The 144,179-nt window shown below is 43.2% G+C and overlaps 2 protein-coding genes across 3 annotated transcripts in view; one reads left to right on the top strand and one right to left on the bottom strand.

The window, feature by feature from the left end:
• Positions 1-5,760, top strand: part of NOX4 (NADPH oxidase 4) — a 139,048-nt gene extending 133,288 nt beyond the window's left edge. For both annotated transcript variants that reach the window (XM_060686199.2, XM_060686200.2), the window contains one exon: positions 5,175-5,760. In XM_060686199.2, coding sequence (XP_060542182.2) covers positions 5,175-5,295 — 121 coding nt within the window. In that variant the 3' untranslated portion in view covers positions 5,296-5,760. The remainder of the gene's footprint in view (positions 1-5,174) is intronic.
• A 20,580-nt stretch (positions 5,761-26,340) lies between these two features.
• On the bottom strand, positions 26,341-98,609 carry TYR (tyrosinase). The gene is made up of 5 exons (XM_087894581.1): positions 97,435-98,609; positions 73,346-73,562; positions 55,872-56,019; positions 36,682-36,863; positions 26,341-27,417 (listed from the first exon to the last, which is right to left on the bottom strand). The coding sequence occupies exons 1-5, from the start codon at positions 98,251-98,253 to the stop codon at positions 27,197-27,199; spliced, it is 1,587 nt and encodes a 528-aa protein (XP_087750707.1). The 5' UTR covers positions 98,254-98,609; the 3' UTR covers positions 26,341-27,196.
• Between the last annotated feature and the right edge of the window lie 45,570 nt (positions 98,610-144,179).

The raw sequence follows: 144,179 nt of genomic DNA, 5'->3' as shown, positions 1-144,179 counted from the left end.
ACAGCCCTAGCTCAGTGGAGTCACATCCACTCAATTCTGGGCTTTTTTCTTCTGGCAGCCAGCAGGCCCTATGCTGCCCTATGCTGCCTAGTGAGAGACTTATATAGATCTATTTCTGGCTCGTTAGCCATCATCAGTAAGCCACACCCACATCTCATGTATCCTCCCTGTAAAGGTACAATATATATTTTCTTACTTTTTTTTTTTTACTTTTTTTTTTTAAGAAAAAAGTAAGAAAATAGATATTGTACCTTTACAGGGAGGATACATGAGATGTGGGTGTGGCTTACTGATGATGGCTAACGAGCCAGAAATAGACATACATACATACATACATACATACATACATACATACATACATACATACATATATATATATATATATATATATATATATATATATATATATATATATATATATATTTCTCCTAAAGAACAAGGCTTCTAGGCTGTGGAGACAGATCAGGCATGAAAACTTCAAGTGATAAGCAATAGTTGCACAGTACGGTTTCTGCAAGCAGCAACTGCTATGAGAGAAAGCAACTGTTGTCTTGAGGTCATTAAGAAAAGGTCACATCAAATATATAACTGCTTTCCAACAAATGTGTTAACTTGCCTCCAGAGGTTGCAGGTGCTCCATCATTGAGGTTTTCAAGAAGAGACTGGACAACTATTTGCCCAGAATGGTACGGGCAGTCCTCGACTTATGACTACAGCTGAGCCCAAAATTTCTGTTGTTAAATGGGACATTTATTAAGTGGGTTTTGCCCCATTTTACGACTTTTCTTGCCACAGTGATTAAGTGAATCATTGCCGTTGATAAGTTAGTAACCCGATTGTTAAGTGAATCTGGCTTCCCCATTGACTTTGAAGGTTGCAAAAGGGGATCACGTGACTCTGAGACCCAGCAACCGTCATAAAAATGAAACTGTTGCCAAGCATCTGAATTTGGATCACGTGACCGGGGGGGGGGAATGCTGCAAAGATCGTAACTGTGTGAAAAACGGTCATAAGACTTTTTTTCAGTGCCATTGTAACTTTGAATGGTCACTAAACAAACTGTTAAGTCAAGGACTACCTGTGTAGGGTTCCTGCTTGAGCAGGGGTTGGACTAGAAGACCTCCGAGGTCCCTTCCAACCCTATGATTCTATATTTTATGATTGCAGATGCATGATTGGTATTGAACTGTTGGGGGTACCTTGGCAAACCCTTTTTATATTAATGACTAGCTGATAACCCAGCGTTTCCCCGGGTATTTATTTATCCCAATCCTGCCTTTGAGGTGATTATCTGCATTAGCAGGCACTTCCCCTAACAACTTGCCCTCTTTTCTTGAAGCTGAGGGCCTAGGGTGTTTGTTTGTTTTTTAAGAACCAATCCCCCTTACCAGAGGGAGCCCCCTTGTTGAGTAGTGTGAAGCCATTACCATGGCAATTCCACTGTGCTGTACAGTAGAAGCCATTTTAAGGCACAACAGGCTATATCTTAACAGAACCTGAATCCAAAATGCACACTATCACTGTCAAAAGTACTGTGATTTGACACTATAGATATAATTCATTCCTTTTCATTTCACAAGCCCAGGCATTCCAGAGTTATGCTGGAACACACACACAAACACACACACACACCGAGGGCTGTTAGGGGTGTCTTACCCCCACAGTATTTTTTTCCAAAGAGTAAGTCATCTGTGTACCAAGCTTGGTTGAAATTGCTCGAGGCGTTCCAGAGTTATGCTGGAACATACACACACAGAGAGAGCCATTTTTATATATAGATAGATAATGATCTCCAGGTGAAGCTTAGCAACCCCAATAGGAGAGTCAAATTCTGATTCCTAAGAGCTCATTAATCACTGTGTAGAACTGATCTACAGAAGGGGGTGCCATCTTTGAATCATCTTATTTCAAAATGACAGTAACGATTAGGAAGCGAGAAGAACATCTAGCATAGATGCTGTCACCATGAAATGTTCCGGGCAACATTAAAAGGATTGTCACATTAATTGTGACTCTCCCACAGGAGATTTTATATGGGCATAAGACTTGTGGTCGGTCCCGTCAATCCAAGATCAGCCTCGTCAAGCACCAGACCGATTAAATTAATTAGTCACCCAAAGGAGCTCTAGAAGTCTAAGAGAGACAGATGCCAACGATTAATGGATCAACCCCACAAAAAAACCTATCTCTGGACTAGTTTTGTGATGAGAATCTTTTTCTCCCAAAGAACAAAGCTTCTGATCTGTGAAGACAGGTCAGGCATGAGAACGTTGAGTGATAAGTAATAGGTACATGATATGGTTGCTCCAAGCAGCAACGGCTGTGCAAAAGGCAAATGTTGTCTTGAGGCCATTAAGAAAAAGGTCACATCAAATATATAACAGCTTTCAAACAAATATCTTGTGCAACTGAAGTTCGGATGATGTTATTTGGGCAATCAAAGAGAATAATAGAGCTGGGGTAGATGAGCTGGGACCATTAAAATGATCGAGGGACTGATATATATCCATATTCAATTTGTAATAGCTGCCCATCTGAAATCAGTGACTCTGGGCAGTAAACAGTCATAAAACCAGTGTTGGGATTCAGCCGGTTTGCACCACTGCGGGAGAACCGGTTGTTAACTTTCTGAGCAGTTTGGCAAACTGGTTGTTGGAAGAAATCATTAGGGCAGAGAACCGGTTGTTAAATTACTTGAATCCCACCACTGCATAAAACTATATATTGAATGTTTTTATATATGTATATTCATTATATATTTTGAATGGTTGAATATATTCAAAATAAGAGCCTTGGTAGTACAGTGGTCTAAGGCACCCTGTTATTAAGCTGGTTATTAAGACCAGCTGCCTGCAATTACTGCAGGTTCGAATCTCGCCAAGGCTCAAGGTTGACTCAGCCTTCCATCCTTTCTAAGGTAGGTAAATTGAGGACCCAGTTTGTGGGGGCAATAAACTGACTTTGTATAAATATACAAAAGGATGAAGGCTATTGCTGAGCACATTGTAAGCCGCCCTGAGTCTCCAGAGAAGGGCAGCATATAAATCAAATTATAGATAGATAGATAGATAGATAGATAGATAGATAGATAGATAGATAGATAGATAGATAGATAGATATAGATATAGATATAGATATAGATATATATGATTGTCTTCTGACCCATTCCTCGCAGGTAGCGATAAGACATTTACTCACGAGTAAAACAACCCCCTTTTTATAACAGGGCAGTAACAGTCTTTTATTCACATAGATAAACAAAAAATCAAACATAATTAGTCCCAACAAACCTGGGTTTAGCCAAGGAATCCGAATGGCTTGCTGTATCCTAAAAGTCTGTGACAACCGGCCCCTCCCAAACCCCTCCTATTTATTTCCCAGCCAAGGAGGGGCTGGCCAGCGTCCACGTCTGTCTTTCCTTGAGAGCCGGCTTATTGTTTTCCTTTGCTCTCCTCTCCTTTCCTCTCTGCGCATATGCACATCTGGGATGGGCCCCATCTGTTCCCCCCCCTCACTCAGCTCAGGCCCTGAAGACATCTGCCCCTCCACCTGGGGGAGGACGGAAGGCCCCAGCTGTGCCTCTTGTCTCTGATGGTGTTTCCTTATCAGAGCCTTCCAAAGGCTCTGAAGCCGGCCTGGGCCCTCCCTCAACCTCATCTGACTCTGCTGCTAGCTCTGCTGGCAGCCTACGGGCCACAACAGATTGTTTATTGCCAGGAGTCACTGGATTGAGATGGGCACTAATAAAATGTAGTAGGTAGGTAGGTAGATGATAGATAGATGATAGATAGGTAGATAGATAGATAGATAGATAGATAGATAGATAGATAGATAAGATAGATAGATGAGATAGATGAATGAATGAATGATAGATGATACATGATAGATAGATAAATGATAGATAGATAGATAGATAGATAGATAGATAGATAGATAGATAGATAGATAGATAGATAGATAGATGATATGTAGGTAGATAGATAGATATAGATAGATAGATAGACATAGATAGATAGATAGATAGATAGATAGATGATAGATAGATAGATAGATAGATAGATAGATGAATGATAGATAGATTGATGATAGATAGATAGATAGATAGATAGATAGATAGATAGATAGATAGATAGATAGATGATATGTAGGTAGATAGATAGATATAGATAGATAGATAGACATAGATAGATAGATAGATAGATAGATGATAGATAGATAGATAGATAGATAGATGAATGATAGATAGATTGATGATAGATAGATAGATAGATAGATAGATAGATAGATGATAGATAGATGGATGAATGATAGATAGATAGATAGATAGATAGATAGATAGATAGATAGATAGATAAACAGACAGACTAGATAGATAGATAGACAGACAGACAGATAGATTGAGATATAGATAGATAGAGATATAGATAGATAGAGATGATAGATAGATAGATAGATAGATAGATAGATAGATAGATAGATAGATAGATAGATAGATGATAGGTAGATGGATGAATGATAGATAGATGATAGATAGATAGATAGATAGATAGATAGATAGATAGATAGATAGATAGATAGATAAACAGACAGACAGACTAGATAGATAGACAGACAGACAGACAGATAGATTGAGATATAGATAGATAGAGATGATAGGTAGGTAGGTAGATAGATGATAGATAGATAGATAGATAGATAGATAGATAGATAGATAGATAGATAGATAGATAGATAGATAGATAGATGAGTGCTGTGGTGGCCTAGTGGCCACTCGCTTCCCACTCAGAAGTTTGAGAGTTCAATCCTAAGTAGTGGCAGATATTTCTTTCCTAGGACTCAAAGAAACGGGCCCACCCACAGGCCCACCCACCCGCCCCAGCTCTATGCCATCCTATTTAGGCAGAGATTTGAGGCCGGGCACATACCGGAAGGTGCGCATGCGAGCAAAGCGCATGCGTGGAAGGCCGGGGACATGCACGGAAGGTGGACGTGCACGCGCGGGGCGAACCGCTAGCAACAAAATGTGAAAACCACCGCTGCTAGGAATCCAGACTATATTCCACCACACCTGTTAGTCCTTACAACCCAGAGAAGGGAAGGAGAAGGGTGGGCTCAATGTTAATTTTTTATTTTTGCATTGATGACTTTGGTAATTCTCTCCTTGGTCTCCCCAGGAAAACAGTTGGCGTTTTTTGCTGCGGCCCTTGTGGAATCTCCAAAGCTGTTCACAGACAAAGCAACAGGGACAATCCTTATGGGACGAAGTTTGAATACAACAAAGAGTCATTTAGCTGAGAGCATCTGGGGCTTTCCAAGGACTGCTTGAAGACTTGAGTGCAATTTTTTTTTTTTTTGGTTAAAAAAAGAAAAATCAACGGCTTTACTTTAATCACTTGTGCCAAAGCCTGTTTTTTTTTTCTTCCTTGCTTTCTCTTTTTTCCTGATAATTTATAACTATTTAAATCCAGGAAGCATTAAAAAAAAAAAAAAAACCTTGAAACATACTCCTTCGCAAAAAATAAATAACATTGAAGTTATTACAGTTGTTGGCCGTCTGCCCAAATTGCACAAAGGCAATTAAAGACGGAGATTTGCATCTTTGGCTGCTTTTTTTTTTTTTTAGAACAAATCGCTGAGACTTTTGAACTTTCCTCAAATCCCAGGAAATAACATGGCTTGATTGGACAGGAGATTGGAGTATGTAATGGAAGTGAAATTCTTCCCTTTGCTGGCAGATGAATAAAGCAACTTGAAAATGAAGGCAAACCTGCTACAGATTCAATAGGAGAAAGTAAAGAGCTTCCAATATTCTCAGTCAATTACAGTTAATTAGAAAGGGATCAAAAACATCCCAGAAGCAATGCCAGATTAACATACACACCGTGTTTCCCCGAAAATAAGACCCTCTCTTATACTTTTTTGAACCCCGAAGTAAGCGATTGGCCTTATTTTCAGGGAAGTCTTATTATTTTGGGGCGCATGGAGCCATTGTAACTTTGAGTGGTCACTAAGTGAACTGTTGTAAGTTAAGGAGTATCTGTAGTACAGATGGTAGATTCTTTACAAGGGATGGTATTCACTTGTTTTCCCTACCGGTTTGCAAATGTGTGTGTACACGCCCCATCCATGCATGTGCCCAGTCTTCTGTGCATACACTTTGCTGGTGCGCGCGCCTTCCACAGATGCACCCAGCCTCAAAAACATACCTAAATAGGATGGCATAGAGCCAAGGGGGGTGGATGGACCTTTCCGCTACCAGTTTGGGTGAACCGGTCCAAACCGGCTGAATACCAACTCTGCTCTTTAGGTATTAACTCTGGCAAGTTTCTGCTAAACTTCAAAGAGTTTATCAAAGTATATCTCTTTAAATATCCCCTTTGTAGCTCCTTCAAAGAAGAGCTAACAAGGATGAGGAAAGGATGCATAACAGCTTCCAAATTGTTCAGAAAAGAACTCACATTGGGGGGTGAACAAAGGGAGAAAGGCCATATTCTGATCTATATATATATATAAATGGTTGTGTGTATGTGTGTATGTTTCAGCATAACTCTGGAATGCCTTGAGCAATTTCAACCAAACTTGGTACACAGATGACTTACTCTTTGGAAAAAAATACTGTGGGGGTAAGACACCCCTAACACCCCTCGGTGTGTGTGTTCTGTTCAGATACAACATTGTGTGCCTTAAAATGGCTTCTACTGTACTGACTTAAAATGGCTTCTACTGTACAGGACAGTAGAGTTGCCATGGTAACGGCTTCACAGTACTCCACAAGGGGGCTCTCTCTGGTAAGGGGGGAAAATCCAATAGTAGAAATTACATTTGGTCCGGACATTTTCAACAAGGCTATGATTATTTTTGAGGACAAATGTATGGCCATGATCAATAAAACATTACTGCAACTCGGCCTGCCTGCACTACTACGAGACCGACACAACGTCCTTCATGCAGATTACATACAAGAAAAGAACTACAACATCGAACAGCTTAGTGCATATATCGTGGACAAGAAGCCACTTCTAAATCACGATCAGAAAAAAAGGATACCAAATGATCAAGGATCAGCTACCAAAACAACAAGGTGGTATCATGTTACTTGATGCTTCTGGGAGCACAGGGAAAACATTTCTAACTAATTTAATTCTCGCCGAAATCAGGGCTCAGGGTGAAGTTTCTCTTCCTGTCTAATACAGGATTGGGATAAATAAATCCGGGCAACGCCGGGTTATTAGCTAGTTTGAAAATAAAAACTTCAATAAGCCATTTAAGAAGTCAACTCCTTTTTTTTTTTTTCACTTGCTTTTCTAAGCTGAACATTCGGCATCACACGGGAGAAAAACCAGTGAGTCCCTCATGATGTGCCATGTTAGAAGAGTTTTATATATATATATATATATATATTGGGGTTGCTCAGAACCAAGGTTTGTACAGAGAACACGACAGGAAAAATAGATGCGTTAGCTAAGGAAATGACAGGTATTAGCCAAGGGATGGGGAATCTGCGCTAGTGACAGTGAAAACCTGATTAAGATCACCAAGGGAGGGAGGGAGAAGTAATTATATTCCTGCATCCTTGCTGTCCAAGGAATAGTAAACTCTCACCTCTAGCCTCAAATCTACACCTTTTGCTTGGCAACTCGTATGATATCGGTACAGTAAGGAAGAAGTTGAGAGGGGATGGAGTTACAGCTAAGTAGTGTCATCACACATTCACCACACAGCAGAGGAATTCAGGAATCGGAATAATCAGAAAATGACAGTTAAATAACTACAGGTGAATTGAAGCGGAAAGCCAGGAGAGTTAGTGAAATTGAGGTTCCCACTCTCTCTCCTTGGGTGGAATGTTCTAGCTTCAGCCCAGCAATTCTGTTCTGACCCAGCTCCCCAAACATGACAAACCCTCTGAAGTGAATTCAAAGATTCCTTTAATTGGGAGTGCCGGCAGCCCCGGCAAAAAATTTCTCAACCCAGGCTAACAAGGCCGTCCAGCTGGAAGATGAATAATTGTCCACCACATCTATTCATCTCCACCTTTATCTCCCTTGACACACTGCCAAAGACCTAATTGGCAAAGCCACACAGAGTCCAGAATCAAACAGAGCTTCAGGGTTTAAGTTGAACCGAATGAACAAAGTTGCTTCCTGCAAAGGCTCGGGTGCCTTTGCTCCTCCTTTATGTCTTATGGGAGGGGCCAATCATCTCCAAGCCGTACTCCCGAGTTGTCTCTTTTGTCTTAACTGTTCTTGCCTTCTGGCAGCTCTGTGCATGTGCGCACTGGGAACAGGCTCCCCCTGTTCCTCTGCCTCGCTGAGGTCTGACTCTGGAGGCTCCGGAGGCAGCACGTACCTCCCAGATGGCCCTTTCTCTGCCTCCGACACAGAGCCCTCATCCGAACCTTCCCCAGACTCCAGGACTGGCCCATGGTCCTCCCCAGCCTCCTCACTGTCCGACTCTGCTGCCAGCTCTGCAGGCTGCTGGCGGACTGCAACACCGTGGTGACGCAGTGGTTAGAATGCAGTACTACAGGCTACTTCTGCTGACTGCTGGTTGCCAGCAGTTCGGCAGTTCAATTCTCACTGGCTCACGGTTGACTCAGCCTTCCATCCTTCCGAGGTGGGTAAAATGAGGACCCAGATTGTTGGGGGCAATAGGCTGACTCTGTAAACTGCCTAGAGAGGGCTGTAAAAGCACTGTAAAGCGGTATATAAGTTATGCGCTATTGCTGTAAGATTCCAAGTTTGCCTGCCTTTGCTCTCAATACCTGCCCTCCCAGTCCCAGCCTTTACCGAAACTTTGTCAATAGTCCAATTTGGATCACACAGGTTGGGTGCCGCTGGGAGAAAAATGTCTCCACGGAGACCATCTCTCATGTCCTCATGGCCCAAAGGAGCATTTTGAGATGCTCTGCAGCCCTTTATTGCACGACTTGGAGAGGGGGGGGGGAGGGACAGCAATATTTCAGAAAGAGCTGCTCGGTCACCGTCTTTGATCTGTGCTTTGATCTGAATATCATTATATATAAATATATATAGTTTAACTCCTTCGCCTCCCAGCTCTGTCCAAAGCTGGAACAGAGCGTCCCTGGATGTAAGCAAATTTGACAGCTTGATAAATAAATCTTGGTTAAATGGCTTGTTGACCTCAGGTAAGGACAAGCATGAAGGCTGAGGAACAGACTTACATAAATGTCTGGTGTATATAGGAACGCTTGGAAGAGAATGAGAGAGAGAGAGAGAGAGAGAGAGAAAGAGAAAGAGGGAGGGAGGGAGGAAGAGAGCACGCAGGCTGGCGAGCCAAAGCATTGCTTTAGTAGTGCCAGCCACCGATTAAAATTCTGTCATTGCAAGGTCATTCTGTTCGTCTTCTGATCCTTCTGCTACCTTCTCCCTCCGGGCTCAGAATTTGGATAGGAAAATGACAATTGTGCCTCCCCACTTTTACTCGAGAGATACGTCTTCACATTGTTGCAGGGCATTTCTTGCTGCTTATCGTACCCTCTTTTTTTAGGGTAAAAGACGGCACCCTTCTCGGCTTGACCGATTTACAGTCCTGATCAAGAGACATTTGCTCGCCGGATGATGCAGCGAGACGCCCTGGTTCTAGCCAAACAAGGGAAAAAGCTGCCAGACACACCATTAATAATCCCAAAGATATGTCACCTGGTCATTTGCTCTTGCAGAGAGTGTCCTGGTGTGTCTTGACAATGCAGTGTGGCTTCATTAAGCATGCTCTGCCATGCTCTCTGGAAAAACTCCCCGGCAGAAATCTTCAGAGACGAAAGGAAATAAAATCTCAGGAAGAGAATTATAACAGCAGCCCCCGAGATCAGCTGGCGGGAACTGACTGCCCGATTTGGAGCAGTTGCTCTGAATTATTGTCTTTTTTTAAAAAAAATAATAATAATAAATTTGTTTAACGTTACAAATGAAAAAGGTAAAAACTAATGCAAGCTAAAAGGAAGAAAACTAAATGTAATTTATTGTAATTTTGAAATGACAGCTAAACCAGGGAAATCCAGCAGGTTCTGACAGGTTCTGGAGAACCGGTAGTGGAAGTTTTGAGTAGTTCTGAGAACCGGCAAATACCACCTCTGGCTGGCCTCAGAGTGGGGAGGGAATGGAGATTTTGCAATATCCTTCTCCCAGGAGTGGGGAGGGAATGGGGATTTTGCAATATCCTTCTCCCAGGAGTGGGGAGGGAATAGGGATTTTGCAATATCCTTCTCCCAGGAGTGGGGTGGGAATGGGGATTTTGCAATATCCTTCTCCCAGGAGTGGGGAGGGAATAGGGATTTTGCAATATCCTTCTCCCAGGAGTGGGGTGGGAATGGAGATTTTGCAATATCCTTCTCCCAGGAGTGGGGAGGGAATAGAGATTTTGCAATATCCTTCTCCCTGGAGTGGGGTGGGAATGGGGATTTTGCAATATCCTTCTCCCAGGAGTGGGGAGGGAATGGGGATTTTGCAATATCCTTCTCCCAGGAGTGGGGTGGGAATGGGGATAGGAGTGGGGTGGGAATGGAGATTTTGCAATATCCTTCTCCCAGGAGTGGGGAGGGAATAGGGATTTTGTAATATCCTTCTCCCAGGAGTGGGGAGGGAATGGAGGTTTTGCAGCATCCTTCCCCTGCCACACCCACCAAGCCAAGCCCACCAAGCCACGCCCACAGAACCGGTAGTAAAAAAATTTGGATTTCACCACTCAGCTAAACGAATGGTCATAAATCAAGGATTACCTGTACGTGATTTTATTTATCTCTGCCATGACCCTCTTTAGCATGTGTACCTGTAAACATATACACACAAAAGAGGGGAATGGATGGAAACCAATCAAGGAGTGAAGCAACCTAGAACTAAGGAGAAATTTCCTGACAGTGAGGACAATTAACCAGTGGAACAACTTCCCTCCAGAAGTTGTAAATGCTCCAACACTGGAAGTTTTTAAGAAGAGATTGGACAGCCATTTGTCTAAAATGATATAGAGTCTCCTGCTTGAGCATGGGGTTGGACTAGAAGTCCTCCAAGGTCCCTTCCAACTCTGCTCTTCTGTTAAATCATGATGGTTTGTGCAGCATGATGGTGCAATAGCACTTAGACTTATATACCGCTTTACAGTGCTTTACAGAACTCTCTAAGCAGTTTACAGAGTCAGGCTATTGCCCGCAACAATCTGGGTCCTCATTTTACCCACCTCGGAAGGATGGAAGGCTGAGTCAACCTTGAGCCAGTGAGACTTGAACTGCCAAACTGCTGGCAGCCGGCAGTCAGAATAATAATAATAATAATAATAATAATAATAATAATAATAATAATAATAATAATAATAATAATAATAATAATAATAATACCTTAACAGTTCCTAGGTCCTTGGTTAGGACTCGAGCTGCTGAGCTATTAACCAGCCTCAAAGGCTGTGAATCTCACTAAAGATTAAATAATAATAATAATAATAATAATAATAATAATAATAATAATAGAATAATTAGAATAATTATTAGCAATAGAATAATAGAATAATTATTAGCAAAGCTACTTTTGTGATTTTAATAAATCCTGCAAATGTCTCAGGCTTTCCCCATTTAAAAAATGGCTATGGGAGAAACAGCCTATGGATAACATTACAATAAAAACTTTACTGGGTCAAGCCAACAATTCATGAGGGTCAGGTTTTGTTTAACCTCACATCCAGGGCATGTAGAAAATGACCTCCTTCCTTTCCTGCTTCCTATTTGTGGGCAATCTAATGGCAAGACAGATCAATTCAATTCAGTTTATTACAGTCAGAGACCAGAACAAATAAAAACACTCAGTAAATATGCAATTAAAAAATCTACTATAAAATAATAAATAACAATTAAAATCTAATGGCAAGACAGATCACTAGAGAGCCCTATTCTTCACCTAGCATTGTTTCATCTCATATAACATCTCTTTTGCACATCAGATAGCTAATATATGCATTATAACTGAGCAATGTGGTATATGCAGTAAAATGCAGTGAGCTATGTGCAGATCTGTACATTGGGGAAACAAAACAACCACTTCACAAGTGCACGACACAACATAGGGGAATAAACCCATCAGGACTAGACTCAGCAGTCCATCTGCATTTAAACGACAAAGGCCACTCTTTTGAAGACAGCAAAGTCCACATTTTGGACAGAGAGGATCACTGGTTTGAAAGAGGGGTCAAAGAATAGAATAGAAATAGAGTAGAGTAGAGTAGAGTAGAGTAGAGTAGAGTAGAGTAGAGTAGAGTAGAGTAGAGTAGAGTAGAATAGAATAGAATAGAATAGAATAGAATAGAATAGAATAGAATAGAATAGAATAGAATAGAATAGAATTCTTTATTAGCCAAGTGTGATTGGAGGGTAGAGCCGAGGATTTTGTACAGTATCTGTATGACAAAATCGCTCAGATTCGGGAACATCTGGACTCTGACTGGGTAGATTCAGCGGGGAGGACAGAGGCAGGTCTTGTGAGTATTATCTGGGAAGAGTTTGATTCTGTGACGCCCGAAGACGTGGACAGGATACTGGGCAGACTGAGCGCAGCCACATGTTTACTGGACCCGTGTCCCTCCTGGTTGGTGCTGGCCTCTCGGGAGGTTACACGAGGCTGGCTCCAGGGGATTATAAATGCTTCCTTGAGTGAGGGTGTCTTCCCTGCCGCCTTGAAAGAGGCGGTGGTGAGGCCTCTCCTCAAGAAACCTTCCCTGGACCCGGCAGTGTTGGCAAATTATCGTCCAGTCTCCAACCTTCGCTTCATTGCGAAGGTTGTTGAGAGTGTGGTAGCACGACAGCTCCCCCAGTACCTGGATGAATCGTCGTATCTGGATCCGTTCCAGTCGGGCTTCAGGCCTGGGTACAGCACGGAAACGGCATTGGTCGCGTTGGTTGATGATCTCTGGAGGGCTCGGGACAGGGGTTGTTCCTCTGTCCTGGTCCTATTAGACCTCTCAGCGGCTTTTGATACCATCGACCAGGGTATCATGCTGCACCGGCTAGAGGAGTTAGGGGTGGGGGGCACCGTCCTACGGTGGTTCTCCTCCTTTCTCTCTGACCGGTCGCAGTCTGTGTTGACAGGGGGGCAGAGGTCGACCCCGAGGCCCCTTGTATGTGGGGTGCCACAAGGGTTGGTCCTCTCGCCCCTTCTGTTCAACATTTATGTGAAGCCACTGGGTGAGATCATCCGTGGTTTCGGGGTGAAGTACCACCAGTACGCTGACGATACTCAGCTGTACATCTCCACCCCGGACCACCCCAATGATGCCCTTGAAGTGATGTCCCGGTGCCTGGAGGCCGTGCGGATCTGGATGGGGAGAAACAGACTCAGGCTCAACCCATCCAAGACCGAGTGGCTGTGGTTTCCGACATCCCGATATAGTCAGTTGGCGCCATCACTGACTATTGGGGGCGAGTCATTGCCCCCCACAGAGAGGGCTCGCAACTTGGGTGTCCTCCTGGACTCACGGCTGTCTTTAGAAGAGCATATGACGGCCGTGGCCAGGGGGACTTTTTATCAGGTCCGCCTGATTCGCCAGTTGCGTCCCTTTCTGGATCGGCTTGTAGATCCCGCTTGGACTACTGCAATGCTCTCTACATGGGGCTCCCCTTGAGGAGCACCCGGAGGCTCCAGCTGGTCCAGAATGCGGCCGTGCGGGTGGTTATGGGAGCGACGTGGCGCTCCCATGTGACCCCCCTCCTGCGCGAGCTGCACTGGCTCCCGGTGGTCTTCCGGGTGCGCTTCAAGGTTTTGGTTACCACCTTTAGAGCGCTCCATGGCATCGGACCAGGGTATCTACGAGACCGCCTTCTGCTACCAATAGCCTCTCACCGACCAGTACGCTCCCATAGAGAGGGGCTCCTCAGGGTGCCGTCGGCCAAACAGTGTCGACTGGCGGCCCCCAGGGGGAGAGCCTTCTCTGTGGGGGCACCTACCATCTGGAACGAGCTCCCCCCAGAGATACGGAAGATCCCGGACCTGCGCACGTTTCGCCGTGCTCTCAAAACTTTTCTATTTCAGCAAGCTGGCCTGGCCTAACTCCCCTCTTTTAAATTCTTAAATTTTAAATTTTTTAATTCGTGATTTTATAAATTGGGTGTTTTAATCTGTGTTTCGGCCGAAATATTTAATAATTTTAAGGGATTTTTAATATTTGTATTGTCTGTATTTTATCTTGGCTATTCCCGAAGGACTCAGGGCGGTATAGAAATTTGATTAAATAAAATAATTAAATAAATAAATAAATAAATAAACTAGGAATTTGTCTTCAATGCATAGGCTCTCAGTGTACATAAGGAGAATAAAATACATTCATCAAGAATAAAAAGACACACCACTTAGTGATAATCAAGGTTACTAATAAGCTATCAAATCGTACTAGGAAACAAATAAAACCAATATAATTGAAAGATACAAGCAACATGGTTATAGTAATAAGTGGGAAGAGATAGATACTAATAAGGAAGAGAAAAATAATAGTAATACAGTTTTAGTAGATTATGTGACAGTGTTGTGGGAATTAGTTGTTAAACAGAGTGATGGCATTCAAGGAAAAAACTGTCCTTGTGTCTAGTTGTTTTGGTGTGCAGTGCCTTTTGGTGGTTTAGGGGTGGGGAATTTGTGGTGGATGGGAGTGTGTTTGGGGATTATTATATGTGTTGGACCTGGTCTTTGGATGTTAAGTGAATTTCATTGTATGGGTATACTGTGTATACAGTACAATGACAATAAAATTATTATCATTATAGCGTCTTTTTGAGGGTAGAAGTTGAAACAATTCATGTCCAGGATGTGAGGGGTCTGTAGATATTTTCACAGCCCTCTTTTTGATATAGAGGCCATCTATGTCAAAACTGAACAGCCCTCTCTCAACAGAAGGGGAGGGATACAACATCATCTATCTCCAGTCTACAATACCGTCCTTTCAATAGTTCCAAGAAAGCTCCACATCCATTTGCACCACTCAGGTGACTCTGAGGACACAGATAAACCTCCAAGTGGCCTCAATGACTCCTTAAAAGAACGCAAATGACCAGCTGTCCACAAGGAGTATAAATCCTTCCATTCCCCACCATCAGAGCTGTAGAAGCTTCTTGGATGAGAAGTGAAACAGCTTCAAAGAAAAATCAGAAAGTCCATCTGCCTCTTGAAAAAGCACCTTTGGGATAACCATGACCTGGATGACTGAGAATCTCCATAAATGCATAATGCATTTGTAATGCACATTATAATGCACAAATGCATAATGCATAATGTGCATTATAATGCACATTATGCATTATAATATTATACTGTATATTGCCAATGGTCTCGGCTCAGTGGCACTGGGTTTTTCATTCTCCAGCTATTTTCCACAGGGCATCTTCATCCAAGTCCCGTCTTCTAACCGTTTCTCCTACATTATCTCCACAGGGTTGTCTAGTGATTTCAACTTCAACAGCAATACACTTAGTAGCAACAGCAGCCACAGCACTTAGACTTTTATTCTGCTTCATAGTACTTCACAACCCTCTCTAAGCCGATTACAGAGTCAGCCTATTTCCCCCAACAATCTGGCTCCTCATTTTACCCACCTCGGAAGGATGGAAGGCTGAGTCCATCTTGAGACTGTCAGAATCGAACTCTTGGCAGTGAGCAGAGTCAGCCTGCAACACTGCCTTCTAACCACTGCGCCACCACGACTCTCGGTGATGGGATGACAGGACTGGAAGCTGCCATTTTAAAAGTCCCAGGACAATTGCCTGAGAAATTGACATGGCATCTTTAGAACTATCTACCCAGAGCAAGACCAGAGTGTCGGAGAGAAGGACTGTATAAATGAACTCATGAGAAGTGGCAGCAGCCAGCAAAAGTTTATCTGAATTTAAAAACTAAATGTGATCAGATTTCCTTCATAAATACTTGGGCAGCCATCCCCCCAAAAGCCACGGGGGGGGGGGGGGGGGAGAGGCTACATTGGGAATTTCGGGTGGGTGGGGGGAGAATCACTCAGAGAAAGTCAACAGCAACAGTACCATATTTTTCGGAGTATAAGACGCACCAGAGTATAAGACGCACTTTAGTTTTTGGGGAGGAAAATAAGAAAAAAGCTGATTGGCAGGTGGATCGGCCTCCCAGAATACCCCCAGTCAGCTGTTCCCAGAGGTGAATTTTAGCAACAGGTTCCTTGGTTGTGAGCTCTGTGCCTTGCTTTTTTTTTTTTTTTTTGCCTTTTTTCCTGCCTCTGAAAGCCTTTGAAACAGTTTCAGAAAAAAGGCCTCTGAAGCTCTGTTTGGGGGCTTCTTTTCTGAAGCTCTGTTTGAGGGCTTTTTTTTCTGAAGTTCTGTTTGGAGGCTTCTTTTCTGAAGCTCTGTTTGGGGGCTTCTTTTCTGAAGCTCTGTTTGGGGGCTTCTTTTCTGAAGCTCTGTTTGGAGGCTTCTTTTCTGAAGCTTCTTTTCTGATGTTTTTTTCAGCCCCTGAAACCTCCATTTGAGAAGCTGAGCGGGGCTACATTCGGAGTATAAGACGCGCCCAGATTTTCACCCTCTTTTTTGGGGCAAAAATGTGTGTCTTATAGTCCAAAAAATACAGTACCTCTGGCTTGTTATCGAGAAAAATAACATGGACCTCCACATGTAGTTGCCAGGAGTTGAGCTGATTGGACTGAAATTTATTTATTTTTTACAGTTCAGGTATCAGTCAAAGGATTCATTAAGGATGTCCTGATTCAGATTTTGCCTGCCAATTGAATACTTTAAACAGTGCCTTTTTAAATCATATAGTAGAATGGATTTATTTCCCTGCTACGTTTGGAGCAAGATCTTGGCGAGGAAGCTTGAAAATGCTCTCAGATGAGGTCTGTGGCCAATTTTGTAGTTATCAGGAAGCAGATATTTGGCAGCGATTCCGCTGTGGAACAAACACTTTTCATCTTCTAGGATGTTGCCAGTTCAGAATAGAATTCAGACGTTTAGCTAAATGATTAGATTTCCATTGAGTAAACTGGTAGTAAAAGCTATCTCTGTGATACAAGGCCAGAGGAGCCTACCTTTGTCATACATATACCTATACATGCAGAATAGAGCTGGTGTCAGCATGTCAAGATGCATTTATCCTAGTGCTGACATAAGAAGGAGAACGCAGGAGTCTGCAACGGGACGGTTGCCTTTCACCTACTTATTTCCTCTGGAGATAATGTCCCCTAGGAGATGGATGGGAGGGGGAATTCTTTGAATTGGAGCAGTAGATTAGGGGTGAATGATTGGGAAGATGGCCAATGAATGCAGAGGAGTGGAGGAAGGAAGAGGAGGGGTTTTGGGGCAGCACGTCAGTGCCGGCTGCAACGAGCCGATGTAAATGTGCTGTGCTTAATAAAATGAAAGTTTGTTTTATAAAAGACTTTGTTTGCGATGCAATTTATTTGAAGACAGCCTGAAAACCTGACAGCTGGAAGGGACCTTGGGGGTCTTCTAGTCCAACCCCTTGCTCAAGCAAGAGACCCTATACCCATTATGGCGAACCTATGGAGCCATATCTGTGGACACACAAGTGTTGCCCTAGCTCAGCTCCAGCACGCCAGCCAGCTAATTTTCAGGCCTTCCGGCCCACTGGAAGTCAGGAAATGGGCTGTTTCCTGCCTCCGGAGGGCCTCCAGGGGAGTGGGAAAGTCCATTTTTGCCCTGCCCAGGCTCCTAGAAAGCCTCTGGAACCTGGGGAGGGCAAGAAATGGGCCTTCCGGTCCCACCAGAAGTCTGGAAATGGGCTGTTTCTGGCCTCTGGGGGTGGTGGAGAAGGCTGTTTTCACCCTCCCCAGGCGCCAAGAAAGCCTCAGGAGCGTGGGGAGGGTGAAAAATGGGCCTACCTGGCCCACTGTGCCATTACGTGCCAAAAGCGAGGGGAGCGCGGCGGGTTGAGCACACATGGGCAGGACACATTGAATTATGGGTGTGGGCCTTCGCGTGTGCAACCCCCTGCGCTCCCCCTGCTTTTGTCACATGATGGCAATCAGACAAGTGGTTGTCCAGTCTCTTCTTAAAAGCCTGCAGCAATGGGGCACCACAACCTCTGAAGGCAAGCTGTTCCAGAGGTGGTATTCAGCCGGTTCGCACCGGTTCAGGTGAACCGGTAGCAGAGATCGCAGGTGGGCCTGCACCCCAGCTCTATGACGTCCTATTTAGGCACGTTTTTGAGGCCGGGCACATGCACGAAAGGCATGTGAGCAAGCAAAGTACATGTGGGGAAGGTGCACGGGTGAGGCAAACCACTAGTAAGAATATTGGAAACCCACCGCTGAGCTGTTGCATTGGTTGATTGTTCCCACTGTCAGGCAATTTCTCCTTAGTTCTAGGTTGCTTCTTTCTTGGGTTAGTTTCCATCCATTGTTTCTTGTCTTGCCTTCTGGTGCTTTGGAGAATAGTTTCGATCAATCAGAACAGAGTTGGAAGGGACCTTGGAGGTCTTCCCATCCAAACTCCTGCTCAAGCAGGACCAGTGGTGAAATCCAATTTTTTTTTTACTACCGGTTCTGTGGGCGTGGCTTGGTGGGCATGGCAGGGGAAGGATACTGCAAAATCCCCATTCCCTCCCCACTCCTGGGGGAAGGATATTGCAAAATCCCCATTCCCTCCCCACTCCTGGGGGAAGGATATTGCAAAATCCCCATTCCCTCCCCACTCCTGGGGGAAGGATATTGCAAAATCTCCATTCTGGTACCAACCATAGGTGGTATTTGCCGGTTCTCCGAACTGCTCAAAATTTCCGCTACTGGTTCTCCAGAACCTGTCAGAAACTGCTGGATTTCACCCCTGCCCTATACCATTTCAGGCAAATGGCTGTCCAGTCTCTTCTTAAAAACCTCCAGTGATGAAGCACCCACAGCTTCTGAAGGCAAGCTATTCCACTGGTTAATTGTCCTCACTGTTAGGAAGTTTCTCCTTAATTCTAGGTTGCTTCTCTCCTTGGTTAGTTTTGATCCATTTTTTTCTTGTCTTCCCTTCTCATGCTTTGGAAACTAAGTTGGCCCTCTCCTCTTTGTGGCAACCCCTCAAATATTTGAACACTGCTGTCATGTCCCCCCCCCAGTCCTTTTCCCCCCTAGATCAGTGGTGAAGTCTAAAATTTGTTACTACCGTTTCTGTGGGCGTGGCTCGGTGGGGGGGTAATGTGACTGGGTGGGCGTGGCCAATTTTTTTTTTACTTTTAAAACCATTTTTTCTACAACCTCTTCAGCGAAGAAGTTGTGAAAAAAATGCTTTTAAAAGGCTCTGACGATCCCAGCTGAGTTGCCTGATCGGCAGAGGCTTTTTTTCTTTTAAATGGCTCTGACGATCAGGCAACTCAGCTGGGATCGTCAGAGCCTTTTAAAAGAAAAAAAAGCCTCTGCCGATCAGGCAACTCAGCTGGGATTGTCAGAGCCTTTTGAAAGCATTTTTTCTACAACCTCTGAAGAGGTTGTAGAAAAAAATGCTTTTAAAAGCCTTTGACGATCCCAGCTGAGCCGCACGATCATCAGAGGCTTTTTTTTTTACTTTTAAAAGCATTTTTTCCACTGAAGAGGTAGTAGAAAAAATGCTTTTAAAAGTAAAAAAAAAGTCTCTGATGATTGCGCGGCTCAGCTGGGCATGGGGGGGTGGGCAGGGATTTTTGCTACCGGTTCTCCGAACTACCCACCTCCATCGTTACCAGATTGAGCGATCCGGTCCGAACCAGGAGCATTTCACCCCTGCCCTAGATGGACTAAGGGTGACATTATAGCATTATGTTCCAATATTTGAGGGGCTTCTAATTTCCTTCGATGTCCATGTTGCCTACGTTGATCTAGCAGTACTTGCAAAATGTTGGAGTTTCTCAACTGGAAAGTCCCCACTTCTTGTCAAACGCCAAGGAAAGTATTTGATTTGCACTTTTCTTTAATGGCATACAATTCTCCTCTCCCTTATTTTTTTTTTAATACGTTTTAACCTGCTGTGACATGTTGGGTCATTTTATGGAACTGTGTTTAATTAGCCTGACTGTGAAATTGCTTTGTGAGCTGCCATAACTTAGCTAAAAGGAAGGAAGTCTCTCTGTTTTTTTAACCATCTGAAAAGGTTTTGAAAATCAATTTCAGTTGTTACAAATTTCATTTTTTCCCCTCCATCTGAATAATAGGCTTGACCGCTAATGGGTACTTTGGCATCCTCTGTCTTGGTGTGCAATTTTTGCAGGCACTAATTGACTTGTGTAAAATGGGAACAACCTTCGGATGCGGTATTGTTGAGTAGCAGTACACAACAAAGCACTTAGTGCATTAAAAGTACTGTAACAATCGGGCTTTATTTTTTGCAAGCACAGATTTTTCTCCAAAGCACACATTAAATCTTGGGGGTAATTGTAGGGTTTCAGTACTGTACAGAAGTTGGGACCACCCCCCAAATCGTTTGAAAACAGAACATTCCTGGAAGATGAAATCAGAGAATTTCTGAATATGGGTCATTAAAATCCATACCGTGCCCTACCTGATATATCTGGTCCTCTATTTACGACAGGGGTGAAATGTAAAATTTGTTACTACCGGTTCTGTGGGCGTGGCTTGGTGGTGGGGGGGTAATGTGACTGGGGTGGGCATGGTCTTTTTTTTTTTTTTTAACTTTTCAAAGCATTTTTTCTGATGCTTTGAAAAGCCTCTGCCGATCAGGCAACTCAGCTGGGATCGTCAGAGACTTTTTAAAGCATTTTTTTACCACCTCTTCGGCCAAGAGGTTGCAGAAAAAAATGCTTTGAAAAGCCTCTGATGATCCCAGCTGAGCCACCCGATCATCAGAGGCTTTTTGTTTTTACTTTTAAAAGCATTTTTTCATTGGAAGAGATGGTAAAATAAATGCTTCGAAAAGCCTCTGATGATCCCAGCTGAGCCGCAAGATCATCAGAGGCTTTTTTTTTTTACTTTTAAAAGCATTTTTTTCTACAACCTCTTCCAACGAAAAAATGCTTTTAAAAGTAAAAAAAAAAGCCTCTGATGATCTTGCGGCTTAGCTGGGCATGGGGGGGGGCAGGGATTTTTGCTACCGGTTCTCCGAACCACTCGCCACCATCGCTACCGGATCAGACGATCCGGTCCGAACCGGGAGCATTTCACCCCTGATTTACGACCACAATTGAGCCCAACATTTCTGTGGTTAAATGAGCTTTGGCCCCTTTCACGACCTTTCTAGCCGCAGTCGCTAAGGGAATCACTGCACTTGTTGATCTAGTAACACGGTTGTAAAGTGAATCGGTCTTCCCCCATTGACTTTGCTTGTCAGATGGTCACAAAAGGGGAAGACATAACCCCCGGGACATTGCAACCGTCGTAAATACTACTGAGTTGCCCAGCATCCAAGTTTCGATGACATGACCATGGGGATGCTACAATGGTCGTTAAATGTGAAAAATGGTCATAAGTCACTTTTTTCAGTGCCGGTGTGACTTCAACCTTCATACTCTTATAAGTCAAGGATGAGCTGTAGATGGACAAACTGTGGCCCTAATGCCATTTTTAGCTCTAGGTGTCACTGCACTAATAGCAATAGCACTTATATACCGCTTAACAGTACTTTACAGCCCTCTCTAAGCGGTTTACAGAATCAGCACATTGCCCCCCAAAAATCTGGGTCCTCATTTTACCCACCTCAGAAGGATGGAAGGCTGAGTTGACCTTAAGCCTGGTGAGATTCAAACTGCCAAATTGCAGGCAGCCGGCAGGCAGCAGAAATAGCCTGCAGTACTGCATTCTAACCACTGCGCCACCGTGACTCAATCCCAACATCTTGCTGAATGAATAAGAGAATTGGAGGGGAGTTTAAATGAACTTGAGGAAGGGATAATGGAGGTAGGGTGGGGGTTATCCAAACATCTCCAGACTAGCTTGCAGTTTTCAGTACGTTATTCTTGAGAAAGTCTTCTACTTCAGCTTTCCTGTGGGATGTAGCAACTACATTTTAGCAACTACATTTTCATTGTGATATTTCTTCAGCCTTGGGAGATACCAGATCTTGCCTTGGGAGGTAGTAATATTTAAAGAAGCTGAACAGGAACAGGAAAGCAGATAGGAACTAAGCTTGTCAGCTGGAAAGCTGACAGGAACAGGAGCTCACCCTGTTGCGAAGTGCTCGGGTCTTGAACCAAGGCTGTCAGCTTTAATCCCATTGCGAAGTGCTCGGGTTTCGAACCAGTTCGAGACCTGAGCCACTTCGCAATAGGGTGAGCTCCCATGCTTTGCTCCACCTCCTTGTCCACCTAGCAGTTTGAAAGCATGCAAATGCAAGTAGGTAAATAGGTATCACTTTGACGGGACGTTAACAGTGTTCCATGCATCTTTGGCATATAGTTATGCTGGCCACAGAACTACAGAAATTGTCTTTGGACAATTCTAGCTCCCTCGGCCAAGAAATGGAGATCATCGCTGTACCTCAGAGTCAGGACATGACTTGAACAAGGAAATCTTTATCTTTTCAAGGTGAAATTGAAGGTTGACTCAGCCTTCCATCCTTTCTAAGGTAGGTAAATTGAGGACCCAGTTTGTGGGGGCAATAAACTGACTTTGTATAAATATACAAAAGTATGAAGGCTATTGCTTAATGCACTGTAAGCCGCCCTGAGTCTCCGGAGAAGGGCGGCATATAAATCAAATTAAATATATATATATTTATTTAGCCTCTTTGTTGGGATGGCAACTGGAAGAGGCTGGAGGTTATTTAGAGGTAATTTCCTCTTTCGGTTCTTGTTGCTCTCTGGATTTGGTTGTTTTCTTGCAGACATTTCCTTACCGAACTTGGTAACATCATTGTATCATCATGATAGCAATAGCAACAGCACTTAGACTTATATACTGCTTCACAGTGTTTTACAGTCCTCTTTAAGCGGTTTACAGAGTCAGCCTATTGCCCCCAACAATCTGAGTCCTCATTTTTACTGACCTCGGAAGGACGGAAGGCTGAATCAACCTTGAGCCTGGTGAGATTCGAACTGTCAAATTGCAGGCAGCCGGCAGGCAGCAGAAGTGGCCCGCAGTACTGCATTTTATGCTACTACAGCTCTTATGATGATGTTACCTACTTGGGTAATGAAACGTTTGCAAAAAGAACAATCAAGGTCGGAGAGCATCAAGGACTCTCAGTTCAACTCTGAGCTTTAAATATTGTCTTGCATTGGTATTTTCTCTCTATTTGCAGAAGGAGAAAATGAAAAGTTTGCAAAGTGAACTTGGTGGAACATTTGTGTTTGTCTCTAGGTTGAAATCTTTCCTTCTCTTTTAATAGAACCGGGTACCCAATTTAATATTTCTCAAGCCTGTTTTTCCCCAGCTTCAAAATATGTTTCATTCTTACCTCCTATAATATAAGCCCTGGTGGTTGGAATGTAATATTGCAGGCTGAATTCTGCCCACAGCCTGCAGTTCAATCCTGACAGGCTCAAAATTGACTCATCCTTCCATCCTTCCGAGGTCTGCAAAATGAGGATCCAGATTGTTGGAGGAAATATGCTGATTCTGTAAACCGCTTAGAGAGGGCTGTAGTACTGTGAAGTGGTATATAAGTCTAAGTGCTATTGCTATATCTATCTGTATTCAAAGTATTAAAAGCCCTTGACTCATTGGGGGAGCTGTCAAATATTTCATTCTTTAAAGAAGTTAAGGCACAATATTTGGACATAAAGAGGAGCCCTGGTGGCACAGTCAGTGGTTAGAATGAAGTATTTATTCGAGGCTGACTCTGCTGACTGCCAGCAGTTCAATCCTGACCGGCTCAAGGTTGACTCAGCCTTCCATCTTTCCAAGGTTGGTAAAACGAGGACTCAGATACTCGGGGGAAATATGCTGACTCTGTAAACTGCTTAGAGAGGGCTGTAAAGCAACGTAAAGTGGTATATAAGTCTAAGTGCTATTGCTATTGCTGTAATTGTGGCACGTAGTAGGAGATCCCATTGCAGTTGTGTGTTGCCAAATCCTTCTTCTACCTGCTGCCGTTTTTTATTGAATGATTGAAGCAGTGAACAGAACTGTCGAAGATCTTCTATTGTCCCTGTCTGAAAAGTCAAAGAAATTTTGAGTATGTGCCATTCAGTCTGTCTTTCCAGATTTAAAAAAAATGCCTCAAAGCCAGCTTCAATTCATAAGAATTACTGCAGTTGCCAGGAGTGCATTTAACAGAGAACTGTTTACAGAAATGTATTGGGCATTACGAAAATATATTGTCATGAACAGAAACTTTAAATAAAGCAACCTATATTTTTTCCCCCCAAGTTGTTATGATTAGGAAAACATTTGTGGCTTTGCAAGAAACTGCAATTTTGGAACACTGCTGGAATATTAAGTAGGAAGCAGCTAGAGTTTTGCTTTTAAGAAAACCTGGAAATTTTACAGAACCATTTATGCAACCTTATTTCTATAAAAGAAAACAAGTGGTCCTCAACATAAGAACAAAATTGAGCCCAAAATTTCCATTATTAAGCAAGACAATGTTGTTAAGTGGGTTTTGCCCATCAGCATATTGCCCCCCAACAATCTGGGTCCTCATTTTTACCCATCTCGGAAGGATGGAAGGCTGAGGCAACCTTGAGCCTGGTGAGATTCGAACTGCCAAATTGCAAGCAGCCAGCAGTCAGCAGAAGTAGCCTGCAGTACTGCATCTAACCACTGCGCCACCACAGCTCTTAATAATATTGAAATAAAAGGTGATTGCTATGTAATATGACAAACTGGGTGTATGAAAACAGTGGTGGGTTGCTACCGGTTCGTCCCGGATTGGGCAAACTGTAGCAGCGGCGGTGGGAGGCTCTGCCTACCCACCTGGACATCTGCGCATGCGTAGGAGCTTCTGCGCGCACACGTGAGTGAACCAGTAGTAACGGGATTTGAATCCCACTACTGTATGAAAGTGATATAAGGCATTTGTTTGACGGGACTACCTGGCTCCTCATATCTAATGAATCCTGAATCCATCCCAACTCTTTATAATTTTACCTAATTTTCCCCCCCTCTCTAAAAAGTTTGAGAGGGTTCAAAAAAGAAGGTGAGTCAGAATGTCTCTGTTCAATTCCTATGTTCCAACCCCGAACCCCAATTGCCGATTGATCATTGTTATGACTTCAAAACTCCATAATACATGTGAATATTCTCATCATCACTCGATGGTTCATTTCCCCAGCTATTATGGCTTAGGAAGAAGAACCTGGAGATTCTCCAGCATCCAAGTCATGGTTGTCTCAAAGGTGTTTTTTTCCCTCAAAAGGCAACTGGACTTCCTTGTTTTGTTTGTTTTTCTTTGAAAATGCTTCACTTTTCATCCAAGAAGCTTCTTCCGTTTCAGAAGAACAAAAGTATAGCAATTAAAGTATTGAAGCGGGCAAGAGATGATAGATAGATGATTTTTCATTTTTGGTGTTGTTTTGATTTGCTCTTCCTTTTCCTCTCTCTTTCTTTTCTTTTTCTTTTGTAGGCAGGTGACATGATTAGCAGTTAGGCTGGATAGAAAGAAAATGTTTTTTTAACAAAGGATGATATGATTAAAAGTTAGAATAAGAGATAGAAATAAGAGAAAAGGGGAATATTAGTGTATACAGTTTGATATAACAAAATAAGAATAATAATAAGAGAAAATATGGAATAATTGAATAATAAAAGATTGCAACTTTATATAAATATGGATCACTATTAGAAATATATAAATTGGATTGAAAGTAATTAACAATGACTAATGCTATTAGTTTTATTTGTATCAGAATGTATGATGCCCAGGCGCCACGTTGTTCACGCATTGATATGTCTGTAAAAAAAAAATAAATTAAAAAAACTTTTAAAAAAAGAAGAAGCAGCTTCTTGAATGAGAAGTGAAATGCTTTCATAGGAAAAAAAAACTAGAAACCTTTTGGAACAAGAAGAATATGTAGCTCATATTCTGTCAACCACCTATAAAACATAGTATGCCACATAATATGCACCAGTGGTGAAATCCAATTTTTTTTTTACTACCGGTTCTGTGGGTGTGGCTTGGTGGGCGTGGCTTGGTGGGCATGGCAGGGGAAGGATACTGCAAAATCTCCATTCCCACCCCACTCCAGGGGAAGGATACCGTAAAATCCCCATTCCCTCCCCACTCTGGGGCCAGCCAGAGGTGGTATTTGCCGGTTCTCCAAACTACTCAAAATTTCTGCTACAGGTTCTCCGAACTGCTCAAAATGTCCGCTACTGGTTCTCCAGAACCTGTCAGAACCTGCTGGATTTCACCCCTGATATGCACCATTCAGACAACGCAAGCATACATTAAAAAAGAAAACCATTATCCTTTCATCATTACTCAACCAACTAAGTTGCAGATACAAAAGAGACCAGAAAGTCAGCTTTGGAATGACCATTAGACAGTTTTCAGTGACTTTAATTTCAATTAGCACCTTAAAATAACTTTTGGATTCATAGGTCAAGGTCAATGGGAATCCAGCAGATGTGCACTCGCCTGGTCTTCTCTCAAAATTTAAGATGGAGTGAAATCAGGAAGGAGAGCCAATCCATAGTGCCATGGAGATTATAAGGGTTTTTGACCTGTTTTGAAGTCCACCAGTGAGGCTTGATGCAAGAATCACACACAATGACAGCTATTTTGTAGAGGAGGAGGAATATGGAGTAGGAAAATGTTATGTAAACAGGAACACTGCCCAACAAGTTTGGAAATCCTCAAAGGATGATCATCACAGATGTCTATGGGGATTCTCAGTCCTCCAGGTCATGGCTGTCCCAATGATGCTTTTTCAAATGGCAACTGGACTTTGTTTTGCCTTGAATATGTTTCACTTCTCATCCAAAAAGCTTCTTCAATTCTCACTGAATGGCTTTGTCACCTTCTGACTGTGTTGTAAACAGGATACGACACCATCTATCTCCTGTTTGCAACACAGTCCTTTCAGCAGCTCCAGGAAGGCTCCACACCCATTTGTACTATTCAGATGATCCAGATAAGCCTCCAAGTGGCCTCAGCGATTCTCAGAGGGACTACTAACAACCAGATGACTGCAAGGAATATGAATCCTTCCATCCTCCACCATTCAGTCAGCTTTGAAGAAGCTTCTCAAATGAGAAAGCAAAATGTCTTCAAGGAAAAACGAAGTCCAGTTGCCTTTTGAAAGAGCACTTTTGGGACATGCCAACACGGATTTTCTTCTTCATCACAAAGTTAGCGTTAGGTGTCAGCGCCAGGATGGTTTTATAAGTGTGACTGATACGTAAGGTGTGGATAATTTTCATCCTCCATGAGTAAAGGCTGGGTCTCTTCCATGTTTCTTTTCTTCTTTCGAGTCCCTAGTGTGATGAGTCCTTTGATCGCCATTGCTATTATGGCACCAATCACAGCAGCTCCGAGTAACCATGGCCAGATCTGACGAGCTTGTTCCAAGTAAGGGGTGAGGAAGGTCTGAAAAGGAGAGGCTGTAAAAACGGAAAGATAAAAAGAATATGTCTTTTATTTCACATGAAGTACTCTTGTCTGGAATCAGAACCTGATCAAAAATCTGGTGAGTTATATATGAGCCTATATGAATATGAGCTTATCTGTAAACTGTAAACTAGACTAGAAAGTTTTTTTTAAAAAATCCCAGAAATAATCAGTGGCCAAACATTTATTTACTGTAGTCAAGAAAACTACATAATGGAGTTTTCTTGACCACAGTACTACCTCTCACGAGATTCGATTGTCAACAGACCAGGAGCTAATACAAAAGATATACACATGCGCAGAAATGGACAAATTAACTTTAGAGTTACAGGATAAGGAGGACTCAAAATATTTTACAATATGGAATAGATGGTACCAGTGGATAAATCAGAGGAGGGGAAATGGGTAGAGATGAAATTTAGAAGAAATTAATATAATTAAAAATTGCACTGTCAGATAGATAGAAAATGAAATATGTCACTGTATGTTTGTATATATGTATATATAATAATAGAAATTAGTTAGTAGGTGAAGTTGTGTACTGTATATGTAAAGTTGTTTCTTGACTAAGAGAAACTTGTATGTTTTAAATGTTTTTAAGAATGAATAAAGTTTTGTTTTTAAAATTAAAAAAAAAAAGAATGCTGGGCTGATGATTTGACAGGCTTGTGTTCGAGACCTGTTGCTGCCGTGGGATGGGGTGAACTCCCATCATGTGCTCCAGCTCCTGCCGACCCAGCGTTTTGAATGTGAGCAACTGTGAGTAGATAAATGGGTATCACTTTGCTGGGCAACTTAATGGGGACATGAAAGGAGCCCAGACTGGATGTCCTCCGGGCTACAGTGATGTCACCAGCAAATCCTTTCATCATGGAAGCACTTCCAACACAGAAGTATTAGTGATGAACAGAGCAACCTTTTTTCTATATGCAGGTAATCCTGGATTTATGACAATTTCCGTTGCTAAGTGAGACAATTGTTAAATGTGTTTTGCCCCCTTTTTTTGACCTTCCTTGCCACAGTTGTTAAGTGAATCACTGCCGCTGTTAAGTTGCTAACATGGCTGTTAAGTGAATCCGGCTTCCCCAGTGACTTTGCTTGTCAGAAGGTCGCAGAAGGTATGAACCAATGGTGGGTTGCTTCTGGTTCGCCCCGGATCGAGCAAACCGGTAGCGGTGGCGGCGGAAGTCTCCGCCCACCCACCCGGATGCTTCTGCACATGCGCAGCAGCATCACACGCACGAGCGAACCAGTAGCAACAGGTTTTGAAACCCACCCCCTGGTGTGAACACGTGACCTCCAGGACACCGCAACCGTCATCAATTTTCCCCATTGTCCATATGCTAAATATGAACCAGTTGCCAAGATTCCAAATTTTGATCACGTGACAAATAGGGATGCTGCAATGGTCATAAGAGTGAAAAACGGTCATCAGTCATTAATTGTAATTAATTAATTAGTCATTAATTGTAATTTTTAATTTTATTATATAAAATATAAAATACCAAAAAAAAAAAAAGAAGAAGAAGAAGAAGAAGAAAATAAGAAATTAAGGGCGGGAAAGGGAACAGGAAAAGGGAGTGTGGAATACAAGGGGGAAGAGAAAAAGAAAAAGAAAGATAAGGGGGCATTGACTTCCAACTCTTCCTAGCTCAGTGCAAGATACACACTCCAGCCTCAACTTTTTGTTTTTACACATTAATATGTAACTAGCCATTTCTATAGCACCAAATCTTTCTAATCAACAAAACCAAGATCAACGTTTCATTTTTTTCTTCACAAGCACAAATTCCAGAAGTGATATCCAAATAAGAACACATTTTCCTCTTTAAATAAAGTCATCAAGTTAACCATTCCTGCTTTATCTTCCTTGCTATGGAAATAACGTGTATTTCTATTGGCGCCTAGCAATCTTTATAAACTGTCACGAATTTTGATCACATGATAAATAGAAACGTTGCAAGGGTCGTAAGAATGAAAAACGGTCGTAAGTAACTTTTTCCAGTGCCATTGTAACTTTGAAAGCTCACTAAATGAACTGTTGTAAGTCGAGGACTAGCTGTGTATGAGACAATGCAAAGATAGGACCATCTCTGTCTCTCAGATGCTCTCTCTGGTCAACTTTCATTCGAGTACTATTTCTTCAAGGACCAACAGGTATGGACCTTCTTAACTCTTTGAGATCCATCAGTTGCTAGTTAGATGCTGCCACTTAATGAGAGTAGATTAAAAAGGCAGAAAATAAAATGAATATTCCTCTGGTATATTGATGTAAGTAATTCAGAGTGGTGTGGTGGCCTAGAGGTGGAGCTCTCGCCTCACAATCAGGAGGCTGTGTGTTCGATCCTAGGTAGAGGCAGATATTTCTCTCTCTGGGCACATTGAGAATATATCTGCTGAATAAAACTCTGTATTGGTGTCAGGAAGGGCATCCGGCCAGTAAACACTCAGCTCCATTCAGTTGCCCAGACTCCACCCCACCAGGGATTATGGGGCTGTTAAAAGAGGATGATTGATGTAAGTAAGTATTGAAGAGCCTGGTGGCGCAGCAGACTAATAGCCTGTTATTATCATCCAGCTGCCTGCAATTACTGCTAGTTCGAATCTCCCCAGGCTCAAGGTTGACTCAGCCTTCCATCCTTTCTAAGGTAGGTAAATTGAGGACCCAGTTTGTGGGGGCAATAAGCTGACTTTGTATAAATATACAAAAGGCTATTGCTTAACGCATTGTAAACCGCCCTGAGTCTCCGGAGAAGGGTGGAGTCTCCGGAGAAGGGCAGCATATAAATCAAATTAAAAAAAAAAAAAGTAATTCAGGCTAGCTATATGGCCAATCAAGCATAGTTAAAAGATAATGGGGTAGAGAGCTGGGGGAAGATTTGAATCAATGCCAATCCATCTCGATCAAGTCAGGAGCTAAAATCCTCAACTTTCAGGAAGCAATTTAATTTCTGAGGGAGTAATAAGGTGAAACTGAGGAAATTGTTACCGTTTGCAAAAAACGGGACGCACGGAACAGGGTTTCAGGATGCCAAAAATGGCTATATTCGTGTATAAGATGCACTAACATTTCCACCCTCTTTTTGGGAGTGGGGGGAAAGTGCGTGTTATACTCCAACAAGTACGGTAATTCTTTTAGAAAATCTAAACCTGCCAGAAATAGTCCCTTTGCTGTGGATTTTTTTTTTAAAAAATGGGTCTGGGAAACTGCATGAATCCAAAGATTGCCATTCTTACCATAAAATGTCATTTATCAATCAAAGACTTTTCCCACTAAATCTAACCAAAGTCACCTCCATCACGTCCCTGCGTGCATTTCTGGTCTGAACTCTCCTGCTGAGAGGTACCTGTTCCAATAGTCTTGAAAGGAAATCATAATTACTTTTCCAAAGATTGACTGTTTCTGCGAATAATTAAGTCAATGCAGATAACAGTTGTAATAAGCTACAGCATATTATCCGTAGGATGAGGGGACAGGCGCAGCGAAGGGGGGAAAAAATCTCTTCCTTCCTCTTCTCTACCTTTCTCTTTTCAATTACTTTTATTCTCCTTTCCCCGTGACCTCCCCCAAAATCGCCTAGGGCTAAAATTTTCTTTTTCTAATCGCTTCTGTTAATTTGACGTTTTAATTTTGTTTCCAGTCACACATTATTGGTATTTAAACACATATATCTCAAGAGGGCAGTTCCTGTGGGCTTTCAACGCTTAATTAATGCCAATTGGTCAACCGTCATCATCGTTTCATTGGAACTAAATAGAGTTGTTGTTTTTTTCAGAGCCACTGGATCGGATCCCCAAAACAACACTTTAGAAGGAGCTCGTTTTGTAGCATTCCGTGTGGTGGTTGATTAAACTGCATTTTTTTAAAGGAAAAACTTTGGCTCGCTTCTTCTTGAAGAGTATACACAATTCTACACAGAGGTTCACAGGTTCGTGTCATAGAAATTAGAATAGAATAACAGAGTTGGAAGGGACCTTGGAGGTTAATTGTTCTAACTGTCAGGAAATTTCTCCTTAGTTCTAAGTTGCTTCTCTCCTTGATTAGTTTCCACCCATTGCTTCTTGTCCTGCCCTCGGGTGCTTTGGAGAATAGCTTGACTCCCTCTTCTTTGTGGCAGCCCCTGAGATATTGGAAGACTGCTATCATGTCTCCCCTAGTCCTTCTCTTCATTAAACTAGACATACCCAGTTCCTGCAACCTTTCTTCATCTGTTTTAGCCTCCATTCTCCCAATCGTCTTTGTTGCTCTTCTCTGCACTCTTTCTAGAGTCTCCACATCTTTTTTACATCATGGTGACCAAAACTGGATGCAATATTCCAAGTGTGGCCTTACCAAGGCATTATAAAGTGGTATTAACACTTCACATAATCTTGATTCTATCCCTCTGTTTATGCAGCCTAGAACTGTGTTGGCTTTTTTTGGCTGCTGCCACACATGGCTGGCTCATATTTAAATGATTGTCCACTAGGACTCCAAAATCCCTCACACAATTACTATTATTGAGCAAAGTACCACATATACTTTGCTCAATAATAGTAATTGTGTGAGGGATTTTGGAGTCCTAGTGGACAATCATTTAAATATGAGTATAAAATGTATAATACTTTTTTAGTCAGGGTTTTTTCCTATGTAGATCAAGTTGTTTACATGGCCATAGTGGGGTGATATCTCAAATCACCACTTTCAGGCTTTGTCAGACATGTTGTGTTGTTTGTTCTGAGACTTATGGGAGACTGGGATAGCACTATTTCTGTCTTTTTGGACTTCATCGGCCAGCCACACCTATATTTTATGACTCCTCCCTGTAAAGGTCAAATATTTATTCTTTTAATTCATAGGTTCAAATGTATAATACTTTTTTTAGTCAGGGTTTTTTCTTATGTAGATCAAGTTGTTTACATGGCCATAGTGGGGTGATTTACAGGGAGGAGTCATAAAATATGGGTGTGGCTGGCCGATGAAGTCCAAAAAGACAGAAATAGTGCTATCCCAGTCTCCCATAAGTCTCAGAACAAACAACACAACATGTCTGACAAAGCCTGAAAGTGGTGATTTGAGATATCACCCCACTATGGCCATGTAAACAAAAACCCTGACTAAAAAAGTATTATATATATATATACACACCACATATACTGTACCTGTGCATTTTGTGCACAGGTATATACCAATGGTGATTTTTTTTAACTACCAGTTCTGTGGGCGTGGCTTGGTGGGCGTGAGTGGCTAGGCATGGCTGGGTGGCCATGTAAGTGGCTGGGCATGGCCAACTCAATGTCACTCCCACATGAGCCTCCCCCCCAGCCACACCTGTCCAGGTTTTGTGGCTCCCGGTGTTTTCTGTGGGAAATGGGTCATGTGACTGAGTGGGCATGGCCAACTTGATTGGTCTCACCCTTAGGAAATTTCTCCTTAGTCCAACTCACAATAAATAGCAAAATAAAATAGCATTCTTCCAATATTTAGAATAGAATAGATAACAGAGTTGGAAAGGACCTTGGAAACCCTAAACCACTTCAGACAAATGGTTATCCAACATCTTCTTAAAAACTTCCAGTGTTGGAGCATTCACAACCTCTGGAGGCAAGTCGTTCCACTGATTAATTGTTCTGTCGGGAAATTTGAGGGCCTCCTACAAAAATGAGGGAGTTAATCTATTTTTCAAAGCATCAAAAGGCACAAAAAGAAACAATGGATGGAAACTAACCAAAGAGAGAAGCAACCTAGGACTAAGAAGTAATTTCCTAAGGGTGAGACCAATTAACCAATGGAATAGCTTGCCTTCAGAAGTTGTGGGTGCTCCATCACTAGGGGCTTTCAAAAAGAGTGAGGGAAGTACACCCCAAAAGGAATCCCTAGATGGGTGATTGATGGATTTCCCTGCCCTAATCCTATCAGTTTCTGTTGTTTATTGACTTGAGTCAGCATGTATTGGCTGCATTCCAGCTGCTGTTAAGTGGAGCTATTAACTGAAGGGAGAGAGTGAGGGGAAAAAAAATCTTTCTTGCACTTTATTTTTAACAGGTTCTCTGAACTGTCTAAGAAAATTATTAATGGTTCGGGCGAACCGGTGAGAACCGGCTGGATTTCACCTGTGGTATACATATATGTGCACATCGGTTTGGTGTTATTATCAGGCAGGAAGAATCACAATCACACAGTAAATTCCAGTTAAGCTGATTTATTGCTCATGCCCAAAGTAGCTAGTCAACTAATGGTCAGCACTAGGTGCTAGATAAGAGTTAACAGAATCCAAGAGAGATTAGATTTAGACCCTTTGTGGGAACTTAATGATTCTAGGCTGATTCCTCTCTTGATTCCAGCCCCAGGTTCTGCCAGTCCTATTCCTACGGTTATTGAAATGAAGTTTGAACTTCTTCGTCCCTTCTATCTTCTCAAATTCTTATCCTATCAGACATCTAGATTCGGGCAAACCACAGTATATTGGATTGATTATTTAAACCCAGCAATCTGGAGCAGTAGTGGTTTTTTCACTTACCTTCCTACCGGTTCGGAACTGTGACCGTGCGTGCGCGCACACTTTGCTGATGTGCAAAACCTCTGCTGATTTGCAGAACCTTGATGATGATGTCCAGGTGGGCAGGCGGAGCCGCCCACTGCCGCCGCTACCAGTTTGCCTGAACCGGGGTGAACTGGTAGAAACCCACCAATGATCTGGAGCAGTGGTGGGTTTCAAAAGTTTTTACTACTGGTTCTGTGGGTGTGGCTTGGTGGGCATGGTATGGCTTGGTGGGTGTGGCTTGGTGGGCGTGGCAGGGGAAGGATACTGTAAAATCTCCATTCCTACCCCACTCCAGGGGAAGGATACTGTAAAATCTCCATTCCCTCCCCAATCCAGGGGAAAGTTACTGCAAAATCCCCATTTCCTCCTGATCAGCTGGGACTTAGGAGGCAGAGAATAGATGGGGGCGGGGCCAGTCAAGAGGTGGTATTTACCGGTTTTCCGAACTACTCAAAATTTCCGCTACTGGTTCTCCAGAACTGGTCAGAACCTGCTGAAACCCACCTCTGATCTGGAGCCTATCAAAACCATGGTTTGGGAGCTGGAAAAAGGCAGCAGTGGGTTTACAGCTTGCTCTCAAACTAATTTAACACGTAAAGTTGGGAGAAATGGCGCCGACGGAATGAAGAGAAAACTAGGACTTGTTAGCCAACCAGGGGAAAAAAAATAATTCTACTTCAAGGAAACTTTACTTTTTAAAAAGAAACAAACTGCATTTAGCTGAAGAGTGAGGTAGTTAAAGTGGAAGGTAGCGGAGGCCCTATATGGAATTGATTAGTACCTGACCTATTTGCTAAAAATACTGTAACTCTCTCTCTCCATTCCCCCAAGACAGAAGATTAAATGGTTTCCTGAAAAAGCGTTGGGCAGAGGATCAGTATGGCAGAATGCCTACTGGTGTCGGATGGGATGTGGTGGCGAGAGAGGGTGGGAGGAAAAGAGATTTAAACGTTACTGGGACTGAAACATTCCCTGTCATCCTTGGTAACTGGTCTCCGGGCTCTAGAATGCATTTTTCTGCCAACGCTAAAATGCACTGTACGAAGTTTTGCAGCAGAGACAGGAATACAAATTTAGAGGTAACTCTTGGCTTGTATTTATCACCTTTGAAGAGCAGAGCAAGCAAACAGAATGCACACATACATAGGTAGTCCTCAACTTACAACGGTACGTTTAGTAACTGTTCAAAGCAGGGGTGAAATCCAGCAGGTTCTGACAGGTTCTGGAGAACCGGTAGCGGAAATTTTGAGTAGTTCGAGAGGACCGGCAAATGTCACTTCTGGTTGGCCCCAGAGTGGGGTGGGAATGGAGATTTTTCAGTATCCTTCCCCCTGGAGTGGGGTGGGAATGGGGATTTTGCAGTATCTTTCCCCTGAAGTGGGGTGGGAATGGAGATTTTGCAATATCTTTTCCCTGCCATGCCCACCAAGCCATGGTGAACCATAACAAACGGTTGCTGGAATTGGGTATGTCTAGTTTAATGAAAAGAAGGACTAGGGGTGACATGATAGCAGTCTTCCAATATCTCAGGGGTTGCCACAAAGAAGAGGGAGTCAAGCTATTCTCCAAAGCCCCTGAGGGCAGGACAAGAAGCAATGGGTGGAAACTCATCAAGGAGAGAAGCAACCTAGAACTAAGGAGAAATTTCCTGACAGTTAGAACAATTAATCAGTGGAACAACCTGCCTCCAGAAGTTGTGAATGCTCCAACACTGGAAGTTTTTAAGAAGATGTTGGATAACCATTTGTCTGAAGTGGTGTAGGGTTTCCTGCCTAAGCAGAGGGTTGGAATAGAAGACCTCCAAGGTCCTTTCCAACTCCGTTATTCTATTCTATTCTATTCTATTCTATTCTATTCTATTCTATTCTATTCTATTCTATTCTATTCTATTCTATTCTATTCTATTCTATTCTATTCTATTCTGTGGTGGCACCTACCCTATGGAACAATCTACCCCCAGAGATACGAGTGATCTCCGACCTTCGGATTTTTCGTCGGGCCCTAAAAACTTATTTTTTCCAGTTAGCCGGTCTGTCTTGATTTTAGGGTTAGTTTTAAAATTTTAATATTGATTTTAAATTGACAAGTTTTAAATTATGGGCCAAATTTATAAATTATTTTAACTTTATTTTTTAACTGTGATGTTTTGTATAGATGTTTTTATCTTGGCTGTTCACCGCCCTGAGTCCGAAAGGAGAAGGGCGGTATAGAAATTTGAATAAAGTAAATAAAGTAAAGTATTCTATTCTATTCTATTCTATTCTATTCTATTCTATTCTATTCTATTCTATTCTATTCTATTCTATTCTATTCTATTCTATTCTAATTGGATGTAAAACTGGAGGGAATCTAGAGCCAGTTTTCCACCAAGACTGTGCCAATTGGATACGTCCCAATAAAATGTTATTTGAGGAATATGCCTGCCTCGGAGTTCTCATTGAAGGGGATGTATTACTTGGAAGCTTGACATCATGCTTATGACCATTGCTGTATCCCCACAATTATGTGATCAACATTCAGACACCTGGCATAAATTGTAAGTCACCTTTTTTAGGGAACTTCAAAAAGTCACTCAGTGAACTGTTATATGTTGGGGACTACCTGTATTATTCTTCTCAATGGGATCTTATTTCTGAGGGTCCTGATGAGCCCATGAATCAAAATAAAGACTGGCACAAAAATGCATATTGCATTGCCCTTACTGGTCCTCCTTAGAGTGAGGGATCAGATTACCTGGTTCCAGGAGATACTCGTAGTCGTAGCCCAATTCTTTGGATGAAATGAAGAATTCCCCATTCCTATAGAGAGGAATGAACGGGACCATGAAATATCCCCGGTTGTGTCCAATAGGAGCGTTGGCTTCGGGGTAGGCCTGAAGCAGGGGTTTGTGTCTCCGGAGCCACTGTTCATAAATGCTGTGGAAGGAAAAGTTCGATATGAATATTTCAACAAAGGAAACAACGACGCTTTTCAAATCTAAAATAGGTAGGAACGAATGTCCATGTGGTAGTTGGTCCTAGATAGATCCAGATGCAGGAGATCAACTGCAGGTTTCCATGAGAATGGTGAAAACACCTACCTGGACAGTCCACCGGAAGACCATTAGAAATTCAGAAAATCTTGGGCACAGGTGGTCCTTGACATAACAACCTTGGTAGTACAGGGATTTAAGGCACCCTGTTATTAAGCTTATTAAGACCAGCTGCCTGCAATTACTGCAGGGTTCGAATCTCGCCAAGGCTCAAGGTTGACTCAGCCTTCCATCCTTTCTAAGGTAGGTGAAATGAGGACCCAGATTGTGGGGGCAATAAGCTGACTTTGTATAAATATACAAAAGTATGAAGGCTATTGCTGAGCACATTGTAAGCCGCCCTGAGTCTTCGGAGAAGGGCGGCATATAAATCAAATTAAAAAAAAAAAACAAAACCTGTCAGCTAGCCTTCTGCTTACTGCCATAGAAAAAGGGGGAGGGATCAGTGGAGAATTTTTCATTGCAGCTTTGCAACTACGGCCTGGACTTTACTTCCCTCTCCAAGGCCATTTCTTCTAGCTTTGGTATGCAGCAGCCTTCTGGTTGCCTAGCTACAAGCGGGTTGATCTGTACAATTTGTTTCAACTTGCTGTTTTTCGCGCGCTTTGCCTCAGAGCTTGCCTGGAACTTCTTGCTTTCGGTTCGTTCCTGGTAAAAGTACTTTTCGCTAAATCTATGGAGCCAAGGATTTTTCTTTCCTAGGAAATGGACGGAGGCAGCCCTGGCACAACCGTAACGGACCCCGTCTTAAGACCCTGATGGTTTTAAATCAGCTCAGTCATGTGAATGACTCGATTTTATGACCTTTTTCGCAGTGGTCATCAAGTGAATATGGCACTCATAAAACTAACACAGTGCTCATTAAATGAATGCCATGATTGTTAAGCAGACTGTTTATTCACTATGGCATAGTTTTGCTGAAAATTGCAATTAAGTTGCGGTTTTCAGCAAAAACGTCCTGAGAGATGGTCATGTCTCATGGAGGCTCCAACTGGTCCAGAATGCGGCCGCGCGAGTAATAATGGGGGCGACCCGTCGCTCCCATGTAACACCCCTCTTGCGTGAGCTGCACTGGCTCCTGGTGATCTTCCGGGTGCGCTTCAAGGTGTTGGTTACCATCTTTAAAGCGCTCCATGGCTTAGGACCTGGCTATCGACAAGACCGCATTCTGCCACCGATTGCCTCCCACCGACCGGTATGCTCACACAGAGATTGCCTCCTCAGGGTGCCGTCAGCCAAACAATGTAGACTGGCGACCCCCAGGGGGAGAGCCTTCTCTGTGGGGGCCCCTGCCCTCTGGAATAAATTACCCCCGGACATACGAAGGATCCCCGACCTCCGCGCCTTCCGTCGTGCAGTGAAGACCCTGTTATTCCAGCAAGCCGCTCTGATGGGATAAATGATTTTAATTTGGTTTTAATGGGGTTTTAAAATTGGTTTTAAAACGAGAGTTTTAAATTCGGCCTATGATTTAATTATTTTAATCTTCTTTTAAATTCTATTTTGTACATTGCTTTTATTATGGCTGTTCACCGCCCTGAGTCCTTCAGGAGAAGGGCGGTATATAAATAAAATAAAATAAAATACATAAATAAATAAAATGTGATCCTAGGGCAGTGATGGCGAACCTATGGCACGAGTGCCACAGGTGGCACGTGGAGCCATATTGGTGGGCACGCGAGTGCTGCTCTAGCTCAGCTCCAGCACGCATGTGTGCCCTGGCCAACTGATTTTCAGGCCTTTCAGTCCCACCGGAAGTTGGGAAACTGGCTGTTTCCGGCCTCCAGAAGGCCTCCGGGGGGATGGGAAAGGCTGTTTTTGCCCTCCCCAGGCTCCTAGAAAGCCTCTGGAGCCTGGGGAGGGGAAAAAACTGGCCTACCGGGCCCACCGGGCCATCACGTGCCAAAAGCAGGGAGAAGTGTGGGGGGGTCACGTGCGCATGCGCGGGAGGGTGGGGCGCATTGAATTATGTATGTGGGCACCCGCACTCATGACCCCCCCATTCTCCCCCTGCTTTTGGCACACGACAGCAAAAAGGTTAGCCATCACTGTCCTAGGGGTTCTGCAAATGGGCATAAATGTTGTGTTGCTGAGTGTCTGAGGTGTGATCATGTGTCCGCTGGGGAGGACATCATAACTTTGGAAGTGAGGGATAGCTCCCTTCTTCCAGGTATGTCATACCTTTGAATGTCACTAAACATTCAAATAAACTCTACAGATAGTCTTCAATTTACAGCCATTTGTTTAGTGTCCATTTGAAGTTACGACGGCACGTAAAAAGTGACTTGTGATCATTTTTCACACTTAATTTACCATTGCAGCATCCCTGTGGTCACGTGATCAAAATTCAGACACCTAGCAAATGGCATGCATTTATGACGGTTGCAGTGTCCCCAGGATCACGTGATCCCCTTGTGTGACCTTCTGACAAGTAAGGTCCAAAGGGAAGCCAGATTAGAATAGAATAACAGAGTTGGAAGGGACCTTGGAGGTCTTCTAGTCCAACCCCCTGCTTAGGCAGGAAGCCCTACACCACTTCAGGCAAATGGTTATCCAACCTCTTCTTAAAAATTTCCAGTGGTGGAGCATCCACAACTTCTGGAGGCAAGTTGTTCCACTGATTAATTGTTCTAACTGTCGGGAAATTCCTCCTTAGTTCTAGGTTGCTTCTGTCCTTGATTAGTTTCCACCCATTGCTTCTTGTCCTGCCCTCAAGTGCTTTGGAGAATAGCTTGACTCCCTCTTCTTTGTGGCAACCCCTGAGATATTGGAACACTGCTATCATGTCCTTCTTTTCATTAAACTAGACATACCCAGTTCCTGCAACCGTTCTTCATATGTTTTAGCCTCCAGTCCCCTAATCATCTTTGTTGCTCTTCTCTGCACTCTTTCTAGAGTCTCCACATCTTATTTACATTGTGGCGACCAAAACTGGATGCAATATTCCAAGTGTGGCCTTCCCAAGGCATTATAAAAAGTGGTATTAATACTTTACGTGATCTTGAGTCTATCCCTCTGTTAATGCAGCCCAGAAATGTGTTGGTTTTTTTGGCAGCTGCTGCACACTGCTGGCTCATATCTAAATGGTTGTCCACTAGAACTCCAAGATGCCTCTCACAATTACTATTATTGAGCAAGGTACCACATATACAGTACCTGTGCATTTTGTTTTTCTTCCCTAAATGTAGAACCTTGCTTTTTTCACTGTTGAATTTCATTTTGTTAGATAGCACCCAATGTTCAAGTCTGTCAAGATCCTTTTGTATCTTGAGCCTATCTTCTGGAGTGTTGGCTATTCCTGCCAGCTTGGTGTCATCTGCAAATTTGATGAGTTCCCCATCTATCCCCTCGTCCAAGTCATTGATGAAGATGTTGAAGAGCACTGGGCCTAAAACAGAGCCCTGGGGTACTAGCCCTGGGGTAAGTGAATCAACCTGAGGTAAATTCACTTAACAACCATGCTACTAACTTAACAACTGCAGTGATTCACTTAACAACCGTGGCAAGAAAGGTCATAAAATGGGGCAAAACTCACTTAACAAACTATCTTGCTTAGCAATGGAAATTTTGGGCTCAGTTGTAGCTGTAAATTGCATTGCTCTTAAATGGGAAGTTGCTGGACGTCTTAGTAAACTACATTTCTTTTTGTCTTAATAAATATTGTTAAAGTGACACTGGGAGATTGGTGGCTGGGAAAGAATTGCTTTTGGGCTACACCAAGGAACCTGACCAATCACCATGAATAATCATGAAAGCAAAATAAAGCAAGTCCAACAGAAACTCAAAAATTGCTTTAACTCTGCAGTTGAAAGCTAACAAAGAAATATCCTTAGGGACTTGCACCTTGAGGGCCCTAGTGAAAAGACCCTGTGAAAAGTGTTTTTCTGCAGGAAATCTAAATGGGAGGTTTAGATCGTGCAAGAGAAGGTATAAAACTGTAAGGCAACTTGTTCAAATTTGGAAGGACTCTAACACAGTACCCTGAGTGTTATGGATTCTTGACTTTGTGAAGTGTTTGCTTACTTCTGGAGTTACACACAGATAACAGTTTCGAAATGTTTTCTGCCTTGTGCAGATGAGTCCATCCACATGTTCAATAAATAACAATAGCAGTTAAGATCAAACACTTCCTTCCTTCCTTCCTTCCTTCCTTCCTTCCTTCCTTCCTTCCTTCCTTCCTTCCTTCCTTCCTTCCTTCCTTCCTTCCTTCCCTCCTCCCTCCCTCCCAATAGCACTCAGACTTATATTATACTTCATAGTGCTTTACAGCCCATTCTAAGTGGTTTACAGAGTCAGCCTATTGCTCCCAACAATCTGGGTCCTCATTTTACCCACCTCGGAAGGATAGAAGGCTGAGTCAACCTTGAGCCTTGGTGTTGTGGTCTGCCAGCAGCCTGCAGAGCTGGCAGCAGAGTCGGACAGTGAGGAGATTGGGGAGGAACATGGGCCAGTCCTGGAGTCTTGGGAAAGCTCGGACGAGGACTCTGCGTCGGAGGCAGAGATGGGGCCATCTGGAAGTTATGTGGTGCCTCCGGAGCCTCCAGAATCAGACATCAGTGAGGCAGAGGAACAGGGGGAGCCTGTTCCCAGTGTGCACATGCACAGAGCTGCCAGAAGGTAAGAACAGTTAAGACAAAAGGGACAACTCGGGAGTATGGCTTGGAGATGATTGGCCCCTCCCATAAGACATAAAGGAGGAGCAAAAGCACCTGAGCCTTTGCAGGAAGCAACTTTGTTCGTTCTGGTCGATTTAAATTCTGAAGCTCCGTTTTGACTCTGTGCCCTGTGTGGCCTTGCAAAGCTAATTGCCAATTAGGTCTTTGGCAGCGTGTCAAGGGAGATAAAGGTGGGTGCTTATCAGCCTTATTATTATTATTATTATTATTATTATTATTTATTGAATTTCTATACCGCCCTACTCCCGAAGGACTCAGGGCGGTGCACAGCCATGAAATAAAACACATAGATATACAAAATTTAAAATCGAATAAAATGAATTAAATAAATTTGGCTGAATTAATACCCAATTTAAAATACCCATATTTTAAAATCCATTAAAAATTTAGAATTTACACTTAAAAGGGAGAAGATTTAGGCGAGGCCAGCTTGATGAAACAAAAGCGTCTTCAACTCGCGGCGGAAGGTGCGCAGATCCGGAATCCTCCGTATCTCTGGGGGGAGCTCATTCCAGATCGTCGGTGCCCCCACAGAGAAGGCTCTCCCCCTAGGGGCCGACAGCCGACATTGTTTGGCCGACGGCACCTGGAGGAGCCCCTCTCTGTGGGAGCGTACTGGTCGGTGGGAGGCTGTTGATGGTAGTAGGCGGTCCCGTAAGTAACCAGGTCCCCAGCCATGGAGCGCTTTAAAGGTGGTAACCAGAACCTTGAAGCGCACCCGGAAGACCACCGGGAGCCAGTGCAGCTCGCGCAGGAGAGGTGTTACATGGGAGCTCCATGTTGCTCCCATAACCACCCGCGCGGCCGCACTCTGCGCCAGTTGGAGCCTCCGGGTGCACCTCAAGGGGAGCCCCATGTAGAGAGCATTACAATAGTCCAGACGAGAGGTGACGAGGGCATGAGTGACTGTGCGTAACGAGTCCCGATCTAGAAAGGGACGCAACTGGCGAATCAGGCGAACCTGATGAAAAATCCTCCCGGTCCTTATCCCAAAGGGCTGTGGCAGACTTCTGTCGGACTCTTTACAAACTATTTATGACTCATTACGGGCTGTGAATGAACAGAATTCACAGCCGTTGAAATAAAAAGAGGGTTTTTGGGACTAATCGTGTGCTTTTTACTGTCTCAGGAAGCCTAGCTCAGAACACTTGGTGAGATTCGACCTGCCAAACTGCTGGCAGCTGGTGATCAGCAGAAGTAGCCTGCAGTACTGCCCTCTAACCACTGTGCCACTGCAACACAAATGCATGGAAAAATGGATCACCTGTGCCCATTTATTCTAACTTCCCATGAGTTTTGCACATCAAAGTGGTCAGTAGGTTCCTGATTGTACAGAGCAGCTCAGAGGCACAGCTATACTTCAGGCTGCCTGCCTTGTTTCTGTGCGGTTCAGATGAGCCCATCCACAGGTTCAATAAAAGTTGTGTCTAGCTCTAGGGGGCTCTGCTCATCTCTGTTTCTTAGCTGAGGGAGTCTGCGTTGTCTGAAGGCCACCTTTCCGTGGTCATGTGACCAGCATGACTATATGCTGAGCCACATGGAACGCTGTTAACTTCCCACTGAAGTGGTACCTATTTGTCTACTCACATTTTCATGCTTTCAAGCTGCTAGGTGGGCAGGAGCTGGAACAAGGAATGGGAGCTCACCCCATCATGTAGTGCTCGAGTCTCGAACCTGGGCAATCAGTTTACAGTTGATAAGCTCAGCATCTTTAACCACTGAGCCATTGGGACCCCTTCATGTTTAACAAATGCATGGAAAAATGGGTGATGTGTGCTCATTTATTCTAACTTCCCATGAATTTTGCACGTTAGTGTGGTCGTAACAGTGGTGTGTTGCCCCTGGTTTGGACTGGTTCTATAGAACCGGTAGTAAAACCGGCGGGAGGCTCCACCCACTGACCCCGACGTCATCAGGAAGCTTCTGCGCACGCACAGAAGCACACGCGAGCGAAGCAAGCGGCCCCATTGCGAACCGGTAGTAAAGGTAAGTAGAACTCACCCCTGGGTCACAAGGTTCTTGATTATATATATAGCAGCTCAGGGACATAGTTACATTTGCCCTAAAGTGAGTAGTAGCAATGAGAGCTTCTAAATTTCTCCCCTTCGTTTAGCCAACGAGCAGGCAAAGGACCACAAGTGAATCTGTTCACAATAGGATTAGAGAGATCTAATAATAGCTGATGCATTCTGATCTCACAGAGTTTAGGGGCAATTTGATGAACTGGAGCATAATCAGAGTATCATGCACAATTTCTTAAATTGCCAAAGCTTTAGAACAGTGGTTCTCAACCTTCCTAATGCCGCGACCCTTTAATACAGTTCCTCATGTTGTGGTGACCCCCAACCAGGGGTGGGTTCTAAATTTTTTTTACTACCGGTTATGTGGGCGTGGCTTATTTTGTGGGCGTGGCTTGGAGGTCATGTGACTGGGTGGGCGTGGCTAGCTGGTCATGTGACCGGGTGGCCATGGCTATGTGCATAGGGACTACTCAGAGGGCTGAAAAAAATCATTTCTCACAGGTCCTCGCACTTTTGATTGGTCCTCACACTTATGACCATCCTCACATTTATGCCCGTGCAGCATTCTTAACAACCATGTCACTCATTTCACAACTGCTTCTTTTCACCATGGTGATAAAATAGGGCAAAAAACTAAAGTTTTTAAAAAACTTTTAAAAAACTTTTTCTAAAGTTTAGAAGGAATATCAAATAGGAGTTGGAGATGGAATCAATGGAACCAATCAATTTTATCATGTTTGGGGGACTGCCAAGAAGTACTAGGATCAGATATAATAGAATAACCAAGTTGGAAGGGACCTTGGAGGTCTTCTAGTCCAACCCCCTGCTCAGGTAGGAGACCCTATACCTTTCCAGACCACTGGCTGTCCAGTCTCTTTTTGAAAGCCTCCAGTGATGGAGCAGCCACAACTTCTGAAGGCAAGTCACTCCACTGATTGATCGTTCTCACTGTTAGGAAATTTCTCCTTATTTCTAGGTTGGTTGTCTCTTTGATTAGTTTCCATCCATTGCTTCTTGTTCTGCCTTCAGGTGCTTTGGAGAATAGGTTAACACCCTCTTCTTTGTGGCAGCCCCTTAAATATTGGAAGACTGCTGTCATGTCAGCCCTAGTCCTTCTTTTCACTAGACCACCCAATTCCTGCAACATTTTTCATATGTTTCAGCCTCCAGCCCCCTAATCATCTTTGTTGCCCTTCTCTCCACCCTTTCCAGAGTCTCAACAACTTTTTGATGTCATGGTGACCAAAACTGGATGCAATATTCCAAGTGTGGTACTCAGGGGTGGGTTCTAAATTTTTTTTACTACCGGTTCTGTGGGCGTGGCTTATTTTGTGGGTGTGGCTTGGAGGTCATGTGACTAGGTGGGCATGGCTAGCTGGTCAGAGTCATTTCTGGAAGGTCCTTGCACTTACAACCAGTCCTCGCACTTACGACCTGACTCATTTGTTTGCTTTTAACACTGACCAGCTATAGGGCGGCCCTTTGAAGCCCCGCGGCAAGAGTTTAAACAGTTTTTTTCCTTCTAGTCATCAGCTGGGACTCAGGAGGCAGCAATAAATTGGGGGTGGGACCAAATAAAAGGTAAGAATAACATGGGTGGGTGGGTTGGAGGGCGGGGGAGAGAACCGGTTCGGTGGCATCATATCGTCACTGCTACCGGCTCGGCTGAACCGGACCGAACCGGGACGAACCCACCACTGGTGGTACTAACACCTCACATGAACTTGATTCTATCCCTCTGTTAATGCAGCCTAGGACAGTGGTGAAATCTAAAATTTGTTACTACCAGTTCTGTGGGCGTGGCTTGGTGGTGGAGGTGTAATGTGACTGGGTGGGTGTGACCAACTTTTTTTTTAACTTTTAAACGCATTTTTTCTATAACCTCTTCCGCCGAAGAGGTTGTTAGAAAATGCTTTTAAAAGGCTCTGATGATCCTAGCTGAGTTGCCTGATCGTCAGAGGCTTTTGTTTTCTTTTAAAAACATTTTTTTTTTGCTTTTAAAAGTAAAAAAAAAGCCTCTGACGATCAGGCAACTCAGCTGGGATCATCAGAGCCTTTTAAAAGCATTTTTTCTACAACCTCTTCGAAGAGCATTTTTTCGGCTGAAGAAAAAGTGCTTTTAAAAGTAAAAAAAAAACCTCTGATGATCGTGTAGCTCAGCTGGGCATGGGGCGGGGGGCAGGGATTTTTGCTACCCGTTCTCCGAACCACCCGCTGCCATTGCTATCGGATCGGGCGATCCAGTCCGAACCGGGAGCATTTCACCCCTGGCCTAGAATTGTGTTTGCTTTTTTGGCAGCTGCTCTGATATATTGTTTGATTCAGAAAATATTAAAAATGGATGTCAAAGTGGAAATCAAAGGTTTTTTTTTTTTTAGGTATCATGAATAAGGAGATTGAAAGAAAACATACAAAGAAAGAATTTTGGGAGCTGAAGTCCACACATCTCAAAAGTTGCCAAGGTTGAGAAATACTATTCTAGAGCCTTGATGAATTTCTAGCCTCAAAATGAAAGGGGAATTGGCATTTTAGCCTTTGTTATTATCTAAACCCTGTACTGTATTCCTTGTTGTCTTATATCAAACTAGTTACCTAGGGCACGGACTATGGAAATTACCGTACCAGATTTTTAATGAGTAATTTGAACATCAAAGGGAATATTAATTACTGAAACAGTTACACAATTGTCTTGCGATTTCCAGCTCAACTTGTTTTGCCAGACAGAATTTCTCTCTAACTTCCATTGCTCAGGCTCCAGACTGCTGGAGGAGGAACTGAATTCTTCATGGTGAGAATTTATGAATTTAGGGCCCGTGCTTTCTATATAGGGTAATGTAATCCTATTAGTCAATATGGGCTAAGGAAGTTTCTTTGCAGGAATGAAATTAACATGCCCGGGAAAACAAAATAAAATATATTTTAACTTTCATCAATGATGAACTCCATAAAGCTTTACAAAAGCTGCACAAAAATAGATTGGATTTAATAACTGAAAATGATGGTGTGGTTTTTTTTAAAAAAAATGTTGCAGTTCTTGTTACTCCTAGCAATGCAATGAAGACTACTTTAATGAAATGGGGAACGTTACATTTTATAGTAAAGTTATGCTTTACCCATCATGCTATTCCCACTGGGGGTAACAATAAAGGAGAAAAAAGTAGTAACCCAAAGCAATTAGAGATTATTTAAAGAAAAAAAAATCTGATCGATGCCAACACCATTGACTATCCTTCTTTATACCTTTTAGTCTTTATAACCCTTTCTTAGCTTCCATCGCATCCATACACCGTTTCAATCATTTCGTTTTGTTATTGAGAGCTTTTTAATTGAAGAATTAAATTAAATTGTAAAGAAGTCAGACCTGGTTATCAACATCTCTTTGTCATCTTTTATTCATGCCAAGAGAATAGACACACAACTATTCAGTCACCTGCCAAGATCTTCTGTATCCTTTCCGAATTCGGCTTGGTTTTATTTTGTTTAATCTTTTTTCCCTGTTTCCTTCTCCACTATTTTTTCCCAGGTGGGTCCCTCCCTCCTGAACTAGCAATATTTAGGTCGCAAGAAAGAAATCTCCTATAGATCTCTATATATAGATTATGGTCCTATATGCATTTTCCTTCTTTTCCCCCACCCTCCAATCTCTTTTCCTTCCTTCCTTCCTTCCTTCCTTCCTTCCTTCCTTCCTTCCTTCCTTCCTTCCTTCCTTCCTTCCTTCCTTCCTTCCCTCCCTCCCTCCCTCCCTCCCTCCCTCCCTCCCTCCTTCCTTCCTTCCTTCCTTCCTTCCTTCCTTCCTTCCTTCCTTCCTTCCTGTTTATATTTTAAAGAATGTCAATGATTATTTACTGCTCTGTATGCTGATGATTTACTGTGTGCAATGAATCTCAAATATTTTTTATTTTTATTTAATAATTGTTTCAACTGACCATTAATCCTGCTTTCATTTTTTGGATTTCCAGAAGCCAGTTCAATGGTAGACTCTATAATTGTATGTCTTTTTATCACATTTCATGTTATTATTTACTTATATAATTGTATTACGATATGGAATATATGTTCTATGAATACATTAGTACAGATATGACCACAATGGACTCCAAAATTTCTGTTGCTAAGTGAGACAGTTGTTAAGTGAGTTTTGTCCCATTTTATGCCCTTTCTGGCCACAGTTGTTAAATGAATCACTGCAATGGTTAAGTTAATAACATGGTTGTGAATTTCGCTTCCCCGTTGATTTTCTGGCAATTCTGATTTTCTGACAATACTATTCTGACAATAAAACAAAGGGAAATCTCTTCATAAGCATTTTTGAGAAAGTCAAGAGCCTTGGTAGTACAGTGGTCTAAGGCACCCTGTTATTAAGCTGGTTATTAAGACCAGCTGCCTGCAATTACTGCAGGTTCGAATCTCGCCAAGGCTCAAGGTTGACTCAACCTTCCATCCTTTCTAAGGTAGGTAAATTGAGGACCCAGTTGTGGGGGCAATAAGCTGACTTTGTATAAAATATACAAAAGAATGAAGGCTATTGCTTAACACATTGTAAGCCACCCTGAGTCTCCGGAGAAGGGCGGCATATAAATAAAAAATAATAATAATAATAACACTACAAACCAAACCAGCCAACCAGCCAATCCAGGGGAAAAAAAAAAAAGACTAACAAATGGATCTCAGAAATGCATCCCTCTGCTAGCCTTAATCTCCAGGGGTACTTATTTTGAGGATAGAAGACCCTCAGGCAATGAAATCTCAAACCAAAATCGGCAATTCGTCCTAACTGTGCACAGGAAATTGTGGCAAACAGTCAACACAACGCGGTTACATGCAGCTTCATGGTAATTTTCAAGTGGTTAATCACTTATTTCAGCCATTAGCTGGCAATTCTGGGCAGAGGGCCAGAGAAAGTTAGCCTGCTACATTTTGGAAATTCAATTTATTCTGCATTCCAATGAACACGGCTGGACCTGTGCTTCTCAGGCTAATGAGATTTTAGTTAGCCCGCCACTAACCTTTGCACTTACCAAACAGTCTGTTATCCTTTTGAGCTCCAAAGCTACTGGAAAAAATATATATGTTTTCCTGAAATAACCAGATTAAAATGTACCATGAGTAGGAAAACATTATGTAATTGTCTTTCTTTCTTTCTTTTTTTTTTTTAAAAAAAAAGAAAAGTCAAAATCAGGGTCAAAAGAACCAATAAAGGATGACAAAATTGGGACCAAAGGGTGTTGCTTTCTCTAATAATTGTTCTGTGAATAGATTGTGATTGCTGTACAAGTGTTCTAAAAAAATAAATCCACTCTTTTTATTAGAGGAGGAAATGCTGGTGTATAGTCCTCTCGGCCAATTTCTAAACAGGCAGGAATAATAGTTGATGATAAACTCTGTATGTGGATAGATAGCCAGTAGTTATAAATACTTCTATTTGGAGTTTTGCACAGTGAAATTGGACAATATTAAGTAATGGGACCAGAGGTGGGTTTCGGCAGGTTCTGACCAGTTCTGGAGAACCGATAGCAGAAATTTTGAGTAGTTTGGAGAACCGGTAAATACCACCTCTGACAGGCCCCATCTATTCTCTGCCTCCTGAGTCCCAGCTGATCGGGAGGAAATGGGGATTTTGCAGTATCCTTCCCCTGCCACGCCAACCGAACCACGCCCACCAAGCCACGCCCACCAAGCCATGCTACTCCCACCAAGCTGCATCTACAGAACCAGTAGTAAAAAAAATTTGAATCCCACCACTGAATTGGACTCCCTTTTAAATTGGGTTTAAAATGTTTTATATAATTGGATGTTTTTAGATTTGTTCTTGAGCCCAAATTATTTAATCTATTTTTAATAGTTTTTAACTTTTATATGTTACTGTATTTTTATCTTGGCTGTTCACCGCCCTGAGTCCCCCTGGGAGTAGGGCGGTATATAAATATGATAAAATAAATAAATAAATTAATTAATTAATTAATAGGCTACAGGCCCAACTGTATGCTTTTAAAATGCTCTGGTTCCATGATCTTTTGTCTTGTTGTTCATTTGAATGCAGCCTTCTGTCTATTTTTCCAAATCGCTGCAAAAGGTTTGAGCTGCCTATCCTGAATCTAAACTTCAGAAAGTGTGATTGGAAAGTGTGGTTTAGTTTGGAAAACTGAGAGTCAGAAAGCTCCTCTGAGAAATGTCTACGGAGATTCTCAGTCATCCAGGTCATGGTTGCCCCAAAGGTGCTTTTCTCAAAGGGCCTCTGGACTTTCTGGATTTTCTCTGAAGACGTTTCGCTTCTCATCCAAGAAGCTTCTTCAGCTCTGACTGGATGATGGGGAATGGAAGGATTTATACTCCTTGAAGACAGCTAGTCATTTGCGTTCTTTTAACGGGTCATTCAGTAGTGGTATTCAGCCGGTATTCAGTAGTGGTATTCAGCCGGTTCAGATTGGTTCGGGCGAACTGGTAGCAGCGACCATGGGTGATAAGCCATGTTTTTGAGGCCAGGTGCATGCACAGAAGGCGCACGCACAAGCAAAGTGCATGTGTGGAAGATGCGCGCAAAGCGAGCATATGCACACCGGGCGAACCGATGGTAAGAATATGTGAAACCCATCTCTGGGGTCATTAAGGTCATCGGGAGGTTTATCTGTGTCATCAGGGAAATCATTTTAAATGATGACACAGATAAACCTCCAAGTGGCCAGAACAACTCTCTAAAATAATGCAACTGACCCGCTGTCTGCAAGGAGTATAAATCTTTCCATTCCCCACCCTCCAGTCAGAGCTGAAGAAGCTTCTTGGGTGAGAAGCGAAACATCTTCAACGAAAAACAAGCAAGTCCAGTTGCCTCTTGAAAAAAAGCACCTTTGGGATGTCCTCCGAGAAGTAAGATTACAACATTTCTCATTCTTCATTCCCGGATTCCCAAACCTAATGCTGAAAACTGAGGCTCATTTAATCTGGAGAGGGTGGTGGAGGTTCAAAGAGTTCCCATTTGAGTGCTTCCATGCAGTGCTAATTGGATGGTGGGCAGTAGACATGATGGGTTACTCTTGAGAGAAGGGAAGAAGGAGGAACCCTGGGGGAATAGCAATATGGCCCTCCAGAATATCGCAGAGCTGCAACTTATGGTATCCTTTACTATTCAAAATAAGTGCATTAGACTTTCCTCCTCCTCCTCCTCCTCCTCCTCCTCCTCCTCCTCCTCCTCCTCCTCCTCCTCCTCCTCCTCCTCTTCTTTTTTTCTCCTTCTCCTCCCTCTCCCCCTCCCTCTCCTCCTCCTCTTCCTCCTCCTCCTCTTTCTGATGTAAGATTTTTTTTTGTTTCATTTGTGGAAATAGGAATCAAAGCTTGGGTTCTTCAGGGCTAAGAGCTTAGAATAAGAAGGGGATTGTTTCTTCTTTCTTTCTTTCTTTCTTTCTTTCTTTCTTTCTTTCTTTCTTTCCTTCCTTCCTTCCTTTCCTCCTCCTCCTCCTCCTCCTCCTCCTCCTCCTCCTCCTCCTCCTCCTCCTCCTTCTCCTCCTCCTCCTCCTCCTCTCCCTCTTTTGCTGTTCTTCTATCAAGGGAGATACAAATTTCTGTTTCTTTCTCTTCTAGTGGCCTCAACCATGATTATTTCATTTAGACTTTGCATTGCTCATTAAAACCACTCAAATTGGACAAAAGGGGGTAGGTAGCTGCTTTAAGAATGGCATTATCATTTAATTCTTTAAAACAGTGGCCTTTTTGTTTCAGGCTTTTGCAAAAAATCCTTCAACATTAGGATACTTCACTGAATAGTAAAGAGGTATTGGGGACTCACAGAATGCCCCAAACAACTTCTTATCAATTGCTTTAGAAGCCTGCAACCTCTTCTTGTTCCACCTTGGGGGCATCCACAGGACAGAGTCGGAAAAGTAAAGCTGGCAGTTACAACTGTGCAATCAAAAGTCCTCTGCTTATGAATTTTTTTAAAAAAAATAAAGAGTGAAGGTTTTGACTCTTTTTTTAAAGGATGCAGATTTCGTCAGGCAGCCGCAGCCACCATCTTCCCTTTGCAAAACCCTCTGCATCAATGGTAGAATTCAGCCGGTTCGGGCCAGTTTGGGCGAACCGGTAGTTAAATTTCTGGCTGGCCCCTCCCATTCTCACCCCTTCCAGGAGTCCCCACGTGCCCCATTTTGGCTCCCAGGTAAGTGCAGGGAGGCCTCCTGGGTCCAAAATGGGGCACAGGGGGATGGTGTGTCCCCCACAGCCTGTTTTCGGTCCTAGGAGGCTTCAGGGAGGCCTACTAGGCCCAAAACGGGGTGCAGGGGGGTTATGTACCCCCGCGGCCGATTTTTGCTCCCGGGGGGTGCAGGAGGCTGAGTGCTACCTGTCACACCCCCTGGCCATGCCCACCATGGCTATACCTACCCAGCCGGTCATCAGGGCAGAGAACCGGTTGTTAAATTATTTGAATCCCACCACTGCCCTGCATCCACCAAAGGGATCTCTAGAAGTTCCTCTAAAGAGAAACCCTTCAGAGGAGATATGACATTATTCTTGGTTGTTGTTGTTTTAAAAAACGCTATCGTATCCTGTACTGAATGTGCTCAGCACAGCACTCTGAAAGAACATCGCCAGAGGTCATTTTTCCCCACCCTCACCTATTTTAAAATAATCTCATTCTTCCTTTTCAAGAACTTGAAATGTCAGTCAGAGAAACACAAGCTGATCTCAGCCCTGCGTGGTTGAACCTTTTCAGCCACCCAGAGAATCTATACAGATTTTTCAAAGGCTCTGATTTACGTGTGGGAGGTGGGCTATTCTTCCCGGCCCCCTCTTGACCTGCCTTTGTCTCTCGCAAGCTATCATGGATTTGCGCCACAGCGCCTGCCATTTTCTTGTGTGTGATTGGGAGCATCTTTCGTCACTGGGAGGGGGGAGGAAAAGCCTGAAAGCAGCTTGAGACTTGTGTGAATAGCAAGGTAATCAGCATCGAAATACAGGTGAAACTCGAAAAATTAGAATATCGTGCAAAAGTTCATTTATTTCAGTAATGCAACTTAAAAGGTGAAACTATTATATGAGATAGACTCATTACATGCAAAGCGAGATAGTTCAAGCCTTGATTTGTCATACTTTTGATGATTATGGCTCATGAAAACCCCAAATTCACAATCTCAGAAAATTAGAATATTGTGAACAGGTTCAATATTCTAGGCTCAAAGTGTCCCACTCTAATCAGCTAATTAAGCCATAACACCTGCAAAGGGTTCCTGAGCCTTTAAATGGTCTCTCAATTTGGTTCAGTAGGAATCACAATCATGGGAAAGACTGCTGACCTGACAGTTGTGCAGAAAACCATCATTGACACCCTCCATAAGGAGGGAAAGCCCCAAAAGGTAATTGCAAAAGAAGTTGGATGTTCCCAAAGTGCTGTATCAAAGCACATTAATAGAAAGTTATGTGGAAGGGAAAAGTGTGGAAGAAAAAGGTTCACAAGCAGCAGGGATGACCGCAGCCTGGAGAGGATTGTCAGGAAAAGGCCATTCAAAAGTGTTGGGGACTTTCACAAGGAGTGGACTGAGGCTGGAGTCAATGCATCAAGAGCCACCACACACAGACGGATCCTGGACATGGGCTTCAAATGTCGTATTCCTCTTGTCAAGCCACTCCTGAACAACAAACTGAAGGATCCATTTGTGTCTAATTCTATGCTCAGATGAACTATTTTAATTAGGAACGACTGGTTCTAACAATAATGTCATCACATGAACCCTTCAAAATAGAAAATATAAAAGTCGTTAATAATTAGGTGATCCCAACATTCTTCTTTTTTTTAAAAAAATACACCGTATGATGTCAACAATGAAGAGAAAATATACCGTGAGTGAAACCAATTCCAATAAAACTTGAGTTTTCAAACTTTGCAAAGTTGTGATCTCCCCAGATTTCAAATAGAATTGACCTTTCTCTGTTATCACAAATTTTAAGAATCTGCTCTGGGTAATACTATTTAGGTAACGTTAAATTGAAACGCTTGAGAAATGCAATGATGGGGTGGACAAAAAAGACTCCATATAAAGAATTCCCTTTGAGCTGGATGGCATTTCTTGATAGTAAAAGGTTAGAAAATTTGCTTTAGTCAGAGAACTAAAAGCAGAAGAAGGAACAGCTTGATATGCATCTTTGAAGTGGTTTTTTTTAAAAATTTATTTATTTAAACTCAAAAATTTTTTCTTTAACTTTGTTAATATGGAAAATATTTATACGGTTAAAACAATTTAAAGGGCTTTACTACTTCAGAGGCATCAACTGCAATCCTAAACTCACTGACCGCATTTCTGCTTGATAAATGTAATGGACAGATGTAATGCAATTTTGTGCCGGGAGTCCTATGGAATTCAATCCAGTGGTGGGTTGCTCCTGGTTCGGTCCGATTCTATAGAACTGGTAGTAAAACCTGTGGGAAGATCCTCCCACTCGCCACGTCGTCATTATGGGTGATCTGCGCATGTGCAGAAGCTTCTGCGCATGCGCAGAAGCGCACATGAGAGAGAGAGCAAACCAGTAGTAAAGATAAGTAGAATCCACCCCTGATTCAATCGGTATATAAACGGAGACAACTGATGACCTCTTTTTACCGGTCCACAATAGAAAGCATCCTCATTTGTTGCATCATGGTATGGCATGCTGGTTTGACAGCCGCAGATAGAAAAACATTACAGAGGGTGGTGAGCACAGCACAGAAAATCTTGGGCTGTCCCCTGATATCACTAAATGAGATCTCTAGGGCTCGCTGCCTTAGAAGAGTGAGGAAAATCCTCAGGGATGACTCACACCCTGGTCACCATTTCTTTACCCTCCTACCATCAGAAAGGAAATATAGATGTAGGAGGTTAGCACACACCCCTTTCCTAGGAGAATGAAATATTTTGGGAAATATTAAAAAGGCAGAATATTATGTTTCCCTGTATGAGAAATGGAGAAGCATGTTTTTAAAGACAAAGCAGCTCCCACCTTCCTGCCCCCACCCTTTTGTTAATGGGCCAGAGGCAGAAACTTAATCTTTGTCAATGGACCTCATCTGCAAGACAATGAGACCCATCTAGGATGAAACTCACCACATGGCACCTGGGAAGATTACATCAGCCAGCAAGGCTAGCTAAAACCCCCACCCCCTGGAAGTCTGACAACCAATCAGAATACTCTTTCTGGGCTCCAGGAAGTTCAAAGCCAGAGAGAGCATAAAACCTGAAAACTCGCTATATCTGCCCCTTTTCTGTTCAGGAACTCAAGCCATGCGATCCTGTCCACCATTAAACCATCTTTCCAAGCAGTCTCCATGTATCCAGTGTCTTTTTCCCCACTTGGAGCAGAACCCAGAAGGATATACCTTCCTACATAGAAGCATAGCCAGCCACACAAACAGGTTGAAGAACAGTTTTTATGCACGGGCTGTCAGACTCCTGAAAGCAAAATAACATCACAACTACGTAGTACGATGGACTTGCAGGGCCAGAGCAATGTGTAACATATTCACACTAGTGCAATAGGACTGGGGGTTTGTTAATATGATTTATTGGGTTAGGGATTTTCTGTCTTCACTGTGAGTTGTTTTGTGTTGGAGGGGTGCACTGAGAGAGCTCAACCAATTTTATTGTAGGTTTGTTGTGCACTGACAATAAAGATTTGAAATTGAAATTGAAATTTTGGTAATTATGATTATATCTTGTGATTTATGATTTATCGCTTTGCTGTTTGTATGAGAGCAAATTCCTCATGTGTCAAATCATACTTGGCCAATAAAGAACTGTTCTGTTCTGTTCTGTTCTGTTCTGTTCTGTTCTGTTCTGTTCCGTTCCGTTCCGTTCCACTCCTCCTCCTCCTCCTCCTCCTCCTCTTCCTCCTCTTCCTCCTCCCTATTCTATTCTATTCTATTCTATTCTATTCTATTCTATTCTATTCTATTCTATTCTATTCTATTCCATTCCATTCCATTCCATTCCATTCCATTCTAGACACATACCCCTAGAACATAGTATGGTCTTCATCCAGCATTCTTATTAGCATATTATCTATGGGACAGCCATAATAAACTCAAAATTCTTAAATAGGCATAAAACAATAACCAACATCTAGATCCTAGAATCTCTGCAAACTCTCTCTTGTAATCCATATGCAATATATCCAATTATTGTGATCTCTATTATCATGGAAGATATAATATTTACCAGGAAGTGTCCAACTTACCTGTCAACAAAGGCGTGGTGCAGGATGAAGATGGGATCATTGGCTGAACCCTGGACCTGAGACATGGAGCCATTCATGTAAATGTGTAGTGCATTGTGTAGACTACTCTGTGACAAATTGGATATTCCAGTACTTGGGCTTGCAAAGCCTGTAATTAAGGAGAAATGGAGAGGGTAAGAAGATACAGTGATTAGACCTTACTTAAGGGCAGAGGAGAAATCCAGCAGGTTCTGACAGGTTCTGGAGAACCGGTAGCGGAAATTTTGAGCAGTTTGGAGAACCAGCAAATACCACCTCTGGCTGCCCCCAGAGTGGGGTGGGAATGGAGATTCCCACCCCACTCCTACCAAGCCATGCCCACAGAACCGGTAGTAAAAAAATTTGGATTTCACCACTGCTTAAGGGCCACCTTTTCAAGTGGACCACACAGAGTTTTCCTTTGTGACATCCCCTGCCATCCCCCTGTGAAAGTAACCCGATTTTTGATCTGAGGCTGCTTGTTGCTGAATGTCCCAAAAGTGCTTTTCCAAAAGGCAACCAGACTTTCTTGTTTTTTTCCTTAAAAAAAAATTAAAATCTTGAAGCTTCTTCAATCCTGAAGAACTGTGAAAGGGGGAGGGGACTATTTTCCAAAGCACCAGAAAGAAAGACAAGAAGCAACGGATGGAAACTAATCAAGCAGAGAAGTAACCTAGAACTAAAGAGAAATTTCCTGACAGTTAGAACCATTAATCAGTGGAATGATTTGCCTCCAGAAGTTTTGGTCTCTCTCACTGGAGGCTTTCAAGAAGACACTGCCTTCTTATTCTGCCTTTTTAATATTTCCTAGACTATTTCATTCTTCTAGGAGAGGGGTGGGTGCTAACTTCCTACAATGCCAACCAGAAATGTATATATTGTTAAGAAAAATATTTAAGAGAATTTTCCCCTCAAATTAATTATGCACGTACCTTGCAAGACACAGTTAGACAGCTCAGTTTCAAATAACATCTGGGTTGTTGTTGTTTTTGCTATGTTAAGAGTCTGTTGCTTTCTCTAATATCTTTCTTTCAACAGCTATGGGAGAGTTTTAGTATACAGTCGTTTCTCTTGGCTTTTAGCATCTTATTTATAAAGCAAAGTCGCCCTTCTGTAATTCCAGAGAGGCTCAAGATTGTAACAAGCCGAACATAATGTGATTATTAAAAACATTTCTCTCCTCTATCTTCTTCTATATCTCCCCTCTTAAAGTAGTTTTGAAACACCCACATGGACGTTACATCTTTTTTTTCAAATATTAGTTTCTCTTTCTGTGATTTTAACTAGAGTTCTCCATCAGTTTATATTCTAATATATGAGAAGTTTGCCGGTGAAGTTTGCTTGTTTATATCTCCTTCAGTTCATAAAAGAAAGCTACAAAAAGGTTCATAAGATATGGGTATGTCTAGTCTTATGAAAAGAAGGTCTAGAGGAGACATGATAGCAGTGTTCCAATATCTCAGTGGCTGCCACAAAGAAGAGGGAGTCAAGCTATTCTCCAAAGCACCTGAGGGTAGAACAAGAAGCAATGGGTGGAAACTAATCAAGGAGAGAAGCAACTTAGAACTAAGGAGGAATTTCCTTACAGTGAGAACAATTAACCAGTGGAACAACTTGCCTCCAGAAGTTATGAATGCTCCAACCCTGGAAGTTTTTAAGAAGAGGTTGAATAACCATTTGTCTGGAATGGTATAGGGCATTGTTGGTGAACCTTTTCGACACCAAGTGCTGAAACGGGAGTGTGCGCATGCACAGAGGAGCACCAGAAACCGGAAGAGCAGCTCCTTGGCGCACATGCACGTGCCTGGAAGCTGAGCTTCCAGTTTCCAGAATGCATATGCATGCCAGCTACCTGGTCTTCCAGTTTCTGGCATGCATGCATGCGTGAAGACCAGTTGGCTAGTGCGCATGCACGTGCCGGAAACCAGAAGCTCACCTTCCCAGCCCGCACACATGCGCCAGGGAGCTGCTCCTCCGATTTCCGGTGTTCCCGCATGCGCGAAGACCAACCTGGGCCGGAATCCGGAAGAGTAACAGATGATGGCTGGCGTGCCCAGAGAGATGGCTCTGTGTGCCACTTCTAGCACATGTGCCATAGGTTCACCATCTCAAGTATTGTGTCTCCTGTTTGAGCAGGAGTAGGACTAGATGACCTCCAAGGCCCCTTCCACCTCTTATTCTACAAGTTCTATGAGTACAGGTAGTCGTTCAACAGTTCATTTAGTGACTGTTCAAAGTTACAACGGCACTGGAAAAGTGATTTATGACCGTTTTTCACACTTACGGCCGTCACAGCATCCTCCATGGTCACATGATCAAAATTCAGATGCTTCCTATTTATGACGGTTGCAGTGTCCTAGGAGTCATGTGATTAGCTTTTGTGACCTTGGGAAATCCAGATTCACTTAACAACCATCGTACTAACTTAACAACTGCAGTGATTCACTTCCCAAGGGTGGCAAGAAAAGTCGTAAACTGGGGCAAACTCGCTTAACCAATGTTTCACTTAGCAACATACCATAAATGTTGGGCTCAATTGTGGTCGTAACTCAAGGACTACCTGTATTTTATTATTATTATTTTTGTAGCCACATCAAGCTGCCAGCACACATTCAGTTTTCTAAGCAAGGAACATTATATTTGTCTCTGTTAACTTCCACTCCTTTACTTTCTCATTTCTTGAACCTGTGAAGTTTAGGGTTAGGCTTTGTCTGCAAATGCCTGTGGGTTATACCTCTATCAGTTATAATTCCTGGGACAGGAAGCGTAGCATAACAAAACAAGGGGAGCTGAAATGCCATTGGACACTGATTCTATGCCCATTACTATAGACACATTATCTGGAAATCTGCATAACCGACGAAGCTGAAAAAGCAGAGGAGCTACAGATCAAAGGAACGGAGGGAACAGTTTGAATATTTAACAGCCGCACATGTTTTTCTAACAATTTATTCTGGTGGGGAAAGTTGACAGCATTTTTGAGATAGCTCTGAGCTCAGCAGTAACAGACAGAAGGTGGTGTCTTTTTTTGAACATCAGTGCCTTGAGGAGTTGATGCTTCTAATAGCATCCAGGCAAGGAAAAAAAAAATAGAAAACCAGCTGTACAGCTATGTCTCTTGGGTGCAGTTTGAGGAGATACACTGATGGGACCTGAAAGAATAGAAATAGAAATAGAAATAGAAGTAGAAGTAGAAGTAGAAGTAGAAGTAGAAGTGGGAATGGGAATGGGAATGGGAATGGGAATGGGAATGGGAATGGGAATGGGAATGGGAATGGGAATGGGAATGGGAATGGGAATGGGAAGGGAAGGGAACGGAACAGAACAGAACAGAACAGAACAGAATTACTAAAATGGAATGGAAGGAATGGAATGGAATGGAATGGAATGGAATGGAATGGAATGGAATGGAATGGAATGGAATAGAATAGAATAGAATAGAATAGAATAGAATAGAATAGAATAGAATAGAATAGAATAGAATAGAATAGAATAGAATAGAATTCTTTATTGGCCAAGTGCAATTGGACACACAAGGAATTTGTCTTCGGTGCATAAGCTCTTAGTGTACATAAAAGATATGTGTGATAAATCATGATCATAGTCATCATAAATACATTCATCATAAATCATAAGATACAATACTTAGTGATAGTCTAATAAAATAATATAAACCGTAAAGATACAAGCAACAAAGTTATAGTCATAAGTAGAAAAGGAGATAGGTAATAGGAAGGATAAGAAGAATAGTAATAGTAAATAGTTTGACTATTTGGCAATAGCACTTAGACTGATATAGTGCTTCACAGTGTTTTACAGCCCTCTCTAAGTGGTTTACAGAGTCAGCCTATTGCCCCCCCCCACCTCATTTTACCCACCTCAGAAAGATGGAAGGCTGAGTCAACCTTGAGCCGGTGAGAATCGAACTCCTGGCTGTGGGCAGAGTCAGCCTGCAATCCTGCATTCTAACCACTATACTATGCACCACAGAAATGCATAAAAATAGGCCCCGGTTTAGTAATCACTGAGTAATAGCGTCATTTAAGGACCTCTTGGATTCAGGTTTGAAGGAAATGGTCATGTTGACTAAAGAGATGGTGAAAATTGCTATCAAGACAAGGTGTTATCTTTAATTCAGGTTCCTTGACTTACGACCACAATTGAGTCCGGAATCACTGTTGCTAAGTGAGACATCTACTGGATGAGTTTTGCCCCATTTGACAACCTTCCTTGCCGCAATAGTTAAGTGAATCCCTGCAGCTGTTAAGTTAGCAACATGGTTGTTGAGTGAATCTGGCTTACCCCATTGACTTTGCTTGTCAGAAGGTCGACAAAGGGGATCACATGATCACATGACCACCTCATAAATATGAGCCGGTTGCCAAGTGTCTGAATTTTGATCATGTGACCATGGGGGATGCTGCAATGGTCATAAGCGTGAAAAATCATCACAAGTCTCTTTGTTAAGGAATTCACAGAGCAACCCTTGAGTAGCAAGGGTGTGCACATGAAAACGATTGAGAGCAGTTACGAATAAACACAGCCAACACACAGATACACTGAGCTGTGTTTACTTTTTTAGGAAATAGTAATAAGGCACAGTCCAATAAACAGTCCAGGTCATACACAGATAAAGCAGTAGATAGTAAAACAATAAAGCAGTAGATAGTAAAACAATAGTCCAGGGATAATCCAATAACAAAGTCTTCTTACCAGTCGTCGTAGTCATACACAATAAACAGTTGCAAACAGTAGCAAACACAGCAAAGAGCAGTAAAGTTCAGCAAAGAGAAATAATGGTCAGAAAAGAGAAACAAACCATGTTTCAAGCTCTCTCTTAAGGACATTGGCTACAGAGCTAACCAATCAGGACACAGTATGATGCAATACAGCAATACAGTCTTAAAGCTATATTGAGGGTTTATATATTGCCAACCCAACAAGTTAGGTAATCAGCATTTCTTCAGTGGCGTTGTAACTTCAAGACAGTCACTAAATGAACTCTTGTCAGTCAAGGACGCCCTGCATTATTTTTACAAATAACTCAAGGCAGCAAACATATCCAGCACACCTTCCTCCTCCTACGCCGTTGCACAAGTCATAAAATGTTATCTAACACAATTGCGGCTCTTGATCTTTATTTTAGAAGTGATTCTGTTTTATTTCGCTCTAGGTGTGATAGCCACAGGAGAGCCAGTGGCCTTAGGAGATTCAATCTGAATACATAAACTAGGTGGTGGAGAGACAGAGCTGCCCTGTGCTTGCTTTTTGATGTTTAATTCTGAAACATGACACATCGCTGCTCATGTTGCTGGAAATAAGTGTACAAATAAGGGTAACCACTTGCTTTCCTTCAGCGGAATACCAGTCACCCTGAGGTGACTTATATTTGATCTGCAGAAGCTCCTTCGGTGTGACATGATAGCTGTGTTCCAATATCTCAGGGGCTGCCACAAAGAAGAGGGAGTCAAACTATTCTCCAAAGCACCTGACGGTAGAACAAGAAGCAACTGGTGGAAACTAATCAAAGAGAGAAGCAACCGAGAACTAAGGAGAAATTTCCTGACAGTTAGAACAATTAATCAGTGGAACAACTTGCCTCCAGAAGTTGTGATTGCTCCAACACTGGACATTTTGAAGAATTAATTAGATAACCATTTGTCTGAAGTGGTGTACGGTTTCCTGCCTAAGCAGGGGGTTGGACTAGAGGACCTCCAAGGCAGGGGCGGGTTCTAATTTTTTTTACTACCGGTTCTGTGGGCGTGGCTTATTTTGTGGGTGTGGCTTGGAGGTCATGTGACTAGGTCGGCGTGGCTAGCTGGTCAGAGTCATTTCTGGAAGGTCCTCGCACTTACCACCAGTCCTCACATTTACGACCCAACTCATTTGTTTGCTTTTAACACTGATCAGCTGTAGGACGGCCCTTTGAAGCCCCCCGGCAAGAGTTTAAACAGTTTTTTTCCCTCTAGTCATCAGCTGGGACTCAGGAGGCAGCAATAGATTGGGGGTGGGACCAAATAAAAGGTAAGAATAACATGGGGGGGTGGGGGGTGGGAGGGCGGGGGGGGGAGAACTGGTTCAGTGATGTCATATCGTCACCGCTACCGGATCGGCCGAACCGGACCGAACCGGGAGGAACCCACCACTGCTCCAAGGTCCCTTTCAACTCTGTTATTCTTATGCAGACTTGTTCTGCATGTCATGGATTCCATAAGATTTTGTGTAGATTTAAGAGGCATAAGGGTCCAAGAATTTATCACTGCTCGCTGTGACACACAGACATTTCTACCCACTTTTAGGTGGGGGGAAGTGCATCTTATACTCCGAAAAATACGGTATCTGATGAACAACGTTCCTCATTGGTGACAGGAAGGGCATCTGGCCATTAAATGCTCTGCTAGCTCCATTCAGTTGCCCAGACTCCACCCCGCCAGGGATTATGGAGTCGTTAAATGATGATTATGATTGAGATTGTTGAATCCAACCTATTGTTCCAAGCAGGAATTAAAATTGAAGCATTGCCTTTCCCCAAACCCTCCCCAATTTGTCTCATTCCTTCTTAAAGTGTAATTCTTGGAACTTGAATACAGAAGGGAGACCATTGAGTTCAACTATGCCCTCCTGCCAAATTAAAGCTTTTTTAAAAAATAAAGTTCTTCAGTCTCTACTGGATCACACAAGCCCTTATCCTACCCTCTGCAGTGATAACAAGCCTTAGCTTTCTTTGATATCTCAACGTTCATGTGATCACATATCAAATCTTTCAGTCTCTTTTCAAAGAGCTTAATGTCTAACCCCTAGTCATTCCTATTGATTTTTCAGTACTGGTTCCAATTTCTCTGAATCCTTCTTAAAGTTTGACATCCAGAACTGAACACAAGATTTGATGTGAAAGCTCATCAAAAGCAGAATAAAATGGAAGAGGATCAATCTCTTCTGGTTATTTAGAATTATGCTTCTGTTGATCCATCTTAAAATTGCAGTTTTCTCTTTTTTCTCTCTCATCCTTATTACATCAGTGACTCACGTCCATCTTATAATTAATGATTGTTTCCCTGAATTGGCCTTTTGAAGTGAATCAGGGCTTTAGAAGATCCAATTGTATAGGGACATTTTGAATTCTGAATCGACCCAATTAGGTACTCTGATTCAAAGTCTTACATCAAATGGACTCAGTTTTCCTAATTTAATCACTGAATCAAGAATCAATTACAGTTTCACAAAGCCAATCCTGGGCGAATCACTTCTTCTTAGCCCTAGGAAGGAGGCAATGACAAATCACTTCTGAAATCTTGGCAAGAAAACTGAAAAGGACTAGGCCAGACAGCCATCATGAGTCAAATCTGAGTTGAAGGCATGCACACAGAGAGAAAAATCACTGATCCAGATAAACACCTTTGAACCATCTGAATCAAGCAGATTTTGAATCATTTAAAAGCTAACTCACACATCCCTATTCCATAAACCCAAAGACACTACATCCTCCTAGCCCAGTGATGGCTAACCTTTTTGCCATCGCGTGCCAGGAGAGGGATGGGTGGGGGAGGTTCACGCATGCACGTGCCCACACCCATAATTCTATGTACCCCCCCTGCGCATGCGCGTGCAACCCCTTTCCCCCCCCGCTCCTGGCACGCGATGGCTTGGTAGGCCCATTTTTCTTTCTTACCTGGCTCCAGATCCTCTCTATGCATCTGGGAAGGGCAAAAACAGCTCTCTAGGAGTCTCTGGAGGCTAGGGACAGCAAAAAAACATCCCTTCTTGTCCCACCAGGAGTTGGGAAATGGACCCTTTCAGGCCTCCGGAGGGCCTCCGAGGGAGTGGGAAAGGCTATTTCACCCTTCCCAGATGCATAGAGAGGATCTGGAGCCAGGTAAGAAAGAAAAATGGGCCTTCCCCCCCCTCCCCGGCCCTCCGGAGGCAGGAAACAGCCTGTTTCCCTACTTCTGGTGGGCCCAGAAGGCCTGAAAATTAGCTGGCTGGCGTGCGCATGTGCGCCAAAGCTGAGCTGGTGTGCCCACTGATATGGCTACGTGTGCCACCTGTGGCACGCGTGCCATAGGCTCGCCATCACGGTCCTAGCCATTTCAGAAGTGGTTTGCCATTCTCTAAAATTTCGTCTTTTAATACAATTTTCAGGAAAGGTTCTCTTTCTTTAATGGCCCTAGAATTTGTGTCTAGTTTCATGAAAAGAAGGATTATAGGGACAACATGATAGCAGTGTTGCAATATCTCAAAGGCTGCCACAAAGGAGAGAGGGTCAACTTGTTATCCAAAGCACCTGAAGGCAAAACAAGGAGCAATGGATGGAAACTAACCAAGGAGAGAAGCAACCTAGAACTAAGGAGAAATTTCCTGACAGCTAGAACAATAAACCAGTGGAACGACTTGTCTCCAGAAGTTGTGAATGCTCCAACACTGGAAGACTTTTAAGAAGAGATTGGACAACCACTTGTCTGAACTGGTATAGGTTTTCCTGCTTGAGCAGGGCGTTGGACTAGAAGACCTCCAAAGTCCCTTCCAACTCTGTTATTCTGTTATGGACTTCTAATCCCAGAATTTTTTCTGATAGCCATGCCAGCTGGGGAATTTTGAGAACTGAAGTCCATGCATTGGAAAGATACCAAATTTGCAGAAATCTCCTATAAATCTACTGGTATTAAAAATAAGGTTGCTGGACTGAAATCTTATACTTTCAAATCTGCAAACTGAAGATGATTGCTGTTGGAAGAAATGTCCATCTGGGTTTAATTCAAAGTGGGGAGAAAGACACTGGAAACATGGAGGCTATTTGGAAAGATGGTTTAATGGTGGACAGGACCACATGGTTTGACGTCCTGGGTAGCTGACCACATGGAGTGGAGCGTGAGATATATTTATACCCTCTCTTGGGCTTTGAACTTGCTTCCTGTTCCTGTGAAAGAAATGTATTCTGATTGGTTGTCAGACTCCCATGGGGCCATGCAAGGGTAACTTTGTAGGTTGTCTTGAGTCCCAGGCTTGGTTGAATCTTCATAATAATCATAAGTTTATTTGTCAATCATATATAAGATAACAGGTAAAAGTATAAACATAATTTGAATACATGAAAAGAGTAAGTAAAAAAGGAATATTAGGACAGGGACGGTAGGCATGTTGGTGCGTTTACGCATGCCCCTTACAGACCTCTTAGGAATGGGGTGAGGTCAACAGTAGACAGTTTAAGGTTAAAGTTTTGGGGGTTTGGGGAAGAAACCACAGAGTCAGGTAGTACATTCCAGGCATTGACCACTCTGTTGCTGAAGTCGTATTTTCTGGAATCGAGTTTGAAGCGGTTTACCTTAAGTTTGTATCTATTGTGTGCTCGTGGATTATTGCAGTTGAAGCTGAAGTAGTCATTGACAGGTAAGATGTTGTAGAAGATAATTTTATGTACTATGCTTAGTCAGACTGAAGTCAGCGTAGTTCTAAGTTGTCTAAGCCCAAAATTTGGAGTCTGGTGGCATAAGGTATTTTATTGCGGTTACAGGAATGGAGGATTCTTCTCATAAAATATCTCTGGACTCTCTCGATTGTATTAATGTCCGATATGCAGTGCAGCTTCCAGACAGATGAGCTGTATTCAAGAATTGGTCTAGCAAATGTTTTGTATGCTCTAGTTAGTAGTACAACATTATCAGAGAAGAAGCTACGCAAGATTAGGTTAACAACTCTTAATGCCTTTTTGGCAATGTTGTTACAGTGAGCTCGGGCACTTAGATCTTTAGAAATAAGTACTCCAAGGTCCTTGACAGAGTGAGGGTCATCTACAAGGTCATGTCCATCTAATTTCTTTTTTATGTTTTGATTTCCCCCCCCCCAGTTGCTATGTGGTGAGATGAGTAGAGGGCTAATAATAATAATAAACTTTATTGTCATTGTATGTGTATACACAGTATACACCTACAACAAAATTTACTTAACACCCAAAGACCAGGTCCCACACACATAATCCCTAAACATACTCCCACCCACCACAATTCCCCACCCCTAAACCACCCAAACATCCACACAACATAACAATCCTATCATGTCCTGAGGGTGAAGGTATTTTGTCTTGTAGATTAGCTGGCCCAGCCTTTTGTCTTGTAGATAGGATGGCCCAGTCTTTCTAGGGCTATTAGCAAAGGTGGGGGCTGCTTTCCAGGAACATGTTTCTCCTTTTCTCATCTAGGGAGGTATAATATTCTGTCTTTTTAATATTTCCTAGAATATTTCATTCTTCTAGGAGAGGGGTGGGTGCTAACTTCCTACAATGCCAACCAGAAATGTATATATTGTTAAGAAAAATATTTAAGAGAATTTTCCCCTCACATTAGTTATGAACGTACCTTGCAAGACACAGTTAGACAGCTCAGTTTCAAGGAACATCTGAGTTGTTGTTTTTTTGCTATGTTAAGAGTCTGTTGTTTTCTCTAATATCTTTCTTTCAACAGCTATGGGATAGTTTTAGTATACAGTCGTTTCTCTTAGCTTTTAGCATCTTATTTATAAAGCAAAGTCGCCCTTGTGTAATTCCAGAGAGGCTCAAGATTGTAACAAGACGAACATAATGTGATTATTAAAAACGTTTCTCTCCTCTATCTTCTTCTAAATCTCCTCTCTTAAAGTAGTTTTGAAACACCCACATGGACCTTACATCTTTTTTTCAAATATTAGTTTCTCTTTCTGTGATTTTAGCTAGAGTTCTCCATCAGTTTATATTCTTATATATCAGAGAGGTTTGCCAGTGAAGTTTGCTTGTTTATATTTCCTTTAGTTCATAAAAGAAAGTTACACAAAGGTTCAAAAAATATGGGAATGTCTACTTTAATGAAAAGAAGGACTAGGGGACATGATAACTGTGTTCCAATATCTCAGGGGCTGCCACAAAGAAGAGGGAGTCAAACTATTCTCCAAAGCACCTGAGGGCAGGACAAGAAGCAATGGGTGGAAACTAATCAAGGAGAGAAGCAACCTAGAACTAAGGAGAAATTTCCTGACAGTTAGAACAATGAATCAGTGGAACAACTTGCCTCCAGAAGTTGTGAATGCCCCAACACTGGAAATTTTTAAGAAGACGTTGGATAACCATTTGTCTGAAGTGGTGTAGGATTTCCTGCCTAAGCAGGGGGTTGGACTAGAAGACCTCCAAGGTCCCTGTTATTCTATTCTATTCTAAATATGATAAATGGCAAATAAAAATATTTCATTACAGTGCACCATCCTATTTCTCTATGTCTCTTCAAAGGATCAATCATGCCCACTTGTGGTTAACAGAATTGCAGGTTTATTTAATTACGTATTTGCCTTTCATTCAGGTGTTTGATAGTCATTCTTTTTAATTTTTTCTCCCAGAGCATCAACCCCGCAAGAAACTGAATAGGCCAAAGAAGGATATTTGTCTGAAAATGGATTAAAACTTGGATATCTCGATTCTTGAATCCTTGAACTTCTGCATCAGGCTCACTATCATTTTTTTTTTTTTTTGTAAGAATTATTTGTATTTATTTTATTTATACTTCAGATTTGGAGACTGTCCATCTCACTCAGCGTTTCCTCAATAAACAATTTGCAAATAAATATTCTCATAAGCATTAATTTCCTTCCTTTATTTACTCTATTTGTTTCGCTGCCCATCGCAGGCCAGTGTCAGGTTGTAAATAAATCCTAAAAACAATAAAAGCACAATACCAAAACTGCTTTCTTTCAAGAGGCAACTGGACTTTCTGGTTTTTCTTTGAAGATGTTTCACTTCTCATCCAAGAAGCTTCTTCAGCTCTGACTGGATGGTGGGGAATGGAAGGATCCATCCAGTCAGAGATGAAGAAGATTCTTGGATGAGGAGCAAAACGTCTTCAAAGAAAAACCAGAAAGTCCAATTGCCTCTTGAAAAAAAGCACCTTTGACACAATCACGACCTGGATGACTGAGAATCTCCATAGACAATATCAAAAGAAATAAAAAACAATTAACAGTCAAGAGATATAATCCATTAGTGTCAATATAACCAGGAAACCGTGCCCTTCACAATCTTGGGATAGCTTTAATGGTTCATAAACTTCACTTATTTGTATTTTTTAAATTTTCTTGGTACCCCACCTTTGTTATTTTAAAAAATGACTCAGCAAATTCAACCTTCTTCCTCCTATTTTTTATATTTATTTATTATTTATTTATTATTTGAACTTGTATGCCGCCCTATCTCCGAAAGGACTCAGGGCGGCTCACAACAATAAAAACAGGCAAAATCAATGTTAAAAATACCCAATAAGATTATTAAAAAACTATTATAATCCCCTTTAAAACCCTTTCAGTCCAAACCAGCCAGGCAAAATAACCATGTTTTAATGTCACGGCGGAAAGAGCGAAGGTTAGGGGCCACCCGGAGCTCCAGGGGGAGCTGATTCCACAGGGTAGGTGCGCCCACAGAGAAGGCCCGCTCTCTAGGGGTTGCCAGCCGACATTCTCTGGCCGACAACACCCCAAGGAGGCCCTCCCTGTGAGAACACACCGGGCGATGGGGAGTGTCGCTGGCCGCAGATGGTCAGCCAAATACCCCGGGCCTAAGTAATTATCAGCACCTTGAATCTCACCCGGAGGGCAACCGGTAGCCAATGCAGATCCCACAGGAGAGGTGTAACATGAGAGTGTCGGGACACTCCCATTACTACTTGCGCGGCCGCATTCTGAAGCCTCCGAGTGGTCTTCAGGGGCAGCCCCATGTAGACAGCATTGCAGTAGTCAATCTGGGATATATTACCAGCCAAAGAATAAGCTGGAATAGATAGTTTCATCCATCCATTCTGGCTCAGAATTTTGGAAACCGAAGCCTCAAATATATCTACAAATATAAGCACAGATTGGAGGCAACTGAGGTACAGATAGTCCTTGACTTACAACCATTGGAGCTATAACTGTTTGGAACTACAACAACACTGGAAAAAGAGTGACTTATCATCAGTTTTCCCACTTACGACCATTGCAGTATTTTCATGGTCACGTGATCAAAATTGGTGCACTTGGCAACTGGCATGTACTTATGACAGTTGCACTGTCCCATGTTCATGTGATCGCCATGTGTTAGCTTCCCAGCTGGCTTCTTCTGACAAGCAAAGTCAATAGGGGATGCAGTGGTGAAATGTAAAAGTTGTTACTACCAGTTCTGTGGGCGTGGCTTGGTGGGGGGGGGAATGTGACTGGGTGGGCGTGGCCAATTTTTTTTTTTTTTACTTTTAAAAGCATTTTTTCTACAACCTTAAGAGGTTGCAGAAAAAAATGCTTTTAAAAGCCTCTGACGATCAGGCAACTCAGCTGGGATCCTCAGAGGCTTTTAAAGGCATTTTTTTTTTCCTACAACCTCTTCGGCGGAAAAAATGCTTTTAAAAGTAAAAAAAAAAGCTTCTGATGATCGCGTGGCTCAGCTGTGCATGGGAGTGTGTGGGGCAGGGATTTTTGCTACTGGTTCTCCGAACCACCCGCTGCCATCGCTATTGGATCAAGTGATCCGGTCCGAACTGGGAGCATTTCACCCCTGAGGGGATGTCATATTCATTTAACAACCACATAGTCCACTTAAAACTGCAGTGATTCACTTAACAACCATGGCCAAAAATAAGGTTATAAAAGGGGGCACGACTCACTTAACAACTGCCTGGCTTAGCAACAGAAATCTTGGAATCAATTGTGGTTGTAAGTCAAGGATTACCTACACATTACTAGAGGAGGAAGAAAATCCAAACAGCTAATTTGATTATCTAAGAAAGTTGTGGCAAGCTGGGTTTTATTTTGGTTTTATTTCCCTAAAAGCGACTATGCAAAATCTTGTTAGAGATTGCCGATAAACATACAAAACACAGTTCTATAACCATTATTAGCATTTCCACAAAAATTACATTTATTACTGAGAATTTTTTTTTCTAAAAAAATGTTAATTTCATGTACATAAATAGAAACGAAGAAGAGATAACCGTTTGTTCCAAATAACTTTTAAGGACACAGATTTGTACCGGAAGCTGATATTTAAAGTTATTTATTTCGCGGAGATGTAATATTTGCAAAGGTACACAATGTAGTCCCGTTTGGCGAGGAAAGCAAAAACATTTTAAATGTTTCTATTGTGCGGTGAATGCACAGCTGCACAAAATAAGCAATTATAATGCATGCGATTAGTGCATTAGGAGTACTGTGTACAAAATGGCTGCATTAGTTTGAAAAAGACAGTGATAAGATGGTGAAGGATTTGGGGGGGGAAAAAGACTTTTGAGGAACAGTTAAAGGAGCTGGGTTGGTTTAAATTACAGAGAAGACAGCTGAAGGAAAATAGGATATTGGGCTTCAGATTATCAAGGGTGAAGGATCCACACCTGTGAAGATCTAATTAAATTGATTTATTGCTACTCATGCCCAGAGGTGATATTCAGCCGGTTCGGACAGGTTCACCCGAACCGGTAGCGGAGATCGCGGGTGTGCCCGCTCACCCGCCCCAGCGCTATGCCGTCCTATTTAGCCACGTTTTTGAGGCTGGGCACATGCGCGGAAGGCACGTACACGAGCAAAGCGCATGCACAGGCCGGGTGCATGTGCAGAGGTGTGCGTGTGTGCGATGCGAGCATGCACATGCGGGGTGAACTGGTGGTAACAATATCTGAAACCCACCGCTGCTCCTGCCTATGCACAGGAATATCCTCAGCTAATAATTAGCCCCTGCTAAGAGTTAGATAAAGGTCAACAGAATTAGCCCACTTGCGGCTACATAGAGATTCTAGGCTGATTCCTCATTTAACCCGGATCACCCCGGATCACCCCAACGATGCCCTTGAAGTGATGTCCCGGTGCCTGGAGGCCGTCCGGATCTGGATGGGGAGGAACAGGCTCAGGCTCAACCCATCCAAGACCGAGTGGCTGTGGTTTCCGACGTCCCGATATAGGCAGTTGACGCCATCACTGACTATTGGGGGCGAATCATTGGGCCCCACGGAGAGGGCTCGCAACTTGGGCGTCCTCCTGGATTCACGGCTGTCTTTAGAAGAGCACTTGACGGCCGTGACCGGGAGGATTTTTCATCAGGTTCGCCTGATTCGCCAGTTGCGTCCCTTTCTGGATCGGGACTCGTTACGCACGGTCACTCATGCCCTCGTCACCTCCCGCCTGGACTATTGTAATGCTCTCTACATGGGGCTCCCCTTGAGGAGCACCCGGAGGCTCCAACTGGTGCAGAGTGCGGCCGCGCGGGTGGTAATGGGAGCGACGTGGCGCTCCCATGTGACACCTCTCCTGCGCGAGCTGCACTGGCTCCCGGTGGTCTTCCGGGTGCGCTTCAAGGTTTTGGTTACCACCTTTAAAGCGCTCCATGGCTTAGGACCTGGTTATTTACGGGACCGCCTACTACCACCAATAGCCTCCCACCGGCCAGTACGCTTTCATAGAGAGGGACTCCTCCGGGTGCCGTCAGCCAAACAATGTCGGCTGGCGACCCCTAGGGGGAGAGCCTTCTCTGTGGGGGCACCTACCGTCTGGAATGAGCTCCCCCTGGAGATACGGAGGATCCCGGATCTGCGCACCTTCCGCCGCGCTGTGAAGACCTTTTTATTCCAGCAGGCGGGCTTGGCCTAATCTCTTCCCTTTTAAATATGTAAATTTTAATCTGTTTTTAAATTATTGGGGTGTTTTAATCTGTCTGGGCCAAAATAATTTAATTTGATTTTATCTGGTTTTTAAATTTTTTATGTCTATGTTATTTTATTGTTTGGCTGTTCACCGCCCTGAGTCCTTCGGGAGTAGGGCGGTATACAAATCGAATAAATAAATAAATAAATAAATAAATAAATAAATAAATAAACTCTGCCCCCAGGTTCTGCCGCTTTTTTTCCTTACACAGATTCTTCATTATTTCTCCAGAGACAGCACCAAAAACAATATAAGGAAAGAGGTTCTGGATAGACATCAGGAGAAACTCCTTGACTGGATGAACTGAGAGTCAATGGAAAGGTTGTCACATGTTGAGGTGAGTTCTTCAGAGTTTGGATAGTTGTCTGCCAGAATTTCTACAGTAGAACCTGATGAAGTTTCTGAGTCATACAGGTAACGTTGTCTGAATGTTAAGTCATGGCAAGTGGACAGCAGTGGGTTTCACATTTTGTTGCTACCAGTTCGCCGTGCGCACTCAAGCTTGCTTTGTGCATACGTGCACCTTCTGTGCATGCGCTTTCCTCACATACGTGCCTTCCGCGCATGCACACCTTCTGCACATGCGTGCCTTCTTCACATGCACCCGGTCTCAAAACCGTGCCTAAATAGGACAGCATAGAGCCAGGGCAGCTCACCCGCGATCTCCGCTACCAGTTCACCCAAACTGGTACGAACCGGCTGAATACCATCTCTGCAACTGGACTTATTTTTCTTGTTAGTTTGAGACGTTTCACTGCTCATCCAAGTAGTTTTGTCAGAGAAAGTTAGTTGGGCAAAGAGTTGTTGGAATGTACCAACTCCTCTTCTGTATTTCTATAGTAGAACTTGCACTGAAATATTTGATTCCTTCTAACTCTCATAGTCTAAGGGCAGATAAATGCATAGTTTTACGTAATTAACACAAACATACATAGGCCCTCAATTCCACGTACCCATAAACCAGAATGCCATATGCTGAGAAGATAATCCAGCTCAACTCCCACTCATATTTTGAAAGCTCATCCATCCAAAACTGAATTGGTATTCGTCTCCTGATAACATGCTCTTCAGAATTATTCACTAGATTTGATTGGATTAGTCGTATGTTGAAGTTCTAGAACATTGTTAGATGTTTCTGGTAAATTGTTCCCTCTGACCTTCTCAGTCAATTTTGCCTCTTGCTTTAAGATCTAACTCACATAGCAGCCGTTTCAGATAGTTCCAGGTACATTTTCTTAATTATGAAGTAGTCCAAAAGCAGGTAATGCTAGATACAGTGGTGGAATTCCAATTTCTTTACTACCAGTTCTGTGGGCGTGGCTTGGTGGGCGTGGCTTGGTGGGTGTGGCAGGAGAAGGATACTGCAAAATCTCCATTCCCACCTCAGTCCAGGGGAAGGATACTGCAAAATTCCCATTCCCTCCCCACTCCTGGGGGAAGGATATTGCAAAATCTCCATTTCCTCCTGATCAGCTGGGACTCAGGAGGCAGAGAATAGATGGGGGCCGGGTCAGCCAGAGATGGTATTTGCCGGTTCCCATGGGAGTTGGGTGGCATAGAAATTCGATAAATTAAATTAAATTAAATTCTCCAAACTACTCAAAATTTCCGCTACCGGTTCTCCAGAACCTGTCAGAACCTGCTGAATAGCTGGCTAGATAGCATTACGGTATTCATGTGTGAAAATTCAGCATATAAAACAGCATATAAAATGTGTATCGAAATATAAAACCTGTAACAGTGACACACAATATTGCATTAGAAATCATGAAAAGAGGGGCAAACCTTACCCTCCAAAGTATTCCGGAAACTGAAGTTAGCCATTTTATCCATTGTCCCGGTTTCATATTGTGTCAGACTTAAGCAGAATTCAACTTCAGCTGAAGTTGGAAGCCGAGGCGTTCTCCTTTTATCGTGGTTGCCAGGATTTCGAAGGACAGGCCCTTCATTCGTTCCATTACAAAGGGATTGGCGGCTGTTGTACTCTTCCGATTGGGTGCAAATGACCTAGAAGAGGATACAGAAGGTGACACAGGGTTGGGATGAGACCTTTGGGACCAGTAAGACTGTTTTCAAAACCATGAAGTTCCAGCTCGGATCAGGAGATCTGTGCAGATAAACAAGCATCTCAGACTTCTCAAGCTTCTAGGGGATTGGAGGCTAAAACAGATGAAGAAAGGTTGCAGGAATTGGGTATGTCTAGTTTAATGAAAAGAAGGACTAGGGGAGACATGATAGCAGCCTTCCGATATCTCAGGGGCTGCCACAAAGAAGAGGGAGTCAAGCTATTCTCCAAAGCACCTGAGGGCAGGACAAGAAGCAATGGGTGGAAACTCATCAAGGAGAGGAGCAATTTAGAACTTAGGAGAAATTTCCTGAGAGATACAACAATTAATCAGTGGAACGACTTGCCTCCAGAAGTTGTGGGTGTTCCAACATTGGAAGTTTTGAAGAAGAGATTGGACAACCATTTGTCTGAAGTGGTGTAGGGTTTCCTGCCTAAGCAGGGGGTTGGACTAGAAGACCTCCAAGGTCCCTTCCAACTCCGTTATTCTATTCTATTCTATTCTATTCTATTCTATTCTATTCTATTCTATTCTATTCTATTCTATTCTATTCTATTCTGGTGTAAAACCGGGGGGAACTTTGACCCCTCTTTCAAACCAACGATCCTCTCTGTCCATGTGGACTTTGAGTCAATGTGGACTTTGCTGTCCTCAAAAGAGTGGCCTGTGTCTTTTAAATGCAGATGGACTGCTGAATCTAGTCCTGATGTGTTATTTATTTATTTATTTATTTATTTATTTATTTATTTATTTATTTATTTATTTATTTATTTACACGTATTTATATGCCGCCCTTCTCCCAAAGGAGGTGAACACAAGCAAAAACATACAATAAAAATCCGAATTAAAACCAGTTAAAATCAAATAATAATAAATAATAAAACCCAAGAACCTGAATCAGCCCATTTGTTGAAATAGCCAAGTCTTCAGGGCTCAACGGAAGGAATGGAGATCAGGCGCCGTCTGGAGCTCGGTGGGTAACTCGTTCCAGAGGGCAGGGGCGCCCACAGAGAACGCCCTACCCCTGGACGTCGCCAGATGACATTGTCTGGTCGACGGTACCCTGAGTAGAGCTGCCCTGTAAGAGCGGACAGGATGGTGGGTGGCAGGCAGGAGATGGTCCTACCCTGGACCTAAGCCATGTTCTTCTATGTTGTGCCATGTGTTTTTGAAGTAGTTGTTTTGTTTCCCCAATGTACAGATCTGCACATGGCTCACAGCATTGTACTGCATATACCACGTTGCTCAGTTTCTGTCTGGGTGTTTTATCCTTGGGGTAGACAAGCTTCTGTCTTAGGGTATTCTTGGGTTTCAAGTGTGCATGTAAGTTATTTGGCTGAAGTATAGTGCATGCAGTATAGTTCAAAACGAGTGCCTTGATCATTAGTAGATCAGATTCTTGTGCATAGGTTGCATAGAATAAACATGTTATACTTTTGAACCATATCCTGGCTCCTGATTTCTTGCACCCAACAATGAGGGTATGAGACTTGGGCTGCGACTTTGATAGGGAAGTCTTGTGTTCAAGCCAGCATTCATCCATAGAAGAAGCTTCTTGGATGAGAAGCGAAACTTCTTCAAAAGAAAAAACAACAACAAATCCATTGTCTCCTGAAAAAGCATCTTTGGGATTCAACTGGAAGGTGCCTTCTGTGGCTCAGTTGTTGACTTCTCCCTTTATTTCTGACTCTTTCTGATTCTTCTTGCATCTCAAAATATTCTCAGCCATTCTTTTTCCAGCCTCGCAGTCAAAAGCTTCAGTTCCAGTTCATTCAGTTCTTTCTGATGATCCGACTTTTAGAGACCTCTGTTACAATTGGGAAAATCATAACCTTGACTGTCCATATCTTTGCTGTCAGGGAGATGTCTCTCCACTTTGATATTTTGACTGGATTTCTCAAAGACTTTCCCCCCCAAGCAGCTGTCATCTCTTTATCGCGGGGGCTACAGTCACAATCCAGTGAATCTGTGAATCTAGGAAGATAGCATCTCTTATTATTCTTCCTATTTGCATTGAGTGTCCATTGCCTGCTAACATAGGGTTCTTGGTTGTTTAATACTAAGCAGCACATTTTTTGCATTCTTTTCTTCCTTGTTCAACAAAGGTTCTTGTTTAGGATAACTACCCATTTTTGGTAGGATATTTTTTTAAAAAAATTCCTTATCCACTACTGTGTTTTCCCCTACTGGATTAAAAGCTACAGCTGGAACTTCAATTGCATTGTCTTGTAAGATTTTTAATCAATAAACTGATATTTAATTAATAAACAACAATCAATAAATCAATAAAATAAATAATCAGTCATCCAGGTTATGGTTTGTCCTAAAGGTGCTTTTTTGAAAGGCAACTGGACTTTCTTGTTTTTTTTCCTTGAAGATGTTTCACTTCTCATCCAAGAAGTTTCTTCCATTCTGAAGAAGAACGGAAGAAGCTTCTTGGATGAAAAAGCGAAACATCTTCAAGGAAAAAACAAGAAAGTCCAGTTGCCTTTTGAAAAACCACCTAAACTGATATTTTCTCAACCCCTGCAACTTGATGCTAGGAATATTTTCTTGGACGGACGATTGTTTATTTATTTATTGCAATTATCTATTTGCAGCAAACATCTCTGCTTGAATTTTCTTTTCTTTTTTTTTTGAAAAAAGTTTTTTATTTTTATTTTTCATCAACATGTTTAAATGTGCAGTCTTTTATCCATCCTTATACATTATTCGTTCATCTTCTTTTTAAACTTCCATTAGGTAATTAATTAATTATTTGTTTGTTCGGGTCTGCTCTTTTACCATTTCCTTCTTTTGTTTTACTACAACCTTTTCTTTTCCCCTACCATTCTTTCTCCTCCTTTCTTTCTTCTTTCCTCATTCCTCCTCTCCTTTCCTTTCCTACTTCCTTTCCTCTTTCCCCTCTCCTCTCTTCTTCCTCCCCTTCTTACCCTCTCTCCTGCTCTTCTTTCCCCTTCCTTCTTCCTCTCCTTTTCCCATTCTTCTTTTCTCTTCTTCTCACCTCCCAACTCCCTTACTTTGCCCTCTCTATTCCTCCCCTCTTTTCCATTCCTTTGTTGTTTCCTTTTTTAATTCAATCTGAGATGGTATTTGAGCAAACCCGATTTCTATTTACATATGTCTTCATTTCCAATTTCATTTTTTACTTTACTATTATTCCTCTAGTATTCCTGTACATTTTTTAATCAATCCATGTATCATCTGGGTATAACATTTGTGCTATCATCTTCAAAGTTTACCATTATTTCTTAAAATATATATTTATCTTTCCTTCTTTCATTTAATTTTAATATACTACAACATATTCATCTCAAAGTTCTTGTCTTTATTCTGTTTATTATCTATACTCACTTGCTATCCATTGATAAAATCTCTGCTTGAATTTTCATTCTACATACCAGAATGCTTAGTTCTAGAGGGATCAAATCTGCATACTTACCTGCAATTTCAGATTTTTCCCCATTCTTCTGTATATTCTCACTATCCCATCTTTATAACTTCTTTCACCAATAATTCTTTGCTCTTTTTTTTGTCCTTTATTGTACTTATCTTTACATAAAAGTTCCCTTGATATTTTCTTAAGATTAAGAAAATTCTTTTCTTAAATCTCCTGCCTTTCCTGTTTGGGTTGCTTGCATTATAAATATAAAGCTTTTGTCTTTTCTTACACTTTCCTGGCACTCTGTGTTTAGGTGGACGTTTTTTTCCCGCTTTCCCTTTCTCTTCTCTTTTTTCCTCCTGATTTCAATGTATCAGCACGTTCTACTTTGTCTATTTGAGGACATTTTTATTTTTTGCTTCCTTATGATGCTATGCATTTCCCTCCAGAGTTCATCAGATTTTCCATTTATCAAGTATAATCCATTCCTTCCTTTTTTCATTCAGCATATAATTATATATTATAATTATATACCTAATCTTGTGTAGCTTCTTCTCCAATAATATTACACTACTAACCAGAGCATACAAAACATTTGCTAGACCAATTCTCGAATACAGCTCATCTCTGGAACTTGCACTGCATATCGGACATTAATACAATTGATCGAGTCCAGAGATATTTCACAAGAAGAGTCCTCCACTCCTCTGCTCGTAACAAAATACCCTATGCCACCAGACTTGAAATTCTGGGTTTAGAAAATTTAGAACTACGCCGCCTTCATTATGACCTAAGCATAGCTCATAAAATCATCTGCTACAATGTCCTATCTGTCAATGACTACTTCAGGTTCAACCACAACAATACACAAGCACACAATAGATACAAACTTAAAGTGAACTGCTCCAAACTCGACTGCAGAAAATACGACTTCAGCAACAGAGTGGTCAATGCCTGGAATGCACTACCAGACTCTGTGGTCTCATCCCAAAACCCCCAAAATTTTAACCTAAGACTGTCTACTGTTTATGTTTATGTTTTATGTTTTATTTGATTTGTATACCGCCCTACTCCCGAAGGACTCAGGGCGGTGAACAGCCAAACAATAAAATAACATAGATACAAAAAATTTAAAAAACCAGATAAAATCAAATTAAATCATGTTGACCTCACCCCCATTCCTAAGAGGTCTGTAAGGGGCGTGCATAAGTGCACCAGCGTGCCTACCGTCCCTGTCCTAATGTTCCCTTTAATTGTATTCATTTTATGTGTTCAATTCATGCTTATACTTATATATATTATCTAATATGTACTCGACAAAATAAATAAATAAATAAATAAATAAATAAATAAATAAATAAATAAATAAATAAATAATAAAATATGGAAATTGCTGAGATTGTATCTTGTTGGCTTGAAGATTTGGCTTATTTTCTCCAGTTTAAGTTGTAATTTTGCAAAACAAACAAACAAACAAACCATTTGTGAGATACAATCAACAACTGGTTTACTTTTTATTAACTAAATAGAATGCCTCCATCTTTGCAATCAATATAATGTTGTATAATGTATACACAATGTAATGTGTGTGTCATGGTGTACACACATCAGTATGTAGAAAGATCATTTAACATGCTTGGTGGATTTGTAAAAAAGCCAGAAATATCTAGGTTCAAATATACATAATGATACAAAGAATTTTAAAAAATCAATATTCAACTGAAGCCAGCATTATTCTTGCTGGAATTATACATCAACTTACACAACCACAACTTTGTCCATTATTTATATTGCTAAACAAGACAGATGTTAAGCAGTGATGATATTCAGTTGGTTCTATCCGGTTCGGATGAACCAGTAGGGGCGACGGCGGGATGCCCCGCCCACCGATGTGGACATCATGACGCTCCATTTTTCCACATTTTTGAGGCTCTGCGCATGTGCAGAAGGCCTTGTGCATGTGTGGAAGATGGCGTATGAGAGTGGAGCGCTTCTCTCCTTGACTAGGTTCCACCCAATGCTTCTTGTCCTGCTCTCAGGGGCTTTGGAGAATAGCTTGACTCCCTCTTCTTTGGAGCAGCCCCTGAGATATTGGAACACTGCTGTCATGTCTCCCCTAGTCCTTCTTTTCATCAAACTAGACACGTTCTCTGTATTTGCCTTTTCTCTAGGGCTCTGAAGTTTAGAAATTTAGCCAATCATTATCAAGAGAATAGAATGTACTAGCTTATTAGACACAAAGCTTTCCTTATCTCAGCCTGAAAGCAGATGCCTTCTTATTTTTAGCTAAACAAATATCTCTTTATCTAAAGCTAAAACCTCTACGTTTTTCAATGCGTAAGATATATGACTTCTTTTGATGGGTAGGCTACGTGGTGTCTCTATTTGTTTCAAACATTTGATAGCACAAATGTTGTACCCAGATGATACATGGATTGATTAAAAAATGTACAGGAATACTAGAGGAATAATAGTAAAGTAAAAAAATGAAATTGGAAATGAAGACATATGTAAATAGAAATCGGGTCTGCTCGAATACCATCTCAGATTGAATTAAAAAAGGAAACAAGAAAGGAATGGAAAAGAGGGGAGGAGTAGAGCGGGGAAAGTAGGGGAGTTGGGAGGTGAGAAGAAGAGAAAAGAAGAATGGGAAAAGGAAAGGAAGAAGGAAGGGGAAAGAAGAGCAGGAGAGAGGCTAAGAAGGGGAGGAAGAAGAGAGGAGAGGGGAAAGAGGAAAGGAAGTAGGAAAGGAGAGGAGAGGAGGAATGAGGAAAGAAGAAAGAAAGGAGGAGAAAGAAGGGAAGGAAAAAAGAGCAGACCCGAACAAATAATTAATTAATTACCTAATGGAAGTTAAAGAAGAAGATGAACGAACAATGTATAAGGATGGATAAAACACTGCACATTTAAACATGTTGATGAAAAATAAAAATAGAAAACTTTTTTTTAAAAAAAATATTTTCTTTCTCTAAAATGGATACGGCCTATTCAGTTTTTAAACATATAAGGAACGTATTCGAGCACAGTAGCGTTGCTATTTACGATGAGCAGGGATAAAAGCCAAAAGGGTGTTCCATTGTCAATGTATCTAGAGCAGGGGTGTCAAACTCAAGGCCCAGGAGCCAAATCTGGCCCAGAGGAATACTTAGATCTGGCCCGCAGGGCCACCCTGGAAACAGCTCCATTTTCGGCTGCCATGTCCTCCTGCAACCCTCTGCCAGTAAAAATGGAGGTCGGGAGGTCCAACTGTTGTGTTTCATTTCTACCTTGGAGCAAATCAAGAGGTGGTGTTTTAATCCTTCTGACTTAGTCACATACAGGTAGACCTTGACTTATGACCACAATTGGGACCAGCATTTTTATTGCTGCCCTGTTTCTTCCAAAATAAGACATCCCCTGATAATAAGCCCAATCGGGCTTTTGAGCGCATGGCAATAAGGCCAAGCGCTTATTTCAGGGTTCAAAAAAATATAAGACAGGGTCTTATTTTCAGGGAAACACAGTAAGCAAAGTGGTTGTTAAGTGAGCCACACCTGATTTTACCATCTGTTTTGCCATGGTGGTTAAGGAAATCCAGATTCTCCCGTTGACTTTGTTTGTTGGAAGCCAGCTGGGAAGGTCACACATAGCAATCACCTGACCATAGGATGCCGCAACCTTCATAAATGGTAAGTTGCCAAGTGCACAAATGTTGATCATGTGCCTGTGGGGATGCTGCAATGGTCATAAGTGTAAGTCCTGTGGGTCCTGTGGTGCCATTGTAACTTTGAATCAGGGGTGAAATGCTACCGGTTCAGGCCGGTTCGCCCGAATCGGTAGTAAAAAAAGGTAAAAAAAAAAGTTCTGAAGATCAGCTGACTGACGCGCTATCATCGGAACTTTTCTTTTCTTTACTTTTAAAAGCATTTTTAAAATAAAAAATGCTTTAAAAATGTTTTTAAAAAGATTATGATGATTGCGTGCCACAGCTGTGATCGTCGGAACTTTTTTTTTTACCTTTTTAAAGCATTTTTTACTACCAGTTCTGGAGAAACTGCTAAGTCCTAAATAATTGTCACATGACCATCAAGCCACGCCCACAAAATAAGCCACGCCCACAGAACCGGTAGTAAAAAAAAATAGAACCCACCCCTGGTTTCAATATGCGTGCTTGTTTGTTTTCTCATTCTCTCCTGTCCTTTATGCACTGTGTCAATAAAGAAGAATTCTACCATCACTGTCAGAATTATTGCAAAGAAGTAAGTCAAAATCTGGCCTTTGCTTCATGTTGTTATGACAACGGTACTTTTTCCTGGCACATTTCAACATTCCAAAGGAACACCCACCTCCCTTTCGTTTCTAACCTTTCTATTAGTGTGTTTTCATACTTATCAATAAAGATTTCAAAAGTACAGAATACCAAACATATCCCACACAGCACTGATTGTCAGGCTACAAGTTTATACCGTGAGCTACAGTTCCAAAAGTCAATCATCGTTTAATGTTCAGCATTTCGATTCATCCTAATTAGAGAAAGCTGCTGCTCTTGAATAGTGAATTTTCGGGAGATCGCATTGAATAATGATTTTCGGATAGATTTATTCGGCACAGCCACTTCGTGAAAATGAAGTGCATAAGTGAGTTTAGACAAGGAAGTGGTGCAATCTCCACCCCAGGCCACCCCAACGATGCCCTTGAAGTGATGTCGTGGAGGCCGTGCAGGCCTGGATGGGGAGAAACAGGCTCCGACTCAACCCTTCCAAGACTGAGTGGCTGTGGCTTCCGGCGTCCCGATATAGCCAGCTGATGCCATCACTGGTTATTGGGGGCGAATCATTGGCCCCCACGGAGAGGGCTCGCAACTTGGGCATCCTCCTGGATGCACGGCTGTCTTTAGAAGAGCATATGATGGCCGTGGCCAGGGGGGCTTTTTATCAGGTCCGCCTGATACACCAGTTGCGTCCCTTTCTGGATCGGGACTCCCTACGCACGTCACTCAAGCACTCGTCACTTCCTGCCTGGACTACTGCAATGCTCTCTACATGAGGCTCCCCTTGGGGTGCATCCGGAGGCTCCAGCTGGTCCAGAATGCGGCCGCATGGGGGATTATGGGAGCGACGGGGCGCTCCCATGTAACACCTCTCCTGTGCGAGCTGCACTGGCTCCCCGTGGTCTTCCAGGTGCGCTTCAAGGTGTTGGTGACCACCTTTAAAGCGCTCCATGGCTTAGGGCCGGGGTATCTACGAGACCGCCTTCTGCCGCAAATAGCCTCCCACCGGCCAGTACGCTCGCACAGAGAGGGCCTCCTCAGGGTGCCGTCCGCCAGACAATGTCAGCTGGTGACCCCCAGGGGGAGAGCCTTCTCTGTGGCGGCACCCGCCCTCTGGAATGACCTTCCCCTAGTGATACGCATGATACCAGACCTCCGGACTTTTCGTCGGGCCCTGAAAACTCATTTATTTCACCTAGCTGGGCTGGCTTGATCCCATCCATTTCGGTTTTAATTTGAAATTGGTCTTAATTGGGTTGTTTTAAATTCTGGGCTGAAATTATTTAATTACCTTTTAAACTGTTTTTTAAATTTTGTATGCTCTGTTTTATCTTGGCTGTTCACCGCCCAGAGTCCTGTTGGAGAAGGGCGGTATACAAATCAAATCAAATCAAATCTATAAATAAATAAATAAATAAATAAATAAATAAATAAATAAATAAATAAATAAATCTCAAATGAAATACTCTCACAAAGCTAAGAAAGCCTCCTTGCCCAAAATCCCTGCTTTTTTTCCCCCACCACATTTTTATGCCTCTGAAACTTTATATATTAAGGAAGTAAGATCCACTCGGTCAAGACGAATTGTCAAGATGAATTGCTATTTTCCAGGGGCATGGAGGTGTGTGCTTGTGGGTTTGTGCATAAAAAACTCTACAATGAAAAACAGAAAGAGTCCAGTAGCACCTTCCCAATGCTAGTACAGGGTCAGCTGTTTATGTGAGTTGTCCCAAAGGTGCTTTTTTTAGGAGGCAACTGGATTTTCTTGCTTTTTCTTTTGAAGACGTTTTGCTTCTCATCTAAGAAGCTTCTTCAGCTCTGACAGGATGGTGGGGAATGGAAGGATTTATATTCCTTGCAGACAGCTGGTCATTTGCATCCTTTTAGAGAGCCATTGAGGTTTATGAGCCATGATGGCATAGTGGTTGGAGTGCAGTACTGCAGGCTACTTCTGCTGACTGCTGGCTGCCTGCAAGGCTCAAGGTTGACTCAGCCTTCCATCCTTCCGAGGTGGGTAAAATGAGGAGCCAAATTGTTGGTGGCAATAGGCTGACTCTGTAAACCGCTTAGAGAGGACTGTAAAGCACTGTGAAGCAGTATATAAGTCTGAGTGCTATTGGGAGGGAGGGAGGGAGGAGGGAAGGAAGGAAGGAAGGAAGGAAGGAAGGAAGGAAGGAAGGAAGGAAGGAAGGAAGGAAGGAAGGAAGGAAGGAAGGAAGGAAGGAAGTGTTTGATCCTGACTGGCTCAAGGTTGACTCAGCCTTCCATCCTTCTGAGGCTGGTAAAATGAGGACCCAGATTGTCAGGGGAGCAATATGCTGACTCTGTAAACTGCTTAGAGAGGGCAGTAAAGCACTGTGAAGTGGTATATACTGTAAGTCTAAGTGTTATTGCTATTGCTATCTGTGTCCTCAGGTCATCTGAGTAGTGCTAATGGTTCCTGTAGTCTGGAATTTTTTTCTCTGGAAATCCATTCCTACATTCCTACATAATAAGATGTATGTCTCTCTTAGCAACAGAAATTTTGGGCTCAATTGTGACCATAAATTGAGGACTACCTGTATATCCAAAAATGATACGTTTAATATTATTGAACAACAACATATCGCTATCTCAGTGATAATCTGAGTGATAATGCAACCAGCCATCATATCATCATCATCATCATCGTCCATCCTCATCCTCAATCATTGTTATCATCCTCATTATCAACCATTGCCTTCAACTTCTTTTTATATTTCTCCTCACTTACCCAGCCCTCATTCCTAGAAACTACAGAGCCATTGAGATGACTTTGAACACCATTCAGTCCTCACAACAGATTACATATTATTCACTATTTATCTACCGGTATTTGCGTGTCTTAAAATTTCTAACACAATTTTCCCATCTTCGATAAACTTTTTATCAATTTACACAAATTCATCTACTTGTTTCAGATTATTTCCCTTTATGTATGACTTTAATTCCCTCACTACAATTTTTCTGGTCCATGATAACTCCCTTGATGGGTACATTAATTTTCAGATACGTTCTCTTCATTGTACCATCTAATCCAGGGGTGAGTTCTACTTACCTTTACTACCGGTTTGCAATGGGATTGCGTGCACGATTGCGTGCTTTGCCCATGCACGCGCCTTCCTTCTGCACATGCGCAGATCACCGATGACCACATCAAGGGCGGTGGGTGGAGCCTCCTGCTAGTTTTACTACCGGTACTTGCGAAACGGTCTGAACCGGGAGAAACTCACCACTGATCTAATCTAATATTTCTCACAAATTATTCAGGACTTCAGACCTGCATATAAGTATACATCTGTCTTCATGTCCACAATCAATACTTCTCTACAACAATCCTCTAACAACAAGGATTATTTTTACATTAATCTAATAACAGAATTTGATTTATTTATTCTAATAAATTTATTAATTTATAACTTTCATCATTCACACCTTAGATTGTAATCATAATTTTTCATATGGCCTGATCACCACTAGATGGTGATAGATGAGGGATCCCTAGTGCTCTCTAAATTTTGCACAGTAGCACTGATGATGTTACTTAGTTGGGTAATGGAACGTCTGCAAGAAAATAACTAAGCTCAGAGATCACAAAGGACCCTTCATTTCAAACCTAAACTACAAATATTCTCCTTTATTGGGACCCATAGATTTTGAATTCTATCGTCATTATGGTTTTCATCAGTTCAGGTTTTTACAATTTTTTAAGTGTTTTGTTTAGCAATATAGAAAAGATGCCAGCCTTAGTCATATCAATGCCATTTGAAGAGATTCATTTGAAAAGAAATAAAAAAGAGCCGTGGTGGCGCAGCAGACTAAAGTGCTGTTAAGTAGCACTAGCTGCCTGCAATTACTGCAAGTACGAATCTCACTAAGCTCAAGGTTGACTCAGCCTTCCATCCTTTCGAGGTAGGTAAAATGAGGACCCGGATTGTGGGGGCAATAAGCTGACTTTGTATAAAAAAAAGAACACCACTTGGGGGGGCCGAAAGCCCTACTAAGCAGGTATATACAAAAGTATGAAGGCTATTGCTTAATGCATTGTATGCCGCCCTGAGTCTCTGGAGAAGGACGGCATATAAATCGAACCAATAAATAAATAAATAAATAAATAAATAAATAAATAAATAAATAAATAAATGAATGAATGAATGAATGAATGAATGAATGAATGAATGAATGAATGAATGAATGAATTCCCTGATAATGTTAAGGGCAATACTGTCAATCTCAACACATTTTAGCCAGTATGCCAAAATCAAGGTTTAATTAAACATGCTCATGCTATCTCTTGCAAGTCAGGATTTGCAATTTAGGGATTACCTTTCAAACCAACACAACAACATTTGAATCTCAGCAATTTGAGTATATGAAGCATCCCGACACAATTAATTTTGATTTATTAAGTGATGTAAACTATCAGTTAATAAATCAAAACTAATCAAACCCAATTCTCTTGAGCCTATTGGTATCGCTCTCTGGTTCATAGATGTGTAATTTTAACTATACAAAGGCAGGTTACTCAGAACGCATATTTGCTTTTAATATTTAGCACCCTTTGTAATTTTGCACATATTAAAGAAAAGTGAAGTAATTATTTTTCTCAACCCTAGTGATACCATACCAAGCCATACCATTAACATTCAGCTGTCTGCAATTATTGCAAGTTCGAATCTCCCCAGGCTCAAGGTTGACTCAGCCTTCCATCCTTTCTAAGGTAGGTAAATTGAGAACCCAGTTTGTGGGGGCAATAAGCTGACTTTGTATAAAATATACAAAAGTATGAAGGCTATTGCTTAACGCATTGTAAGCCGCCCTGAGTCTCCGGAGAAGGGCGGCATATAAATCTAATTTAAAAAATAATATGACACTTTAGGACAAAAATATTTCTAGAAGGATAATGCCAGGTAAAAGAAGGGTTAAAGGTAAAGGTAAAGGTTCCTCTTGCACATATGTGCTAGTCCTTCCCAACTCAACAGGGTCTCCTGCCTGAGTGGGAGGTTGGACCTATAAGGTCCCTTCTAACTCTGTTAATCTGACTCTAGGGGGCAGTGCTCATTTTCGTTTCAAAGCCCAAGAGCCAGCACTGTCCAAAGACATCTCCGTGGTCTTGTGGCCGGCATAACTAAATGCCAAAGGCGCACGGAACACTGTTACGTTCCCACCAAAGGTGGTCCCTATTTTTCTACTTGCATTTTTTACGTGCTTTCGAACTGCTAGGTTGGCAGAAGCTGGGACAAGTAACGGGAGCTCACCCCCTTACGTGGCACTAGGATTGAAACCGCTGAACTGCCGACCTTTCGATTTACAAGCTCAGCATCTTAGCCACTGAGCCACTACATCCCTTAGATATATAGATAGATATATAGTCGTTCCCTAGAGTCGGGAACGACTAGCACATATGTGCAAGGGGAACCTTTACCATATATATATATATGCATGTATTATGTATGTTTATATATATATATATATATATATATATATATATATATATATATATATATATATATATATATATATATATATATATATATATATATAAATTTATATTAAAAAAGCTGAATAAGTGTTCTCTTTGCCCAAATTTTATTGCTCTTTCTCTTTTTTTTCCCGTGTCCAAAAAAAAATAAAATAAAAAATCAGCAGAAAATCTTCTCACTGCAATTCCTCATTTTGCCTGCAAATTTCAGAGATTGAAATTTCACAGTCTGGGGTAGTAGTTTTGAGATTTCTCTATTTTTATATACACCCTTTAGACTCTGAAATCCTTCAAGCAGACCCTTCCTCCCCACCCCCCAAGTCCTAACTGGAAAACTCACCTGTCACTGGAGCGCATTACAATCAACATTTACCTTGAGGGAAAATGGAACGGTGGTGGTGGTGAGGATTGAGTAAATGGCTTTTTTTATAGCTTTGATGTCAAGAGCGGCTACCTTTTAAGCCTGCTGAACGTGTGGAAAATGTGGCTTGCAAATTTGTTTAGCGAAGGACTAACTACAGTTGGCTGAGGAAGACTTTTAAAGGTTTGGGTGGGTTGGGGGAAGCGAAGTCAGTATTTCACCCAAGCGTTCACAGTTATTGCAGTTTCCATGGCAACAGCCTCCCGAGAATAAAGTATGGCCTCTTTTCTTTAGAATAAAGGATATCTGAGTTAGAAATAGAAACTTCACAGATTTCCCTTTCCCCTCTTCTCTCCCTGACTCTTGAGGGTTTTCTGACTTTCTCTCGAGTTTTATTTTGACGGGTGACTTAGGGTTGCCCCTGTGAAATCCTCACACTTTGCCTCTGCCCTTGCAAAAGAACGAGCTTTTTTTTAAAAAAAACAATACTTTTTATGCACTTGCCAATGTGACGCCCTGAAAAAATAACCCTCCATTCTCTCTTTTTATTCTTCTTCATTTCTGGGTTTTGGGCTATGCCTGACAGAGTTCCAGCATGCCGTGCAGTGAAACTGGGGTTGTTTTGACACCAAAAATGAGCCTCTGGTGATTCCAAGAAGTTGTTGTGGTCCGCCAGCAGCCTGTGGACCTGGCAGCGGAGTCGGACAGTGAGGAGGCTGAGGAGGAACATGGGCTATGTTCGGGTCCGAACTTTTCCCAGGCTGGAGTCTGGGAAAGGTTCGGACGAGGGCTCTGCATCAGAGGCAGAGATGGGATCAGGGCCATCTGGGAGTGATGCACAGACTCCGGAGCCTCCAGAGTCAGACAGCAGAGAGGCAGAGGAACAGGAGAAACCTGTTACCAGTGTGCGCATGCGCAGAACTGCCAGAAGGCACGAACAGTTAAAACAAAAGGGACGACTCGGGAGTAAGGCCCGAGATGATTGGCTCCTCCCGTAAGACTTAAAAGAGGAGCGAAGGCACGTGGGCCCTTTGCAGGAAAGCAACGTTGTTAATTCTGTTCCCAGTCGGCATCTCTTTTTGATTCTGGACTCCATGTGGCTTTGCCAAGTAGCTCTTTGGCAGCATGTCAAGGGAGATAAAGGTTGGTGATTATCCCAAAGGACTTCTCCCAAAGGACTTTTTGCAACTAATTGGGACTCAGCTGTGAATGAACGTAATTCACAGTTGTTGCAATAAAAGAGGTTTTTGGGATTACTCGTGTGTTTTAATGTCTCAGGAAGCCTAGGTCATAACAGAATTCTGTCTGAATGTTGAGTTGTTCCAAGGTGAGAGAGTGTGCAAATTATTTTGGGGCATAATATGACCAGCTTTGACAGGAGATGAAGGAGGCACCGATAAAGGAGAATATTTGTAGCTCAGGGTTTTTTTTAATTTTTTTTATTATTATTATTTATTTTTATATGCCGCCCTTCTCCGGAGACTCAGGGCGGCTTACAATGCGCTAAGCAATAGCCTTCATACTTTTGTATATTTTATACAAAGTCAGCTTATTGCCCCCACAAACTGGGTCCTCATTTTACCCACCTTAGAAAGGATGGAAGGCTGAGTCGACCTTGAGCCTTGGAGAGATTCGAACCAGCAGTAATTGCAGGCAGCTGGATGTTTAATGCTGCCTTAGTAGGAGGCATTAGCCTCCTACGCCACTCAGGCTCCTTCAGTTTAACTGAAGGGGTCCTTGGGGCTCTCTGAACTTGCTTGTTTTCTTGCAGACGTTTCATCACCTGACTAGGTAACATCATCAGTGCTAGTAAGGAGTGGGCTTTGCTCTCAGTTTATATCCTTGTGCAGTGATGGCTAACCTTTTCTAGACTGAGTGCCCAAAGCGCGCCCGAACCCCCAAAATGCAATGCACTTGTGGCCCCCGCACCTGCCCCCTGTCCCCCCACATGTGTGCACCCCCTGCACACGCCCTGCCCCCGCACATGCGTGGCAGAGACCCGAAGACCAGCTGGCTGGTGGGAGGCACGCGCGCATGCGTGGCAGAACTTGAACTGGGGCGACGGCTCATGTGCCCACAGAGAGGGCACTGAGTGCCACTCCAGCACGCGTGCCATAGGTTCGCCATCACGGTCCTAGTGGCTTGCCCTGTCAGTGTTGGTAGAAGTGATCTTACAGGTTCTTTGGTTGGGCTGTTTACTGTTAGGCTGTTTAGCTGTTGCGTGATTGGGGTATGGCTTATTTCTCGATTGTTGGTCTGGTGTTAATCTTGGTGTTAATCTCTGCTCACCTGGGTACTGATTGCTGGTGTGGGGGGGCAGTGTTTGACAGGTACACTGACAGGGCAAGCCACTACAACAGAGATCTTCAAACTTGGCAGCTTTAAGAGTTGTGGACTTCAACTCTGGGAGTCGAAGTCCACAAGTCTTAAAGCTGCCAAGTTTGGGGACCCCTGCACTAGAATATAAACTGAGATCAAATTCCACTCCCTACCAGCGCTGATGATGTTACCTAGTTGGGTCATGAAATGTCTGCAAGAAAACAATTAATTTAATTTAATTTAATTTAATTTAATTTAATTTAATTTAATTTAATTTAATTTAATTTAATTTAATTTAATTTAATTTAATTTAATTTAATTTAATTTAATTTAATTTAATTTAATTTAATTTAATTTATTTTAATTTAATTTAATTTATATGCCGCCCCTTTCCGAAGACTCAGGGTGGCTATGAACAGCCAAGTTCAGAGAACACCAAGGACCCCTTCATTTCAACCCAGAGCCACATATATTTTCCTTTATTGATATTATCACTAATGATCTAAGCAGGTGTTTATGAGAACTTAAAGAAGCCATTAGACATTTTTTTTTTGCTTTGGGATCCTTGGTAGCTTCTGAGCTTAATGTGTCATTTGAGCCCACATTATTTAATCTATTTTTAATAGTTTTTAACTTTTGTATGTTCTTTGTATTTTTATCTTGGCTGTTCACCGCCCTGAGTCCTCCGGGAGTAGGGCGGTATACAAATATGATAAAATAAAATAAATAAATAAAAATAAACCGTAACTGGGTAACGTCATCCATCTTAGTACGGAGGGCCGTTTGCTGTCTGTTTATATTCTGGTGACTTGCCTGTCTGGGTGGATGGGGGCAGTCTTAGAAATTCTTTGGTTGGGCTGTTGGCTTCTTTGGCAGTTTCTTGATTGGGGTATTGTTTACTTGATTGCTGGTCTGATGTTAATCTTGGAATTAATCCAGGCTCATCTGGGTGTTGAATGCGAGTGGAGTGGTGGTTGGGACTTTTTGTTCCTTTTCTGGCTGGATGATTGTCTCTTTTGCATAGTCTATAGAAGTTGTTAATGTCCTATGTGTCTATTGATGTCTGGTTTGTCAGAGTGCCAGGCTTCTAGAAATTCCCTTTTAACCATTTTTGGACTTGGCTTGGTTTAGCATGGTCCCATTTTCCCAACTTGTGAAATTAAAGAATTTCCGTCATGCCTTCTGACGGCCAGTTGATGTTCGTGGATGGGTTCTGCCAGTCTTCTGAATTTAAGAAGCTCCTTGGAGGAGAAGCGAAACATTGAGGAAACACAAAGAAAACCCAGCTACCTCTTGGAAAAAAAGCACTTATGGAACTCTACCGTTTTCAGAGATCCCAGATGACCTAGAGCCGTGATGGCGAACCTATGCAACATGTGTCAGAGATGACATGCAGCACCCTCTCTGTGGGCATGTGAGCCGTCACCCCAGTTCAGCTCTGCTGCACACGTGTTCACGCCTCCCACCGGCCAGCTGGTTTTCGGGTCTCTGTCGTGCATGCGTGGGGGCCATGGCACATGTTGGGGACTGCATGTACATGTGTGCTGTGGCAGGGCGCATGTGGGAGGCCACGTGCACATGCACAGGGGGGCAAATCTGGGGGCCATGCACACATGCATGGGGGGCAGGGCAGGGGTGAGTTCTAAAATTTTTTACTATCGGTTCTGTGGCGTGGCTTATTTTGTGGGTGTGGCTTGATGGTCATGTGACAATTCTTTAGGATTTAGCAGAGGTACTGGTCTACCAGGCTTTTAACTGCTTGCAGAGCTGTACCGGTCTACTCATTTGTTTTTGGAGGCATCGGTCTACCCATTTGTTTTTGGAGGCACCGGTCTACCCATTTATTTTTGGAGGCACCGGTCTACCCATTTGTTTTTGGAGGCACTGGTCTACTCATTGGTTTTTGGAGGCACCGGTCTACTCATTGGTTTTTGGAGGCACCAGTCTACTCATTGGTTTTTGGAGGCACCGGTCTACACATGTGTTTTTGGAGGCACCGGTCTACCACCACACTGCCTTTTAACACTGATCAGCTGTAGGGCGGCCCTTTGAAGCCCCGCGGCAAGAGTTTAAACAGTTTTTTTCCTTCTAGCCGATCAGCTGGGACTTGGGAGGCAGCCATAGATTGGGGGAGTGGCCAAATAAAAGGTAAGAATAACACGGGGTGGGTGGAGGTGGGCGGGAGGGCCCAACTCCCGAACAAAGAGAACTGGTTCGGTGACGTCATATCATCACCGCTACTGGCTCGGCCGAACAGGCCCGAACCGGGAGGAACCCACCACTGGGGCAGGGCACGTGCATGGAGACCGTGTGCACATTGCATTTGGGGGGTTCATGTGTGCACACATGCATGCTTTGGACATTTGGTCCGGAAAAGGTTAGCCATCACTGACCTAGAGAGGTTTAAGATAAACTGACTGGTCAAACTGACTTTGCTGCAGTGTTAATATTTCCAGTGTTTTGGCTGTTTGATCTACGGTGCTTGCATCCCGATCGCCCTTTTTAAAAAACAAAATAGTGCACTGCATTTCCAATGGGTTGTAAGTCATCATAAGCACTATGGCTGGAAGACAGAATATCCCTTGGGATGTCAGCTAAAAGCATTTCAAATGGCAAGACTCATCAATATTTCTGAGCTTGAGACTTCAGGGAGCTATTGCCAGTGAGAATATACACAACACAGGACTGGCATAAGTCATCTTCATTTCACACGTTATGATCGTAGCAATATGCAAGATAAGCCTAGATCTTCATAGCTTTCTAGCATAAAAGTACTGCATTTTTTGGAGTTTAAGATGCTCTGGACTATAAGACGCAGCTACCTTTTTTGGGGAGGAAAAAAAGAAAAAAAAATCTGCCTCTGCTTCCCAGCAATTTGCCTCCTTGCAGCAAACAGCAAACAGCCTGTTTCAGTTTCATTTTCAGCACAGTCTGCTTAGCACAAGAAAAAAAAAATCTGCCTCCCAGCAATTTGCCTCCTTGCAGCAAACAGCATGTTTCAGTTTCAACACAGCCTGATTAGCAAAGAAAAAAACTCTGCCTCTGCCTCCTAGCAATTTGCCTCCTTGCAGCAAACAGCAGCGGCCGAAAATGGGGCATGCGGAGGCAGCAATAGGCAATGGCATTCCCTGAAGCCTGAAACAGCTGATGGTCGGGAGGCCGATCCAATCGACAATCAGCTGCTTGTGCTAATGAGGCTGTGCTGAAGCTGAAAATGAAACGGGCTGTTTGCTGTTTGCTGCAAGGAGGCAAATTGGTGGGAGGCAAAGGCCAAAGAGTGAGGGCCGGCGGGTGGGCAGGGCTACATTTGGTGTATAAGATGCACCCAAATTTTTACCCTCTTTTAGGGGGGGAAAAAGTGTGTCTTATACTCCGAAAAAGTATAAGGGTTCCACCCATTGCTTGTTACTTTGCTTTCTGGTGCTTTGGAGAATAGGTTTTCCCCCTCTTCTTTGTGGCAGCCCCTCAGATATTGGAACGTTGCTATCATGTCACCCCAGTCCTTCTTTTTATTAAACTGGGTTTACCCAATTCCTGCAACTGGGATGAGTTTCTAGTTCTCTGGTCACCACTTTTGTCCTTCACTGCAACAGTTCCAACTTCTCTGAAACTTTTTTAAGGCATTGAGCCCAGAATTGGAGACAGTATGGGGTTGAACCAAAGCATACTTCTTATCAGATGCCATTTTCACTTGCTTGACAGTCCTAGAATCCATAAATCTCATTGCTAATTTCATATCAGGAATGTTCTGCATTAGTGAATTGTATAGATTTTCAACTCCTGCATACAGGTGGTTGTCGACTTAGAACTGTAATGAACCCCAAAATTTCTGTTGCTAAGAGAGACAATTGTTAAATGGGTTTTGCCGCATTTACAGCCATTCAGGCCATAGTTGTTAAGGGAATCACTGCAGTTGAAACTGTTCTGACCCAGCTCCCCAAACACAACAAACCCTCTGAAGCAGTGGTGAAATCTGAACCGGTTTGCTGGCTGTGCATGGGCACTGCGCACCAAATGAGCACTGCATGCACAAGCGCAGTGCACACAAAATGTGCGCTCTGCACGCACACATGTGCAGTACGCGCCAAAAGGAGGCTTGGGAATGTAAGTAGGACAGTGAGGGGGGAATCAGCTGTTGTGCACGATTTAGCTTTGCTAGAAAGCAGGATTTCCTGTTTTCTAGCAAAGCTAAACTGCGCGGCACAGCTGATCATCGGAAATTAGGAGAAACCGGTAGCTTTTTTTTTACTGCCGGTTTGCCCGAACTGGTAGTTTTTATCACTACCGGTTTGCCCAAACCGGAGCGAACAAGTAGCATTTCACCCCTGCTCTGAAGTTAACTCAAAGATTCCTTTATTAGGGGTGTCAGCAGGCCTGGCAAAAAGTTTCTCTCTCACCACAGGTTAACTAATCCATCCAGCAGGGAGATGAATAGTTGTCTGCCACATCTATTCATCTCCGTCCCCTGCCTTTTATCCCCAGAGCTAGGGTAGGGCTTCACTAGCAGCGGTGGCTCTTCCATCCCAAGGATCAGCCCACAGATTTCCACTGCTCTCCTCTCCTCTGCCTTCTGCACATCCGCATGTCAGGCACTGGACCCAGCTGTTCCTCCTCTTCCTAATCAGCCACTTCCAGACCTGGGGGCTGTTGACTCTCCATCTGAGGGTTAACGGATGGCCCAGGCTCCGCCTCTGTCTCTCTCTCTGCCAGCTCCATTCCCTCTTCCCCCTCGGAGCTCCCAGGTTGTCTTGATGTTGACCCACTCCGTCTCCCCAACTGATTTGGCTGCAGGAGGGGCTGGCGGCCAACAGGCCACAAAAGTTAAGTTAATAACACTGTTGTTAAGGGAACCTGGCTTCCCCATTGTTTTTGCTTCTCAAAAGGTCACAAAAGTGGAATCACATGACTCCGGGACACTGCAACAGTCATAAATACAAACCAGTGCCAAGTGTCTGAATTTTAATCACATGACCACAGAAATAATGCAATGGACATAAGTGTAAAAAATACTCCTAAATCACTTTTTTTTTCAACTTTGAACAGTCGCTAAATGAATGATTGTAAATCTTGGATTACATATATATCATGCAAAATTCTTCCTTTCCCTCCTAAGTTTCATAATTACATTTGACATTATTTTTATTATTTTTTTAATTTTGATTTATATGCCGCCCTTCTCCGGAGATTCAGGGCGGCTTACAATGCGTTAAGCAATAGCTGTTAGTTGTTGCAAGAAATGTAGCTTCCAACAGCTGGGATATTAAATGGATATATAGCTTACTATCTAAATGCTGTAGCAGGGGAAGGTAGAGGCAGACCTAAAGGTGGAATAGGTATATTGTTAATTAGGAGCCTGAATATAAAGGTAAAGGTAAAGGTTTACTTCTCACATATGTGCTAGTCATTCCCGACTCAAGGGAGCAGTGCTCATTTCCATTTCAAAGCTGAAGAGCCAGCATTATCCGAAGACATCTCCATGGTCATGTGGCCGGCATGACTAAATAGCAAAGGCACATGGAACACTGTTACCTTCCCACTAAAGGTGATCCCTATTTTTCTACTTGCATTTTTTACGTGCTTTCGAACTGCTAGGTTGGCAGAAGCTGGGACAAGTAACGGGAGCTCACCCCATTACGTGGCACTAGGGATTCGAACCACTGAACTGCTGATCTTTCAATTGACAATGAGCCTTTCTTAGCCACTGAGCCACCATGGCCGGAATATAATAACCCCCAAATTTAAATACTATGCCATGTCAGTAAAGATTCAATCAAGACCCTGTACTCTAATAATAGTCAATGTATATTTTCCAACTGAGGAGAAAACATCAGCTCAGGAGCTTATGGAACAATTTTTAATGTTGCTTGAATACAGGCAGTCCTTGACTTACAACAGTTTGTTTACTGGCCACCTTCGAGACTGACTTCTGCCACCAGTAGCCTCCCACCGGCTAGTCCGCTCCCACAGAGAGGGGCTCCTCAGGGTGCCATCGGCCAAGTTATGTCGGCTGGTGACACCCAGGGGGAGGGCCTTCTCTGTGGGAGCCCCTACCCTGTGGAATGAACTGCCCCCGGAAATACACAAAATCTCTGACCTCCGTGTGTTTCACTGTGCCTTCAAGACCCTGCTGTTCCGCCAGGCCGGGCTATCAATGTAAATGATTTTAAATTGGGTGTTTTAAATTTTTGGGTTTTAATTTGGGCCGAAATTATTTAATAATTTTAACTATTTTTTAATTGATGTTTGTATATTTTTTTTGTGTTTTTAATAGGCTGTACACCACCCTGAGTCCTTCAGGAGAAGGGTGGTATAGAAATAAAATTATTATTATTATTATTATTATTATTATTATTATTATTATTATTATTATTATTAAAGTTCAATACCACTGAAAAAAGCAATTTATCACCAATCTTCACACAACTGTTGCAGCTCCCCCATGGTCACGTGATCAAAATTCATTTGGCAACTGACTCATATTTATGACGGTGGCAGTGTCCCGGGGTCCTGTGTTCACCTTTTGTGACTTTCTAACAAGCAAAGTCAATAGGGAAGCCAAATTCACTTAACAACCGGGTTACTAGCTTAACAGCTGCAGTGATCCACATAACAGGTGAGTCAAGAAAGGTTGTAAAATGGGGCAAAACTCGCTTAACAAATGTCTCACTTAGAAAGAGAAATTTTGGGCTCAGCTGGGCTTGTAAGTTGAGGACTACCTGTAATTTATTTATTGCATAAGCTAAAGAAATAGGTAATAGGAAAGATGAGAAGGATAATAATAAATTATAGATGATAGACAGACAGACAGACAGATAGATAGATAGATGATAGATAGTTTAATAGATAGATAGATGATAGATGATAGACAGACACAGACACAGAGAGAGATGATAGAGAGAGAGAGAAGATAGAGAGATGGTAGATAGATAGATAGATAGATAGATAGATAGATAGATAGATAGATAGATGATAGAGATGATAGAGAGATAGATAGAAGATAGAGAGATAGAAGATAGAAAGATGATAGAGATAGGTAGAGAGATGATAGATAGATAGGTAGTTAGATGAGAGATAGATGATATATATATAGAGAGAGATGATAGAGAGATAGATAGAAGATAGAGAGATGATAGATAGATGATAGATAGATAAGAGAGAGAGATGATAGATAGATAGAAGATAGAGAGAGAGAGAAAGAGAGAAGATAGAGAGATGATAGAGATAGATAGATAGATAGATAGATAGATAGATGATAGATAGATGGATAGATAGATAGATAGATAGATAGATAGATAGATAGATAGATAGATGATAGATATAGATAGATGACAGAGAGATGATAGAGAGATAGATAGAAGATAGATAGATAGAAGATAGATAGATAGATAGAAGATAGATAGATAGATGATAGAGATGATAGATAGATAGAAGATAGATAGAAGATAGAGAGATGATAGAGATAGATGATAGATATATATATATAGAGAGAGAGATGATAGAGAGAGATAGAAGATAGATGATTGATAGATAGATGACAGATAGATGATAGATGATAGAGATAGATGGAAGATAGAAAGATAGAGAGAAGATAGATACTGTAGATGATAGATGATAGAGAGATAGACAGAAGATAGAGAGATAGATAGAAGATAGAGAGATGATAGAGAGATAGAGCAAGAGAGAGAGATGATAGAGAGATGATAGATAGATAGATGATAGAGAGATGAGATAGATAGATAGATGAGAGAGAGATGAGAGAGAGATAGAAGATAGATAGATAGATGAGAGAGAGATGAGAGTTGATAGAGAGATAGACAGAAGATAGATTGAAGATAGAGAGATGATAGAGAGATAGAGAGAAAGAGAGATGATAGAGAGATAGATGCTAGATAGATAGATGTGTGTGTGTGTGTGTGTGTGTGTGTGTGTGTGTGTGTGTGCGCGCGTATGTATGTGGAAGCCAAATTCCTCTCCCTTCTCCCCACCTCATGCCTGTACATACTTGCCATGAGGAGAAGAAGGACCCAGGGTTCAATAGGTTTGGTTGACTGGGATGTCTGCCTCCCATGTACTCATCCGTACAGATGTCGCAGCCTTCAGCATCTCTCCAGTCCCAGTAAGGTATGGTGAAATCTTCATTCCCAGTAAGCTTCTGGATCTCACGTTCCCACAGGAGCAAAAACAGCCGATGCCAAGGAAGGAAACCCGGAGCTTCGTGAGCAAAGTCAATATCCCTCCAGACGTTGGCGCCTCCGAGAAGCGTGTCTCGAGACGCATAATAGTGCATCCAGACGAAAAGGTCATAGACGCTGGTGTCTCGGAACATCGGGGTGGTGCCGTTGTTCATTTGGGCATACGTTCCGGCGGCAATGACGAAATCCCGGCTGGTGGTATATTTCGCCAAATTGAGATAGGCAAGGAACTGGTAGCTTTCTCCGGCGTTGAGCTTGAAGATGTCTTTCCTGACCTGCAGTTTTCTTTCCGTGCAGTTGGGTCCTCCAAAGTTGAATTTGCAATCGCCACAGTTGTATCCCATAAAGTTGCCTGAGCACCTGCAAGTCCTGTTGTAAAACACCGCCGGCCAGTCCTCTCGGTCATCCACTCCAGAGAAAGGGAACTGAGGACCGAGAGGAGCAACCGAAAGGAGACTCCCTCTACAAGAACCCCTGCCTGAAAGCTCTCCACAAGGAGAACCATCTCCGGGCCACGTTGGACAACATTCCTTCCTCAGCAAGTTGTCTGAGTTAGCACACGCCCGAGGGAACTGGCTGGACCCAAGGGGAAGGATCCCCAAAATTATGCTTATGGAAAAAAGAGGCATTGTTTTTGAGAGACACACAAAAATCTAAGTGGCCTGGCTGGTTAACTCCCGGCAAGCAAAGATTTTATCCGTCTCACTGGCTGAGAAATTCTTCTTGCATATTTCTTCCTGCTACTTCATTCGCTTCCTCCTCTTGACCCATGCACGCACACTTCGGTAATCTGATTATCACATGCTCTGGGCTTCATCCAAGAAACATTCCCCCACTTTCTACTCCAGTTATACACAGACTTTTTTGAACCTCGTCTTCTGCCTAGCACATGACTTCTGACAGGCTGGATTGTAGTGCTTTCTCACACCGAGCTACTCAGATTACTAGGTTCCTGGGCAGATGGATGAGGGAGGAACAATGAAGTGATGGTGGATGGGGTGAGGTGGAAATACTCAACTTTGCAAGTCAAGTCAAGTCTTGAGCAAAAGATAGAGATAAAAGTTTCCCTGTCCGTCATGTCTGACTCTAGGGTAGAGGTGTCAAACTCATGGCCTGCGGGCTGGGGCCGGCCTGTGGGGTGCTTAGATCTGGCCCGTGGGACTTCCCTGGAAACAGTGAAGGACCGATCTGCAGTGTCTCTGTGCAGCCCTCCCGAGCTCTGTTTTTGGCCATGATGGCCTCCTTCAATCCTCGGCCAGCGAAAATGGAGCTCGGGGAGGCCATGTGCAGCCTCCCAGGGTTTACGTTTTCACTGGTAGAGGGCTGCAGGAGGCTGTCATGGCTGAAAACGAAGCCTCGACGAGTGACGTCGAGCTGGCCACACCCGACCTGGCCATGCCCACCCCCAGCCTCCCATGTTCAAACACAACCTTGATGTGGCCCTCAATGAAATCGAGTTTGACACCCCTGCTCTAGGGCATAGTGTTCATCTCCATTTCTTGGTCGAGGAATCAGCAAATTGTCCAAAGACAATTTCCGTGGTCAGGTGACCAGCATGACTGTATCCAAAGGTGCATGGAACGCTGTTACCTTCCCACCGAAGTGGTACCTATTTATCTACTCGCTGTCAAGCTTCAAAAGGCGCTTTTGCTGCTGCAACTATTATCGCTTCTCAGCTTGCCAAAGAACTATGGGGGGAGGGAAGGGGGAGATGGAATGGAGGTTCCAGACATCAAGAAAACAGCTGCACTTTGGCAGGTGTTTACCAGTGCCAAAAGTCTTTCCCATAACAATACCATGAGAACCAGGAGTGATATTCACTTATCTTCGCTACCGGTTCGCAAATGTGAGTGCACGCGCGCTCGATTTGCTCGTATGCGCCACCTCCGTGCATGCACAGGGCCTTCCGTGCATGCGCAGAGTGACAAAAACGTGATGTGATGACATCTGAGCGGGTGGGTGGAGCCTCCCGCAGCCGCCGCTCCCTGTTCACGGGAACCAGATAAAACTGGCTGAATACCACCACTGCATGAGACTCCATTGGACAATGTGACCTGGTCTAAAAGGGGGAGGGAGAACCTAAAACTTTAACTACGTGGGTTTGCGCGGGAATTAGCTAGATCGGGTTTTGCCCTCACCTTTGCCGAAGTGATGTATTCATTAAAGTTTTGCATGAAGAGATTGGATTGTCTCAGCCCTGCTTGCTTTGGTTGGGTTCGTCAGTCAGAACCTTGACACTCGCATTTGCCTGCTTTCGAACTGCTAGGTGGGCAGGAGCTGGAGCAAGTAACAGGAGCTCACCCCATCATGTGGAGCTTGGGTCTTGAACCTCGGCTGTCAGCTTTCCAGCCCGGGTCTCTCTCAGTCTTTTAACTGCTGGGGCCATCACGCAAAATCTTGAGCAAAATCTCAGAAATCAAAAAGAAGTTTTTAATTTCTTAAATTAAATTAAATTTAGATTTAATTTAAATCTAAATGATTTAAAATCATTTAGATTTCCTTTCAAAGAAAGAGACGGTCCTATTGCATGTTTTTAAGCAGAAAGACATTTGTACCAAACCTTCCTGGACACACAAAGGCCAAATAGCAGTACAGGCAGTCATGCTCGTTCTTTGCATTTCCATTTAACAGAATAAGAGAGTTGGAAGGGACCTTGGAGGTCTTCTAGTCCAACCCCACGCTCAAGCAGGAAATTCTATACCATTTCAGACAAATGGCTGTCAAAATCTCTCCTTTAAAAACTTCCAGTTTTCGAGCATTCACAATTTTCGGAGGCAAGTCGTTCCACTGATTAATTGTTCTCACTGTCAGGAAATTTCTCTTTATTTCTAGATCGGTATAAGTGATGATAAGAGAAGAATAGGAGCCTTGGTAGTACAGTGGTCTAAAGCACCCTGTTATTAACACAGCTGCCTGCAATTACTGCAGATTCGAATCTCCCCAGGCTCAAGGTTGACTCAGCCTTCCATCCTTTCTAAGGTAGGTAAATTGAGGACCCAGTTTGTGGGGGCAATAAGCTGACTTTGTATACATATACAAAAGTATGAAGGCTATTGCTTAGCGCATTGTAAGCTGCCCTGAGTCTCTGGAGAAGGGCAGCATATAAATTAAATTTTAAAAAAAAAGTTTCAATGACACAATGCTCAACAATGACTAAAAAGGTAAGTTGGCAATGTGAGAAATGTGCAGGCACATTGGAGCATGATGGATCAAGCTCAATTTCTCCTCCCAGGGGGAGTGACTAACCCAGGGTCCTTGTGGGTGGGAGCAGTGGTGAAATTCAAATTTGTTTACTACTGGTTCTGTGGGCGTGGCTTGGTGGGCGGGCTTACAATGCGTTAAGCAATAGCCTTCATACTTTTGTATATTTTATACAAAGTCAGTTTATTGCCCCCACAAACCGGGTCCTCATTTTAATTGCAGGCAGCTGGATGTTAAATGCTGCCTTAGTAGGAGGCATTAGCCTCCTACGCCACTCAAGCTATTGCAAAATCTCCATTCCTTCCCCATTCCAGGGGAAGGATACTGCAAAATCTCCATTCCCTCCCCACTCCTGGGGAAAGGATATTGCAAAATCTCCATTCCCTCCCCACTCCAGGGGAAGGATACTGCAAAATCTCCATTCCCTTCCCACTCCAGGGGAAGGATGCTGCAAAATCTCCATTCCCTCCCCACTCCAGGGAAAGGACTTCAAGAAAAGTCATAAAATGGGACAAAAAAAATCACTTAACAACTGTCTTACTTAATAACAGAAATTTTGGGCCAAATTGTGATCGTAAATCGAGGACTGTACTGCTCTAACTGAAGGGCTAATCCAGTTCAGGCTGAGTTTAAAGCTGTAAGGAAGGAGAGAAGAATAGGACTGATTATCCAATAGGGAGAGAGGGCATCCCCTCTTGACCTTATAAACATGCCCCATCTTGTGCTGCATTTGTTTGTCATGTGTTTACAGAAATAACCACTGCAAATAGAAAAGCTATCGTTATTTAGGTGCTCTGCTCTGAATTTTTTTTTAAAAAAAGAGGATTTCAGTGTACTCCTTGGCCTGATCCCAGTTTCTTCTGCTACTGAAACAGAGGAACCATATTGCTAATTTGAACTACTTATTTCTAAATTTGCAACCCTCGATGTAAAACAGAACATGCATGGAAGCATCACACAAAATCTCTCTCTCTCTCTCTCTCTTTCTCACACACACACACACACACACACACACACACACAAACACACACACTATTTCTCCTCTCTCTTTCTCTCTTTCTCTCTCTCTCACTCTCTCTCTCTCTATCATTTCTCTATCATCTCTCTCTATATATCTTATGCTATTTCTCTCTCTCTCTATCTCTCTATCTCTTACACACACTATTTCTCTCTCTCAGTCTCTCTCTCTCTTTCTCTCTCTTACATTATTTCTCTGTCTCTATCTCTCACACACTATTTCTCTCTCACACATACATATACAATTTCTTTCTCTCTCTCTCTCTATATATATATATTATGCTATTTCTCTCTCTATATATCTCTCTCTCTCTCTTACACACACTATTTCTCTCTCACATGCACACACACACTATTTCTCTCTCTCAGTCTCTCTCTTTCTCTCTCTTACATTATTTCTCTGTCTCTATCTCTCACACACTATTTCTCTCTCACACATACATATACAATTTCTTTCTTTCTTTCTTTCTTTCTCTCTCTCTCTCTCTCTCTCTCTCTCTATCTTATGCTATTTCTCTCTCTCTCTATCTATCTCTATCTCTTACACACACTATTTCTCTCTCACATGCACACACACACTATTTCTTTCTCTCAATCTCTCTCTCTCTTTCTCTCTCTTACATTATTTCTCTGTCTCTATCTCTCACACACACTATTTCTCACACACACACATACAATTTCTTTCTTTCTATCTATCTATCTATCTATCTATCTATCTATCTATCTATCTATCTATCTATCTATCATTTATCAATCTATCTATCTCTTACATACACTATTTCTCTCTTTCTTTCTCTCTTTCTCTCTCTCACACACACTATTTCTCTCCCTCTCCCTCCCTCCCTCCCTCTCTCTCTCACACCCACCCACCCATACCAGTTCCTCCACCAGTTAATAAAATCAAATCCCAAACCAAAGGTTTCAGAGCCCCAATGTAACAGGAAAGTCCTTGAGCATCCCTTTAGAAAGCCGGCACATTCCTGGGAAAATGCCTCTTGGCGGGGATCAGGAGTCCATCATATGATCTGGCTAAGAAGCATGAGAAGCTTTAATCTCTTCGCTTCAGGAAACATAGATTATCACAAGGCCTCCACTGCCTCGGCTTGAATGGATTTTTTCCCCCTCCCCAATTTTAAAGGTTAATTCAAACGTCTGACAGGCATCCTGGTTTTATCCCATCCTGTGGCATGTTGAGTTTAACAATTCAGCACTTTCCAGCACAAAGTTTCGCATTTGTCTCGTTTGAAATATAAGAAGTTCTGGAGAAGTTTCTCTATGGAGATTCTCAGCCATCCAGGTCATGGTTGTCCCAAAGGTGCTTTTTCCAAGAGGCAACTGGACTTTCTGGTTTTTCTTCGAAGACGTTTCGCTTCTCATCCAAGAAGCTTCTTCGGCTCTGACTGGATCTTTTCATTCCCTGCTATCCTGTCAGAGCTGAAGAAGCTTCTTGGATGAGAAGCGAAACGTCTTTGAAGAAAAACCAGGAAGTCCAGTTGCCTCATGAAAAAGCACGTTTGGGACATTCTGGAGACATTCTTATTTGTGTACCCCATCAGTAATGGTATAGGAGAAGAAGGCTCCTACAAAGACAAGAGGGTCAAACTATTTTCCAAAGCACCTGAAGGCAGGACAAGAAACAATGGACGGAAACTAACCAAGGAGAGAAGCAACCTAGAACTAAGGAGAAATTTCCTAATGGTGAAAACAATCAACCAATGGAATGGCTTCCATTCAGAAGTTGTGGGTGCTCCACCATTAGAGACTTCCAAAAAGAGACTGGACAATTATTTGTCTGAAATGGTATAGGATCTCCTGCTTGAGCAGGGTGTTGGACGAGAAGATCTCCAAGAAGAAATGAGGGGAGTTAGGCAGGGGTGGGTTCTACTTACCTTTACTACCGACTTGCAACGGGGCCACACGCGTGCACACTTCTGCACATTCCTGATGACGTCGGGGTCGGTGGGCAGAGCCTCCCACCAGTTTTACTACCGGTTCTATAGAACCGGTCTGAACCGGAGACAACCTACCACTGAGTTAGGGAGTAAAGAACACACTGATGCTCTGTATTTAAAGGCCTGCTGAACATGTACAGTACATTCAACAGGTATAGCTTTTCCTTAACACTGGAGCTGATGGAAACCTAAGTTAGTCCTCAATTTAGGACCACAAATTTCCACTGCTAAGCGAGACAATTGCTAATGAGCTTTGTCGCATTTTACGACCTTTCTTGCCACAGCTGTTAAGTGAGTCACTGCAGTTTTTAAGTTATAACACTTTTGTAAAATGAATCTGGCTTCCCCATGAACTTTGTCAGAAGTTCACAAAAGGGGATCCCATGACCCCGGGACACTGAAACCGTCATAAATATGAGTCAGTTGCCAAGCGTCTGAACTTTGATCACATGACCGTGGGTTGCTGCAATGGTCGTAAGTGTGAAAAATGGTCCTAAGCAGAGGTGGGATTCACATAATTTACCTACTGGTTTGCCCAGCACTGAAAATGTGACTGCACGCACCACCTCCGCGCATGCGCCTGGCCTTGCACGCATGTGCTTTGCTCAAGCGCGTGCCTTCCGCGCGTGCACCTGCCCTCAAAAATGTGCCTAAATAGGACACCATAGAGCAGTGATGGCTAACCTTTTTGCCATCGCATGCCAGGAAGGGGGGGACGGGGGAGGTTTGCGAGCACGCACGTACCCATAATTCTGTACGCCCCGCTCTGCGCATGCATGCATGACCCCCCCTCCCTGCCCCCTGCTCCTGGCACACAATGGCCCGGTAGGCCCGTTTTTCTTTCTCACCTGGCTCCAGATCCTGTCTATGCATCTGGGGAGGGCAAAAACAGCCTTCCCCACCCACTCGGAGGCCGGAAACGGCTTGTTTCCCAACTTCTGGTTGGACAGGAATTGACATTTTTTTCCAGAGACTCCTAGAGAGGCTGAGCTGGCGTGCCAGGTGACATGGCTCCATGTGCCACCTGTGGCACGTGTGCCATAGGTTCGCCATCACAGCCATAGAGTGTCCTATTCTATGGGGGGAGGGAGACCCACTCACAATTTCCACTACCAGTTCATGTGAACTGGTCCGAACCGGCTGAATGCCACCTCTGGTCCTAAGTCACTTTTTTCACTGGTAACTTTGAAAGGTCTCTGATGGTTGTAAGCCGAGAACTTCCTGTTCTGTGTTTCTGTTTATCCTGCATGTCAAAAAAGCAACAAGACCACAGCTTACTCGACTTACAACCATTCATTCAGCGACCTCTCTAAGTTTCAACATCGCTCAAAAAAAAAACAACCCTGACTTAGAACCGGTCCTCACATTTATGACATCACAGCATCCTCACAGTCAAAGTGATGCAAAAATCAATTAATTGGCATGTATATTTGTTGGTTGTAGATTCCTGGAATCATGCAATTGGCATTTGTGAGCTTTTTCAGACAGCTTCTGACAAGTAAAGTTAATGGGGGAAGCCCGATTCGTTTAATGGCCACATGACCTAGTGATTTGCTTAACAGTCATGGCAAAAAAAAAAAAAAGTTGTAAAATTGGGCATGACTGACTTTGCCAATGGCCGCCTTCTTTAGCAACAGAAATTCTGCTCTCATTTTTTTTTTTTAATTTTTGATTTATATGCCGCCCTTCTCCGGAGACTCAGGGCGGCTTACAATGCGTTAAGCAATAGCCTTCATACTTTTGTATATTTATACAAAGTCAGCTTATTGCCCCCATAATCTGGGTCCTCATTTTACCTACCTTAGAAAGGATGGAAGGCTGAGTCAACCTTGAGCCTGGGGAGATTCAATCTTACTTTTAATTGCAGACAGCTGGTGTTAAATTACAGTGCTCTGTCTGTTGAGCTATCCAGGCTCCTTAGTGGTCATAAGTTGAGGACTATCCAGGCTCATTAGTGGTCATAAGTTGAGGACTATCAGTATTATGAGAAGAAAATGGTGGCCACATTAAGCAGCAGGAGCATTTAGATACTAAACTCCTTAACGCTAAGGATGGATAGGTTTCTAACCCAAAGGGGACATAATTTGGTTTTTACTACTGGTTCTGTTGGCATGGCTTGGTGGGCATGGTGTGGCTTAGTGGGTGTGGCAGGGGAAGGATACTGCAGAATTCCCATTCCTTTCCCACTCCTGGGGGAAGCATCCTGCAAAATCTCCATTCCCACCACACTCCAAGGGAAGGATACTGCAAAATCCCCATTCCCTCCCCATTCTGGGGCCAGCCAGAGGTGGTATTCGCTGGATCTCCAAACTACTCAAAATTTCCGCTACCGGTTCTTGAGAACCTGTCAGAGCCTGCTGGATTTCACCTCTGTTAATTTCCCTTTCCTAGCAGGTATAGTTTCAAAATTAATAGACTGGACTCTCCAGGGATCTGGAGAAGAAGCCCCCAAATTGAAACAAATAGAACTAGTTTCAAAAAACAGTCATCTCAATTGGTAAAAAAAAAAAAAAAAAGACATTTAAGTAAAAATAGTGAATAAGATTCTTTTTATTATTATTATTGTGACTATGTATGCTTATGTCTCAATTCTTTGAATATGGCATTTGTTTTCTGTTCGAGCTCAATAACTGTGACACTTATGCAAAGCAGCGTCTCTTTACAGCAGAATGGCCTCTAAATGAGGGATAAACCAACATCATTTGGTGCCTTTCTTAGAGTTTTATGTGTATAATATATATTTTTCCTATGGGACTTGCTTTTCAGTCACAATCTGTACCTCGATTGGCTCTGTATTTTCATTTCCACCTAATAGTTTGCAGGAGACTCTTTAAAAAAAGAAAGGAGTTTTTTTTTTAAAAAAAAACATTCTCTTTTTTTCTTTTTTTAAAAACACAGTTTGGTTTCATTTAACCCTGGTGTGATTGACCTATTTTTTTCAAGGAATCAGGACAGCAAGGGCTGATTCCCCTCACCAAGGGTGGTGTCAGGTTTCGATGTCATCTCAAATAAATTGCACTCCCAAACAATTAATCTTTGCTGAAATATTCCATTTATTGAGTACGACAGATCTGGCCCCCAAACCCTTCCCTTTCCGTTCCCCAATTCTCATCTTCTCATTGGCCATCTTCCAAGTCAGTCTCCCCAGCTTCTGACCTCACCCCACAGGAATGTTCCCTCCACCATCCCATCTCCTAGGGGATATTATCTACAGAGAAATAAGTAGGTGAAAAGTCAAGCCTCGTCTTTTTATGGCAGCATCAGAATGCTGACAGGTGGGCTGCTGGGGGTTCGCAAGGGTTCGTGAGAACCTCTAGCTAAGATCCTGTGCAGTTCGGAGAACCCCCAAATCCTGCTCCTGGCTGGCCCTGCCCACCCCGACCTGCCCCTCCCAGGAGTCCCCATGCGATCCATTTTGGATGCAGGTAAGTGCAGGGTACGCACGGAGGCTTGGGGAGGGTGAAAAACGGGCCTACTGGAAGATCGGGAAGAGGGCGAGAGGGCCTCCAGAGCCTGGGGAGACCGTTTTCACCCTCCCAGAGGCTCAAGGAATACCTCCGGTGCCTGGGGAGGGCAAAAACACCTTCCCGCCATGGTGCACAAGGCCAACTAGGCCACACCCACCATGGCTACGTCCACCCAGCAACCAGGTAGAGAATCCCTTTCTAAAATTTTTGAAGCCCACCCCTGCCCCTAACCGTATTCCTCAGTGTTACAAAGGCAAGAAGTGGCACTATGGATTATTTTCGTCAGTTTTTCTTCTAATTTGCCAAAAATGTTAGTATGGATTATGAGAGAACTATCTCTTTTCTAAAAGTCTGTACCGATTCTCAGTCATCCAAGTCATGGTTGTCCCAAAGGTGCTTTTATTCAGGAGGCCACTGAACTTTCTTTTTTTTTTCTTTTGAAGACGTTTCACTTCTCATCCAAGAAGCTTCTTCAGCTCTGACTGGATAATGGGGAATGAAAGGATTTATATTCCTTGCAGACAGCTGGAAATCTGCATCCTTTTAGAGGGTCATGCTTCAACAAACTTCAACATCAACAAAAGTCCAGTTGCTGTTCTGACCCAGCCTTAGCAGAAGCGAGAAACAGACGCCTTGTCACGAAAAACTCCTCTTTATTTACCCCTTGTGAATTAATGGCATTCACCCACTGAAAAGTCCAGGCAATAGTCCTTCAAGGAGTTAGCTGCAGTACAGACCTTATTGGTTCCTTGCGATAATTGCAAGGCTGTGAGCTCCCAGCCGAAAGGCTGCAAATTTAAGTTCTGGCAAGCAGTCTTTGATGCACAAAACACAACAAGCAAAATCTCAGAAATACGAACTGTTGTCTCCTACGACAGCGACTCCCCTTTCCTTCTATATATTCCCCAGCCAGGGAGGGGTCATTCAGTGTCCACTTGTACTTTGCTTCTTGAGTCGACTGCTTGTCCTCCCTTGCTCATCTGTTGTGGCCCATGAGCGGCCTATGCAGATTGTAGCTGATTCCGACAACAAGGAGGCTGGTGTGGTGCTGCGTCAGCAGCCTGTGCAGCTGGCGCTCGAGTCGGACAGTGAGGAGGCTGGAGAAGATGTGGTGCCAGAGGCAGGGATTCAGCCAGGGCCTTCAGAACCTCCAGAAGCTCCTTTAAGTGAAGAGGACGAAGAGGAGGAGCCTCTTCTTGATGCACGGGCGTGCAGAGCTGCCAAAAGGCAGGAGTGGCTCCTCAGGAGGAGGTCTCCTCGAGAGTAAGGCTTGGGCTAATTGGCCACTCCCTTAGCCTATTTAAGGAGGAACGCCGCTTGCAACAAGCTGTAGAGAACAACTTTCGTTCACTCTCCTTCACGTCTGCAAAATTGCTTCTGGGCTTTCTGCCAACTCTAGTAAGACTATGATTACCTTATCGTAGAATTCTGGTAGGCTGTTAAGACAGTTTATTAACAGCCTTTGGTTGATAAAGACTGTTATTTGAGTAAAATAAGCTTTGTATAGAGTTTGTGTGTGCTGCGTTCTTTGGGGTCCGTAGCTGGGGCAAAACATCACCTCTTCTAACTGCTCTGCACATATGTGCATCTGGAACAGGCCCCAGCTATTCTTCCTCCTCACTCATATCAGCCTCCAAAGGCAGCTGCCTCTCCAGTGGCTGGGAAATGTCAGACGGCCCTGGCTCTATCTCTGCGCCTGACGCAGAGGCTCCATCTGAGCCTTCCCCAGACTCCAGCACTGGCCCAAGTTCCTCCCCAACCTCCTCCTCATCCGAGTCTGTTGCCAGCTCTGCTGGCAGCTGGCAAGCCACAAAACTTGCCTCCTGAAAAAGCACCTTTGGAACTATTATCTCTTTTCTATGTAAGGATTAGATGGAAGATGCTATGTGGGATTGTCCCTAAGGCAATTGATGGCAATAGGAAATATGAAGCTGTTTCTCCAAGACAGGAAGCCTGGATGTGGAGATCCAGAAACTTCTGAGAAGGGAGGAGAGAGACCTCCCATTTTCACTATGTGAGTGCAGCCACGCTGTTTCAACCACCTTATAGCTTAATGTGAACCAGGAGTGGGTTCTACTGGTTCTGTGGGTGTGGCTTATTTTGTGGGCGTGGCTTGATGGTCATGTGACAATTATTTAGGATTTAGCAGAGGTACTGGTCTACCAGGCTTTTAACTGCTTGCAGAGCTGTACCAGTCTACTCATTTGTTTTTGGAGGCCCCGGTCTACCCATTTGTTTTTGGAGGCCCCGGTCTACCCATTCGTTTTTGGAGGCACCGGTCTACTCATTCATTTTTGGAGGCACCGGTCTACTCATTGGTTTTTGGAGGCACCGGTCTACACATTTGTTTTTGGAGGCACCGGTCTACCCATTTGTTTTTGGAGGCCCCGGTCTACCCATTCGTTTTTGGAGGCACCGGTCTACTCATTCATTTTTGGAGGCACCGGTCTACTCATTGGTTTTTGGAGGCACCGGTCTACACATTTGTTTTTGGAGGCACCGGTCTACCACCACACTGCCTTTTAACACTGATCAGCTGTAGGGCGGCCCTTTGAAGCTCCGCGGCAAGAGTTTAAACAGTTTTTTTCCTTCTAGCCGATCAGCTGGGACTCGGGAGGCAGCCATAGATTGGGGGAGGGGCCAAATAAAAGGTAATAATAACGTGGGGTGGGGAGGCGGGGGGGCGGGGCAGGGTGGGCAGAACCAGTTCGGTGACATCATATCATCACTGCTACCAGCTTGGGAGAACCGGGCCAAATCGGGAGGAACCCACCACTGGTGTGAACCCAATGAAAATGTACAGTTCCATGATAATAACAGAATAACACAGTTGAAAAGGACCTTGTAGATCCCAAAGGCGTTTTCTTTTTCTTTTTCCAAAAGACAACTAGACTTTGTTTTTTCTTGAAGACATTTTGGGATAACTATGAGCTGGAAGGGACCATGGAGGTCTTCTAGTCCAGCCCCCTGCTCAAGGAGGAGACCTATAGCATTTCAGACAAATGGCTGTCTCATCTCTTCTTAACACCTTCCAGTGATGGAGCAACCACAAATTCTGAAGGCAAGCCATTCCATGGATTACTCATTTTTAACTGACAGGAAATTTCTGTTTAGTTCTAGGTTGCTTCTCTCCTTGATTAGTTTCCATCCATTGCTTCTTGTCCTGCCCTCAGGTGCTTTGGAAAATAGCTTGACTCCCTCTTCTCTGTGGCAGCCCCTGAGATACTGGAACATGGCTATCATGTCTCCCCTAGTCCTTCTTTTCATCAAACTAGACATATCCAGTTCCTGCAACCGTTCTTCATATGTTTTAGCCTCCAGTCCCCTAATCAACTTTGTTGCTCTTCATTCTAATGATAGAAACTTAATATGCAGATAACACATTCTGACGTACTTTGTACTTTGAAATCAGGGCTATAAACATATATATCTGTTCATAATCTGAATCCACAAAAGGTTGAGTTTACATACCATGATTTTATTTTATTTATTAATTAAATGTAACCCATCTCACTGTTGCAGTAACTGATATAAACAGGATTTCCATATTGGAGGAATTACCAACTCAGATACACAATCAAACAGTAAACAACATCCTAATCAAGGCACCATCAAAAACACTCCTATTAACACCGACAGGGCAAACCACTTATATGTAAATCCTACTCCTTTTCTGGCACTGAAGATGTTACCTAGTTGGCTAATAAAATGTCTGCAAGAAAATAACCAAGCTCAGAGAGCACCAAGGTCTCCATGGATGAATGTGGAATCTGCAGCTTTATTTATTTATTTATTTATTATTTATTTATTAATCATATTTTTATGCCGCCCACTCTCCGAGGACCAAAGACAGTATACTAAATAGCATATTGCCCCCAACAATCTGGGTCCTCATTTTACCCACCTCGGAAGGATGGAAGGCTGAGTCAACCTTGAGCCGGTGAGATTTGATCTGCTGATCTGCTGAACTAGCAGTCAGCTGAAGTAGCTGCAGTACTGCACCCTAACCACTGCGCCACCTCGGCTCAAGCTTTAGAAAGTCAGCTGTCACCTGTTATATATAAACAAAATCAAGCTTTCTTCAGATGGATAGATCTACGAGACTTACCTTACAGTGTGAAGCAGCCCATCTCCTTCAAGGTTCAGTAAATTCCAAAATTCCAGAAAATGGCCTAATTCACTCTGAGGATAATCTCAATTCATTTTGATCCCCAGATCAGAAGAAAACAAAGCCAAATGGCAGAGGAAAGCATCCTGAAACAGATTTTTCAAGGCGTCTACATTTGCACAGAAGTAGATTCAGATCCACTGTAGCACCTTGGGGAATCCATTCTCAATTACTCAGCCTTGTCTCAGAATTCAGGCTTCAGCCAACTCCAATATACACCTCTAATTTATCTGGATGATCCTCTCCCTTTCAGCTTTCTGCCAAATCCTCTTCGCTTTGAACACGGGGACAGAGGGCGAAGACGTCCGAGGCCCCTCCTGATTAAACACATCTGCAGTCACATCCATCAATGTTTCAGCTCTTGTCTTGGAGAACATTAGACCTGCTGGCCTTGTGGAAAATTTTTGATTATTTAGGACACACTGACAGATGCTCGCCTCTTTCCTGACCCAGCAAGCAAGGGCCATTAAAAGCTTCCCTTTTCTAAATTCCACAAAGCTTTCCATCTGTCCTTTGGCTGCAAAGGTGGGTGAAGGTCATCTGAGGGCCGCCTTCAAATAAACCAAGCAAAATGGCAAAGGCTTTTTATTTTATTATTTATTTATTTATTTATTTGTCAAGCGTGTATAAGATAACAGATATAAGTTTAAACATGATTATGAATACAGGATAAGGATACGAATATATGGGGACAGTAGGACAGGGACGGTAGCAGTGGTGGGTTCTAACTGGTGTTACCACTGGTTCGCTTCACGCACATGCTTTGCGTGCGATCCGCTTTGCCGCGCCTTACAGCTGGGCTAAAAACGAAGGAAGAAAGGTAGGTATAGCACGGGGGCGGGCGGGCGGGAGCGAACCGGTTCTCTGACAGTCGGAGCGAACCGGTTCGCTCTCACATCAAGATTTTCGCTACCGGCTCTCCCGAACTGGGGAGAACCGGTAGCAACCCACCACTGGACGGTAGGCACGCTGGTGCTCTTATGCACGCCCCTTACAGCCCTCTTAGGAATGGGGGTGAGGTCTACAGTAGACAGTCTAAGGTGAAAGTTATGGGGGTTTGGGGAAGTAACCACAGAGTCAGGTAGTGCATTCCAGGCATTGACCACTCTGTTGCTGAAGTCGTTTTTTTCTGCAATCGAGTTTGGAGCGGTTTACCTTAAGTTTGTATCTATTGTGTCCTCGTGTATTATTGTGGTTGAAACTGAAGTAGTCATTGACAGGTAAGATGTTGAAGCAGATAATTTTGTGTACTACGCTTAGGTCGGACCGAAGGCGGAGTAGTTCTAAGTTGTCTAAGCCCAAAATTTCAAGCCTAGTGACATAAGATATTCTGTTGTGAGCAGAGGAGTGGAGGACTCTTCTCATGAAATACCTCTGACCTCGCTCAATTGTATTAATGTCTGATATACAAGGCGGGTTCCAGGCAGACAAGCTGTATTCGAGAATTGGTCTAGGAAAGGTTTTGTATGCCTTAGTTTGCAGTACAATATCACTGAAGAAGAAGCTTCGCAAGATTAGCTTAACAACTTTTAATGCCTTTTTGGCAATGTTGTTGCAGTGAGCTCTGGCGCTTAGATCGTTTGAGATCAGTGGTGAAATGTAAATTTTGTTACTGGTTCTGTGGGCGTGGTTTGTGGGGGTAATATGACTAAGTGGGCGTGGCCAACTTTTATTTTTTACTTTTAAAACCATTTTTCTACAACCTCTTCAGCTGAAGAGGTTGTTAAAAAAATGCTTTTAAAGCCTCTGATGATCGCAGCTGACTTGCCTGATCGGCAGAGGCTTTGTTTTTACTTTTAAAAGCATTTTTTCTATAACCTCTTCGGCCGAAGAGGTTATAGAAAAAATGCTTTTAAATTTTTTTTAAAAAGCCTCTGATGATTGAGCAGCTCAGCTGGGCAATGGGGGGGGCAGGGATTTTTGCTACCAGTTCTCAGAACCACCCACCTCCATCGCTACCGGATCGGACGATCCGGTCCAAACCGGGAGCATTTCACCCCTGTTTGAGATGAGTACTCCAAGGTCCTTGACAGAGTGAGGGTCGTCTACGAGGTCGTCTCCGCCCAGCTTGTATTTGATGTTCTGATTTATTTATTTTTTTTACCAATGTGTAAAACAGTCTTCCACTGAAGAACAACCGCCCAAAAGGCAAGGACTAGAAATGGGATCGCTTGACCTTCCGTTTACCTTTTGAAGTGGGAGCTATGCACCCAAGTTATAACCAAACGCATGAATATTATAATTGGAAATGCCGGCAAAGTAAACAGCGTTTTACCTGATGAGCTATGTTCTTGGAACTGATTGAAGAGATCAATTAATCAGTTTTATCCACTCGCAGAAGCTGAATTTCTTTCTGATTAACCACACCAAAAAAAAGGGGGGGGGAAGAGAGTAGAAAAGCCTAAATCGAGACATGTTTTCTGAGGATAAAGATGTCTTTTTACTGAACTTTTCCCTAGAGGTAAACGCAAGCAGCAGAAGTAGATTTACCTGTAGGATTTCAGCTCTTGGATCTGGATGGAAGTATTCTTTTTTAAAAATTTCTATTGGGCAAAGAGAGAAAGAGAAAAAGCAAATATTGACAAAGGGATGGATAATCCTGAACTTTACCCCTCGCTCAAGTGTTCACACATCTCTTTCTTTCCTTTTGAGTTCTTGGTCAAGTTGAAGCTACTGCGTAAGATCTAATCAATAATCAACTATCCAGAAGAGAGACATTTTAATCCAGGATAGCCTGGGGTTGTAGGTTAAAATGGACGAAGCCAAAAAAATAAATAAATCTGGAGTCTTGTTTTTTTGACATTTGGGGCAAAATGATTGATATAATACTTGTGTGAGAAAAACGTGTTTTTGAAGGAGGGGAACATGTTAGCAGGACAGAAATATAGAAAGAATGTGTAGAAAGTTAGCACCCACCCCTCTCCTAGAAGAATGAAATAGTTTTAGGAAATATTAAAAAGGCAGAATATTATATTTCCTTAAAGGGAGAAATGAAAAACATGCTCTTGGAGGGAAAAAGCAGCCCTCACCTTTTCTTAACCTTAAGTAGATGTACCGTATTTTTCGGAGTGTAAGACGCACTGGAGTATAAGATGCACCTTAGTTTTTAGGGAGGAAAATAAGAAAAAAGCTGATTGGTGGGTGGATTGGCCTCCCAGAATACCCCCAATCAGCTGTTCCAAAGGTGAATTTTAGCAACAGGTTTGCTGGTTGTGAGCTCTGCGCCTTGTTTTTTTTTCTGCCTCTGAAATTTCTGAAACTCTGTTTCAGAAAAAACTTTTTTATCTGCCTCTGAAAGTCTCCGAAACAGAGCTTCAGGGAAAAAAAAAGGCTTTTTTCTGAAGCTCTGTTTGGAGGCTTTTTTCTGAAGCTTCTTTCAGAGGCTTTTATTCTGAAGGACTATCTGTACTCTGTTCAATCTCCTTTCTTTGATATTGGTATGTAGATTAACCTCTTCCTATCTGTTGGTTATTGTGTCATTCTCCAGATTAGTTAGCATAGTTTGGTTAGAACCTTTACTGATTCTTCTTTTGTTGCTTGCCATATTATTTTAGATAAAAGCCTTTCAGAGGCTTTTTTTCTGAAGCTTCTTTCAGAGGCTTCTTTCAGCCTCTGAAATCTCCATTTGTGAGGCTGGGCAGGGCTACATTCGGAGTACAAGATGCACCCAGATTTTCACCCTCTTTTTTGGGGGAAAAAGGTGCATCTTATACTCTGAAAAATACAGTCATTTCTCCAGTCTTAGGAATTTAGAAATCTCTTCCTGTCACATATCTGATACCTCGGTTTACAGCAGCTGCTCTTCGGGTTCTTTAGGATTTGAGCCTCCAACGTTTTTCAGTCTGGCTAGGTGCTCTACTCCAAATCATTTTTTTTTAATTTGATTTATATGCCGCCCTTCTCTGGAGACTCAGGGCGGCTTACAATGTGTTAAGCAATAGCCTTCATACTTTTGTATATTTATACAAAGTCAGCTTATTGCCCCCACAAACTGGGTCCTCAATTTACCTACCTTAGAAAGGATGGAAGGCTGAGTCAACCTTGAGCCTGGTGAGATTCGAACTTACAGTAATTGAAGACAGCTGGTGTTAATCACAATGCTATTAGTCTGCTGAGCCACCAGGTCCGTTTCCCCAAATATCAGAACCAGGCTTAGCCTGCTCAATTGAATATGGAAATCGACAGAACTTCACTTCCATGAGCATATTCTGAATACAGTTGAATACTGCTTAAACTAGCCTGTTCATTAAAAATATCTCGCAGCCCCGAAACCCTATCCCTAAACCAGTTTTATGTCCCACTCTGTTATTGCAGTTATTGAAACTCCAAAGAACAATTCTGTGCTTTTTTTTTTTTTTAAGGAAAGAGGACTTTCCTAAAATCTCCTGTCAGGATTCCAAGTAACACCCTCAACCAAGTAAGACTCCAAGGCTAGAAGTTCCTCAAAGATCCATTTTATTAGAGATGTCATATTGGCATATCTGGGAAAACCCGAATCTGAAAGCTCCTGGGTTTTTCCCACCCAAAGGAAAGTCCAAGTCCCTCCCATCACATGGTCCAATCAATCCACTGTCCCAACTAGAGATGCCTCCCAGTCATACCACTCCAGGTGCAGGCTGAATGTCCTTGACTCTCAGAGAAAAGAATGTTGTTATGGCTAGATATCTCTTCAACTCCATGCAATCCCCCCTCCCAGTTTCCCACAGCACTAAGTGTGGCAGCCCTGAAGATCCGAAAGAAAAGATGGCCTCCAGGGCTGACATGTCCATTCAAGCTCTATTCCTGCTCCGTTTTCCTTTCTTGAAAGCATTATGGAAACAGTTTGTCACTGTTTTCTTCCAGGTTTTTTAATCGATTTCCCTGTACAGTCTACCGCTCTAACATTTTCTCATGGAGCCCACAACAGATCAGACGGGGCATAAAAGAGGCAGCATTTTGCAGCAATTTTCGGGCCAAATTTTTGAATTCGGGTGAAATGCAGGCTTTGGCATAAGATCTGACAAAGGACTTCCGTTTCTTGTTCCTCAGCCAAAGCGTTCTGGCCTCAGAAAGTACAGCTCATTATCTGGTTTATTACTGCAATAAATCTATTGAGCAAACCTTGTAGTTGTAAATCCAGTCCTCGTTCGGAACACAAAAGAAACTTCCGGAGAGTTAAAAGGAATTTTGAAAAAGTAAGACATGAGTCCAAGTCAAAGGTCAGAAATTTTCTTTTTCCAATGTACAGATGCCCCTTGACTTATAACCGTTTGTTTAGTGACTATACTCTAAAGTTATAGTAATAGAATCTTGTCAGCCTAAATATGATTTCCCCTCCCTTCATCTATGTGAGAAGTAGGGAAGTAGGTGTTGTGGCCTGCCAGTGGCCAGCGGCCAGCGGAGCTGGCAACAGACTTGGACAGTGAGGAGGTTGGGGAGGAACATGGGCCAGTCCTGGAGTCTGGGGAAGGCTCTGATGAGGGCTCTGCGTCGGAGGCAGAGACAGGGCCAGGGCCATTTGACAGTTGTCAGCTGCCTTCGGAGTCGGATATCAATGGGGCTGAAGAACAGCTGGAGCCTGTTCCCAATGTGTGCATGCGCAGAGCTGCCAGGAGAAGGGAACAGCTAAGGAACAAGGGACGACTCAGGAGTAAAGGCACAGGTGGACAGTGGATGGCCCCTCCCATAGGGAAGAAAGAGGAGTGAAGGGAAGGGAAGTTTGCAGGAGACAATTAGTTCAATTCATGAGGGTGAAGATCTGTTCCTAATTTCTTGCCAAGTAATTGCTGCTACAGAGTGGAGTTTGGAAGATATCGGCCTGGCAATTCTCCAGGCCTGATAAAAGGTCTGTAGCTGTGAAATCTCATGAAAGACTGTTTGCCAGAACTTTGCTGGAGAGGAATTCCCTTTAACATAAATAAAAGAGGTTTTATCGGAGCGAGGAGTTTGCTTCATGGTTTGGGGAAGCCTAGGTCAGAACAGTAGGGAAAGTCTTGCTTGAGACTCTTTCTCACATTACAGTCCTGAGAGAAGCAACCTAGAACTAAGCAGAAATTTCCTGACAGAATAATTTATCAGTGGAACGACTTTCCTCCAGAAGTTGTGGGTGCTTCAACACTGGAGGTTTTTAAGAAGAGACTGGACAGCCAATTGTCTGGAATGGTATAGGATTTCCTGCTTGAGCAAGGAGGTGGACTAGAAGACCTCCAAGGTCCCTTCCAACTCTGTTGTTCTGTTATGGACTTCAAACCCCAGAATTCCTTCTGATGGCCATGCCAGCTGGGGGATTCTGAGAACCAGAGTCCATGTATTGGAAAGAGAGGGGCTCCTCCGGGTGCCGTCGGCCAAACAATGTTGACTGGCGGCCCCCAGGGGGAGAGCCTTCTCTGTGGGAGCACCTACTATCTGGAATGAGCTCCCCCTGGAGGTATGGAGGATCCCGGATCTGCGCACCTTCCGTTGCACGCTCAAGACTTTTTTATTCCATCAAGCCGGCCTGGCCTAAATCTTTTCCCTTTAAAATGTAAATTTTAATTTGTTTTAAAATTATTGGGTGTTTTAAATTTGTCTCGGCCAAATTGTTTAATTCGGTTTTATTCTGTTTTTAAATTTTGTATTTATGTGTTTTATTCTGTGGCTGTTCACCGCCCTGAGTCCTTCGGGAGTAAGGCGGTATACAAATCCAATAAATGAAATGAATGAATGAATGAATAATCCACTGGTATTAAAAAAAAAAAATAGGGTTGCTGGACTGACATCATATACTTTCAAATCTGCAAACTGAAGATGCTTGCCAACCAGAATAGTATCCAGGGTGGAGATAAAAAGCTCAAAAGTTATAAAATCCCTCCCTTTTAAATGTGCCCTCCCCGATGTTGGCCACCGGCAAATAATCCCTCTGAATTGTATCTATTAAGTGTGTTGTCTGCTAATGGAATCAAAATGTTGATGTATTCCACGTTCCATCTGATTCTGTCTCTTTAACATTAAAAGCTCCCCATCTAACTGATGAATCAGACGAATGGGGAGATTTAGCATTTCTGCCCCCACCCCCAGCTTATTCATGGCCCCTGCAGTCCATCTTAGCATTAGAGTGGGTGAGCAGACTTTCTAAGCTAAGCATCTGCCTGGTTCAGGAAATCCACTTCTTGCTTGCTGGACAGATAGTAAGAGGAGATAAAACTTCAAGCATTATCTTTCCTTTCCTTTCCTTTCCTTTCCTTTCCTTTCCTTTCCTTTCCTTTCCTTTCCTTTCCTTTCCTTTCCTTTCCTTTCCTTTCCTTTCCCTTCCCTTTCCTCCTTTCCTTTCCTTTCCCTTCCTTCTTTCCTTTCCTTTCCTTTCCTCTTTTCCAGAATCCTCTAGCTAAGATTCTGTGCAGTTCGGAGAACCCCCAAATCCCACTCCTGGCTAGCCCCACCCACCCCTCCCCTCCCCGGAGTCCCCACGTGGCCCATTTTGGATGCAGGTAAGTGCAGGGTGTGCACGGAGGGCGAAAAACGGGCCTACCGGAAGTTCAGGAAGGCCAGAAGTGGGCCTGTTTCCAGCCTCCAGAGGGCCTCCGGAGCCTGGGGAGGAAAAAAAAACCCTCCCGCCGTGGTGCAGGAGGCCAACTAGGCCACACCCACCATGGCCACGCCCACCCAGCAACTGGGCAGAGAACCCCTTGCTAAAATTTTTGAAGCCCACCCCTGCTCCTTTCCTTTCCTTTCCTTTCCTTTTTCCTTTCCTTTCCTTTCCTTCCTTTCCTTTCCTTCCTTTCCTTTCCTTTCCTTTCCTTTTTCCTTTTCTTCCTTTCCTTTCCTTTCCTTTCCTTTCCTTTCCTTTCCTTTTTCCTTTCCTTTCCTTTCCTTTTCTTTTCTTCTTTTCCTTTCCTTTCCTTTCCTTTCCTTTTTCCTTTCCTTTCCTTTCCTTTTTCCTTTCCTTTCCTTTCCTTTCCTTTCTTTCCTTTCCTCTTTCCTTTCCTTTTCTTCCTTTCCTTTCCTTTTCTTCCTTTCCTTTCCTTTCCTTTTTCCTTTCCTTTTTCCTTTCCTTTCCTTGCCTTTCCTTTCCTTTTTCAAGATCAAGGTGGTGTCAAAAGCACCGGAAGCTGTCAAATTGTATATCCCCATTGCTTGAATAAAAGAAAGAAAGAAAGAAAATGCCTGGGGCAATCTAGGAATATCTTGGATGAGGTGACTTTAATACATTTAAAAATAAATTTGATGCATTTAGAAAGGTGACTTTTTTTAATACATCTGTGGATTACAGACTATAGAGGGCAACCTCACTTGCATGTAAGTTTTACTTCAACACAGGAGGGACCAAAAGGAAAACTAAGGACTCCTAGAAGTAAGGAGAAATTTCCTGACAGTGAGAACAATTAACCAGTGGAACGAATTGCCACCAGAAGTTGTGGGTGCTCCATCTCTGGAAGTTTTAAAGAAGAGATTGGACAGCCATTTGTCCAGAATGTCATAGGTTCTCCTGCTTGAGCAGAGGGATGGATTAGAAGACCTTCAAAGTCCTTTCCAATTCTGTTAATCTGATTTCCTCCTGCATTTTTTCGATTCTGATCTTGACTCAGATTCTCAATTCTGTTCGTGTAGATCCAGTAGGACAGAGCGCTAGATATAGATATAGATATAGATATACGGTATAGATATAGGGATAGATAGATAGATAGATAGATAGATAGATAGATAGATAGACAGAGAGAGCCAGAGCTAGATATATAGATATAGATATTATAGATATAGATATAGATAGATATACAGTATATACAGTATATATATAGATAGATATATACAGTATTTACAGTATATATATATATATATATGGATGTATGGAGAGAGAGAGAGAGAGAGATCTCAAAACCAAGTTTTGGTCTCGGTATTCTGGACGCAGGAGTTAGCAGCTGGTTTCATTCTCCCTTGGCCACAGACAGGTGCTCACAATTATTCCACTAAGTTAGGTACCAATAACAGCACAGTCCCTCCTTGTGTGGGCACTGCCTTAGAACTTCTTCTCTTAGACACCTACAAGCTTTCCTCAAATATAATCCTATGTTGCCTAGGTGACCAGAGGATCAGGCATGTGCATTGCAAATTCAGCCTGCCTTCACACTCGGTAACATCTCTTAAGTAGCCTTAGTATATTCGTTTAATGTCAGTGTAATAAATACCTCCCAGATATGGCACTCACTTATTTAAGTGCTGTTAACTACCAAGGGCTAAACTTGTCTGGCATACTGTTTGAATGCAGATGTTTCAAAGAACAACTCTCAGAAGAATGGAACCTCATTTTTAATTGGGATGAATTTTCATGGCTGGGGTCTCCAACCTTGTCAATTTTAAGACTTGTGGACTTCAACTCCCAGAATACCTCAGATGGTTTAATGGTGGACAGGACCATATGGTTTTGAGGTCCTGGGCAAAAAAGGCACATGGGTGAGTGTGTGAGAGAGAGATTTATACCCTCTGTTGGGCTTAATTTGAGCCTATATTCTGATTGGCTGTCAGACTCCTATGGGGCCATGCAGGGGTAACTTTGTAGGTTGCCTGTGTCCCAGACTTGGTTGAGTCTTGCTGGGTGATGATGTAATGAAAGGGCTTTGGGCAATTCCTACTATGGCTCTGCCTGAAGGAGGGTAGATTTTTGATATGTAGAATAGAGTGGTCCAGGCCTTAATGGCCCATTGACAAAGGTGGGGGGGGGAGGGCTGAGTTTCTGCCTCCCTTTTAGGGGAAATATTCTGCCCTTTTTAATATTTCCTAAAATATCTCATTTCCCTAGGATAGGGGTGGGTGCTAACTTCCTACACTACTCATGTGTATTTCTCCCAAATTCTCTTCTCTGTTAAAAGAATATCTAGCATCAACTTTTCCTTCAAGCTGAATAGGAGCTGGTAAAAGATGAAGAAGAACATATGTGCCCAACCATACTAATCTTGCCTTCACCCCTTTCCCAAGCTCCTTTGAAATATCAAATCCCTTGAAGGGAGTATTAAGGGAATTTGAAGAATAATTAATAGCAGAAATGGGGAGGAACAAAACTTTATAAGTTCAAACTTAAAACGAACTTCCTCAACTCCAAGCTCCCATCTGGATCCATAAATCAGAATGCATTTGCATACATTCAGAAAGTTGAAATACATTTTATAACTCCCAAACCTGGATATGAATGCCCATCAACTATGCAGAGTACAGCATGCAAGTAGCAAGGGAAATAGACAGAAAAGTGATTTACAAAACAAAAGTAGCGCTACTGAATGTCCCATTATATCTCATCGTTAAGTCTTCTTTCCCATTGAGGTGACTTAAACAAATACAGGTAGTGTGCGACGATAGTTGGCAGAGTTTCCATAACGATAATTGGCAGAGTTTCCATTGCTATGCAAGCCAGTCATTAAGTGAGTTGCACCCATTTTACGACCTTTTTAAAGAGAATAACAGAGTCAGAAGGGGCCTTGGAGGTGATCTAGTCCAACCCCCTGCTCAAGTAGAAAACCCTATACCGTTTCAGACAAATGGTTGTCCAATCTCTTCTTAAAAACTTCCAGTGAGAATAGAATAGAATAGAATAGAATAGAATAGAATAGAATAGAATAGAATAGAATAGAATAGAATAGAATAGAATAGAATAGAGGAATGGAATGGAATGGAATGGAATGGAATGGAATAGAATAGAATAGAATAGAATAGAATAGAATAGAATAGAATAGAGGAATGGAACAGAACAGAACAGAACAGAACAGAACAGAATAGAATAGAATAGAGGAATGGAATGGAATGGAATGGAATGGAATGGAATAGAATAGAATAGAATAGAATAGAATAGAATAGAATAGAATAGAGGAACGGAACGGAACGGAACGGAACGGAACAGAACAGAACAGAACAGAATAGAGGAATGGAATGGAATGGAATGGAATGGAATGGAATGGAATAGAATAGAATAGAATAGAATAGAATAGAATAGAATAGAGGAATGGAACGGAACAGAACGGAACGGAACAGAACAGAACAGAACAGAATAAGAGGAATGGAATGGAATGGAATGGAATGGAATGGAATGGAATAGAATAGAATAGAATAGAATAGAATAGAATAGAATAGAATAGAATAGAGGAATGGAACGGAACGGAACGGAACAGAACGGAACAGAACAGAATAGAGGAATGGAATGGAATGGAATGGAATGGAATGGAATGGAATGGAATGGAATGGAATAGAATAGAATAGAATAGAATAGAATAGAATAGAATTTTTTATTGGACAAGTGTGATTGGACACACAAGGAATTTGTCTTGGTGCATATGCTCTCAGTGTACATAAAAGAAAAGATACGTTCATCAAGAATCATAAGGTACAACACTTAATGATAGTCATAGGGAACAAATAAGCAATCAGATCATATTAGGAAACAGTCAATATAAATCGTAAGGATACAAGCAACAAGGTTACAGTCATACAGTCATAAATGGGAGGAGATGGCAGGAGACCTTTCTGATCGACAAGTGATTGACATGCGGCACTCCCATGCTCCATTTTTGCCGGCAGAGGCACTGCGGGCCAGCCTTCGCTGTTTCCATGGTGGCCCCACGGGCCAGATCTAAGTACCGCATGGGTCGGATCCGGTCCGCGGGCCTTGAGTTTGGCACCCCTGACTTAGATTATGAGGCTGGATTTTCGTAACACGCTAGATAAACTAAGAGTGGGTTGGGAAGATTGTGGCTTTACAACTAATGTAAAAATGTAGTATGTTGTATGAACCAGTTTATCAAATTAAGCTATAATCTGATCTATTTGTTCACGTAACACATTCAACCTGTTAACCAGACTAATGTATTGTCCACGTTGACAAAATACGGAAGACCGTAAAACCACACTCACTGTGTTCTTAGCATGTACATCAGTGGTGGGTTCCTCCCGGTTCGGCGGAGCCGGCAGCGGTGACAATATGACGTCACCGAACCGGTTCTCCCCCCCCCCCGCCCTCCCACCCACCCCCACCCACGTTATTCTTACCTTTTATTTGGTCCCACCCCCAATCTATTGCTGCCTCCTGAGTCCCAGCTGATGACTAGAGGGAAAAAAACTGTTTAAACTCTTGCGGCGGGGCTTCAAAGGGCCGCCCTACAGCTGATCAGTGTTAAAAGCAAACAAATGAGTCGGGTCGTAAGTGCGAGGACTGGTCGTAAGTGCGAGGACCTTCCAGAAATGACTCAGACCAGCTAGCCACGCCCACCTAGTCACATGACCTCCAAGCCACACCCACAAATAAGCCACGCCCACAGAACCGGTAGTAAAAAAAAATTTAGAACCCACTCCTGATTGTACATCAATCACAAAGTCGCAACATCTTGCACGGCGACAAAGTGTGCTAAATTTCTTACGAATCTGCCTGATCAGTAACTGACCTGGTAGTTAAACATGTTGGAGGAACAGAGCTAATAGTAGTGATCTATGATCAAATGTAGGATATTTATGGGAGGGGCATTAGCAGAATGGGGACCATTTTCCAGAATTACAAAAAAAAAAAAAAGATTGGGGGAGGGGCAATCAGAAATTAACCTTTTTCTTGGAGTGTTTGGGAAAAGGCCATGCTTATTTAGTTTCTATGCTATGGAAATTAATCAAGGAGAGAAGCAACTTAGAACTAAGGAGAAATTTCCTGACAGTTAGAACGATTAATCAGTGGAACAACTTGCCTGCAGAAGTTGTGAATCCTCCAACACTGGAAGTTTTAAAGAAGAAATTGGACAACCATTTGTATTTAATGGTATAGGGTTTCCTGCCTAAGCAGGGGGCTGGACTAGACAACCTCCAAGGTCCCTTCCAACTCTGTTATTCTGTTGATTGGTTTCCTCAACCCAAGTGTAGGAAGTTAAAATCCACCCCTCTCCTAGAAAAATGAAATATTTTAGGAAATATTAAAAGGGAGGCAGAATATTTCCCCTAAAAGGGAGGCAGAAATTCACACACACACACACACACACACACACACACACCACCTTTATCAATGGGCCATTAAGGCCTGGGCCAGTCCATTCTACATAACAAAGATCTACCTCCTTTAAGCAGAGCCATTTAATTGCCCTTCATTGCATCACCCAGCAAGATTCAACCAAACCTAGCACACAGACAACCTACAAAGCTAGCCATGACCTCTGACAGCAACCAATCAGGATTCTCTTCCTGTGCCCCAGGAAGTTCAAAGCCAGAGAGGGTATAAAACCCAGGGACTCTCAGCATCTCTTCCCTTTTTTTTTCCGCCCAAGATCTCCAAGGCATGTGATCTAGTTCATCAATAAACTTTCTTTCCAAGCAACTCCCATGAATCCAGTGTCTTTTTCCCCACTTGGAACTGAACCCAGAAGGATATTTCTCCCAACCCAAGCCTTTCATCCTGCAAGGTCTTCTTATAGCTGCAATTTGTCTCCACAAATCTGGGGTGATTAAGGCACAGAAAGGGTCAACTTCTAAAGCTTCAAATGCTCAAGTTGCTGATCAGGGTAAAATTTAAACCAGCATCCAATCATTCTATTCCATAAGCAAGTACACACACACACACACACACACACACACACACACACACACACACCCCAACACACACAGTATTTCTTGGGAGGATTGGGGCAAGACTGTCAGCATGGAAATGAACGACACATATTAGGTAGGCAAATGCAAGTTCTTGCTCCTTCCTTTGATTTTCGCCAGGCTTTAATCTTCAGCCCAGCTGTTCCAAACATCTGGCAGGGATACTCAGAGCAGAATCTCTAAAGAGGATGACACATGATCCAGAACTATGGTGTGATCTCCGCACTGGTATTACTTCCAAGGGCTACTTGTTGAAAATGGGGGCTGGGATGGGAGTTGGGAATTGACAATCTTCCCCTCCCTCCCTCCCCTGCTCCCTCTCTCTCTCCCTCCCTCTCTGTCTCTTTGTTTCTCCCCCTCTCTGTCTCTCTCTTCCCACTTCTGTCTCTGTGTGTGTGTGTGTGTGTCTCTCTCTCTCCCCCCCTCTCTGTCTCTCTTTGTTTCTCTCTCTCTCTGTGTGTCTCTATCTCCCTCTCTGTCTTTTTCTCTCCCCCTCTCTGTCTCTCTCTTCCCATTTCTACCTCTCTCTCTGTCTCTCCCCCCTCTCTCTGTCTCTCTCCGTCTCTCTTTCTCTGTCTCTCTCTCTCTGTCTCTGTGTGTGTCTCTCTCCCCTCCCTCTCTCCTCCTGTCTCTCTCTCTCTGTCTCTCTCTTCCTCCCTCTCTCTCCCCCTTTCTGTCTCTCTGTCTCTCTCACTCCCCCTTTCTCTGCCTCTCTCCCCCTGTCTCTCTCCATCTCTCTCTTCTTTCTCTCTCCCTGTTTCCCCCCTCTATTTCTCTCTCCGTCTCTCTCTCTCTTTCCCTCTCTCTCCCCTTCTCTCTGTCTCCATCTGTCTCTCTCTCTTTCTTTCTCTCTCTCTCCCTCTCTGTCTCCATCTCTCTCTCTCCCTCTCTCTCCCCCTTTGTCTCTGTCTCTGTCTCTCTTTCTGTCTCTCTCTCCCCCCTCTCACTTTTCTCTGTCTCTCTCTCTCTTTCTGTCTCTCTCCCTCTCTGTCTCTCTCCCTCTCTCCCCTCCTCTCTCTGTCTCACTCTCATTGTCTCTCTCTGTCTCTCTCTCTCTCTCTGTCTGTGTCTGTCTGTCTCTCCCTCCCTCTCTCCCTCCCCACACACACACACCCTGAGAGACCCCTTGCTTCCAGGCAAAGTTGGCTCACAGCAACCAGGAGAAAAAGTGTCAAGAATGCTAGTTTCATTTATTGATGCATGAAATATCCTGCCTGCTCATGGGACCAAACTGTAAACCTTTGAATCTTGTAAATTACACTTCCTATGAATACTCTTAACATCTTTTGCAGGCAAAATATTGACACTTTCAAGGGAGACGTGATAGCCATCTTCCAATATTTGAGGGGCTGCCACAGAGAGGAAGGGGGTCAAGCTATTTTCCAAGGCACCTGAAGGCCAGACAAGGAATAATGGATGGAAACTGACCAAGGAGAGATTCAACCAGGAAATAAAGAGAAATTTTCCGACAGTGAGAACAATCAACCCATGGAACAGAAGTTGCCTTCCGAAGTTGTGGGAGCTTCATCACTTTTCAAGAAAGAGATTGGACTGCCATTTGTCAGAAACGGGTCTCCTGCTTGGGCAGCGGGGGTAGGCGGTGGGGTTGGACTAGATGACCTACAGTACAAAGTCCCTTCCAACACTGTTAATCTGTTAAAAGTTTCTATGAAATCATCTTTCCTGTTTTGTCTACAGAGATTCTCAGTCATCCAGGTGATGGTTGTTTCAAAGGTATTTTTTTTTCCCCAAGAGGCCCATGATCCTGGGACACCCTCCGCAACCATCCTACATGTGAGTTTAGTTGTTAAAACCTCCGAAGGTCAACCACATAACCAGGGGATGCTGCAACGGTCGTTAAATGTGAAAAAACAGTCACGAGTCCCATTTTTTCAGTGCCGTTTTAACTCTGAACCCGTGGTGAAATCCGAATTTTTTTTTACTACCAGTTCTGTGGCCGTGGCTTGGTGGGCGTGGCAGGGGAAGGATACTGCAAAATCTCCATTCCCACCCCACTCCTGGGGGAAGGATATTGCAAAATCTCCATTCCCACCCCACTCTGGGGGGGCAGCCAGCCAGAAGTGGCATTTGCCAAGTCTCCGAACTACTCAAAATTTCCGCTACCGGTTCTCCAGAACCTGGATTTCACCCCTGCTCTGAACGGTCCCTAAGCGAACCGTTGTAAAGTCGAGGACTACCAAGTATTGTGGCCAAGGAAAGGAGCCAAAAGAGGCAGTAGTAGGAGTAGGGGGTAGAGCCTCGGCGTTCTGGTCGCCAGAGGGCGCCGCGTCCCCCCTCTTCTCCGCCTCCTCCTGGGAAGAAGGCTGCTGTCTGTACCGGCCACAGAAGCCAGCCACCGAGGTGTGGGGGGGGGGACCCAACTCGGTGGGGCAGCCGCCTCCCCTTCCCCGCTCGCACCTTGCGGGCTACAGGCACCGGACACGCGTGTAAGCGCGTACGGCCCGTTACTAGACCCACCCGGCGAGCGCAGCAGCGGCTTGTTGTGCCACAGGAGGCTGCTGGCGAGATGGGGAAGGGGAGAGAGAACCAAGAGGGGCGGGCGGGTGGAAGGGGGGCTGCTGCTTGCAAAACCTCCCCAGGGGGAAGGACACGGGGGGGGGATTTCGGAGAGAGCTGGGCCAGGCTTCTGCCCTTCTTTGGCTTGTGCCCCGGAGAAAGTGGCGAGGGCACAGGAGGAAGAGGAGGAGGAGGAAGATCGGGGTTGGCGACCCCCCCCCAAAAAAAGTCACCTTGGACGGACGGAGACGTGCGCCTGTAGTAGCGCACAGGAGGAGAAGGGAATCTCCGGGAGAGATCCGGAGCCTTAAGAGATCGCTCTGATAATAACCACCGCCCCCCCTCGTCCCCCACTCCCATCCTTTCTCTCTCTCTCACTCTCTCTCTCCTCCCCCCACCCGGTCCCCACTTTCCCTTTCTGCGCGCGCGTGCGCTTCTGCTGTTTTATTTTATTTTTTTTCCCTTTCCTTTTTTTTCCTTCCCCCTCTCCCTCCTCTTCTCCCGGCTTTGAACTTGGGAAGAAGTGGGTCACCCGCCGGACTCTCTTTCCCCCCTCCCCTTCCCACCCACCCACCCCCCACAACATCCATCCAGGACATCTGGCGCGGCCGAGAAAGGGTCTCTCGCTCGCCCATGCCTGGATGGTCCGAAGCTTTTTGGATCCGAATCGAGGAGAAAAGAAAAAGGGATCGCTCGCAAAAAAAAAAAAAAAAAAAAATCCTACTGGAAGTAGGTGACTGGAACGTTGCGAATGGACGCGCGTGAAAAAAAGGTGGTTTTTTTCCTCTCTCTCTCTCTCTATGAATTGCGTGGTCGGATTGGCTAATAAGAGGCTGCAATCGCGGGGGTCTTTGGTTGCATTCCTACAGCCAGCACCATCCCATCATCATCATCATCATCATCATCATTATCATCTATCATCCATCCATCATCATTATCAACATCATCATCAATCATCAATCATCATCCATCCATCATCATCATCCATCCATCCATCCATCCATCCATCATCATCATCATCATCCTCATCCTCATCCATCCATCCTCATCATTATCATCCATCCATCCATCATCATCATCATCATTATCATCCATCCATCATCATCATCATCAACATCATCATCAATCATCATCATTATCATCCATCCATCATCATCATCATCATCATCATCATCATCATCATCATTATCATCTATCATCATCATTATCATCCATCCATCATCATCATTATCAACATCATCATCAATCATCAATCATCATCCATCCATCATCATCATCCATCCATCCATCCATCATCATCATCATCATCCTCATCCTCATCCATCCATCCTCATCATTATCATCCATCCATCCATCATCATCATCATCATTATCATCCATCCATCATCATCATCATCCATCCATCCATCATCATCATCATCAACATCATCATCAATCATCATCATTATCATCCATCCATCATCATCATTATCAACATCATCATCAATCATCATCATTATCATCCATCCATCATCATCATCATCCATCCATCCATCCATCCATCCATCATCAATCATCATCATTATCATCCATCCATCATCATCATCATCCATCCATCCATCCATCCATCCATCATCATCATCCATCATCATCATCATCATCATCATCCATCATCATCATCATCATCATCATCCATCATCATCATCCATCATCATCATCATCATCATCATCATCATCATCATCATCATCATCATCATCTTGATGGAACAGTGTCAGCTTATCCGAGAGAGATTTTTGTTGTTCTTGTTCCACCTGTTGCGCAGGGTCGGTTCCTTCCCCCCTCCCCCACGGATGACCCACCGCAGACCAGCAAGGATCTCTGGTTGCCCTCGCCCACCCCCACCCCGCCGTGCACGTGTGAACGCAGCAAAGGGGCGCGCGCGTATGCATTCCAACGGGGCGCTTCGCTAGGAGCCTCGGCTTGGCGCGTGGGCGGGAGCTGCGGGGGTGGCACACAGATCACGCGTGTCAAAGGCTTTGCAGTGGGAGGAGAGAGGGTGGCTCGGGGCCAGAGGGGAGCAAGGGCACAAACCGATAATCCTGGTTTCTGCTTCTTGGAGCAAACCGCGTTCTCAGCTCCCTTCCTTTCCTTTCCTTTCCTTTCCTTTCCTTTCCCCTTTCCTTTCCTTTCCTTTCCTTTCCATCCTCTTTCCTCTTCAATCTGCAGCAGACATCGGAGCTTGGCTGTAGAGGTTGTATTGGGGGGGGGGGTTTAAAAAAATAGTAGCTATATTTTGGGTTATTGTTTTTAGACTTTTGTAGTTTCCAGTTGCAAAGGAGGCTGGGAGGGCTGTTAAAATTGGGACTCCCGACAGAATCAAGAATCGGTCAACTATCAGGACTCAGTAAATGAAGGTTCTATAAATTAAGAATAGAATCATAATCATAAATTTATTTGTCAAGCATATGTAAGATAACAGGTAAAAGTATAAACATAATTTGAATACATGAAAAGAGTAAGTAAAAAGGAACATTAGGACCGGGACGGTAGGAACGCTGGTGCACTTATGCAGGACCCTTAGAATAGAATGGAATGGAATGGAATGGAATGGAATAGAATAGAGTGGAATGGAATGGAATGGAGTGGCGTGGAGTGGAGTGTGGAGTGGAGTGGAGTGGAGTGGAGTGGAGTGGAGTGGAGTAGAGTGGAGTGGAGTAGAGTAGAATAGAATAGAATAGAATAGAATAGAATAGAATAGAATAGAATAGAATAGAATAGAATAGAATAGAATTCTTTATTGGCCAAATGTGATTGGACACACAAGGAATTTGTCTTTGGTGCAATAAAGCTGTATAACTAAAAATGCTTCATAAAAGGCTGGTGCTGATGATTTTTGTTGGTATGAGAGTTCATATATAGGTAATCCTCGTCTTATTGACCACAGTTGAACTCAACATTTCTGTTGCAAACCTAGACAGTCATGAGTTTTGCCCCATTTTTACGACCTTTCTTGCCACAGTTTGTTAAGCGAATCTCTGCAATTGATAAATCAGTAACCCGGTTGTTAAGTGAATCTGGCTTCCCCATTGACTTTGCTTGTCAGAAGGTCGCAAAAGTGAATCACATGACACACACACACACACACACACACACACACACACACACCGGGACACAGCAACGGTTATAAATACAATCCAGTTGCCAAATGCTTAATTTTGATTGTGTGATCATGGGGATGCTGCAGCGGTCATAAGTGTGAGAAATGGTATAAGTCACTTTTTTTTAATGTCGTTGTAACTTCAAATGGTCACTAAATGAATGGTTGTAAGTCAAGGACTACCTGTTAGAAGTGTGACTCGCCCTCTCTCTAAGAGTGCATACACAGACTAGAATGTGACTTAGAGATTGCATATTCAGAGCATGAGTTGAATTGTGAGTGTGCCTTTTGTATTCAAATACAAATGTGACTACTTTTGTGAGTGTGAGAGCTATATACGAGTGTCTTGATTTGTGACTGGGAGATTGGACTGTGACATGATTTATAAGTGTGAGACAGTGTACATAAAGGTGAAAGTGTGACTTGAATTTTGTGTGTATCGCATATAATTTTTGGTGTGTGAGAGACAGTGGTGGGTTCCTCCCAGTTCGGCCCGGTTCGGCTGAACTGGTAGCGGTGACGATATGAAGTCACCAAACTGGTTCTCTTTGTTTGGGAGCTGGGCCCTCCCTCCCACCCACCCCGCATTATTTTTATGTTTTATTTGGCCCCACCCCCAATCTATTCGCTGCCTCCCGAGTCCCAGCTGATCAGCTAGAAGGAAAAAAGCTGTTTAAACTCTTGCCGTGGAGCTTCAAAGGACCGCCCTACAGCTGATCAGTGTTAAAAGGCAGTGTGGTGGTAGACCAGTGTGCTCGAAAAACAAATGGGTAGACCGGAATGCTCCAAGAATAAATGGGTAGATCGGTACAGCTCTGCAAGCAGTTAAAAGCCTGGCAGACCAGTAGCTCTGCTAAATCCTAAAGAATTGTCACATTACCATCAAACCACGCCCACAAAATAAGCCACGCCCACAGAACCGGTAGTAAAAAAATCTAGAACCCACCCCTGGTGAGAGAGTGTAAATTCAAATAGCAGTGTGACCCAAATTGTCTGCTTTTGTTTTTAGTGTGCGTACAAATATAAATGCCACTTGAAATATATATATTTGTGGTTGGATATACACACACAGAGTAGGAATCTGACTTCATACATGAGTGGGTGAGTATCTATACAAGTATTAGTCTGACTTGATTTATGAGCGAGAGAGCGAGATATACAGATAGGAATGAAACTTAAATTGCATAGATTGTGCCTCTCTGGGTGTGAATATCAAGAGAAATGCAGTGGTTTTCTTTGTCCAGCAACTCAAAGGTTTATATAACCAAACAGAGGAAGAAAGGTTGCCATTAATAATGAAAAGACCTACTACATCTTTGGGGGGGGGGAACCATAGGATTGGGAGAGGAATCTTAGCCTTCAGTTAGCCCCCTTTTGCAAGGAGAATATCCTGTGTACAATTGCACAACTTCCAATGGAGTTGGAAAATATCCCCATCTCATACCCTGTTAGGGCTGTTGGGACGCGGTAGCTCAGTGGCTAAGACGCCGAGCTTGTCGATCGAAAGATTGGCAGTTCAGCGGTTCGAATCCCTAGTGCCGTGCAACGGGGTGAGCTCCCATTACTTGTCTCAGCTTCTGCCAACCTAGCAGTTCGAAAGCACATAAAAAATGCAAGTAGAAAAATAGGGACCACCTTTGGTGGGAAGGAAACAGCGTTCCGTGCGCCTTTGGCATTGAGTCAGGCTGGCCACGTGACCACGGAGACGTCTTCGGACAGCGCTGGCTCTTCGGCTTTGAAACGGAGATGAGCACCGCCCCCTAGAGTCGGGAATGACTAGCACATATGTGCGAGGGGAACCTTTACCTTTACCTTAGGGCTGTTGACTGAGAAGGTAAATCCGCCTTGGTCAGTTAGATGCCTTATAGCAGGGGTCTCCAACCTTGGCAACTTTATGACTTGTGGACTTCAACTCCCAGAATTCCTCAGCCAGTACTGAGGAATTCTAGGAGTTGAAGTCCACAAGTCGTACGGCAGGGGTCTCCTGCCAAGGTTGGAGACCCCTGCCTTATAGTATTTATTTATTTATTTATTTTATTTGTCAAGAACATATTAGGTAATATATGTAAGTATAAGCATGAATTGAATACATAAAATAGATACAAGTAGAGGAAACATTAGGACAGGGACGGTAGGCACGCTGGTGTGCTTATACACGCCCCTTACAGACCTCTTAGGAATGGGATGAGGTCAACAGTAGACAGTCTTAAGTTGAAATTTTTGGGGGTTTTAGGATGAAACCACAAAGTCAGGTAGTGGAAATATAGCCTTTGTTGTCATTGTACATCATATATACAACGAAATTGCCTTCCAGTTGTCTCACCTTCCAAACTCTGGTGGTAGGAAATGAACAGAGGTTAAATAGTGGATGATTTTTCTGACGGGTGTGATGGTAGTATTTATTTATTCGGTTTATATGCCACCCTATCTCACAATGGACTCAGGACGGTTCACAACAATAAAACACAAGCCACAATAAAATAAAGACTAAAATCTAAAAAATTTAAAATTAACCCATTAAAACCCTTAAAACCCCATCATCAGACCAGGTCAAGGGATTTGAAAAGCCAAGTTTTTAATTCCCGGCGGAAGGTGCAATATGTGGTTGTAATATGTAGTAATATGTGGATAAGCAAAAGCTGTAGAACCAAGGGGTGATTTGTGTATCTCTAGAGGTGGACAACCTGGAGGTCACCAGGTAGGACTGGGCCACAAATCATTTCAGCCTCCGGCCCTAGGGCTAATAATTCAAAGTCGTGGAAATTGTGATTCGGGCTATAGAAGCTTGCATGACCTCCAATGAAGACCATGCTGAATGGAATGGTCCTATAACTCTTATTCCTTCTGTAACACTTCTCTGAAAAGAGGGGATTGGGATGGGATTTAACAGTATTCAGAGTATGCTCATGGAAGTGAAGTTCTGCTGAACTCCACATTCAATTGATCAAGCAAAGCCTGGTTCTGATATTTGGGGAAATTATTATGGTTTTGGAGTAGAGCCACATAGCCAGACTGAAAAAAGTTGGAGGCTCAAATTCTAAAGACCCAGAAGAACAGCTTAGGGGTCAAATATGTGACGGGAAGAGCTTCCAGAATTCCTAAAACCGGAGAAATTACTACTTGGGGTTAAAGGAGACAATCTATCCTACCATAGTTTCTATATCTCACCATTAGCCATACTTCCCAAAGATGAGGATTATTATCTGACAAGCTTGGGCTGCTAAATGTTCCCTGCTTATGGTTCAAGGACACCAAGCTCCTAATTTTGTGGTCCTGTTCCATGGCACACTTCATAGGGAGCTATGGGGAGCTGGGATTGTAATCCCAAACCAAATTAAGCAGATATCACTCAGTTTTCCACGTCACCTGAAGAAATTAGTGGAGAATTATTTATCGCTTTGGCCTGGTTAATTGAATAAATAAATTGTCAAGCATAGGAAATCAGGAGTTCAGGCAATTCAGATGAATGTAGATTGGGTTTATTGTACAGGTGAGTCCTCAACTTATGATCACAACTGTCCCCAAAATTTCTGTTGTTAAGTGAGGCATTTGTTAAGTGAGTTTTGTCCCGTTTTATGACCTTTCTTGCCACAGTGGCTAAGTGAATCACTGCAGCTGAATCTCTGCAATTGATAAATCAGTAACCCGGTTGTTAAGTGAATCTGGCTTCCCCATTGACTTTGCTTGTCAGAAGGTCACAATCGATGATCCCATGATCCCCCACCCCCACCCGGAACACTGCAACCGTCATAAATACAAGCCAGTTGCCAAGCATCCGAAATTTGATCACCCAACCAGAGGGAATGCCGCAACAGTCATCGGTGTGAAGGATGATCCTAGTCACTTTTTTCAGTGTTGTAACTGTGAACAGTCACTAAACGGAAGATTGAAACTCAAGGACCACCTGTAGACGTCCATGGCTGTATCACCCAAGGCAGTGGTGGGTTTCAGATTTTTTTACTACTGGTTCTGTGGTTGTGGCTTGGTGGGCATGGCATGGCTTGGTGGGCGTGGCTTGGTGGACGTGGCAGGGGAAGGATACTGTAAAATCTCCATTCCCTCCCCAATCCAGGGGAAGGTTACTGCAAAATCCCCATTTCCTCCTCATCAGCTGGGACTTGGGAGGAAGAGAATAGACGGGGGCGGGGCCAGTCAGCATTTTTACTAAAAGGTTCCTTGAACAACTCAAAATTTCCGCTACCGGTTCTCCAGAACTGGTCAGAACCTGCTGAAACCCACCTCTGACCCAAGGGGGGGGAAAGTTAGGGAGCAGCTGATTGGATCATTCCTGCTGGACAAAAGTACCATGTTTCCCCCAAAATAAGACCCTGTCCTATATTTTTTTGAACCCCGAAATAAGCACTTGGCCTTATTTTCAGGAGGTCTTACTATTTTGGGGCACGTGGAGAAACCAGAGGAAATAGCGGGGACTGTCTGCGCATGCATTTAAATATTTTTGGGGAGGGGTTATTTTCAGGGGTGGGAGGCTTATTTTAGCACATGCGCTCAAAAGCCCAATTGGGCTTATTATCAGAGGATGTCTTATTTTAGGGGAAACAGGGTATGAGGAAAGCTATACAAAAATGTATAGCTTTTTACTAGATGTCCTTTTTAACAGACATCACCGTTCTCTAGGTTATGTTGCAAAACCAGTGAAGCAAATTTTGACCGTGCTTATGCGTGTCAACACAGGAATTAAATCTGGCAGGCCAGCGCTAATCTTAGGAACGTTCTGTGTTCCTAACTAAGACCAGACTGTTATTTCCAGCACGCTGTAGAGCTCAAAGCCTTCCTGACTGATTTTGCTTGTCTTGAACGGTGACACGAATTCTGCTTTGGGTGCCAGATTCATTTGATGTTTATCATCAGGATGAAGAAAAAAAATAACCCCAATCCAGGCTATTTGCCTCAGGAGGTGATGCCTTCTGTGAGGTTTTGTGTAAGAACATAAGAGTGTAGAATAACAGGTTGGAAGGAACCTTGGAGGTCTTCTAGGTCGACTGAATTAGGGGTGAAATGCTACCGGTTTGGACCGGTTCAGAAGAACCGGTAGTGAAAAATGCTGCCAGTTCAGGCGAACCGGTATTTCCGACGATCAGCTGGGTGACAATCAGCTGTGATGTGCGATTTATATTAGCTAGAATCGTCAGATTTCCTTCTTTCTAGCTAATCTAAATCATGTGGCACAACGGATTTCCCCCCCCCACCTCGCTGTTCTACTTACCTTTGCAGACTCGGAAGGCTTCAAAATGTTCCTTTTTTAGTGCTGCGGGGGTGCACATCAGGCGCGCATGCACACGAAGCGTGCGCTCGGTACCAGACTCACAGAACTGGTAGCAGACTTCAGAGGATTTCACCCCTGGACTGAATGACCAAGCAGAAATCCCTATGCCATGTCAGACAAATAGTTGTCTAATATCTTCTTAAAAACCTCCAGCGATGGGGCACCCACAACTTGGTAGTAGTGAGCCTTGGTAGTACAGTGGTCTAAGGCACCCTGTTATTAAGCTGGTTATTAAGACCAGCTGCCTGCAATTACTGCAGGTTCGAATCTCGCCAAGGCTCAAGGTTGACTCAGCCTTCCATTCTTTCTAAGGTAGGTAAATTGAGGACCCAGTTGTGGGGGCAATAAGCTGACTTTGTATAAATATACAAAAAGGATGAAGGCTATTGCTGAGCACATTGTAAGCCGCCCTGAGTCTCCGGAAAAGGGTGGCATATAAATCAAATTAAAAAAAAACAAAACTTCTGAAGGCATTCCTTTAGGAAGTGATGGAAGGATGCCAAATCAGGTAGATACTACTGAACAGATGTCAAATAGGACACATTTATTCTCTCAATGTGACACGCACTCAGGAGACACCCTGGCCACTTCATCATTATATAAGTGTTAACAGAATAACAGAGCTCAAAGGGATCTTGGAGATCTTCTAGTCCAGCTCCCTGCTCGAGTAGGAGACCTTGTAACATTCCAGACAAGTTCCAGTCTCTTCTTAAAAGCCTCCAGTGATGGAGATCCACAACATCTGGAGACAAGATGTTCCACTGATTAATTGTTCTCACTGTCAGGAAATTTCTCCTTAGTTCTAGATTGGTTGGTTTTCCCCTTAATGATCTCTTAATGCTCTCTACATGGGGCTCCCCTTGAAGAGCACTCGGAGGCTCCAACTGGTCCAGAATGCGGCCGCGCGGGTGGTTATGGGCGCAACCTGTTGTGCCCATGTGACACCCCTCCTGCGCGAGCTGCACTGGCTCCCAGTGTCTTCCGGGTGCGATTCAAGGTGTTGGTTACCACCTTTAAAGCGCTCCATGGCATAGGACCCGGGTACCTCCGAGACCGTCTTCTGCCACCAATAGCCTCCCACCGACCAGTTCGCTCCCACAGAGAGGGTCTCCTCAGGGTGCCATCGGCCAAGTTATGTCGGCTGGCGACACCCAGGGGGAGGGCCTTCTCTGTGGGAGCCCCAGCCCTGTGGAACGAACTGCCCCCGGAAATTCGTAAGATCTCCGACCTCCGGGTGTTTCGCTGCGCACTGAAGACCCTGTTGTTCTGCCAGGCCGGACTATCAACACAATAGTTTTAAATTGGGGTATTTAAATTTTGGGGGTTTTAAATCTGAGCCAATTTATTTAATTATTTTAAATTTTACATTGTTGTTTTGTCTGTGTTTTTAAATAGGCTGTACACCGCCCTGAGTCCTTCGGGAGAAGGGTGGTATAGAAATAAAATTATTATTATTATTATTATTATTATTATTATTATTATTATTATTATTATTATTATTATTATTATTATTATTATTATTATTATTATCTTCCATCCATTACTTCTTGTCCTGCCAAGCTGGACTGGGCTATGTTAGTTTATAGAGGTTAGGGCATTAGAATGTTTTAGGATTATAACTAGGTTGGGTCATTTGCATTCTTTTAGAGAGTCATTGAGGCCCCTTGGATATTTATCTGTGTCCTCAGGGTCACTTGAGTTTTTGCAAATGGTTGAGGAGACTTCTTGGAACTGTTGAAAGGACTGTGTTGCAGACTGGAGATAGATGAGGTCGTATCCCTCTCTCTGTGTGTGTTCAATTTCGACATAGATGGCCTCGTTGACCCCTAGAAGGCTATCAAGAAGGCTCCACACCCATTTGCACTACTCAGGTGATCCTAAGGACACAGATAAACCTCCAAGTGGCCTCAATAACTCTCTAAAAAGAATGCAAATGGCCAGCTGTCTGCAAGGGATATAAATCCTTCCTTTCCCCACCTTCCAGTCAGAGCTGAAGATGCTTCTTGGATGAGAAGGAAACGTCTTCAAAGAAAAACAAAGTCCAGTTGCCTCTTGAAAAAGCATCTTTGGGACAACCATGACCCGGATCAGCGGTCACCAACTGGTGGTCTGTGGACCACTGGTGGTCCGTGAGAAAATTTTGGTGGTCTGCAGAAAAATTATTTGTATTTTTTTATATTGCACTAAATCAGGGGTCCTCAAACTATGGACCCTGGGCTGGATACGTGCAATGAACGTTTGTGTTGCTGCAGAGAGTCTCCCCCTTCAGGGTCTTTTTGTGAAGGTCGGAGGGGGACAGAAATTCCGACTCGGGGTCTGCTTCAGCTTCTTGGTGCGGGGCTTTGGGCGAAGGCTGGAGGGAAGTGCCACTGGTGGCAAAGAGCCGGAGGGACTTGTTCGAGTGGGACTGCATCATGGTCTGGAACTGGCTGACCATCTCAGCCCGCTGAGCCTCCAGGTGCCGATACCTGGCCTTGCACTCCCGCAGGTCTTCCCTCTGCTTGGAAAGCCTATGCTCGTAGTCCTCAGTGAGGTGCTTCTGCTGAGCCTCAGTCAGATCCAATTTGAACTGAGCTGTTTTGCCAACTCTTTCTCGTGGTGGCTACTTAGCTCCAACAATTGCTTCCTGTTGGGGCCCTAAGGAGCCTGGGCAGGGAGGGGAGGAGTGGCTGGGAGGGGAGAGGCAAGTAGAGGCCGGCGAGGCACCCCTCAATATGAGTGATATCGAGTTGGCCATGCCCACCCAGTCACATGACCACCTATCCACGCCCATCCAGCCAGTCATTAGGCAGATCATATTAGTGGTCCACGGGATTTAACTGTTGTGGCCCCGCCCTCTGAGCCTGTCCCATCGGAGGAAGAAAACTCCGAGCATGAGGAAGAGGTGTCAGCCAGGCCTCCCTCTCCAGGCCCCTCCCCTCTGGCTTTGTCTCAAGTGCCGGCCGAGGGAGAGGAGACAGCTGGTTCGGATCAGAGTGATGAAGAAACATCATTCCTGGACGCACGCCTCCGAAGGCGTGATAAACGTTTGCAGCAATTTAGGAGGCGTGCTAGGGATTAGAACTGAGTCACTGGACCACACCCCAGAGACTATATAATAGAGGGTGGTGGTCAAGGATCCTTGTGACGAACAAAGCAAACCTTGGATAGTCACTAAAGCCTCGTCCGGAACTGCTGAGAGAAAGATTTAAAGTGTCGGACATTTGGACTCTTGAGTATTTATCTTTCTGTTTTACTTTGAAAATAAAGTCACTTGGCAGACGGTGTGTCTATCGCTGCCAAGTGGGAGATAAGACCTGGGTGCGTTCCAAAGTGTTTCCTTAACCCTCGACTGGCTGTGTTTGTGTGTGTGTGGGTACGGGGACAGATCATTTAACATTATGAATTTAGTGGTCCCTGAGGTCCGAAAGATTGGTGACTCTTGACCTGGATCACTGAGAATCTCCATAGACATCAATTCCATTAACTGTTCTTATTTTCAGAAAATTTCTCCTTACTTTTCGGTTGGATCTCTCTTTCAACCATGCTTCAGAGTGTATAGGTCTCAGAGGAGAACCCTTCTCTTCACATATGGATATATTTGCTATTATAATCTTACCTCTCCGCTCAGAAAAATAAGCACTTAAATAAAATTCAAGAAATGGCGAAAGAAAACTTTTTGTACAAAAACATTCAATGTCCTCATACTGTACAATTGCACGTATACAATTGCCTAGTGGTTGCAAGGTGAATTTGTACAAGGAGTTTCGTTATTAGAAACGAGAATCAGCTTAAACAGTTGAACTATTCAGAAAGAATTAGGACAAATTGAACTTTTAACATGAGAAACGTAGCAGCAAAAGGATTTTAAGTAAGAAAAGACTGGAGTTTTTTGTTCTTGAAGCTAACTACAGTACTTGTTCCCTAAATTACTTGAAGGTATATATGTGCATTTGGGATAAAATTGAAACATCAAGATAATTGACTAAAACTTTCAGGAAAAAAAGCTAAGAAGAATATAGAAAAATAGAAATAGAAAAAAAGAAATTAAAACTCATCCCAAGATGCTCAACCAGGCATTCTAAAGAATATCTAGAAATGTATGACGTAAATTCTCCTTTAATTCATACCTTTTAGAAACTCAGAATAACCATGAAATAGGTTGTTGAGGATTTAATTGAAGATGAAATCCCAGAGACAATTACATTTTGCGCTAGGAGAACAAAGCAAGAGTAAGCAATGGCTAAGCACATAATTGTTCAATTACATTTTAAAATCAAGATGTAAAAAAAAAATGTAACTGTAATTTTAGCCCCAGGATTAATAGCTTTATTACTTCATATATACAGTACCTACAAATCAAGAAGGATCTTTTTACCGAGAGGCTAAGACTTAATTTGAAAGGCATTGATTGTTATACATAGTTTAGCATAGTAATTCTACATCAAAACGTGTAGGTAATATTTAGAAATAATGAAGTATACCATTGACTGAATGGAAGCATGCTGAACAGTCATTAATTGGGATGACCAAATTAAGCAGAAGGGAAAAGATAAGCCTGAATCTTGTCCACATTGTTACTTGCATTTCGAATGAGTCACTTGTTCACATTCTGCATATTCATTCGGAAATTACAGAAGTCAATATTAAAAAAAAAATAATCCGACCTACGGCATATAATTTCTTTGCTGATGACATTTCAGTTTTTAACTTCTGAACCTGCATATTCCCACAATCACTGATGCATTAAGACATGTCAATAATCGGTGAGCTGCAGCAACTGCTCAAATTAACTATAGGTTGGAAGAAATATCCATCTGGTTCAATTCCAAGCTGGGAGGAAGACACTGGAAACACGGAGGCTGATTGGAAAGATGGCTTAATGAAGCAGAATGGTGAGAGCTCCACCAGAGGAGTATACCTGGTATTCAGCAGGTTCTGACCAGTTCTGGAGAACCGGTAGCGGAAATTTTGAGTAGTTCGGAGAACCGGTAAATACCACTTCTGACTGGCCCCGCTCCCATCTATTCTCTATCTCCCGAGTCCCAGCTGATTGGGAGGAAATGGAGATTTTGCAGTAACCTTCCCCTGGAATGGGGAGGGAATGGAGATTTTGCAGTATCCTTCCCCTGCCACGCCCACCAAGCCACGCCCACAGAACTGGTAGTAAAAAAAATTGAATCCCACCACTGAGGAGAACCACATGGTTTCTGGGCAGCTGACCACATCGAGTTGAGAGTGAGGAGTTTTTATACCTTCTCTTGGGCTTTGAACTTGAGCTTCCTGTTCCTGTGCAAGAACATGTGTTCTATTGGCTGCTGTCAGACTCCCATGGGGCTATGCAGGGGTCATAGCTGAAGTTGTCTGAGTTCCCAGGTTTGGTTGAAGCTTGGCTGATGCAATCACCCTAGGAGATTATGCAATGTAGGGAGCTCTGCTGCTAGTGGGTTAATCCTATTATGTCCTGGAGGGTCATGTCTTAATCCCATCATCCTGGAGTGGAAGGTCTTTTCTTTTGTAGATAGGATGGCCCAGTCTTTCTTAATGGGCAAAAAATATCTGCTGGGGGTTATTAAGAAAGACTGAGTCTGCTTTCTGTCTTTAAGAGCATGTTTTCTCCATTCCTCCTTTAGGGAACCATAATATTCTTCCTTTTTAATATTTCTCAGAGGGGGGGGAGTCTTCCCTCATTATATCACTGATGGAATTATGTACAGGTAGTCCTTGACTTATGACCACGGTTTAGCCCATTTCCATTGCTAAGCGAGACAGATGTTAACTGAGGGGTTGCCCCATTTTACGACCTTTCTTGCCACAGTTATTAAGTGAATCTCTGCAGTTAAGAAATTAGTAATGATTATTAAGCGAATCTGGTTTCCCCATTGACTTTGCTTGTCAAAAGGTCGCAAAAGGGGATCACATGATCTCCAAGGAATGGTGCGACCATCATAAATACAGGCCAGTTGCCAAGCGTCCAAATCATGTGACTGTGGGATGCTGCAATGGATATATAGTTGAAAAATGTCCATAAGTCACTTTTTCAGTGCTGTGGTAACTGAACAATCACTAAACTAATGGTTTTAAGTTGGGCCTACCTGTATCCCAGGGGTGAAATCCAGCAGGTTCTGACAGGTTCTGGAGAACCGGTAGCGGAAATTTTGGGTAGTTCGGAGAACCAGCAAATGCCACCTCTGGCTGGCCCCAGAGTGGGATGGGAATGGAGATTTTGCAATATCCTTTCCCCAGGAGTGGAGAGGGAATGGAGATTTTGCAGTATCCTCCCCCTGGAGTGGGGTGGGAATGGAGATTTTGCAGTATCCTTCCCCTGGAGTGGGGTGGGAATGGAGATTTTGCAGTATCCTTCCCCTGGAATGGGGTTGGAATGGAGATTTTGCAGTATCCTTCCCTTGGAATGGGGTGGGAATGGAGATTTTGCAGTATCCTTCCCTTGGAATGGGGTGGGAATGGAGATTTTGCAGTATCCTTCCCCTTGAATGGGGAGCAAATGGAGATTTTGCAGTATCCTTCCCCTGCCATGCCCACCAAGCCACGCCCAAGCAACATCATGCCCACCAAGCCATGCCCACAGAACCCATAGTAAAAAAAATTGGATTTCACCACTGTATCCCACTATTAACTCTCTCCTTATAGTTGGAAGAACGTGATATGTGCATTATATGTCCATTGATCGTATGCTTTAGAGACCAAATATTTTTAAAAAAAATTTCAAACGGTCAAGCAATCTATGCATCCTTGCAGTGCTCTTTCTAAATTTCCATCTGCAAGGAGAAATTTTCTGACAGAGCAATAAATCGGTGGAACAACTTGCCTCCAGAAGTTCTGGATGCTCCAACCCTGGAGGTTTTTAAGAGGAGACTGGACAACCATTTGTCTGGAATGGTAAAGGGCCGTGATGGCAAACCTGTGGCACAGGTGCCGGAAGTGGCACACAGAGCCATCTGTGGTGGGTTCCTCCCAGTTTGGTCCGGTTCGGCCGAGCCGGTAGCGGTGACAATATGACATCACGGTACCGGTTCTCTTTGTTCGGGAGCTGCCTGCCACCGCGTTATTCTTACCTTTTATTTGGCCCTGCCCCCAATCTATTCACTGCCTCCCGAACCCCAGCTGATCGTCTAGAAGGAAAAAAACTGTTTAAACTCTTGCCACCGGGCTTCAAAGGGGCGCCCTACAGCTGATCAGTGTTAAAAGGCAGTGTCGTGGTAGACCGGTGCCTCCAAAAACAAATGAGTAGACCGGTGCCTCCAAAAACAAATGAGTAGACCGGTGCCTCCAAAAACAAATGAGTAGACCGGTGCCTCCAAAAACAAATGAGTAGACCGGTGCCTCCAAAAACAAATGAGTAGACCGGTGCCTCCAAAAACAAATGAGTAGACTGGTGCCTCCAAAAACAAATAGGTAGACCCGTACAACTCTGCAAGCAGTTAAAAGCCTGGTAGACTAGTTCCTCTGCTAAATCCTAAACAATTGTCACATGACCATCAAACCACTCCCACAAAATAAGCCACGCCCGCAGAACCGATAGTAAAAAGTTTTAGAACCCACCCCTGCTCCAAGGTCCTTTCCAACTCTGTTATTCTCTTATAATGACAAATGTCTTGAGCAGTGGCTTCCCAGCATCTTCTTAAAATCCTGCGGAGGTGGAAAAATCCCCCAAGCTCTATAGGTAGACCGTTCACTCGTATACAGATCTTGCCATTCAGATCCTTTTAACCACAGTAGAACATCCGATCTTAAGCCTTCAGTTGCTGGTCTATAAATTCTGTCTCGGAAAACATTGGCGCCACTTCTCACTAGTAGGTCATTTTCTCATTTACAGACTGACTGCTTCACTTGAGCTGCTTAATAACAAAAGCAGGGGTCTTTTCCTTTTCACTGAACACATCCACACAGCTACTTCTTTTCCTGACCTGGAGGGGGTCTATCATTTTGCAAGGCTATTGCTATTTAAAAAAGATCGGGGAAGGGTTGTATTTTGAAAGGTGCGCCTTCTTTTATTATGAACACTGGTCCATGCTGATTTTTTTTTTTCTAAACGCAGTCCAAAGAATTTTGCTGCTCTCCCTCTCCCACCCACTCACACGCACGCAAACACAGGCGCTTTTTATCATGTATGTTTGGGTGTTGAATTACAAAGCTAAGAGATCACTCCATCCTTTTAATTATCTGGTCAGGCTTGTGCATGGATGTAGACTTGGACAAGCTTGGGTGTTTAAATACTTCAAAGGATGTGCACATGGGTGCATGTGCCAATCAAG

Source organism: Pantherophis guttatus, chromosome 5, assembly GCF_059756535.1.
Source record: "Pantherophis guttatus breed Tessera chromosome 5, ASM5975653v1, whole genome shotgun sequence".
NCBI classification, from domain to species: Eukaryota; Metazoa; Chordata; class Lepidosauria; order Squamata; family Colubridae; genus Pantherophis; species Pantherophis guttatus.
Note: the sequence above shows the minus strand (reverse complement) of the source record. Positions and strands in the feature narration are given on the sequence as shown.

Bases quoted from the DNA above. Each gene is read 5' to 3' on its own strand.
- TYR (XM_087894581.1), bottom strand. From the start codon at position 98,253: ATGCCTCTTTTTTCCATAAGCATAATTTTGGGGATCCTTCCCCTTGGG. The intron at 73,563-97,434 runs GTATGTACAGGC...ATCCTCTTCTAG, and splicing joins CCTTCTTCTCCTCATGGCAA to GTCATTTGCACCCAATCGGA. The intron at 36,864-55,871 runs GTAAGTTGGACA...TTCCTTCCACAG, and splicing joins CACCACGCCTTTGTTGACAG to CATTTATGAACAGTGGCTCC.